At 41.7% G+C, this 106,959-nt stretch overlaps 1 protein-coding gene across 1 annotated transcript; it reads right to left on the bottom strand.

The window, feature by feature from the left end:
- Window positions 1-58,826: 58,826 nt before the first annotated feature.
- Window positions 58,827-106,153, bottom strand: LOC140480402 (uncharacterized). Its single transcript, XM_072575221.1, has 9 exons — window positions 105,926-106,153; window positions 84,924-85,154; window positions 83,128-83,263; window positions 80,406-80,494; window positions 74,911-74,971; window positions 70,792-70,880; window positions 68,165-68,277; window positions 65,977-66,133; window positions 58,827-60,906 (listed from the first exon to the last, which is right to left on the bottom strand). The coding sequence occupies exons 1-9, from the start codon at window positions 105,975-105,977 to the stop codon at window positions 60,740-60,742; spliced, it is 1,095 nt and encodes a 364-aa protein (XP_072431322.1). The 5' UTR covers window positions 105,978-106,153; the 3' UTR covers window positions 58,827-60,739.
- Window positions 106,154-106,959: the final 806 nt, after the last annotated feature.

Here is a 106,959-nt window from a genome sequence, read left to right as displayed (position 1 = left end):
TTTAGAGGTATTTGAATGCATTTGTACAAGGGGATAATTGGCTTCAGGTACAGCAAGCATTTTAGGAGGGCAGATACTACGTTCATGTTTATTACAAGTAGATTGGAATACAAGAATAAAAAATTCCTCAGGTTTAAGCTGCTTTGGTCAGACCACTGCTGAAGTGCAGTGTGTAATTTTGATCTATATGTTTTAGGAAGGGCACACTTGGATTGAAGGTAGTACAGCAAAGATTGACTAAATTGTTTCCAGTGATTATAGTGTTGTTCTGTGATATAGGCTGAATAAATTTGGCCTATATTCTCTGGAATTTAGAAAAATTAGACTTGATCTTGTTAAAACAAAAAAAGTCTGAAATGAATGGACATGGTTGACACTGACCAGTTGTTTGCCTTTTTGGGGAATAAAGAACACTTGGGTGGTGCATAGGTTCACAGAGAAACCAAGGGGAAAGCGAGCAGAAAACTGGACTTGAAGTCTGAAGATCAGCTATGATTGTATTAATTGACTGAGCAATCTCAACAAGCTGAAAGTCTGCCCATAGTTCTTGTGGGTAGTTACGTGGCAGATGAAAATTAATATGAAGAGAAATGAAGGGATGCATTTTGAAGGGAAGAATTCGGCATTTTCAACTAAATGGTACACATCAAAAGTTTCACAGGAATAGAGACATGGGAAATGTGTGCACATTTCTTCCAAGGTAGCAGGGAAAGTTCAGGCTGCTTTTTGAATAGACATGCAGGATTAATGCATTTCATAAAAGCATGGGAGCATAAAAACAAGAAAGTTTTATTAAACTTCAGTATATTTCTGAATAGGGTATGGTGGAGTATTTTGTCTAATTTTAGAACCACATCTTGGGAAGGATTTAAAGGCCTTTGAAGATTGCAAAGGAGACTTACTGAAATGGCAAGGATGAGCTACATGGATGAATGAGAGGGGAAGTGAAGAGGAATTATTCTTGGACATTTCAAGACATTTCAAGGGATAGTAAATTGACTAAAAGGACAACTTTCCAATAGAAAAAGAAGACAGTTTAAATGTAATTGTCAAGAGTAAGTGGAGTTAGGAATTGTTTTATGCATGTGTTCTATTAGTTTAGAAAGCACTAATAAAAGACAGATGAAAGGGAATCAGATACATCTTCAAAGGGGGAGAAGAAGTTGAGTTAGGTGAACAGTACAAATGGAACAAAGCTGATATCTATTTCAAGCTGTTAGGACAGACTTTACGGAATAAAAGTTGTTTGCTGTACATTTCTATTTTGTAGACAACCACAATTTAATGCATCTACTCGGTGTTGGTCAATGGAAATTTTGTGCAATCTGTGTTTGGCTAATTTCAGCAAGCAAACAAGTTTTAAGTTTGTCTTTGCATCATTTATTTCAGTTATGTATTAGTGAAAATTATCTTTTTTATTGAAGTAGTTGATAAACATTTGTATTCTTATCAGCGGAAAGTAATGATAGTCATTAGAATTCACGTTTGGGTTTCCTGATTAAGCCTAGACAGAACCCTAGGACAAAGTTGCTCACTTACTTGAGGACTACACAGGGCATACCAAATGGTGTGGGAAACCAAACTTGTAAGAAAGAATTCTGATTGGTGTGGAGAGTTTTCATAAAAAGGGTGCTTCTGGAAAAAATGCTAAATCAGAATTTGTCTCAGGTGGGAATTTGGTGCAGGGAGCGAAGGAGGTCCTGCTTTTTATTTTTGTTTTATCTCCAGCATTTTCTATGCCTCCAAATTAAGAAACTAAATTGCTGATGCTGTACAAAATTAACTAATCAAATAAATAAATAAATTACGTTGAAGTGACTGGGAAGGTGGTATGCCATGCTGCAAGATGGGCAATCTTTCAGAGAACATTGCAATTGTAGGGAAAATTTCAATTCTCTGTCTGCAGCTCAAGCCACCTTAGAATTTTTGAACTAGTGTTCAAGTCTCTGACGCAAAGGGACATCTAGGAATTTGCGGTCTTGAGTGTGGTCACATTGCCAGACATTTATCTAGGTATCAATGGTCAGGAACAGATGGTATAACTGTGAGATAGGCAAGTAGAATCCAGATTTCCAAAGTCTTTGATAAGCTGCCACATTTTTTTTTGGAAAAAAGGTTACTACATAAGAGAACGGCTTGAGGTTATGGATGAAAATATTAGCATTAGTAGAGAATTGGTGAACTTGGAAATGGGTGGAATAAATGGATCATTTTTAAATTGGCAGACTGTAACTGCTCGAGGATTTATAAACTTTTAATAACTTGATGAGGGGATGGCGTATATTGTAGCCAAATTTGACAAAGATGCAAAGACTGATGATAAGGTAAATTGTAAGGTATAAATAGTCTGCAGAAATCTTTCGGCTGTGAGTGCAAAACCTTTTACCCGGTTGGAGTAGAAAGTGAGAAATGTTATGCTATTTGATAGGTTTACAAAAGCAATATTTAAGTGGAGACTACAAAATATTACAGCACAGAGGAATCTGGGTATCCTCATTCATGTTTCATTAAGTTAGCGTTTAGGTGCAGTAAATGATCAGGAAGGCAAATGAAATGTTGGCCCTTATTATAGGGGACAATGAAGAATAACAATCGGGACCCTTTCTGCAGCCATAGAGGGCATCAGTGAGACCATGCAAGAAATGCTATTTGTGGGGCAGTTAGCTCAGTTGGCTGGACAGCTCATTTGCATTGCAGAGTGACCCCAACAGTTCAGGTTCAACCCTGCACCTGCTGAGGCCACCACAAAAGTCACACCTTCTGAACCTTGCCCTTGCCTAAGCCATGGTGACTCTCAGCTTAAACTCTCCATCAGGTACCTCTCTAATGAAATAGCAGATAGTGCTCTGAAACTGTGGCAACCTTTTTTTTACTTTTACCATGTACAATTTGTTTGTCTTATTTAAGGTATGATGGAGCTAGATTTGGAGATAGCTTAGAGAGGATCATGAGTTTGATTGCTGGGTTTAAGGGGCTGCCATGTGGAGAAAGAATGACCAAGTTCAGCCTGCTTGTTGAAATCTTGAAAAATTGTAGATGGTAACATCCTTGTAAATCTTTTCAATCCTTTCCTATTGCAGGGAGGCAAGAATTGAGTGCAATATTTTCAAAGTGGGCTCACCATTGTCCTGTACAGCTGTAAAATGACATCCCAATTACTTAGTGCACTGACCAGTGAAGACAAGTGTGTCAAAAGCTGCCTTCACCACCTTGTCTGTAACTCCACTTTCAAGAAACTAAGCACCTGCATTCCTAGGTCCCTTTGGCAGCACTCCCCAGGGTCTTATCACTAAGTGTGTAAGTCCTGCCCTGATTTGCCTTATCAAAATGGAATACCTCACATGTATGTAAATTAAACTCCAACTGCCACTCATCTACCCATTGGCCTGTCCAGTTGTGTTCTCAGATAATCATCTCTGACCACTGCACCATCAATTTTGGTGTCATCTGTAAACGTACTAAACATACCTCCTATACTCACATCCAAATAATTTATATAAATGACAACAATCAGTAGACCCAGCACCAACCTTTGCAGAACGCCATTGGTCACAGCCCTCCAGTTTGAAACTCCACCATCACAGTCTGTTTCCTATCTTCCAGCCAACTTTGAATCCAGTTGGCTAAGGCTGATATTAGATCAGAAATCTATCTACAGCCAAGCTTTGGTCTTTGGTTGACATGCAGGAGATTCTATGATCAGGACATCTGTGATCTTATTCGATGTCAAAGCACAAGGGACTGCAACTATTTCTGACATAGTAACCGGAGGTACTTTTGCTCTTGACTTTGGCCAAGAGGCATTTGCTATCTGTATAAATGAGAGCAGTCTGGGATGGGTGTGGAAGCCATTCAAGTAGGAGATGAAATGGAATGTGGTCATTATTGGAGACAGTGTAGTCAGCTTCAAGCAGGTACCTAATAAAAGTTATGTTGTCTGCCTAAATTAAAGACATTCACAACTCAAAAGAAACGTGAAGTAAGAGAACTGGGATCTAGTAGTCTGGTTTCTATATATGTTAAGCCCTACATTCCTAGGATAACCTTTGGGAACCTCCTCTCAACCCACTCCTCGGCCAGCATATCCCTCTTTAGAAACAAGGCCTAGAACTGCTTACTATATTCCAAACATGGTCAAACCAAAACTTTATACAGCATCAGCAGGACTTTCCTGCTCTTGTATTCTACATTCTCACAATTGTCCCAAGATGATCAGGAAGTAGAAACCAGATGGAGAGAGCTTAGATGTGATGATGGTCAGAAAAGGCTGGTGGAGGTACTTCATAGGCCTACCATTGTTGGGCAGAACATTAAACAAAACAAAATTCCAACTGTAATGATGTGGGGGACTAATTTTCAGAGACTAGGACCAATTCAATTTGCAATGGTGGTCAGGAGACTATATAGAAAGATTTCATCCAATTTCCTGCAACAATATCTTACACAATCAAAAAGGGACCAAGCTGTTTTGAACATGTTTAGAACGTTGTAAACAATATTTGTCGTTCTGAAGACTAAGAATGCTTTAGAAACCAGCCATGGTCAATCAAAAAGTTGATTTCTTTTTTCAAGAAAAAAATGAGTAAACCACCAAGGGATGTAAAAATAAATTGCAAGAGCTTTTACAAATACATACGAAAAAGTAGCTAAAATAAACATTGATTCCCTTTGTGGAGAATCTGTGGTGTAGTGACAATGTCATGAGACTGCTAAACCAAAGTCCCTATTCTTCTGGGAATGTGAATTTGAATCCCACCATAGCTGATGGCGAAAATTGAATTCAATAAATCTTGAAGGGCTGAGTGGCAGATGGAGTTTAGTTTAGATAAATGTTAGATGTATTTTGGTAATACAAATCAGGGCAGGACTTATATAGTTAATGATAGGGCCCATGGGAATGTTGCTGAACAAAGGGACCTAAGGGTGTAGATTCATAGTTCCTTGAAACTGGAGTCACAGCTGGACAGGGTAGTAAAGGAAGCGTTTGTTACACTTGCTTTAATTGGTCAGTGCATTGAGTATAGGAGTTGGGATGTCATGTAGTGGCTGGATAGGACATTGGTGAGACCACTTTTAGAATGCTGCACACAATTCTGGTCACCCTGCTATAGTAAAGATGTTAACTTTGAAAGATTTACAAGGATGTTGCTGGGATTGGGCAGTTTGAGCTCCAGGGAGAGGGTGAATAGGCTGGGGCAACTTTCCCTGGAGTGTCATGCTGAGGGATGACCTTGTAGGGGTTTATAAAATCATGAAGGCATGGATAGGGTGAATCATAAAGGTCTTTTCCTCAGTGTTGGGAAGTCCAAAAATACAGGGCAGAGGATTAAGGTGAGGGGAAAGATTTATTAAAAGGACCTAAGGGGCAACTTTTTCATGCAGAGGGAGTGATACATGTATGGAACGAGCTGCTAGAGGAAGCAGTGGAAGTGGGTACAATTACAACATTTAAAAGGCATTTGTGAATGGGTACAAGAATAGGCAGGGTTCAGAAGGATATGAGCCAAATGCTGATAAATGAGTCTAGATCAGTTTAGGATATCTGGTTGGCATGGATGGGTTGGACCAAAAGGGTCTGGTGAGAATCTGGAATACAAAATATAGAAGGCCTGCTCTGATTAGCCTTATCAAAATGCAACATCTCACATTTATCTGTGTAATTTTACTACTCTAAGTAAAGAAAAACCTGTCCATGGGAATTATGTCATTTGTCAATAACTATCTGGTTTATTAATGTTCTTTTAAAGGAGGAAATCTGCCATCTTTACCTGATCTGTAACAACATGGTTGACCTTTAAGTCCTCTGAGACAGTTTCTTACGATTTGGAGTGAATAAGGTCTGGGCAATAAATATTAGCACAGTGAGCTGTTTTTTTTAAATGGCAGAAACAGGAAACATTCTCATAAGTAAATAGTGCAGTGAAGAAGGCATATGGCGTACTGGCTTTTATTGGTAGAGGAATTGAGTTCCGGAGTCCTGAAGTCATGTTGCAGTTGTATAAGACTCTGGTGCGGCCGCATCTGGAATATTGTGTGCAGTTTTGGTCGCCATACTATAGGAAGGATGTGGAGGCACTGGAACTGGTGCAGAGGAGGTTTAACAGGATGTTGCCTGGTATGGTAGGAAGATCCTATGAGGAAAGGCTGAGGCACTTGGGGTTGTTTTCATTGGAGAAAAGAAGGTTTAGGGGTGACTTGATAGAGGTGTACAAGATGATTAGGGGGTTAGATAGGGTTGACAGTGAGAACCTTTTTCCACGTATCGAGTCAGCTATTACAAGGGGGCATAGCTTTAAATTAAGGGGGGGGGTAGATATGGGACTGATGTTAGGGGTAGGTTCTTCACTCAGCGAGTCGTAAGTTCATGGAATGCCCTGCCAGTAGCAGTGGTGGACTCTCCCTCTTTATGGGTATTTAAACAGACATTGGATAGGCATATGGAGGATAGTGGGTTAGTGTAGGTTAGGTGGGCTTTGATTGGCGCAACATCGAGGGCCGAAGGGCCTGTACTGCGCTGTATTCTTCTATGTTCTATGTTCTATGAACAGAGATGTTAAATGTTTTATCCACATTGTAACAGTAGAAATCTCAAATTACAAACTGAAAACAGGGCTGAGAAGATAACCTTCAAGTGGCTGCTGTGAGGTCAGCAGAAAAAAAATTGATAAACTTAAGGGAATGAAAGCAAACAGATGCCCAGGACTTCGTCTCAGACATCCTCGGGATCTAAAGCAGTAGTTGCACACACTGCCTAGGCTTTTGAATGGTCACAGCAGTTTAAAAGTTAATAAATATTACTCTCCAGGAAAGGGAGGGAGAAAATAGGAAACTATAGATCAATTAGCCTGAGATTAATTGTGAGAAAAAGTTTCTTGTTAAGGAAGGTGTAATGCTCTTAGAAAATAATGGTAGGATCTACAGAGTTAATATGGATTTAGGGAAGGAAATCTCAATGTTGAGTAGTTAACTATTCGGGCAAATTAAAGAAAGTTTGTAGATATAGGAAGCATAAATATCAAAAATACATGCAATAAGGAGTCAAACAAAAGGTTAATGCATAAGATGAGGGCTCTTGGAGTTGAAGGTGATATGTTAGCAGAGCTGGAAGATTGATTAATGGAATATGGTAAATGAAACATATTCAAGTTAGCAGGTTTTAACCAGTCGAGTTAAAAGAAAAATGAAGAACTGCAAATGCTGGAAATTGGAAACAAAAACAAATTGCTAAGAAAGTTCAGCAGGTCAGCGACCTAAGATGTTAACTCTGTGTTCTCTCCATAGATGCTGCCTGACCTGCTAAGTTTTCCCAGCAATTTCTGTTTTTGTTTATAACCGGTGGAGTGCTGGATCAGTGCTGGGGTCACAACTATTTGTGATCTTTATTAATAGACATTTGAAGAGACTAAATAATGTATCCAAAAGTCTGGTAACAATATGCAACTACATAGAAATGTAAACTGTGATGAGGACACATGCAAATAAATTTAAACAAGTTAGTTCAGTGGTCAACATAGAGTAATATAATTAGAAATAAGGATATATTAAAATTGCTTTTTTAAAGTTATGCAACTTGTAAATATTCATGTTCAAAGAAGTATTGGCATACTTGCACAAGGAATAAAATGTTAGCAAACTGCAATCAGAAATAATTTGGGGGCAAATGTAACATTGACCATTATTGTGAGGGACAAAGTACATAAATGTGCCAGTCTTGCTCTGATTGGATGGGGACTTTGATAAGGCCATATCTGGAGTGTTGTAGTTTTGCTTCCCATATGTAAGGAAGAATATGCTTGCCTTAGACATGCACGGAGGTTTACTCAATTGTTTCAGGGTTATTTGGTTTGATGAAATGAAGAATTGCAGGTACTGGAGAACTGAAGCAAGCAAAGACAGAAATTGCTGAAGAAACTCAGCAGGACTGGCAGCATCTGTGGAGGGAAATCAGAGTTAATCCTTTGAGTTCTGTGACCCTTCAGAACTAGAAGCAGTGAGCAAAAGGTAGTATTTAAGCTGATGACCAGGAAAAGAGGGGTGTGCAGATGGGGAGCCCAAAGAGAAAGAAGGGGAGATGGACAAAGGGATTGTTGATTGTAGACCAGAAAAGGAGGGAAGCTAGATAGGTGATAATGAAGACTATAAATAGTTGAAAATTGAAGCAACCTCCTTTGTCCCTTCCCTTGTCAATATTCTACAGGGACTATTCCCTTGGGACAGCATGATCCACCTCTCTATTCTCAGCACCTTCCCATGCAATCACAGAAGGTTTTGTTTAACTCATTCACCAGGATGAGGACATCATTGGCTTGGCCAAAATTTATTGACCATTAGTCAGGACCGGGCAAGGATGCAAGTTTCCTTCCATAAAGGAAATTCGTGAACCAGATGGATTTTTCTGACAATCCTCAGTGGATTCATGGTCATCATTTAGACTCAATTCCATATTTTTATTGAACTCCAGTTTTGTCATCTGCCATGAACCTGGGAACCCAGAACATTACCTGGTTCTCTGGTAATAAGACCACTAGGACATTGTGCCCAAGGTGCAACACTTGCCTGGTTACCTCATGTCTCCTCCCCATCCAAGGTCTCTGACATGCCTTCGAAGTGAAACCTACAATTCAATCCGGTCTGCAGAATTTGCCACTCAATTCCATTTCCTGTACACAGGGGTGATGAAACAAAGATGAGGTGACTGCTGTACAGAACATCTACGTTCTGTCGGTAAAAATGACTCCAAGCTTTCCATTGCCTGCTGCTTCAACACACCACCCTCTCTCTCTTTCTCCCACCCTACTTTCCACCTATCAGCTGACGCATTCCCCCATTATCAATTTAAATTCAAAGCAACTTTTCCTTGCTGTTGCTAATTCTGAAGAAGACTCAGATTTCAATGTTAACCCTATTCTCTCTCTCTGCATTTGCTGCCAGACTTGCTGGGTTTCTGCCTCCATTTCTGTTCTGAAATAAATGTCTTAACTCGTTTTTTAATCTTTGGAATTCTCTACTACAGCAGGTGTGGCTGCTTCATATTGAACAGTCTCAAGGCTGAAATGCACAGATTTTTGTTTTCAGGAAACTGATATTTATGAGGAGCTGTAAGGAAAATTTTAATTGGGCAGAAGATTCTGCACGCACTTGTGAGTCCATATGGTGTTCAGTTTCTTATATTCTTACATGGGAATGTGCAGTAAGTGTTGATCAGGTTTATGTGGAATGTCACACATCTATCAAGTTATAATGGATTATTATATAAAAGGATGATTGCAGTTCATTGCACAAATATTGAGCGACGTGTATATAAAAGCTGAAGTAGGCACGTGAATGATAGGAAAACTATTGGAAAAAATAGTGAAGGAGAATATTAATCTTCATTTAGAGGGACATCATTTGATCAGGGATTGTCAAAATGACTGTTAGAGGGAGATCACGCCAAATAAATTTGATTGAATTTCTTGAGCTTATCAAGTGTTTAGATGAGGGCAGGACAGTTGTAGTTTATTTGGATTTGAGGAAGGCCTTTAACAAAATCCTACATAGGATACTGGTAAAGAAGGTGAAGGCAGGTAGGATCTGTGGTAACTTGGCAAGTTCGTTTCAAAATTGTCCAAGGATAGGAGACAGAGGGTGGTGGTAGAAGGCTCTTTATGTGACTGGAGGCTGATGTCCAGTGGCATACCGTCAGGATCAGTGTTGGGTCCCTTTATTGTTTGTGATATTCATAAATTATGTAAATGAGAATATGGGGGCAATGATAAATTTGTGGATTACACAATGATTGGGTGGTTGGCTGTGAGGAGAGAGATTCTAGATTATAAGAATGTCTAGACAGGTTGGTTAGATTAGCAGATCATTAACAGATTGAATTTAACCTTTAAATGTGTGGTGATGCACATTGGAAGAAATAATAAAACAAGGTACTGAATGGATGGCAGGATACTAGGACATTTAGAATAACACAGGGATCTTAGATGCTTCTCCACAGACCTCTGACAGTGACGCCAGTTAATAGGGTAGCTAATAATAAGGCTTACGGGACACTTAGCTTTAACCGTTGAGGTATAGATTATAAGAGGAGGGAATCCATGTTAGAGCTGTGCAGAGCTCTGTTTAGGCGACAGCCAGAATATTGTGTACAAGTCTGGTCACAGTACTATGAGAAGGATGTAATTGCACTGGAGATTCACCACGATGTTGACTGGACTGGCCCATTTCAGCTATGAAGAGATGCGCAGGTTGCCTTCTTTGGAGCAGAGAAGGTTTAGGGTCAACTAACGCAGGTATATCAGATTATGAAGGGTGTTGACGGTGAATAGAAAGGAGCTGTTCCTATTAGCTGAAGGGTCAATAATAAGGGGGTATAATTTTAAAGTGAAAGGCAAGAGGGTTGGAGGAGATTTAGAGAAAACATTTCCCACCCAGAGATTGGTGGGAGTCTGGAATATGCTGCTTGGGAGGGTAGTTGAGTCAGGAAACTTCGCAACCTTTTTAAAAATCTGGATGAGCACTTCCAAATATCATAACATTCAAGGGCCTAATATGGGAAAGTAGGTCTACTGACGATACAATGTATTTTTAATGGTACAGACCTGATGGGACTCCATATTCTACGATCAGTATTTGCCACTGTGTTTGCCAGGATAACATTTCAACTCGAGGACTTGTTGGGGAATTATGTCCATTTTATCCCAGTTAGGAAATCTGTCCTCCATCACCTGCATATGAAACATTTCTATTTCAGTGAACTTAGGATCTGCATCTTTTTTTACGTCATCCTTTCACGCTGGCTCAGTGGTTATCACTGCTGCCTCACAGCGCCAGGGACCTGGGTTCGATTCCAGCCTCAGGCAACTGTCTGTGGGGAGTTTGCACGTTCTCCCAGTGTCTGCATGGGTTTCCTCCAGGTGCTCTGGCTTCTTCCCACAATCCAAACAAGTGCAGGTCAGGTGAATTGGCCATGCTAAATTGTCCATAGTGTTAGGTGCATCAGTCAGGGGTAAATGTAGGGGAATGGGTCTGGGTGGGTTACTCTTTGGAGATGCGGTGTGGACTTGTTGGGCAGAAGGGGCTATTTCCATACTGTAGCGAATCTAATCTTTCAGGGGAACAAAAAGTTGTGAAATGTTACACACCAATTTTTTTTAATTGGCTCACTGTTTCTTTTAACTTTTATCACTGTGCAATTAATCCTACTTAGTTATTCATCTTTGTTCCAGCTGAGATTAAATATGCCAAAATGAATCATTTCCACCAAAGGGGAAAGTAGGCAAGAAATAGATTTTTTCCCTATTCTTTGGTTACAGTGATGTTAGTATTGGATGTGAACAAGTTTCAAGTTTGAATGAGGACAAATAGTTGTTTTTTTCACACGTTACCATTCAACTGAATTCAAGAGTCGTGAGGTGATGTTGCAGCTGTACAGGACTTTGGTTAGGCCACATTTGGAGTACTGTGTGCAGTTCTGGTCGCCTCACTTTAGGAAAGATGTGGAAGCTTTGGAGAGGGTGCAGAGAAGATTTACCAGGATGTTGCCTGGAATGGAGAGTAGGTCGTACGAGGATAGGTTGAGAGTTCTCGGCCTTTTCTCGTTGGAACGGCGAAGGATGAGGGGTGACTTGATAGAGGTTTATAAGATGATCAGAGGAATAGATAGAGTAGACAGTCAGAAACTTTTTCCCCGGGTACAACAGAGTGTTACAAGGGGACATAAATTTAAGGTGAAGGGTGGAAGGTATAGGGGAGATGTCAGGGGTGGGTTCTTCACCCAGAGAGTGGTGGGGGCATGGAATGCGCTGCCCGTGGGAGTGGTAGAGTCAGATTCATTGGCGACCTTTAAGCGGCATTTGGATAGGTACATGGATGGGTGCTTAATCTAGGATAGAAGTTCGGCACAACATCGTGGGCCGAAGGGCCTGTTCTGTGCTGTATTGTTCTATGTTCTAACTGGCTGCTGAAAAAAGAATACAAGGTGAATCATGGTGAGTCAGTAATCAAGTGATGTTATTACCCTGTTATCAATGATCCTGCTTCTCCACGAGGTGTACTGCCCAAGCTTTGTAGATGGAACAAGCATAAAGTCACCGATTTTAGTGTGAAGTTAAACTATCCACTATTTACTTATCTGGTTGAGACTTGTTCATTCAGGAATAGGTAAAATTTTAACCATGTACTAAGTCATAATTTTTGGTTTAAAAAAAAGACCTCTGTCCCTAAAGCAAAATGCATGCGGAATCTCACTTCCTCAGAGGAAGATGTAAATGTTGCAGATTTCAAGTTACGTTTTTTTTGGAGTGTAAGATCAGACTTTTCAGTGTTCTGATAGTCAGACATCATACTTTCCCTAACAAATGTGTGTTGGCTCCGTAGGAATCCTGACTGGATCGTCCTTGCCTGGATAGTTTAAACTTTGGCAGGCAATCACGTCACATCCTGAATCCTCCAAGAAAATTCTCGACTCTGAACTTCCAACTTAATTCCTTTTATAGGTAAGACTTAAAACCCTGCTGTAACTCCTTTATAGGTATCAAACAATGAGTCTTGGTATACCCATGCCCTTTCGCCTACTAACTTGCCACCTCTATTCTTTGTGCATTTATCTGCAACTTGGACCCCCTTGCCAACTTACCTTGTAACTTAGCCCCTTTGGCAAGGAGAGGTTTGGATCTTTAAATCCCAGAATACAGTAGTTAAAGGAGGGTCTGATTTGGCTCCTCGCTCAGATTCGGTGCTTCTGAAGAGGTCTGAATTGAATATTCAAGCTAGAAATACAGATCTCCAAGAGAACAGTAAGTAAAAAGCAAATTGATTTTCCAACTGTGATTAATACACCTCAGCAGATGTAATTCTGTTTTGCTGCTAAGTTCCTCTCCTAATCAGATGCATATAAGAACATAAAGATGATTTGTATTCTCTGATTTTTATTTCTTCACTATTAATCTGTAATTCCAAGCAGTTGTATGACACAAATCTTCTACACTCATGCCAGATTCAAGTGGACTTTCCAGTTGAGGAAGTCTGCATCTAAAGCCCAGTTTTGAGATCAAAGGAAAGCACCATGGTTAAGGTGAAGAGTAAGTGGTCACTGTGAGATCTGAGGAAAAATGTTTCACCCAGAGGGTGGTCAATACATGGAATGTCCTGACTCTGAGAATAGTGGGGGCAAGTAACATCACAATATTTAAGAAGCATCTGGGTGAGTACTTACAATTCAGGGCATAGTGCCTGTGGACCAAGTACAGGTAAACTGGATTAGTGGAGCTTGCTGTTTGTTGATTGGCATAGAGATGTTGGCTGAAGGGCCTGTTTCTATGTTGTATGATTCTATGACATCTTTGACTACAAACTCTGGGCCAATGAGCAGCAGGAAAACTTTTCTTTGTTATGAAAATTGATTAATATCACCAATGTACTTTGTCTTTTAAGCGGTAGAAAGTTTGTCCTTCATTTAACACTCCTCTCATCTTTTCTTTTCTAATGTACTGACATAATTCCCTTCTTCTTCAAACATGTCCCATGAGTGGGAGAGAAAATTAAAAATGCTGGGAAGTGGGTTTAAAATTGTTTGGTATTTGTCTTTGACTGGCATAGACTCGAGGAGCTAAAGAGCCTTTTTCTGTGCCTTAGACTCTATGACTTGTCTAGCTTTTCTCTTAAATACATCAATATTGTTTGTTTTGACTACTTCCTGTGCTTTTTCTTCCTATTCATCTAAAGCTGTTTCTTGAATTCTCAATTGAATCTCTTAATAACTATATTAACAACCTCTGGTTGTGCTCTTTCCCACAACAGAAAACACTGTCTGTGTCCATGGTATTAAAATTAGATTCACTACAGTGTGGAAACAGGCCCTTCAGCCCAACCAGTCCATGCCGACCCTCTGAAGAGTAACCCACCCAGACCCATTTCCTTCTGGGCACCTAACACTATGGGCAATTTAGCATGACCAATTCACCTGGCCCCCACATCTTTGGATTGTTGGAGGAAACCGACGCAGACACTGGGAGACTGTGCAAACTCCATACAGACACTCACCCAAGGCTAGAATCAAACCTGGGACTCTGGGCTGTGAGGCAGCAGTGCTAACCACTGTGCCACCCCAAAATCTTAACAAAATGACAAGACTTCTACCAGCCCCTAATTTTTCAACTCAATCTGTACTCCTATTACTTGTTGCAGTCCTCTTCAACATTAATCCTTACCCCGCTTCCTTCCAACCCAACTCCACACGTGAAGTTAAAAATTGCGCTTAGATTCCAAATTATTTACAGCAGTTGTTAACAGTCCATCTTCTGCCAATCTGAATAACCATCTAATACTCCCATTCTGATTTCTGTCTCTAAGCCAGCTTGTAATCTGTTCTGCTATTTGTACTGCCCCCACCTCAACATTCTCTATTGCTGCTCATTTAAGTCTATTGAGGGTTATCTTATTGACAGAAATTTGAAAATCCATCATGTCAGCTCCTCAAAACAATTCAGGACTGTTGAGCAAGTGAGATTTTCACATTTGATAAACATACTGACTTCTTCATATTCATTCTTTAAAAATGCTCTAATTTCCTTCTTTATTAGGAGATAATTATTTTACTTACCACCAATGATAAACTAACTGGTATATAATATTCTGGCGTGTTCTACCTTCTGTCCTAAATATAAGAACCCTATTGGTCAGTCCTCTGACACTACACCATTCTGCCACAGCTGATGTATTAAATCTAGCTGCTTATCCAGAATAGAGCTGAATTCTGATTTTTTTTTCTCTCTTGTTTATAATTGTTGTTTACATAACAATGTCGATGTTTGGCAAGGATTCCACAGCAATTATGTATAGATGAATTAAGTTATAACAAATTTCCAAAGTACAAAGAAGGGATTATTTGGGATGAAGATAGAAAATGTGGGCGGCACAGTGGTGAGCACTGCTGCCTTGCAGCACCAGAGACCTGGGTTCAATTCCCGCCTCAGGCGACTGACTGTGTGGAGTTTGCACATTCTTCCCGTGTCTGCGTGGGTTTCCTCTGGGTGCTCTAGTTTCCTCCCACAGTCCAAAAATGTGCAGGTTAGATGAATTGGCCATGCTAAATTGCCCGTAGTGTTAGGTGCAGGAGCAAACGTAGGGGAATGGGTCTGGGTGGGGGCGGGTCGGTGTGGACTTGTTGGGCCGAAGGGCCTGTTTCCACACTGTAAGTAATCTAATCTAAAAAAAATTTTAAAAAGCCAATTCATGAAATAAAAAACAGAAAATGCCTGCTGAGTTTTTCCAGCATTTTCTATTTTTGTTTTGTATTACCAGCAGCCACAATATTTATTGTACTTTTGAATTGAAGGACATGTATTAAAAAATTGGAAGGCAAGTGGAATAGTTTCAAAAGAATAATTTTAAGATGAAAAATAAATTCATCTCTGACATGGCAATAGAGTAAAAACGTGAAGCCAGTGTGGGCTTATTGTCAAAATTGTGCACTTTATTAAGGCAGAAGAGAAAGCATTAAGAAGTATAGTTTAGGAAAGAAACAAGACGGGGCCATCCTTAAATCTAAGCTGAGAAAGTAAAAAAAAACGCTTCCAAAGAAAAGTTGAGGAATCACAGAATTGTTGGGGCACAGGAGAAGGCCACTTGGCCCATTGTACCTACAGCGATTTTTATTTCCTGTGCCAATTTTCTGTCTTTTCCCTATGTCTGTACTCACTATTTCTACACAAGTTTTCACCAAATGACTTCTTGAATACCTCAAGGGCTGAGAACAACATAAAATAACAAACCATTCTTCAGGGACAGCAGTGTAAATTCTGGGTGAAAGGAGAGCTTTATCCAACATAAGAAAAACAGAAATGCTGGAGAAACTGAGCCAATCTGGCAACATCGGTGGAGAAAGAAAGAGTTTCTAGTCCCATACAACAAAACAGCAAGATGCTGCTGGAGCTGCAGTATTTCTCCAGCACTTTGTTTTCATTTCAGATATCCAGCATTTGAAGTTTAATCCAATATAATGTAATTTGCTATGTTCCTGAACTTGAGCTATTTTACAGCTAATTAATTACTTTTGACTGTCCTAAATTCATTATTTTCTTTAACAGATTACAGACATGGATGACAAAAACTTAATAAATTTTGATGAGGAGCTCAACAGTTTTTTGTCATGAAATGCACAAAAGATAGTTGTGATTAAAGATTTAACTCTATCTGAAACTACCACTATGTCAAAAAAAACTTGTATATTAATTCCTCAGTTCTTATTTTTCCCACACAAGGTTTTCAGTCCTCAGCTAAAAGACTGGACAGTTTTCACAATTTGAGAGCTTAATATTAATTTTGATCGAAATGTAAAAGCATTGCCTGTGAACACAAGTCCCTTTCAGAATTCAGTCTATGTATCTTTGAAAATGGTAGCTAGCACAGAAAAAAACTATTATGACAATTAAATCCAAGTCTCAAAAATGGATGACCTAATTTGATTTTTATATGGATTCACATATTACAACAAGTTTGGAGTAATTGGCTGTCAGTAATCCAGGTTATTCGCTCACTTCCTGTTCCCAATTCCAGTCTCCAATGCTTTTCAATACTAGACAGCGTATCCTAATTCTACAGCAGAGTTGCAATAATCTGTAAAGTTTAAAAAAAGTTTCTTTTTTAAAATGCTGTATCCTAGTAAATTAGTGACTTCACATCACAGTGTGTTTAGTTAAGCTCATCCAATGGTTCAGGTGGTAAAGTGAGCATGTAAGTGAAATATTGTGTCTGATCTAGTTTCTAGTCAATTGATTCCAGGGTGACTGCGTAACTTGCAAAGAGCTGAATTTCAGGGTTGAGTTGGCGATGCAAAGTAGAGAGACATCATTCTTAATCCCAGTGGTTTAGTGCTAGAAACTCCACACTGATGTCGGGAAGGTTGTATTTTCCCTACCAATCCAAACTTTATATACCTCGATGATTCTCGGTTTTCTTCTTGATTGTTGAAGTGCTGGCATTCTGCACATTGATCACTGTCGAAAAACTTTCCCATAATAGCACAAACTTTATTATCTCTGAGATCCATGTTTTTGTTTGCCTCTAGTTCAATGTACTCCTGACTGGTCCCTTGCGTTCTTCCCTGGGAAAACTGGAAGTTATCCAAAAGTCTCTGCCCACATGTAACTTGAACCTATTAATGCTCCCATCACCCCCTGTTCTGAACTAATGTTGATTCCGTGATGAACAATATGTCAGATTTAAAATTTTTATTCTCATCTTCAAAGCTTGCCAATGGCCTCACCCATGCCCCAATTTCAAACCACCTTCAGCCCTCAACTGTTCAAGATATCTACCTTCATCTGCATCTGGCCTCTTGTTTTTGTTTTAGCCTCTTATCACTGATTTTAATTCCACAACAGTTGTTGGCTTCATCTAAGTTGCTAAAGCTCCAAACTTTGGACTATCATTCCAACACCTCTCCTGCTGTTGAAGGTATTTCTTAAAACCTGCTTCTTTGGCCAAAATTTTGATAATTTGACCCTTATTCTTTTGTAACTATGTAACTATATTATACTTTTTTAAAAAATATATAATGCTATGTAATTTTTGACATTGTGCTATATAAATAGAATGATGACAGAACGTAGTTGTAATGTCACTGGGCAAGTAATCCAGTGCCCCAGGTTAATGCTCCAGGGACACAGGTTCAAATCTCACCAAAGCAGTTTGAGAAATCTACATTCCATTCATAAATCTGGAGTATAAAACTGGTCTCAGTATATGCGACCATGACAACTACCATTGATTGTCAGAGGGGAGTAAACCTACATCTGGCCCACAGATGCCCTTTGGGTAAGGAGATATACCATCCATGTGTGATCTGGCCTATATGTGACTTCAGGCACATAGTAATTTTGTTCATTCTGAAATGGAAGACAAATCATTCAATTCAAAAGCATTAATGGAAATGCCCACTTCTCATGAAAAAATATAGAAAAAAATAATTGTTCAATTTGAGGTAAAGATTTTGTTGCATTTTTCTATATAGTATACTGTCATACATGTCAGTAAAATCACAAGTTTTCCTGCTGTTAAAGCCATTGTTAATTACTTTGAGCATGTGTATAAACCTTTGAACCAGGCAAGAGTTACACTTATTGGTGCAATGCTTTCTTTCAGTTCAAAAGAGGAGAAAGGACCTGAGGGAAATCAGTGGTAATGTTCAAAGGGTAAGTGACAGCAGAGAGAACAAGTCTAAGAGGGAAAGTTAGAGTTTAAACTGAGCTTAGACATAGAGAAAGTGAATTTGTTGGTATCGTGGGCAGATTTTCATTTATTGTGTATTTTTCTATTGATTCACTTGATGAGAATTCTTGTTGATAGGTTTCAATTTCAATGCTTTTAGTCAACATTATTGGTTTTGTAGCTCCTGTCTTAAGACTGAGTTCCATGCTAACATTTTTTTCGCCAATTAGTAATTTGGAGATTAGGGAGTTGATTACCAGAACTAACACAGTTCTGTTTGAGGCAGAAACTCCAGGATTTCCTGGATATCTCTGAACAGGAAGTGCTGTCTGTTGCTTGAGCTGGAGTCACTGGATCACAGGTTCCTCAAGTCTAAATTCCTCCAGATACCACTCCCAGCACAGCTAAAGGAGATGAGAGACGGCAAGTGTGAGTATGTGGGGTGGTAATACACAGGAAGAGTAAGTATCCCACTCATTGAATACAAGGGAGGGCAATGGCTCCCTGGAGGAGTGCACCCAGGATCGAGCACCCAGCACTGTGGGAGATTTGACTTCATACAGGACAAAAAAAAAGTGGGAATAGAGGAACTTACGTCACACGAGGATGATGCAGTTTTTATAGAGATTCAAGAGGTAACAGAGTGGATGAATAGTCCTGCAACCTCAAGATGTGATTCCCAAATGTTTTGTTGTCTCTCTGGTATTAGGTAAAGGTTATTGCTGGGCAGTTTCAGGGCATTCTGCTGGGGGAAAGGGGAACAGCCTCAGTTTGGGGTGCCTTCATCATAGAAAACGGTGTGCTCTGGTAGCTATATCTTGGAGGCCATGTCACAGCAGAAGTTTACTGTTTTACTTAATACCATTATTCCTGCTTTTTATTCTCACATTATTCCAGCAATATGTTCTGTTAGGAGCAAGGACATCAAATGAAGCAAAGTGACTACAAACAGAAACACAACAGGTTAATTAGCATCTGAAAGAAAGATGGGTAAATGTTGAACATTTCATTTAATAAAATCATTGTAATTTGCTAAAAATTAACTAATTTTAGTTTGAATGTGCACTTCACTGCTTCAGCTCCTTTAAAACAGCAACACAAAAATCGATTCATTTAATCAATGCACTGACTATATTTTCGATCTGACCCAGTTTTTTTCTGTAATTTCTTCTCTCTCCTCTTCTCTTGAGCTGGCAGTAGACAGGCACAATGGTTTGGCTCAAAATAAAATCCCAATATGTCAATACAGTCATTCAAATATTAAGAACATCTAAAGCAAAAAAATATACAATGCCAGGAAAATGCCTAACCCATCAGACAAGTACCTCATTTCAGTGTTAGGAATTCTCCATAGCACTAATTGCTCAGGACTAGTTCACCGCTGAGGTCAAAAGGGTGAGCTGTGTAAGCATACTGAAAATATGAAATAATATGAGTGGTGTTTCAAATGAGGTACAACACTGGATTAGAGCACGAGCTATATTTCTTTTGTACGCATGATCTGATGCAACAGTAGAAGAAAATACAAAGTTAAGTACAAAGAAATTACTCCATTTTGGGTGAGGCAAAGCATTTTTGTTGCTGCATTAGATTTGGAGGTGACATTTTGGGATGCAAGATCTGCAACCTTGCCACCATGCACACCAAAATTCCAATTAAAATCTGATTGATAAAACAATGCATATATGGGCCAAGCCCCCTCAAAACTCTAACATTTACAACAAAATTACACGCCAACAATCTTAGCCTGTTTTTTGTAAAGTATGGTTTGTCAAACCTGCATATGGTTGAGTTCACAACCTCAAAATATGAGAGAGAATTTCTATTTGAGTAGTGCCATTAATATAACCTGGCAATGTTTCACAGCAGCATTACCAAGCAAGCTATATTAGTGACCCTAAACCTGGTCGAAGAAAGGGATGGAGAGGTGGTAAGTTTTTGGAAAGGATTCCAGTTTATGGCCAAAGAAATGAAGAAGCAATGAAAGCTGGGGATGTCTCCAAGGCCAGAATTGGAGCAGGACAGAAAGAACAGACAATTGTGGGGCTGGGTGATATTACAGAGATGTAGAGGATTGAGGATATATAGGGATTTGAAGTACACAGCATGGAAACAGGCCCTTCAGTCCAACTTGACTATGCCAACCCGGCTTCCCAAAATAAACTAGTTCCATTTGCCTGAATTTGGTCCATGTCCCTCCATACCTTTCCTATTCATGTACCTGTCTTTATGTCTTTTAGATGTTGTAACTGTACTTGTATCTACCACTTCCTCTGGTAGTTCATTCTATACATGAATCCTCAACATTCTTATGCATGGTTTTTAACGTGCTTATTCAGAAATAGCCTGATGTTGCAAAAATATAACCATTATTTTTTTGGCCCCTGGTAGTGACCTTCTCACCCAGGTTCTTGTTTTCTTCAGTGTTGTCATTATCCCTTTTAATCACTATGTATATTCTGATGTTGTACCAGATCTCTCCCTCTCCTCAAACTATTTCTCACTCCAGCTAAAATCAAGTTAAACACAAGCATTCCAGGCTAGAATTCTAAAGCCTGTGCATCTTTTAAACTTTCAACTATCTGATGCTTTGGTTAATAACATTTTTACATTGTAATGGGTGAATAGTCTGTCCGAGCCACCTAAATTCAAGGTATCCACGTATTGGGAACAAACACCAGAACCAAGTTAAATTTTGGTTAAACTTCTAATTCAGAGGTATTCATTGCTACACAGGTTGCCCTGTAGCAGTCTTTCTTGATACACTTCTTAATGCATTTATATCAATGTTACGAACTTGATGTATCTGTCCAGTAGTTAACCACTTCTTAAAAAAAATCAGAAAAGGTCAGTCTTAATACATGTCCACATAGAAATGTGTGAACTTTTTAACAGATGATTGCTGGATCCTAAAAACTAATCTTACAAGAATGGAATGTCATTCCTTCAGAAGTTAATGCACAAGATTTAAGAACAAGTAATGTTTAACTCTTATCCCTGTTTTTGCTAATGTCATCTATCCCAATCTTTATTCTGCTTTACTTACATGATTCAAACCTAATATATACTTTCTATGTCAGGATCCTTCCACCAGATTCAAGCAAGTCTTCACTCCAAAAGGTTAGGCAACTGTCAGTGACCTGAAGGAGGGTTACTTTCTGCATATTTGATAGATTGAGTGTGAAAATCTGTAGCAAATGGTTTTCAGCGTAGGAAAGTGTGAACTCATCCACTTTAGATTAGATTAGATTAGATTAGATTAGATTAGATTAGATTAGATTACTTACAGTGTGGAAACAGGCCCTTCGGCCCAACAAGTCCACACCGCCCCACTGAAGCGCAACCCACCCATACCCCTACATCTACCCCTTACCTAACACTAGGGGCAATTTAGCATGGCCAATTCACCTGACCTGCACATCTTTGGACTGTGGGAGGAAACCGGAGCACCCGGAGGAAACCCACACAGACACGGGGAGAACGTGCAAACTCCACACAGACGGGAATTGTGCCTGAGGCGGGAATTGAACCCAGGTCTCTGGCGCTGTGCGGCAGCAGTGCTAACCACTGTGCCACCATGCCGCCCTTAGTCCCAGAGTAATATCAGACTATTGTTAAAATTACACGAACAGGGAAATTTAGGGGCCCAAGAACAGAAATTACAAAACGCAAAAGATCAGGTGCAAAAAATAATTATAAGAGCTAATGGGATGTTCCTGAGGGGAATAGGAATACATACTTGATGGAAGCTTTATTATTGTTGAATAAAGCTTTAGTTATACCCCATTTGCTGTATTCACTTTTGGACTCTGCACCTCCAGAAAGATAACTTGGTCTAGTCAGAGAACAGTGTAGATTCACCACAACGATACTGAGGTTAAATACATATGACAGAAAGCCTAAATTCTGCTTGTATTCCCTTGAACATCCAAGATTTAAGGACGAATCTGACTGGGATGTTTAAGGATGTGGATGGTTTTTCTCTGTCTACCCAATTTATGGAAGACTGTGTGTTGGGAACTCTTGTGACAGTGGTAGTGTACTACCTGCTCCAGAAACGTGTCATAACATGTCTCAACAGATTACCTATGGGAGACAACAATAATAATGTCAAGATACAACTAAGCCAGAAGTGATTACTGTATTTATAACTCATTCATGGAATGTGTGGGTTTCTTGCAAAGTCAGTATTTATTGCTGTGGAGAAGGTAATGGTGGGCAATGTTCATGAGCTGTGGCAGTCCATGTAGGATAGCTGCACCTATGATATTCTGAGGAAAGGAGTTCCTGGAGGTGGTCCCAGCAATACTAAAGTGTGGCACTCACAGGACACCTTGGAATGGAGGTGGTATACCCATGCATCTGCTACATTGGTCCTTCTAGATGATCATGGTCGTGGGTTTGGAAGGTGACTTCGGAGGAACCTTGATGAGTCGCTGCAGTGTATCTTATAGATAGTACACACTGTTGCGCTGATCGTTGATGGTGGATATAGTGCTGGTCAAGTGGGCTGCTTTGTTCTGCATAGTGTCCAGCTGCTTGAGTGTTGTTGGAGCTGCACCCATCCAAGCAAGTTAGGAGCTTTCCATCACCAATGCTCCAATGCAACTGGTGAAATTAAATTTAGTTAATAAATCTAGAAAATAAAGCTAGTTTCAGTAATGATGATTGACAGCTACCAGTGGTTGTTGTAAAACCCCAACTGGTTTACTGATGTCCTTAGGATAGGCAATCTGCCAATCTTTTCGGAAGTAGTTGGAGATTAGTGTCAAGATTAGAGTGGTGCTGGAAAAGCACAGCAGGTCAGGCAGAATTCCTGATGAAGGCCTTATCCTGCTCGTCGGATGCTGCCTGACCTGCTGTGCTTTTCCAGCACCACTCTAATCTTGAATCTGCCAACCTTACCTGACCTGTCTACGTGTGACTCCAAACATACATCAGTGTGCTTGACTCTTAACTGCCTTCTGAAACATTCAGATCAAGAGCATTTAGAAGTGACCAACATTTTGTGAAAGAATAAAGGAGAGAAAATCTGGATTGGAAGAGACAGAACTATCATAAAGCACTACCTCCAGGAACAAGTGATCCAGTGGTTTGGATTGGGACTTGCACCACAGTGACCCAGTTTGATTTCTGTGAAGTAAGGATGTGAAAACTGGGCAGTCTTAAAAAAAAGGTAGGACTAATGAGAGACAGCATAGACTTATGAAATAGAAATCGTCACAATAAATGGGTGGGGGGGTGGAGAGATTCAGTGGATGTGGTCAATTTGGATTTTCAAAAGGATTTTGCTCTTATCCCACACATTTATGAACAAAATTAAATTGCGTTAGATTAGTGGTGCTGCGGAGCAGGTAATACACAGGGAATGGATTGAGGTACAAAACATAGCAGAAACATTTGCCAGCTGAGATTAGTAGGATAATGCAAGGATCAGTGCTTGACTCCCAGAATTCATAGTCTACATCAATGATTTGAACATGGGGACCAGTTGCGGTAATATTTCTAAGTCAGCTCATGGTACAAAACTATGTGAAAATGTATGTTGTGCACTGGATAGGAAAAGGCTCCAGGGCGGTTTAACGGACTGAGTGAGTGGGCAAGAGTCCAAAAGACAAATGTATATTGTCCTCTACTGCAGAAAGATTTGAGTCCAGGAATAAAGACACCTTCTGCAGCTGGAAAGGGAGTTTGTGAAATTTTCCTGGTTTTTGGAGAAAGGGAGGACTGCAGATGCTAATGATCAGAGTCAAAAGGCGTGGCGCTGGAAAAGCACAGCAGGTCAGGCAGCATCCGAGGAGCAGGAGAGTCAATGTCTTGGACACAAGACCTTCATCACGAATATGGGGGGTGCCCAAGAGGGCTGAGAGATAATTGGGAGGGGGTTAAGGCTGGGAAGGAAGGTATCTTGGAAAGCAATAGGTAGATGAAGGTGGGGGCTAATAATGATAGGTCGGAATGGATAGGTGGGAAGGAAATTGGACATGTGCGAAAGTTCAAGAGGGCAGTGCCAAGTTGGAGGGTTAGATGTGCGATAAGGTGGGGTGGAAGGGAAGATGAGGAAACTGTTAAAATTGACATTGATGTCATGTGGTTGGAGGGTCCCAAGGTGGAAGATAAGGCATTCTTCCTCCAATTGTTGAGTGGCATGGATTTGACAGTGGGCAAGGCTCAGGACTTGAATGTCTTTGACAGTGTGGGAGGAAGAGTTAAAGTGGTCGGCCACAGGTCGGTGGGGTTGTTGGGTGCATATGTCCCGGAGATGTTCTCTGAACCATTCCACAAATTGGTGTCCTATCTCCCCAGTGTAGAGAAGACCATGTCAAGAGTAACAAACACAGTAGATGAGATGTTTGGATGTGCAGGAAAATCTATGCTGGATGTGGAAGTATCCTTAGGGGCCATGGATGGAGGTGAGGGGAGAGGTGTGGGTGCAGGTTTTACATCTCTTGCGGTGGCAAGGTAAGGTGCCAGGAGTGAAAGGTGAGTTGATGGGGAACATGGATCTAATGAGGGAGTTACAGAGGGAATGGTCTCTGCGGAATGCTGATAGGATGTGAGGCGGGAAATATGTCAGTGGTGGTAGTGGCTGACTGTAGGTGGCAGAAATAGCAGAGGGTGATGTGTTGTATATGGAGGTTGGTGGGGTGGAAGGTGAGGATCAGGGAGGTTCTATCCTTGTTTAGGTTGAAGGGATGGGGTTCAAGGACAGAGGTGCTGGAAGTGGAAGAGATGCACTGGAGGGCATTGTTGACCACGTGGGAGGGGAAATTGCGGTCATTGAAGGAGGAGGTCATTTGGGCAGTTTTTGCCTCCTTACTCAAGGAAGAATATACTTTCCATTTGAGGGAGTGCAACAAATGTTTAGTATTTTAATTCCTGGGCTGGCATGATTGTTCTTTAAGGAGAGATTAAGGAGACGTATCTAGATGTGCTGTAGTTCTAAAGCATGACAAGTAATATTCTTGGCCTACACAGATTTGACTGGGTAGTTGCAGAAAGGTATTTCTCTCCACCCCAGCTCAAGTGGACCAGAACCAGGGCTTCAGTCTCAGAAGAAGGGGTAGATCATTTAGCACTAAAATGAGACAGAAGTTCTTCATTTGGATGATGCTGAATCTTCACAACTCTCTATTCCTGGCAGTTGTGGAGTCATTATGTTCAAGATCAACATCAATTAGATTCCTAGATGTTAAAAATATCAAAGAATGTGAGACTGGTGCAGGAAAATAGCATTGAGGTAGGAGATCAGCTGAGATCTCGTTGAATTGTAGAGTCGGCTTGAGAGGCTGACTGGCCAACTTCTATTTCCTATGTTATAAATGTATGAATTAGAAACAAGAATAGGCCACTCAGCCCCTCAAGCTTGCTACTCTATTTATTAAGATCATGACTGATCTGATTACTCAACAATCTGCCCTTCCCTGTATGTCCTTTCATCCTCCTGCTTATGAAACTGAGGTAAAGCTCACCTTCTTCACCCACGACCATTTCCATCTCGAAGGACAAGGACAGCAGAGATATGGGAACACTACCACCTGCAGTTCCGCTCTAAGCTACTCACCATCCTGACTTGGAAAAATAATCGCCATTCCTTCACTGTCGCTGGGTCACAATCCTGGAATTCCCTCCTTAATGGCATTGTGGGTCAACTCTCAGCAGGTGGACTGTAGCGATTTGAGAAGGCAGCTCACCGCCATCATCTCCAACAGCGACACCCACATCCCACAAAACTGAATAATGTTTTTTTTAAAATTCAATCGAAAAGGTTGGCTGGACTTATATGCTATTGCATATCTACAGTGGCTAAGTGGATGATCTAAGTTAAAAGCCAAATAAACCCAATAGGCTGAATGATGACCCCCATTCCTATCTAAAAAGGCATTTGGGATATAAATCCATGCTCAAAGCAAAACTTAGCTCCCAGATGCTGCCTGAACTGCTGTGCTCTTCCAGCACTACTAATCCAGAACTTAGTCGATCAGACCCTGCTGTGATCTCTGTGCTACATATACTGAGCCTAGCCAGTATGGCACTGTGACCCTACAACTGGTTCCCTGCAGGATACAGGTGTTCAGCGACCTATGGAAATGTATTCAATGTATTCAAGCTTAATCCACATGTTGTCTAAAAGCAGGGACTAGGTTGGGGGGAGAATGTTTAATACCTCACTTTCCCCAGATCTGATTTGAACTGGGCATAAGTAAACATTTTACATTTACTAAAAAGGCAATCTAATCAATAGCTGAAGTGTGTTCCCAAAGAGGATCCCATTTTCTGATTAAAAATAGCTCATGCAGGGATAATTTCAATTTTGCCAAGTCAGAGCCATCTGACTCCTGTTCCAGATTATCTGTGTGAGATCTATACATTATCTTTGACATTTGAAATTCTGTAAATTGTCCCTGGTATGGCACTTTACAGAATCTGCTACGATTCCAGTTAAAACATTATCATTTTTCAAGTTTGCAGGGCTTCAGATCGGCCAGAAGGAAACAGGCCACACAATATGCTAAACAAAGGGAATAAGAAAACATCTGTTACCGATTCAGGTGCAATAGATAAAAGAGAAAATAAATTACCTGCTTACGGAAAACTTGAACCTCGTGACAGAAATGTCTCCAAAACAAACACCTCTGTGCTCCTGAATGCAAAGCATCCTAGAATTCAAGGCCAGCTCTAATATAGGAAGAGGAAGTTAGATTGAATAGCCCCAGCTCCTTACACTCAATATTAGGTATGCTGGGAATTGTAGTCTGTGTCAAAAAAAATAAGTCTGCTATAATCATCATGAGCAAATACTAAAACTTAGAAGAAATCTATATCTTCAAGAAATAGTCTTTTTTAAAAAAATTTAAACTATAGCCTGTGGTATTAAAGCTAAAGAAATAGCCAAATTTAAATGCTCGTGTTCACTTTGCAGTTGCAAGACAGCCAATTGGTTCGTCGCCCAAAAACCCTGAGCCAAAGTTTGTGATCCTCAAAGTCCACTTCACGTGCCACTGAGTGAGTGCCAGGCTGAATCCAGGTGTTCATGTTCTGTAAGCAGGTTGGGGCCAGACAGTTGCTATTCGTGCCCAGATCTCAAAATAGAACAAGGCTCCACCATAGAAACATCCTGATTCAAGAAAAGAGAGGACATTTGGACCTACAGATTGGCTCTCCCATTCAATAAATCATGATTCATGTGATGTGGCCTTGACTTCACTTTTCTGTTGGCCCCTGAAACCAGTTGATTTGTTTATCAGGAATCACGCAATGTGTGTTTTTAAATTTTTTTTTAAATGTGAAGAGTTCCGCAGACTTATGGCACTCTGAGGAACCACTCTTCTTATTTTCATAAGATTGAGAAGCAGAATTAGGTCACTTGGCCCATTGAGTCTGCTCCACCATTTGATCATGGCTGATATGTTTCTCAAGTCGAGATTAGATTGGAAAAGCACAGCATCCGAGGACAGGAAAATCAATGTTTCGGGCAAAAAGCCCTTCATCCGGAGTGAGGAATGATATGTTTCTCAAACCCATTCTCCTGCCTTCTCCCTGTAACCCCTGATCCCCTTAACAATCAATAACCTTTATATCTCTTGTCTTAAATACTCTGGATGACTTAGTCTCCACAGCCCACTGCAGCAATCAATTCCCACTCTTATACTATCCTCTGGTTGAAGAAATTCCTCCGCAACTCAGTTCTAAAAGGGCTTTCACTTGGAGGCTGTGCCCTAGAGTCCTAGTTTCTCTTGTTAGTGGAAACATGTTTTCCGCGTTCACTCTACCCAGGCCTCTCTGTATTCCGTAAGTTTCAATGCGATTTCATCCCCCTCATTCTTCTAAACTCCATCTAGTACAGACCCAGATCCCTCAACTGCTCCTCATATGCCCTTCATCCCTGAGATCATTCTTGTTACATCCTTCTGCACCCCCTCCAATGCTAGCAAATCCATTCTTAGGTATGGGAGCCCAAAACTACTTTCAGTATGGTAAATGTAGTCTGATTAGATTCTCATACAGTCTCAGCAGTACATTTCTTCTCTTGTATTCTAGCCCTCTTTAAATGAATGCTAATATTGCATTTGCCTTCCTAACTGACAACTGAACTTGCATGTTAATGCTAAGGGAATCCGGAACTAGATCTCCCAAGTCCCTTTAAGCTTCAGATTTCTGAAGCCTTTTCCTATTTGGAAAATCATTTATGTGTCTATCCTTCCTACCAAAGCGCACAATCTCACATTTTCCCCCATTATATTCCAATTGCAGTTTCATTGAACACACTCCTAGCCCATCCAAATTCTTCTGCAGCCTCCCCGTATCCTCAACACTACCTGACTCTCCACCTACTTTTGTGTCACCCACAAACATAACAACAATACCCTTAATTCCTTCGGCCAGATTGTTAATATATAATGTGAACAACTGTGGTCCCAACACTGACCCCTGCAGAACTCCACTAGTCACGGACTGCCATCATGAAAAGACCCCTTCATTCCTACTCTCTGCCTTCTGCCAGTCAACCAATTCTCCATCTATGCCAGTATCTTGTCCCTAACAGCATAGGTTCTTATCTTATTTAGCAGCCTCCAGAGCGGCACCTTGTCAAAGGCCTTCTGGAAATCCAAGTAGTTTCCATCTTCTGGCTCTCCCTTGTCTAACTTGTGCATTACCACCTCTCAAAGTTCTAACAGATTTGTCAGGTGTGACCTCCACTTGATGAAGCTGTGCTGAACCCCCATATTTTAACCATGCACTTCCAAGTATTTCCCAATTTCACAATTAAGAATGGACTCTCAAATCTTACCAATGACTGAGATCAGGCTGACCGGCCTATAGTTTGCTGTCTGCTGTCTGTCTCCTTCCTTAAACAGGGGTGTTACATTAGCCATTTTCTAGTCCTCTGGAACCCTCCCTGACTCATGATTCCTGAAAGATCTCCTTCAATATGTTAGCCCCAATAGTATGAGCTGATCTTTTTTCCCAGTGGTAACCTTTGCCTGGTATATTGTCAGATATCTTCTGGCAATCTAAATACAACACATCCAAAGGTTCTCCTATATCCACACTGTTTGTTTTCCTCAAATAACTTGTTGCATGTTTCTCCTGCAGAATGTGACAGGTGAGAGACACGACACATGACTCTCCTGACCACATCTGCAGGAAATGCAACCGACTCCAGCTCCTTGAAAACCGAGTTAGGGAACTGAAACTGTGGATCATCTGGGGGGCTGAGGGAAAAATTGAGGGGATGTACAGGGAGGTGGTCACTTCCCAGACACAGGATAAGGACAGCTGGGTTACAGTCAGGAGGAGGAAAGGGAACCAACAGATAGAGCAGGGATCCCCTGTGGCCATTCCCCTCAGCATATAGGTTTAGTGTTTTGCATATTGCTGGTGAGGGCGGCCTACCAGGGGAAATCCATAGTTGTCAGGTGTCTGGCACTATGGCTCAGAAGGGAAGGGGGGGAAGAATAGAAAAGCGCTTGTGATAGGGGACTTAATCATTAGACGGATTGACAGGAGATTTTGTGGTCAGGAATGGGACTCCTGGAACGTATGTTGCCTCCCCAATGCTGATTGGGTTTACAGGCTTCTGAAGGGTGAGGGTGAGCAGCCAGAAATCGTGATGCATACTGGCACCAATGATATAGCCAGGAAAGGGATTGAGGATCTGAAAAGTGACTACAGAGAGCTAGGTTGGAAGCTGAAGAGGAGGGCGAGCAGATTAGTGATCTCAGGTTTGCTACCAGTGCCATAAGATAGTGAGGTGAGGAACAGTCAGCGAATGCAGCTTCACATCTGGCTGTGAGGCTGGTGCAGGAGGGAGGGCTTCAGATACCTAGACCATTGGGATACCTTCTGGGGAAGGTGGGACCTGTACATGAAGGATGGGTTGCACCTGAACTGGAGGGGTACAAAATGTCCTGGGTGGGAGATTTTTTCGTGTGGATCAGGAGGGTTTAAGCTAGTTTGGCAGGGGGTGGAAACCAGAGCCACATATCTGAGAGGGGGTTCATTGTAGTGGCAGTGACAGGATGTAGTGAATCTATTGGGAAGGTTTTTTCACATGGCGAAACAAAGAGATTGGTTAAAGTGTGTCTGCTTTAATGCAAGGACTGTCAGAAATAAGAGTGATGACCTTAGAGCATGACTTGGGACTATGATTTTGTGGCCATAACGGCGATGTGGGTTTCACTGGGGCAGGAATGGTTCTCGATGTTCCAAGGTGTAGAATGTTTAAAAAGAATAGGGAAGGTGGAAAAAGAGGAGGGGGTGTAGCATTGCTAATCAGAGTGCATCACAGCTACAGAAACGAAGGTTTGTCTACTGGGTCAGTATGGGTGCAAATTAGTAACAGCAAGGGAGCAGACACCTCATTGGGGGTTTTCTACAGACCCCCGTAATAGCTGCAGGGAGACTGAAGAACTCATAGGTTGGCAGATTTTGAAAAAATGTAGATGTAGAAAAGTTGTTGTGATGGGTGACTTTATCTTTCCCAATATCGACTGGAACCTCCTTAGTGCAGATGATTTGGATGGAGGTGTTTTTGTCAGGTGTGTTCAGGAGGGTTTCCTTACTCAGTATGTAGACAAGCCAACGAGGGGAGAGGCCATTTGGATTTGGTGCTTGGCTATGAGCCAGGACAGGTGTCAGATCTCACGGTGGGAGAACATGTTGACAGTGACCACAATTGCCTCACATTTACCATAGTCTTGGAGAGGGAAAGGAGCAGTTACCGAGGGAAGATATTTAATTGGGGAAAAGGAAATTATGAAGCTATCAGACAGGAGTTGGCAAGTACAGACTGGGAGCAACTGTTCCACAATAAGGGCACAGCAGATGTGTGGAGAGTATTTAAGGAGCATTTGTTGCGAGTGATGCACGAATTTGTCATTCTGAGACAGGTAAGAAGGGGTAACATTAAGGAACCTTGGATGACAAGAATAGAGGAGCTTCCCGTCAAAAGGAAGAATGCAGCTTGCGTAAGGTGGAGGAAACAAGGATCTAACACAGCTTTTGAGGATTACAGGCTTGCTAGAAAGGAGCTCAGAAATGGACTGAGGAGAGCCAGGAGGGGGCACAAGAAAGGCTTGGCAGGAAGGATTAGGGAGAACCCAAAGGCAATTTACTCATAGGTGAGGAATAAGAGAATGATCAGGGAGAAGGTTGGGCCGATCAAGGATAGGGTGGGGAACTTGTGTGTGGAGTCTGAGCAGATAGAAGAAGCCCCTAAATGAGTTTTTTACTTCAGTTTTCAGTAAGGAAAGGGACCTTGTTGTGAATGAGAACTTTGAGGAGACTGGGTGCAGGCTTGAACAGATCAAGATTGGTGAAGTTGATGCACTGGAAATTTCGGCAAACATATTAAGATTGATAAGTCCCCAGGCCAGACCAGATTTATCCTAGGCTGCTCTGGGAAGCGAAGACTTTTGCTTCCTCACTCTCCATGGGAGTTGTACCGGAGGATTGGAGGGAGGCGAATGTTTTCCTCTTTTCAAGAAAGGTAATAGGGTCTTACGCCTGTGGTCAGCAAGTTTTTGGAAAGAATTCTGAGGGATAGAATTTATGACTATTTGGCAAAGCGTAACATGGTTAAAGGCAGTCAGTGTAGCTTTTTGAGGGGCAGGTCATGCCTAACTAATCTTATTGAGTTCTTTGAGGAGTAGTAGATGTGGTGTATATGGACTTCAGCAAGGCATTTGATAAGGTTCCCATGGTAGGCTCATTCATAAAGTCAGGAAGTATTGGATACAGGGAGATTTGGCTATCTGGATCCAGAATTGTTTGACTAACAGAAGGCATAGAGTGGTTGTAGATGGAAAGTATTCTGCCTGGATGTCAGTGTTGAGTTTGGTTCTGCAGGGCTCTGTTCTTGGGCCTCTGCTCTTTGTAGTTTTTATAAATGACTTGGATGAGGAGGTAGAGGGGTGGGTTAGTAAATTTGCTGATGGCCCAAAGGTTAGAGGTGCCGTTGATAGTATTGAGGGCTATTGCAGGCTGCAGCGCGATATAGACAGGATACAGAGCTGGGCTGAGAAATGGCAGATGGAGTTCAATCTGGATAAATGCGAAGTGATATATTTTGGAAGGTCGAACGTGAATGCTGAATATAGGATTAAAGACAGGATTCTTGGTAGTGTGGAGGAACAGAGGGACCTTGGTGTGCAAGTACATAGATCCCTCAAAGTTGCCACCCAAGTGGATAGGGTTGTTAAGAAAGCATATGGTGTTTTGGCTTTCATTAACAGGGGGATCAAGTTTAAAAACTGCGAGGTTTTGCTACAGTTCTACTAGTCCCTGGTGAGACCACACTTGGAGTATTGTATCTAGTTCTGGTCGCCCTACTATAGGAAAGATACAGAGGCTTTGGAGAGGGCGCAAAGAAGGTTTACCAGGATGCTGCTTGGACTGGAGGGCTTGCCTTATGAAGAAAGATTGAATAGGCTCGGACTTTTCTCTCTGGAGAGAAGGAGGAAGAGAGGAGACCTGATTGAGGTGTACAAGGTAATGAGAGGCATGGATAGAGTCAATAGCCAGAGACTTTTCCCCAGGGCAGTACTGACTGGCACGAGAGCTCACAGTTTTAAGATATTAGGAGGAAGGTATCGAGGAGACGTCAGAGGTAGGTTTTTTTCACAGAGTTGTGAATGCATGGAATGCGTTGCTGTGGTGGTGGAAGCAGAGTCATTAGGGACATTTAAGCGACTGCTGGGCATGCACATGGACAGCAGTAAATTGAGGGCTGCGTAGGTTAGGTTATTTTATTTTACACTAGGATTGATCCTCTGCACAACAGGGCCTGTTCTGTGCTATACTTTTCTATGTTCTATGTAACTTGAATAAATTTGTCAAACATGATTTCCCTTTGTCAGATCTCTGTTGACTCCACCTAATTGCACAGATTTTCTAACTACTCTATGACAACTTCTCTGCTTGTAGATGCCAGCATGTTCCCTATGACAGCTGGCAACTCACCCTGTGACTCCTCTGTATTTAAGGCTCAGATCAAGAGTATGATGGAATATTCTTCATTTCCCTGGATGGGTGCAGCTCCAACAACACTCAAGAAGCTTGACACCATCCGAAACAAAGTGGCACACTTAATTGGCATTTCATCCACAAACATCCTCCGATACTCAGTGCACACTGCTGCTACTATCTACAAAATGCAATGTAGAAATCCACCAAATATCCTCAGACTGCACCTTCCAAACTCATGACCGCTTCCATCAGGAAGTATTTATTCACCATCACCTGGTCCATTAATTCTTTCCCTTCATTTATTCTCCAACTATTAAAGATATTTTTCTTTATTATTTTCTTTATCTTAAGATGTTGTCCAACTCAGCACTTCTTCAGGTTACTTACTAGTTTGACAACATTCGGGCCTTAGCAGCAGACACATGGGAACAACACCACCCTCTAGTTTCCCTTCAAGCTACTCACCATCCTGACTTGGCAATATACTGTCAAGATCCTGGAATTCTGCCCCCACTGCAGGCATAGTGGGTCTACCTGCAGCAGTTCAAGAAGGCAGCTCATCACCACCTTCTCAAGGGTAACTAGGGGTGGGCAATAAGTGCTGCCCAAACCAGCGACTCTTTCCACCCCACCCCCCCCACCCCCCAATCTACAAAGTTTAGTGATTTATAACAAAAAACAGTACGTACAAGAATGGGCCTTTTGGCCCATGATATTGTGCTGACCATGAAGCCAAATGAAACTAATCCCTTTGTCTGCCCTTGGTCTATATCCCTCCATTCCTTGCATATTCATGTGCTCATCTAAAAGTACCTTAAATGCTCTTATCGGACCTGTCTCCACTACTGCCCTGGCAGCAAGTTCCAGACTCCTACCACTCTTTAAAAAGTAACTTGCTCCTCACATCTCCTTTGAACTTTCCTCCTCTCATTTTAGATGCATGCCCCCTTGTATTAGACATCAACTCTGGGAAAAAGATCTCAACCCTATCTTTGTATGTCATAATTTTATAGATTTCTATCAAGTCTCCCCACAGCCTCCACTGCTCAAGAGAACACAACTTGAAGTTTTCTAGCTTCTCCTGAGAGTGCATACTCTCTAATCCAGGCAGCATCCTGATAAACCTCTTCTGTACACTCACCAAAGTTCCACTTCCTGTAATGTGGCATTCAATTCTGATCGCAATGCTCTTTAATCTGGCCTAACCAAAGTCTTATAAAACTGCAACATGGCATCCTGACTCTTGTACTCAATCCCCCACCCAATAAACAAAAACAGACATTGCTAGAAAATCTCATCAGATCTGGCAGCATCTGTGAAGAGGAATCAGAGTTAAAGTTTTGAGTCCGGTTACCCCAACCAATAAATGCAAGCATGCCATATGCCTCCTTTACCACCATATCTATTTGCATGGCTACTTTCAGGAAGCAATGGACTTGAACCCCAAGATCCTTCTGGACATCAATGCTGTTCAGAGTTCTGCCATTAACTATATACTTTTCCTTAATACTTCCCAAACTATAGAACCTCACACTTGCCTAGATTAAATTCCATCTGCCATTTCCATGCCCATTTCTGCAATTGATCTATATCCCACTCTATCCTTTGACAACCTTCTACGCTACCCACCACTCCACCAATCTTTTTATCATCTGCAAACTTAATAACCCACCCATCTACATTTTCATCTAAGTTATTTATATATTGTTATAAAGTTGAAGGCATATTCTATATCTTTAAGAGGGAAGAATGCTTTTCTGAACTGATAGCTTACACAAGCAGTCTCAGAGTTACTGGAAAATTGACAATATGTAACATTTGGCTGTGAAATAGATACCTGAGTTGGTTGCTATTTTAACAACAATTTGAATTTAACCAGTTTAAATTATGCCCCAAGATACTAAAACCCAATCAAGTTTGAATTTGTTGTTTTGCTAACATCAAACCAATGAGATGATCTGGTGTTGGGGATATAAAAATGGCAGACATTTTGAAAATCAGACAACAACTACAATCGAGAGAGAGACCCAAGACATTGAAACACTCTCTATCAAAGGTACCTTTTCATATGAAACGTCTTCACAGTAAAAAGAAAGATGACGACCCAGGGAGATCTTCAGCCAGAAGAAGACAAACACCAAAGATGACAGCTACTGTATGGTTTTAAAATTAAGTTGATGTAATTTTTATGTGTGTCTTATTGGAACATCATATTGTTATAGAGTTGGAGGTGGGCAATAAGTAGTTAAGAGAAAGGGGAGCTGAGAATTGTGAATAGTTGTTACTTAATTTTAACTTTTAGAGTTAAAGAATAACTTGATACTTTCTTTAAATAGTGGAAATTGGGTGTTGTCTGTCACTCATACTTTAACAGATTCTGAGGTAAGATGAGGTTTTATGGGTTCACTGCTGTATTGTAACAATATATCATAAACAGCAGAGGTCCCAGTAGGGATCGCTGTGGAACATCACTAGTCATGGACCTCCAGCCAGAAAAACACCTTTCCACCACCACCTTCTGCCTTATATGGGCAAGCTGATTTTGAATCCACGCAGCCATGGCACCGTGCTTCCCATGCATCTTAATCTTCTGGATGAGCCTATCATGAGGGACCTTGTCAAAAGCCTTACTAAAATCCATGTAGACAACATTCACTGCTCTCCCCTCATTGATCACCTTCGTGACCTTCTCGAAAAATTCAATTAAGTTAATAAGATATGCCCTGCACAAAGCCATGCTGACTGACCCTGAGTAGGTCATGCTTTTCCAAATTGTAAGAATTTTCTCCAATAGCCTTCCAACCACAGATATGAGACTCACCGGTCTATGATTTCCTGGATTATCCTTCTTCCCCTTCTTGAACAGAGGAACAGCATTTGCTCTACACCAGTCCTCCGGAACCTCTCCAGTGGCTAGTGAGGATACAAAGATCTTGGTCAAGACACCAGCAATGTCCTTTCAATAACCGGGGTTAGGTACCATCGGGCCCCAAGGATTTATCCACATTAATATCCTTCAAGATTTCAAAATGCCTAGGAATTATAACAAAAAAAGCTTACCGGCCTTTAATTTCCTGCTTTCTGACACCCTCCTTTCTTGAATAGGAGAGTCACAGTTCAATTTTTCCCAACCTGATAGAAACTTTATAAGCGGCTGGTGATGGTGTCAGATTTCAAGTCTAATAATTTTCTCAGAATCCTTTACCTGGTGATTATAATTGTTCTAATTTGCTCTTTAATCCCAATCCACAGTTGTTTCTGGGATGTTATTAGTACTCTTAACAAAGGCAAATGCAAAATCCCTATTCAATTTCTCTGTTATTTCCTTATTTTCCATTTGAGTTGCTCAGAGTCTCTCTAAGGGACTAATGCTGAATTGGCTTACTCTTGTTCTTTTCTGTAGAAACCTTGTCTTTAATCTTTCAAGCTAGTTTAGTCTCATGCTGAAATTTCTCTCTCCTTGCTCTCTTTGCTGTGCTTTGGACAGAATGTAATCTTCTGACCTGCCATTCATCTGTAGCATAAAATGCATTTACTTTGTTAGATATTATCTTTAACCTCATTACTTTTAGCCACTGATGATGCGTCCTGCATCCTGTAAGTCTTACACAATGCACTGTAACTTTTCAGAGTATTCCTTCAATGTCTCCCACTCCCATCTCTACTGGCCTATCCTGTGACCCCAACTGCCAGTTTATTTCAGCCAGTTCTGCGTTCATGTCATCGTAATTGTTCTTGGTTAAGCTTAAAACCCTAGTCTGAGGTTCCTTTCTGTCCCTCTGACTCTCGGCAGAATGTTACTCATGCCCTGCTAACCATTAACAGCACAGAGATGGAACAAGTGGAGAGTGTCAAGCTCCTGGGACTGGTCTTCAACATGAAGAGTCTTCTCCTAGACTCTTCATGTGGACGCACTGGTTACAAAGGCCCAACGATGTCTCTTCTTCCTCAGGCAGCTGAGAAAATTTGGCATGACGGCGAATACCCTTGCCAACATTTATAGGTGTGCCATCGAGCGCGTTCTGTCTGCATATATCACTACCAAGATCGGAGACAGTTACAGAGAATGGTGAACTCGGCCCGGCAATCACAAAGGCCAACCTCCCATCTATAGAATCCCTCTACCAGGCCCACTGTCAGGGAAAGGCCGCCAGCATTCTCAAAGATCCATCCCACCCTGGCAATGCTTTTCTACAACCTCTACCATCGGGGAAAAGGTACAGAAGCCTGAACACACACACAGCTGGTTTCACGACAGTTTCTACCCTACTGTTTTAGAGTACTGAATGGACTCTCAAACTCTTAACATTCGCCTGTACCTGTGTTTTTTGGTTTTGTTTTTGCCGCTGTTTACCTACTATTTACTTATCTATGCGACTTAACTCTATGATCTGCCTGAATTGCTTGCAAGACAAAGCTTTTCACTCAACAATATTATGCAACACAATCAGAGCAGCTACTTGCATATAGAACTATGTCAGACCAGTGGGAGGCATTTGAGGAGGAAGGAGCAGGAGTGCGGGACAAGTCTGTTTCTGTAAAAACAAAGAATGGCACAAAGTTTGGAAAATCTGGATGTCAAGGGATATAGAGATTAGGATTAAGAAAGAAAGAAAAGCTAACAGCAACCACAGAGAACTCAATATGGCAGAATCCTTGGAGGAGTTTAAAAGTGCAAGGGAAACTTTAAAAAAAAAGAAATTGGGAAAACTCAGGCTGCATTAGAAATCATTGGTGGGTAGAATAATGAAAATCCTAAAGGGCATTTTCAAAAAATATTTATAAAGATCATGACAATACTTAGGGGAAAAGGTAGCATTTGAGGACAATATAGGTAATTTGTTTGTGTGCTGTAGGCACAATCCTCAATGAATATATTGATCTCTCGATGGAAAAAGTTGGCACAGGTGACTATGACATTAACAGAGAGAAGCAGGAGCTGGTAGCAGGTTGAACAGTGCAAATATTGGATCAAGCTACAAGTCTGGATGAGATGTATGTCACCTGATAAGGGAGACGAGGTAACTTTCTGTAGCTACAGTTGAGATGCTGGAGGACTCCAATTATTAATAAACAGAGGGAGGGATGTGGATAAAGGGTACAGAAGGTGTACGGCATGCTTGCCTTCATCAGTTGGGGCATTGCATGTAAAAGTTGGCAATTTGGAGCGCTTTGCACAATTCTGGTTGCCACAATGTAGGAAATTTGTAGAGAGTTTGGAGATGGTGCAGTAGAGGATTACCAGGATATTTCCTGGACTTGAGTGTATTATGTATAAGGAGATGTGAACAAACTTGGATTAGTTTCACTAGAGTGTCAGAGCCTGAGGGGTCATCTGATATAAGTATATAAAACTATGAGAGGCACAGACAGGGTGGATAGTCAGAGTCTTTTTTTTCCTTAAGATGGAAATATCAAATACACAGTGCATGGGTTGAAAGTGAGAGAGGGAATGTTTAAAGGAGATGAGCGAGGCAATCTTTTTTTATACGGAGGGTAGTTAGGTGCCTGGTATGCACTGACTGGGGTGCTGGTAGAAGCTGATATGATTGTAGCATTTAAGAGGCATTTAGACAGATGCAAACAGACAGAAGGCGATGGAGCGACATGGATCACGTGCAGGCAGATGGGATTAGTTTAAAATAGCATCCTGGTCAGCACAGACATGCTGGACAGAAGGTCAGGTGGCGTCCGATTTGAGCAAGAGCCCTTCATCAGGAATAAGGCTTGTGAGCCGAAGGGGTGGAGGTGGAGGTGGGGGTGGGGCTGGGGGTAAGGTAGCTGAGAGTGCGTTAAGTAGATGGAGATGGGGGTAAGAGAGGAGGCTGGAGTGGATAGGTGGAAAGGAAGATGGACAGGTAGGTCAGGTCATGAGGGTCCATTTATCTCTCTACCCCTGAGGCTCCCAGCCTCATTCCTGATGAAAGGGTTTTGCCCGAAACATCAATTTTCCTGCTTCTCGGATGCCTGCCTGACCTGCTGTGCTTTTCCAGCACCACACTCTCTGCTCTAATCTCCAGCATCTGCAGTCCTCCCTTTCTCCATGGTGGACAGAAGGGCCTGTTCCTGTGCCATACTGTTCCACATTACCAACTTACAGCCTGTCACTGGTGGAAAAGCTATTAGAAAGAAGTTGGAGAGAATGACAATATCTGCATTTGGAGAGATACTGATTAATCAAGGATAGTCAGGGAAAATCAGCATGGATTTTAAAGAGAAGGGAAGTTAAAGAGAAATGTTTCCAGTGAGGATGGTGGGAGTCTGGAACTCAGTTTTTGAAAATGGGCTGAACCAGAAACACTAGTAACTTTTTTTTTCAATTTATTCTTGGGGTGAGAGTGTTGGTGGTAGCAGCATATCTTCCAGACTCTAATTCAAATTCCACCATCAGCCATGGGGATATTCAAACACAGGTCCTTAGAACATTACCCAGGTCTCTGGATTAACAGTTCAACTATAGTACCAATAGGTCATTGCCTCTCCTAATTGAATATTTATTTGCATTGCTGTAGTCTCTCGGGCTAAGAGTTATAAAATAGAATTTGGGTAGTCAGAACTGTCTTGACTGGTGTGAACATAAGGCCGAATGTCCTCCTGTATTGTAAATATCGGAATCTATAATTGCTCCACGCCGTCTATCAGCTGCCTCCCTGACATCCAAACTAGAAAGAGGAAAATTAACCCAGTCCTGTAAAGCTAGAAACTTCAATTGAGTGCTGATTGGTTTATTCACCAAAATTATTACCTGCACAATGCAATGTGTCATAGGCCAGGCCTTCCCACATTGTGGTTTCGGGCAAAAGGAATTCCTGATGAAGGGCTTTTGCCCGCAACATTGATTTTTCCTGCTCCTTGGTTGCTGCCTGACCTGCTGCGATTTTTCAGCACCACGCTAATCTTGACTCTGGTCTCCAGCATCTGCCGTCCTTACTTTCGCCTTCCCAAATTGTGGGCAGTGAAGCTTGCCTGCCCCAATGCACTTGGGTTTGAATCCTATGCAGCAATGATTGCTTTGGAATTCTGAGCAAGTGTGAGACTCTTTTATAATTGTATGTGACCCTGTCAGCCTGAATTCTGTCCTAAACATGCCTTTTATTTAAAAGGTCCATCATTGAATCAGCTTTCCTCTCTCTGCTCCCACATACCTGTGGCTATAGGCAACTCTCAGTCATGATAAAGAGTTTGGGAAGGACTGCTGTAACATATCAATAGGTAGAAATACAACAATGTCTAGCATCAAAGAGTAAAAAAATCACATTCTCACCTGAAGATATTTGCAACTGTCACATACTTATTATTCCAACAGGGGGCGTTGGAATCCACTTAATTCAATGCCTTGCATTCAAAAAAAGTAAACTTGCAGGAAGTCACCATAACCTGGTCAAAAATATTTCAGAATGAGAAATACAGATCAATATGGTCAGTGATGTTTATATCCCATGCAGGAATAATTTTAATAGAAACCTGGATGGAGAAACTGGAGATGAACTTGTTTTTGGCTTCTAAGGAAATAAAGGAATATGAGATGCAAACAGGAAAGTGGAGTAGCAATCCAAGATCAACCATGATTATGTGGAATGATCAAGTGGTTTGAGTAGCTGTATGGCCTTTTGTTTGATGCTCTCACATTCCTGTGGGTTCATGGTTTATAAGAACAAAATGTTGCTTTGGGGTTTATTGTCACGTGTACTCAAGTTACAAAAGAACAGGAGTACAGTGAAAGGTGTACGGCACCAATACATGGTGCCATCTTAAATACCTAGGTACAAAAAAGAAAATAAAGAAAAAAAGTTAAACTGTACTATGTATATCTGTGTGCGTTAGGGTGCCATGGGGGCTCAGTGGTTAGCACTGATGCCTCAAAGTACCATGGATCTAGGTACGATTCCAGCTTCGGGTGACTGTCTATGTAGAGTTTGCACATTTTCCCCATGTCTGCGTGGGTTTCCTCCCACAGTCCAAAGCTGTACAGGTTAAGTGGGTTGGCCACGCTAAATTGCCCATAGTGTTCAGGGATGTATAAGTTATGTACATTAGTCATGGAAAATGTTGCATAATAAAGTAGGGGAATGGGTCTGGGTGGATTACTCTTCAGAGGGTTGGTGTGGATTTGTTGGGCCATATGGCCTGTTTCCACACTGTAGGGATTCTATGAAATAAAGCTAAAAAGATAGACATTACAGTCGTTCTATAAGGGTTTCCATCCTGTAGCCATCTGCACTCCAAGTTGCTGCTGTCCCCATTTTGCTCCATGCCCACTCTGGGCCATTGGCTGTCCCACTTTGCTCCAGACCTGCTGTCTGCCATCCTGGAACAGGGGCAAACGGGAGAGAAGTGGTCTCCTTCAACCTAGTCACCATTCAATATGATCACGGCCAATCTTCAGGTTCAACTCCACTTTTCATCTGCCCTCGCTATCCCTTGATTCTATGTCGCAGCCTTCAATATATTTATTTCCATCCAATGTGGGGAATTCCAAAGATGTCCACTCCTTTTGAAGAAATGTCACAGGTGAGGTGCTGGAAGACTGGCGGTTGGCTAACGTAGTGCCACTGTTTTAAGAAAGGTGGTAAGGACAAGCCAGGGAACTATAGTGAGTCTGATGTTGGTGGTGCATGTATTTGGAAAGGCAAGGATGGATTAGAGATAGTCAACATGCGTGGGACATCATGTCTCAGAAACTTGATTGAGTTTTTTGAAGAAGTAACAAAAAGGATTGATGAGGGCAGAGCGGTAGATGTGATCTATATGGACTTCAGTAAGGAGTTTGACAAGGTTCCCCATGGGAAACTGGTTAGCAAGGTTAGATCTCATGGAATACAGGGAGAACTAACCGTTTGGATATTGACTGGTTCAAAGGTAGAAGACAGAGGGTGGTGGTGGAGGGTTGTTTTTCAGACTGGAATACTGTGACCAGTGGAGTGCCACAAGGATCGGTGCTAGATCCACTAATTTTCATCATTTATATAAATGACTTTGATATGAGCATAAGAGGTATAGTTAGGAAGTCCTCATTCCTGAAGAAGGGCTTATGCCTGAAACGTCAATTCTCCTGCTCCCTGGATGCTGCCTGACCTGCTGCGCTTTTCCAGCAACACATTTTTCAGCTCTGATCTCCAGCAACTGCAGTCCTCACTTTCTCCTAGTTAGTAAGTAAGTTTGCAGATGACACCAAAATTGGAGGTGTAGTGGACAGCGAAGAGGGTCACCTCAGATTACAACAGGATCTGGATCAGATGGGCCAATGGGCTGAGGAGTGGCAGATGGAGTTTTATTTAGATAAATGTGAGGTGCTGCACTTTAAGAAAGCAAATCTTAGCAGGACTTATAGACTTCATGGTAAGGTCCTAGGGAGTGTTGCTGAACAAAGAGACCTTGGAGTGCAGATTTATAGCTCCTCGAAAGTAGTCGAATGTAGATAGGATAGTGAAGATGGCGTTTGGTATGCTTTCCTTTATTGGTCAGAGTATTACATACAGGAATTGAGAGGTCATGTTGCAGCTGTACAGGACATTGGTTAGGCCACTGTTGGAATATTGTGTGCAATTTTGGTCTCCTTCCTATTGGAAAGATGTTGTGAAACTTGAAAGGGTTCAGAAAAGATTTACAAGGATTAGATTAAATTACTTACACCGTGGAAACAGGCCCTTCGGCCAAACAAGTCCACACCGACCCACTGAAGCACACCCATTCCCCTACATTTACCCTGCACCTAACATTACGGGTAATTTAGCATGGCCAATTCACCTAACCTGCACATTTTAGGACTGTGGGAGGAAACCAGAGCACCCGGAAGAAACCCACACAGACACGGGGAGAATGTGCAAACTCCACACAGTCAGTCGCCTGAAGCGGGAATTGAACCCGGGTCTCTGGTGCTGTGAGGCAGCAGTGCTAACCACTGTGCCACCGTGCCGCCCACAATGTTCCCGGGTTGGAGGATTTGAGTTATAGGGAGAGGTTGAATAGGCTGGGGCTGTTTTCCCTGGAGCGTCAGAGGCTGAGGGGGTAACCTTATAGAGGTTTATAAAATCATGAGGGGCATAGATAGGATAAATAGACAAAGTATTTTCCCTGGAGTGGGGGTGTCCAGAACTAGAGGGCATAGGTTTAGGGTGAGAGGGGAAAGATATAAAAGAGACCTAAGGGGCAACCTTTTCACGCAGAGGGTGGTACATGTGTGGAATGAGCTGCCAGAGGAAGTGGTGGAGGCTAGTACAATTGCAACATTCAAAAGGCATCTGGATGGGTATATGATTAGGAAGGGTTTGGAGGGATATGGGTCGGGTGCTGGCAGGTGGGACTAGATTGGGTTGGGATATCTGGTCAGCATGGACAGGTTGGACCAAAGTGTCTGTTTCTGTGCTGTACACCTCTAACTCTAAATTTCTCTTCACCTTCATCCTAAATGTCCTAAAGGACATAACTGCTAGAGCAAGTCTGCAGTAGGTGGTGAGGGTACTAATAGGGAATAACATAGGCACCACACTCTAGGGAAAAATATACTTATCTTTTCCTTACCAATCTGCCAGCTACTGCTGCATCTGTCCAGGTCAGTATTGGTAAGCGTGACCACCACACAGTGATGTAGAGTCTCTCCTTCACATTGAGGACACCCTCCGTCCTGGTGTGGCACTACAACTGTGTTAAATGGAACAGCCATTGACCAGATCTAGCAACTCAAGACTAGGCAGAAGACACTATGGGCCCTCAACAGCAGAATCACATTCCAACAAAATCTGCAGTCTCGTGGCCCAGCATATTCCCCACTCAACCATTAACATCAATCCTGCTTCAATACAGTGTGCAGGAAGGGACACCAGGAGCAGCACCAGGCATACCTGAAAAGGAGGTGGCAACCACCAAACAGGACTACTTGCATACCAAATATCATAAACAGCAAGTAATAGACAGAGCTAAGCAATCCCACAACCAACAGATCAGATCTAAGTGCTGCAAGTCAGGAATGGTGGTAGATCTTTAACCAACTCACTGGACAGCTCCACAAATATCCTCATTCATGATGATGGAGGAATCCAGCACACCAATTCAAAAGATGCAAATTTGTAGCAATCTTCAGCCAGAAGTGCCAGGTGGATGATCCATCTAGTCCCTGGCCTTAAAGCCTTCAGCTAATTCAGTTCACTCCATGATATCAAGAAATGGTTGGAGACACTGGATACTGCAATGGAACCTGACATCCTGGCAATATTATTGATGACTTGTACTCCAGAACTTGCCATTCCCCTAGCCAAGCTATTCCAGTACAGTTACAACACTGACATTTACCCAACAATATGGAAAATTGCCCAGATATGTCCCATACGCAAAAAGTAAGAAAAATCCAACCCAGCCAATTACTGCCCAATCAGTCTAATCTCAATCATCAGTAAAGTGATGGAAGGTGTCACCAACAATATCATCAAGCAGCACCTGCTCAGCAACAACCTGCTTAGTGAGACCCTGTTTGGGTTCCACCAGGGCACTCAGCTCCTGACCTCATTACAGCCTTGGTTCAAATATGAACAAAGAGTAGAATTTCAGAGATGGGATGAGAGTGACTGCCTTTGACATCAAGGTTGCATTTAACTGAATGTGGCATCAAGGAGCCCAAGCAACATTGAATTCAATGTGTATCGGGGGCAAACTCTCCGCTGGTTGAAGTCATATTTGACAAAGGCAGGTGGGTTGTGGTTGTTGGAGGCCAGTCATCTCAGTTCCAGGACATCTCTGCAGGAGTTCCTCTGGGTAGTGTCCTAGTCCCAACTATCTTCAACTGCTTCAATGACCTGCCCTCCATCATAAGATCAGAAGTATGTATGGGGGGTGTGGGGGGGATGTTTGCTGATGATTTCACAGTTGTTGAAACCATTTGTGATTCCTCAGATACTGAAGCAGTCCATGTTCAAGTGTGATTAGATCTGGACAATGTAGAGGCTTGGAGTGACATGTGGTATGACCATCCCCAACAAGAGACTCCCCAGAGCCTGTCTATCTACAAGGCAAAAGTCAGGAGTGTTGTGGAATATTCCCATGTGCCTGGATGAGTGCAGCTCCAACAACAAAAAAGCTTGACACTATCCAGGACAAAGCAGTCCACTTGATTGGCACTACATCCACCCCTGTGGCACTCAGTACACATTGCTAAGTAACAACTAAAAGATCCTCAGACAGCACCTTCCAAACCCATGACCACTTCCATCTAGGGTAGCAGATACATGGGAACACCACCACCTGCAGGTTCCCCTCCAAGCCACTCACCATCCTGACCTGGAAATATATTGCCATTCCTTCAGTGTTGCTGGGTGAAAATCCTAGAATCCCTCCCAAAGGGATTTTACCTACAGCACATGGACTGCAGCAGTTCAAGGTGATAGCTCGTCCCTCACCTTCTCAAGGTCAACTATGGACAGGCAATAAACCTTGGCTCAGCCAGCGACACCCACATCCCACGAGCAAAGTAAAACAAAGATTATCCTTTATCCTCACACTCTGCCATTATATTGAATGGTCCAGCCAGAACAACAATTACTTCAGTATTTATTATGTTAATTCCTCTTCAGAATCTGGTGTGTCTTCGGTATCAGCTTGTTTGTACATAGTGTCTTGGCTAGCTTACCATAGGCAAGCTCAGCTGGAACATTTTTTTCATGTTATTTGAGCCAGCCATTAAACACTTTATTTTCACACTTCCACGTGCTAAGAGATTTAGTAATTTAGAGCATTGGGAGCCAACTATTGCGAACAAGAAAGAAAAAATGAATTAACACCGTGGTGTGCAACTTTGAAATGTTGAGCTAGTCAGAATAGTTGAGGAATTTCACTCCCTCCACTATGGCAGTAGAATTGTTTCCAGGACAGAGTCAGCACGTTACTGTTGACTAAATGCTAATTGCTAGCACTACTGGTGACATCTTTCATCATTTGTGGAATTGGAAAAGACAGAGAAAATGAGAATAGTGACCCACTTCATCATGTAACCCATATTGTATCCTCCCACAGCTACAAGACTGTGTTGCACTCTGAACTTCACAAAATAACAAAGAATTCACACTGGAAAGACCTTAAAAGCACATAAACATATTTTTAACCCCCATATAAATGTTATTCGTGAATGGTACTTGTTCAAAAGGAGGGAAGGACCATTGATCAGCTTGTGATGACACTGACATATCTCACTGAATCCTGAGAGTTTGAATCACTGAAAGATTCTCTCATATATGATTCTCTTCAAAATAAGCAATCCTGTTGTGAAACCTGGTCTTTTCAGAGAAGAGAACCTCTCAAAAAACATCAAGGTGGTCAGTCATTAGCTAGAGCGTTTTCTTTTCATTTAAGATATTTTTCTAATCAACCTGTTCAGAGAAGTTATTACACACCTCCGGAGCATGTAGGACTTGAACTGGGCCTCCCGGTCCAAGGGTAAGGATATTACATTGCACCACATGAAGGCCCTCAGCTAGAGCATAATCACGAACAAACAAGACTACACATTCTGTTGAAGCATTCCAAGCCAAATAAACATATTGGACAAAAAGGATGGTTTCCAAAAGAATTACTTTTAAATTACATTTACATGGTAGCACAGTGGTTAGCACTGCTGCCTCTCAGTGCCAGAGACCCAGGTTCAATTCCCACCTCAGCCTGTGTGGAGTTTGCACATTCTCCCCATGTCTGTGTGGGTTTCCTCCAGGTGCTCTGGTTTCCTCCCACAGTCCAAAAATGTGTGTAGGTTAGGTGAACTGGCTATGCTAAATTGCCCATAGTGTTAGGCAAAAGGGTTAATATAGGGGAATGGGTCTGGGTGGGTCGTGCTTCGGCATGGACGTGTTAGGCCAAAGGGCCTGTTTCCACACTGTAAGGAATCTAAATCTAATCTGGATGGGTATATGAATAAAAAAGGGTTGAGGGGGATATGGGCCAAATGGGACTAGATTAATACCAGGAGGGATTTACAGCTTTTTACGAGCCACTAAACCATTGCCATCTAAACAGTTCCTAGAAAGTTATTTTTACAGGACTGGAATATGTACCTGGTAAATATCATTTTAAATTAGAGGAACTGAAAAATATGAATTCAACATCTAATGATGAGTTCTAGCTTCAAAGTTCAGCCTGAAAAACAGGAACAAACCAAACCAGGAAGTCTAAAATTATATGGAAAGCAAGTCATGGAAAAACGCAATTATTTTTTGAGGAGTGACAGTGGCTGATAAGAAAAAAATCTCCAAGTATTTCCTGTCCACACAAAAAAAAAATCCAACCCAGTCAATTGCCTATTCTGAAATCTATTCTGAATTAAGGACCAGCAAAAATAATGATAGGACTAGTGGTGACATTGTCCAAGTAGCACTTAGTCAACAGGAATATGCTGACTGATAATCTATTTAAGGTTCTGCCAGGGCCACTCAGCTCCAGCCCTCGTTACAGCCTTGAGCAAACACAGCTGAACTCCAGAGAGGATGCAAGGATATCTTTTACATCAAAATCCTAGCAAAACCAGATGTTATGGGAATTGGAATAAAGCTGTCCACTGCCTGTAGCCATAGTGTGCTTAAAAGATGATGATTGTGGTTATTGAAAAAGAAAATCTACCATCTCAGCCACAGACTAACTGTGAAGGGATACCTCAGGGCAGTTATTTTCAAACAACCTATTGAGAGTTGTTTCAACACCTCTGGAGGTGGGAGAATATGAACCTTGTCCCCTTTCCTCAGAGTTAGGGACATTACCACAGTGCTAAAACAGCCCGAGTTCCTCAGGCTAGTGACCTGGGCCCAACCATATTCAACAATGACCTTCCCTCTACCATCAGGTCAGAGTGGGAATGTTGGATAGAAAAAGTTACATTGTGCAAGGTTATTGTGGGTGGGTGGAAGAAATTGGCATCAAGTTACAATGTTCTGTACAGTCCAATCATGATGCACTGAATGGCCTCGGTTATGAAGGTGTAGATGTGTACTGTACCTTTAAGAGAGTTGAAGGACTTAGCCAACACAGAGTGCTAACTAATTTACAATGTAACATTTGGTCCAACAGTTAGCAGTACCTGTGTTGCTATGAGACAAAAACAAATTCAAATGCGGCCAGTTTAAATTATACCCCAAGATACTAAACTCATGTTTGAATTTGATATTTTGACAATATCAAAACAAATGAAACAATCCAATGCTTTGGGGTGTAAGACCAGGGAAAATTGAACAGTTGGAGGAGAACTGCCAAGCCACCAACATCTGTGAACTGCTCACACAATAGCTCTCTTAAAAGGTACCTTTATCAATCAATGACCTGTGAATCAGAGACCCTAAGAAGAAGAAGAAAAGAAGAGTGAGGAAGAAACAAAAAGTGAAGATTTGACAGTGACCGGTTTGAAATTTGAATTTTTTGGTAAATCTTAATTGGGGGCTTTATCCAACCAGTATTACACAAGTAAAGTAAAAGGTTAAAGGTTAGAGAAAAGAGTTGTAGGTATTTACTTTACTTTAATTTTTACTTTAAACCGTGAACATTGGGAGAGTTCTTTGCCTCAAATTTAGCCGATTACAGCGCAAGGTGAACTTCTTCCGTGGAGCTGGTTTAAATTAGCAGAGGGTTTTACCCAGTGTCATAACAGGTGGGGGCTTTCGTCTGAGATTAAACAGGTTTAGCCAGATTTGAATAGATTTGGGGTACTATAAAGCCCAGTAGATTTAAACACTTGCAGGTTAGTGTCCTAGATCTTTAAATAAAATGTGGATGAGACAATTTATTTAATTTTGGCGACTTGTGGCTGAATAAATTAAAAGTGAGACTCTTAAAATTGCTTAAGAGGTTCTGGGGTTTGAAGATGATTCTCAAAGTTTAGAAGGAAAGAAAAAGGCCATACATTTAGAATTAGGAAAGAAGTTAGATTTGGGTTTAACCAACGACAGAAGTAAAGCTAAAATTGTGAGGGAATTACTTGAACACTTTAGGTGTGTCAGAGAAATAGACAAGTGCAGTAGAAATACTTACATTACAACTGAGGAAAATGGAGTTAGAAGGTAAACAAAGAGAGAGACACACACAGGAAAGTGAGAGAGAAAGGAGGGAGAGAGAAGGTTCTTAGGTGAGTAAAGAAGGAGAGAAAGAAAGAGGGAAAGAGAAAGGAAGAGGAAGAGAGAAAGGAGAGAGAGAGAGAGACACAGACAGACAGACAGACAGAGAGGGATAGAAAGAGCGAGAGAAAAAAAAGGTTTTAGCCGAGCAAAAAGAGAGCATTTGATCTTAGAAGTTGTGACTTAAATCAGCAAAAGTTAGTTAACAGGATGAAGATTAAAAGAGAAGGTAGTGATATATACAAATATATAATTCTGCCACATTTTCATGAGAAAGAGGTTGAAGCCTTCTTTATTTCATTTGAAAAATTGGCTAGGCAGATGGAGTGGTCTGAGGATTTATGGGTAATGCTAGTTCAGATTAAACTGTAGGCAGAGTTAGTGAGGTATTTGCTGCGCTGTCAGATGAGGTGTTAAGAGATGATGAGAGGTTAAACAGGCTATTTTAAGTGCTTATGAATTGGTACCAGAAGCGTATAGGCATTGGTTCAGAAAATAAGTCTGACCTGGTTCCTTCTTTATGTTGAGTTCAAAAGAATTAAACATAGTCATTTTTAAAGCCTGCACCCATCTATCAAAATGACTAAGACCTTTGAGGCTCTACGAGAGATTAAACTCCTCCAGCAGAATAAAAACTCACTTCCAGAGATGGTAAGAATTCACGTGGAGGAACAGAAAGTTCAGGAAGTGAGAAGGGCAGCAGAGTTAGCAGATGAATACATGTTGGTGCATAAAACAACATTCCAGCCAGAATTTCATCCGGTGAGGGATAGAATTTGGGAGAAGGAGAGATCCTACACTATGAAAGAGTCAAGAATGCTGGTAAGAATTTACCACTGGTTAAAAAAGCCCAAGAGAGCGGAAAAGGAGGTGAAAGGCCTCAGGTGTTTTCACTGTAATGGAGTGGGATGGAGTGGGACACAGTAAATTAGAGCCGGTGGTTTCAGAATGGCACTGGGAAAAGGGGTTTCACTGCCAGAAGGTGGGACACAAAGACACAGTGCTGGTTGTTAAAGAAAGGCACTGTGGGAAAAGATGTGGTAAAAGAAGCTAAGCCAGTGACATTAGTGAAGGTAGTAAGGAAACCCCAAGGAGAGCAGAGGAGCTGCAGGAGAGTGCACAGCCTGGGCAAGGACTGGGTATGGAGTTAGTACCTGATCCCTACAAAGAATTTGCCTCTGTGGGTAAAGTCTACTCAGAAAAAACAGGGGGAGAAGGACAAAAAGTTATAATTTTGAGAGATCCAGGAACTGACCAGTCTATGACAGTGCGAGATGAGCAAATATGTACGCCTTCTGATGTTACCCAAGAGTGTGGTAACTTGTGAGATAGATGGACTGAAATTTCATGTTCCCCTATACAAGATCAGGTTGGAGACAGGGTCAGTTCCAAGAATTCAGGTTGTTTGTGGGAATGATTTGGCAGGGTCCAAGGTGGGAGTGACTCCTCTTGTTGTGGAGAAGCCCAAGGAAGACCAAGAAACTGAGGAGTTAAAGAAAAATGTCCTTTGTTTTCCCCCCCAGACTGTGTAGTAACCAGATCCCACGATCATAATCCAAAAGCATGAAGTGAAAAGTAAAGAGAAAGTTGAAGGACTTGAGGTTCAATTATCAGATACCCTGTTTGACATAATGGTACCGGAAAAACCTGAACAGGCAGAGGGTCAGATAGAAGTACTTAATCCTGAAAAGCTAAGGGACTTGCAACAGAAAGAGAAGACGATAAAAGATATATATGTGGATGCGTACTCCGAAAGGAAGCAGAGAATATTCCTGAGGATTGTTTGAAATAAAAAGAATCCTAAGATGGAAGTGGAGACCACAGCAGGTTAGTACAGAGAAGAAAATTGGCCAAAGTGCACCAGATTGTGTTGCCAGTAGCATACAGACAGGTGGTGTTATGGGTAGCACATGAACTACCAGTAGGTGGTCACTTAGGGGTACGAAAGACACAGGCTAAAGTACAAAAACATTTTTATTGGCCCGGAATGCACAAGGATGTGGTTAAGTTTTGCCGTATGTGTCACATGTGCCAAATGGTAGGTAAGCCACAGGCAGTAATAAAACCAGCACCTTTACTGCCAATTCCCACATTTCACACAGGTTATAAATGAGTGTGTAGGTCCCCTTCCAGAGAACAAGAACGAACTGGAGAAACAGGTGTTGTTACAGCCCCATAGAGTGAGGAATCAAATCCAGATGACATGGATTTTGATGTCCCTCAAAATATGTTAAAAAGTGAAGAAGTCCTTGAGGAGTGGGATCGGTAAGTAAACTATCTTTCTCAGGAGCAAAAACGACAGTTGAAAGGATTATTACTGCTGTATGAGGACTAATGTAAAAATCAGATGAGAAAGACTAATGCTATTTTACATGAAGCAGACCTAGGAAATATTGTTCCGATAAAACAACACTCCTATCAGCTTAATCCTGTCAAAGCCAGACAGGTCCAGGAGGTGGTGGAGGCCATGGTCGACGAGGACATCATCGAACTGAGCCAAAGTGAGTGGAGTTTGCTGATAGTCTTAGTTCCCAAACTGACTGGGACTCAATGATTTTGTGTGGATTATCAGAAGGTCAACACCGTTACAAAATCGGACTCATATCCAATACCAAGATTGGAGGAATGTATTGAGAATGTTGGACAAACCAGTTACAAATCATCAAGTTGGACTTACTGCGTGGTTACTGGCAAGTAGCTTTATCAGAGATAGTGAAAGAAATTTCTGCGTTTGTAACCCCAAATGGGCTATATCAGTTTAAAATGATGCCCTTTGGAATGAAGAACACACCTGCCACATTCCAAAGACTCATGAACAGAGTTGTGCCTGGGTTAGCAAACTGTGCAGGCTATTTGGATGATGTAGTGATCTTTAGTAAGTCCTGGAAAGATCACATGGTACAGTTGGCAGAGCTCTTTGAATGACTATGAGAAGCAAAACTGGTAATAAACAAAACTGAATTTGCGAGGTGACATTTGAGACATAACACTTGTCATGGAATATTAACCCCATGGAACACAAAGACAAAGGTCATTGAGGAATTTCCAGGACCAACCTCAAAAGAAAGAGGTGCTTCGATTCTTAGGACTCAGCAGATTCTATCAGAAGTTTGTTCCAAACTTCAGCAGTGTCGTGGCACTGTTAACCGATTTGCTTAAGAAGAACACAAAGTTTCAGTGGACAGAACCATGCCAAGAGGCATTCGACCATTTGAAAGCCATATTAACCACCAAACCGGTTTTAGCTACACCAAACTTTTTAAACCTTTTAAAGTTACCATCAATGCTAGTGACATAGGAGTTGGAGCTTGAACTACCAGTTGGATACTTTTCAAAGAAACTCAACATCCACCAGAGGAAATATTCTACAATTAAAAAAGAACTATTGAGTTTGGTACTGGCCTTACAACATTTTAATGTGTATGTCACAAACAATGTGTTGGAGACAATTGTGTACATTGAGCACAATCCTTTTACATTCTTAGAATGCTTTAAAAAGATAAGAATGAGACTATTTCATTGGAGTCTTCTGTTACAGAATTTTAATTTACAAATCGTACATGTAGTAGGTCATAAGAATGTAATCACAGATACATTATCGTGGATTTAACTGAAAGTTTAGATGAGATTTGTATTTATCCAGTGTTATGTATATAGGAAGAAATTGAGGTGAACTTAGATTGAAGTTATGTTTTTTAAGAATAGAAAAAAAAATGAAGCCATTTTTCATTATGATGGTTCATTTTTTTCTTAAGGGGGGGGGGGGAGGTGTTATGAACGTGTAGAGGTATATTGTACCTTTAAGAGAGTTGAAGGATTTAGCAAGTGCTAGAGAATTTACAATGTAACATTTGGTCCAGCAGCTAGCTGTACCTGGGTTGCTATGAGACAAAAACAAATTCAAATTCCGCCACTTTAAATTATGCCCCAAGATACTAAACTCCAATCAAGTTTGAATTTGATAGTTTGGCAATATTAAACAAAATGAAACGATCCACTGCTTTGGGGTATAAAACTGGGGAAAATTGAACAGTTGGAGGAGAACTGCCAAGCCACCAACCTATGCAGACTGCATGTAGAATTGCTCACTTTATCTATCAATTACCTGTGAAACAGAAAACCCTAAGAAGAAGAAATGATGACTGAGGAAGATACAAAGAGAAGATTTGACAGCTGGCTGGTTTTGAAATTTGAATTTTTTGGTATATCTAATTGTTTTAAAAGTTTAAAAAGTTTGCACTGTAGACAATAGGTGCAAGAGTAGGCCATTCAGCTGTTTGAGCCAGCACCACCATTCATTATGATCATGGCTGATCATCCACAATCAGTATCCTGTTCCTACCTTATCCCCTTAACCCTTGATTCCACTAACTTTAAAGAGCTCTATCCATCTCTTTCTTGAAAGTATCCAGAGACTCTGCCTCCAGTACCTTCTGGGCAGACCATTCCTATATCCACTACTCTCGAGGAGAAACTTCTTCATGCACTGTTTGAAAATAAGGGTTAGGCTATTTAGAACCGTCCTTTGGTTCTGGACTCGCCTATCAGCGTAAATATGCTTCCTGCCTCCAAAGTGTCCAATCCTTTAATAATCTTATACGTCTCAATCAGATCCCCTCTCAGCCTTCTAAACTCAAGCATCTCCAAGCCCAGTCGCTCCAATCTTTCAACATATGACAGTCCAGCCATTCTGGGAATTGACCTTGTGAACCTACGCTGCACTCCCTCAATAGCCAGAATGTCCTTCCTCAAATTTGGAGACCAAACCTGCACACAATACTCCAAGGTGCATTCTCACCAGAGCCCTGTACAGCTATAGAAGGAACTCTTTGCTCCTATACTCAATCCCTCTTGTTATGAAGGCCAGCATGCCATTAGCTTTCTTCACTACCTGCTGTACCTGCATGCTTGCTTTCATTGACTGGTGTACAAGAATACCCAGATCTCTGTACTGCCCCTTTACCTAAATTGATTCCATTTAGGTAGTAATCTGCCTTCCTGTTCTTGCCACCAAAATGGATAACCATACATTTATCCACATTAAACTGCATCTGCCATGCATCCGTCCACTCATCTGTCCAAGTCACCCTGTATTCTCATAATATCCTCCTCACATTGCACCCTGTCACCCAGCTTTGTGTCATCAGCAAGTTTGATATTATTTTTAATGCCTTCATATATAACATCAATGTATATTGTTAACAGCTGCAGTCTCAGCACTGAACCTTGTGGTACTCCACTGGTCACTGCTTGCCATTCCAAAAGGGACCCATTTATCACTACTCTTTGCTTCCTGTCAGCCAGCCAATTTTCAATCCAAGTCAATATTTTGCCCCCAATACCCTGTGCCCTAATTCTACTCAATAATCTTCTATGTGGGACTTTATCAAAAGGCTTTCTGAAAGTCCAGTTACACTACAACCACTGGCTCTCCCTCGTCCATCTTCATAGTTACATCCTCAAAAAATTCTAGAAGATTATTCAGGCAAGATTTCCCCTTCGTAAATCCATGCCGACTCTGATCGATCCAGTTACTGCTCTCCAAATGAGTTGTAATTTCATCTTTTATAATTGACTCAAGCATCTTCCCCACCACTGACATCAGGCTAACCGGTCTATATAGTTCCCTGTTTTCTCTCTTCCCTCCCTTTTTGAAAAGTGGGACAACATTATCCACCCTCCAATCCGCAGGAACTGATCCTGAATCTGTAGAACATTGGAAAATGATTACCAATGCATCCACGATTTCTCGAGCCACCTCTTTAAGTACCCCTGGGATGTAACCATCAGGTCCTGGGGACTTATCAGCCTTCAGACCTAACAGTCTATCCAACACCATTTCCTGCCTAACAAATTCCCTTCAGTTCATCCATTACCCTAGGACCTTCAGCCACTATTGCATCTGGGAGATTGCTTGTGTCTTCCCCAGTGAAGATAGATCCAAAGTACCTATTCAACTCTTCTGCCATTTCCTTGTTCCTCATAATAAATTCACCCGTTTGTGTGTTCAAGGGCCCAATTTTAGTTTTAACCTTTTTTCCTTTTCACATACCTAAAAACACTTTTACTATCCTCCTTTATATTTTAGACTAGTTTGCCTTCATACCTCTTTTTTTTTAAAAACAGCAACAGAGGACAAATACAAAGGCAATACACAGAAAAAATGTTTCCCAGCCCTCCGGCTTCCCACACATCTTTAATACGTTATAGTACTTCTCTTATCTTTATACAGTCCTTAACTTCCCTCGTCAGCCATGGCCATCCTGGTGTCCCCTTAGGATCTTTCTTCCTCTTTGGAATGAGCTGATCTTGCACCTTCTGCATTGCATCCAGAAATACCTGCCATTGTTGTTCCATTGCCACCCTGTGAGGGTATTGAACCATTGAACTTTGGACAGCTCCTCCCTCAGAGCTCCACAGTTCCTGTTGTTCAACTGCAATAATGACACTTCCAATTGTCCCTTCTCCCTCTCAAATTGCAGATTAAAGCTTATCGGGTTATGGTCACTACCTCCTAATGGCGCCTTTACTTCGAGGTCCCTGATCAAATCTGGTTCATTGCACAACACCAGATCTAGATTTGCCTTCTTCCTGGTAGGCTCCAATACAAGCTGTTCTAAGAATCCATCTCGGAGGCACTCCACAAACTCCCTTTCTTGGGGTCTAGTACCATCCTGATTCTCCCAGTCTACCTGCATGTTGAAATCCCCCAAAACAACCTTTGCAACAGGCCAATTTCAGCTCCTTATTCAACTTACACTCTACATCCAGACTACTGTTTGGGGGCCTGTAGATAACTCTCATTAGGGTCTTTCTACCCTACTGATGTAGAGTCAGTATGGATAGAGCTGAGAAATTCTATGTCCCTCCTCGTAAGGGACTGAATATTATTCCTCACCAACAGGGCCACCCCACCCCCTCTGCCCGTCAGTCTGTCCTTTTGATAGCACGTACAGCCTTGAATATTCGTTACCCAGGCCCTGTCCACTTGAAGCCGTCTCAGTTATCCCCACAACATCGTACCTGCTAATTTCCAACTGAGCCTCGAACTCATCCTCCTTATTTCTTATGCTTCATGCATTCACGTATAATATTTTTAATTTGTTACTCCCTTCACCCTTCCTATCAATCCCTATTTCACTTGACCAGACTGTAAGATCCCTTCTGGAGTTTTCTGCTTTGTTGATTCTGTTGTCTTTCTTAACTTTTCTTATTCTCGCATTCCCTTTAACTTCCTTCTTAAATTTCCAGATTGTCCCCTCCCTCCTAACTTCTTAGTTGAAACACACTTGTGTTGCAGTAGCAAACCTGCCTGCCAGAATGCTGCTACACCTCCCCTCCTTTTCCCCCCCCCCTCCCTCAAACAAGGTGCAACCCATCCCTCTTATATAATTTATTCTTCCTGCAAAACATACCCTAGTGATCCAAGAATTTAATTCCTTGCTTCTTGCACCAGTTCCTCAGCCACACATTTAAGTCCATTATCTCCCTGTTCCTGCCCTCTCCAGCCCAAGGAACTGGAAGCAAACCAAGAGATAACTACCCTGGAAGTCCTGCTTTTCAGCTTTTGTCCGCATTCTCTGAAGTCCCACTGTAGAACGTCCTTCCTCTTCTTCCCGATGTCATTTGTACTGATATGCACCACCACCTCTGGCTCTTCACTTTCTCCCTTGAGGATTTCCTGCACTCTGTCGGTGACATCCTGGATCCTGGCACCAGGAAGGCAACACACTACCCTCAAATTCTGCTTGTTGCCACAGAAATCCCTTTCAGTCCCTCTCATTATGGGGTCCCCTATTACCACAGCTCTGCATGATGTCTGACACATCAGTTCTGCCAGTCAGAGAAGCTCCTGATGAAGGGCTTTTGCCCGAAATGTTGACTTTCCTGCTCCTCGGATGCTGCCTGATCTGCTGTGCTTTTCCAGCACCACTCTAGTCTCGACTCAATCTGAGGGGCGAACAGGTCTGCCAATTGAAAATTGGCGTGGAGGCAGTGTCATCTGTTTAGACAGTTTTCAAGAGATGCAACTGTTCACGAGAGGTACTTCCCCCGGGGTTTCTTGTACTTGAATCATCTCTTCCTTCCTCATCGTCACCTCTCTTCTTCTCTCTTCTGGTATGCTCAGTGTAATGACCTCGCTGAAGGTCCTGTGGCAACAGTACCCCCAATTCGTCAATCGTGTTACAAATTTGTGTTAACAAAATGCAAGTCATAACAGAACCAGTTACACTGAAGCTGTCAGTATCCAAATACATCATGACACCAATTAGGTTTGGGTTGATAATTGAATCATAACATTCATGCCGTCCAAGTGCAAGGCAACATTCATTTGCAATGAGAATTGAAACCTCACCCCTTAACATTCAATGGCATTACCATAGCAGAAACCCCCACTTTCAGCATCCAACACGGTTACCATTGACCAGAAACTGAACAGAACCAGGCGTATAAATATGCTGGGTGCACGATTGGGACAAAGGCATTGATTGGCACCCATTCGATTACCTTCAATATTCAGTCCCATTCCCCACTAATTTACAGTGGGAGCAGTATGTACAATCAATAAAATACACTGCAGCAACTCTCCAAGGCCAACAGCATCTTCCAAACCCATGACCACTACCATCCAGAAGTTAAAGGCCAAACCATTGGGAACATAATTTGCAAGGTCTCCTCAAAGCCACACGAGATGAAAATATCATATCATATCATATCATATCATAGAAATACATTACCATTTCTTTAGTGTTGCTGGGTCGAAAGCCTGAAACTCCTTCCTAACAGCATCATGGGTCTACCTACAGCACACAGACCACCTGCAGCTGGATCACTAAAATTCCAGATGACCACACCTACAGTCCAAAATGTTTCACCCAGAAGTGTTCCCCGTTCTCCAAGTGGCCTAATAATAATTAAATCTCACACATTGTTGATTTTCAGCATCTTCACCATATCCAATCCACCTCAAGGTGGAAGTGAGGACTGGAGATTAGAGTGAAAAGTGTAGTGCTGGAAACAGGTCAGGCAACATCTGAGGAGCAAGAGAATCGGCATTTCAGACATAAGCCCTTCATCAGGAATTGATGGGAGGTGAGGTCGTGGTCAAGGGGGCAATAGGAGGAGGTGCCCGCAAGTTGGCATGTGGCTTCAGCAGTGTAGAGGTCGATGCGCCAAACTATCACTGCACTCCCCTGCCCACTTGTCCGCAGGTTTGATGGGGATGTTGGAGTTGGAGAAGAGGGCATGGAGGGCTGCGCGTTATGATGGTGAGAAGTTGGAGAAGGGGGGGGGGGGGGCGGGGGCTGGATATGTTGAGGCAGTCAATGTCCTGGCAACAGTTGGAAATGTAGAGATTGTGGGCAAGAAACAGACCAGCATGGGGTGGTCAAATTCAATTAATGTGACATTGAACATTTCTTGTGCTGACTCAGCCTCTGGGCTCACTTTTTCAATCAGGGCTCCCACCCATCCTCAGAGGACAATTCCTCCCACCTCCAACACACCCCATCCACCTGGACATCTTGCACACATAAACCACACACACACTTCGAAACAGCTCAGAAAATTGTTTAAGTCCTTTTAATTTTGATTGCACAGCATTCATTTCTAAAACTCATTACATTTCAAATCAACAAGCTCTTTAAACACAGGATTGAAGGCACTTTAGTGAAGAGTCAGCATTACAGACAGTAGACATTTAAAAAATCAGAGTTAGAGAACCATCACTTCCACATTTCAATCTCTTAATTTTAAAAAAAAGTGTATAAACAGTGCTAATGTTACATGAGGCATTGAGAATTTGATTGTGCAAGTTCAGCTAAATATGCAAACACCAGGATCTTTACTGCTGTTAATTTCATCTTCTCATACTGAGATTACATACTAGCAAACTCAAATCTCTCCTCCCAAAACATACAGATAGCAAACCATTAAAAAAATTTAATGTCCTATAAGATAAACAATACAAATAATACATTGAGTTCAGTGTTTTGTGTTAACAAAATCAGACAGAATAAATTGTGTATCATAAGATTTGAAGAGTGTGTGTTTAAGTGCAATTAGGTTGGTGTGGGGAGGGATGGAGCAAAACAAGAGATTCTGTTCAAAAGATAGAAAGAAATTCAGCTCACCTGCTTTTGCCAACAAAGTCCATTCAGTGCCTGCCAAGTTACTATTAACTCAAAAAGGTTTACCACATCCAATTCTGGTGGTGTATCTACAATTTCTCACATTCTCAGCAGTGTATCAGACACCAGCCTCACTCTATTATATCTGGATGCAGTGCTATCTTTTAATTGTTTGTCTGCAGCACAAACTTTTCACAAAATAAGTGGACATCAACTAAAAGATGGAATGAGGGTAACCCAGGCACATCACATCAATGACAAAAGAACTGTATGTTTGCTGTTGACTAGTCCCTTCCATACTTGAAAAATTATTCGTGGGACAAGGGAAAGAACACTGCTCTCACTCAACTATACAAGTTATTACAACAGCTTTTCAATATACGTTAACCACAATCTTAAATCTACAAATTTACATTTAATCATTCCACATTAACAATATTGTAAAACATTTTATGTACAAGACAAAATTTAAAATCCAGTTTACTAGGGGAAAATACATAATTTGGACAATGATGGTTCCAAATATAAAATCTAAAATGATCTTCCACACTTTCACTTCCATACTGCTATATATGTGATTCAGTAACTATCTTAGAAGAACTGTCAAACTGCATTCAAATAAAGTGGAAGTTCAATAAGTAGCAGTCATTCCACCTTCTGAAATAAAAATGAAGTATTTTTGAACAGGAACTACTTGAAAAATAGTTAAAGTGTATTAATAGTTTGTCAGTAAATGGTTTCTATTCAAACAGAAAATTCTATTATGTAAAATACATGCATTTTTGAAAAAATTAGTGCAAATTACAATTGTTAACACTATTCATCTTGAATTTTGTCTCAAAATGTTAAGTTCAAAAACAAGTGAATTTTTATGCAGTTCAGGATGTAATTTCTTCAGCAAACAAGATGATGAATACGTGACTTGGAAACAACCTGCAGACACAATTTTCAACCAGAAAGCCAGTTTCCCACACAATTGGTACCAGGGGTTCAACTCCATTTAATACAATGGTGCATCTTAGTTTCTGGATGGCACTGTCACAAAGGGACGGATACAAAACAGTCTAGTTGTCAGACTGCATTGGCAGTACTTCTTCACCAGCAAACCTTATAGACCATGACAGAAACCATAAAATGGGGCAGGTGTCAATAAGCAACAAACAACAAAAAGTTGCTCGTGATCCAGAATACAAAGACTTGCAATGAATCAGAGGAATGGGCGGTCCCACAAGACTGAATGCCAGCAGAGATGCAGCATCTCTGGAGGAGCATTAATTTCTCTTGTTGAAAAAGAGAAGAGAAAATTCTACCTCATGTACTAGTTATGAGCCTATTCCTGGTACCAGAAGAACCACGAAGCCGTTGTTACCATCCTGCATATACTGGTTCTCTATCCCACGTGATTCCGTAAGGTAGATGAGGCTCCTGACCAGAGAATGGCTCTTTCCTCAGTAACGGGGAGCGCACAGGGTCTACCTGTCTGACTTTCTTCTTGCGACGAGAAATTATTATTACAGTAATCAGCAAAATAACTGAAAAAGAAACATGAAGTTGATGTGAAACAAATATACAGGATCACAGCTAGTAATACATACAAGGTTCATGTAACTTCTATAGAAAGAAATTCAATACTGTTGTTTCAGTAGTGTTTCTTGTAAGTAAATACAACTTACCCATTTATAGTTCACTCTTTTTAAGATTGATTTTTCGCAAAATAGAAATGTTACTGCAATCTTTTTAAGGTATTTAGGAAATATCTGGCACTGAGCAAATCAGGTACAAAAATCAGTGATTCTGCCATTCGGACTCAAATACCTCACATTGCTGACCCCAGCAAACGTGAAGCCAAGGTGAATCGTCACTATCTCACTCGAACAAGGGTCATTGATAATTCTTAAAAAAAGCTCATCCAATTCTCAAACTTGACACTCTTAAACCCAGGGGCCCAAAATCCAACTGTAAATTCATTACAGTACTTCCATTCCTCATTTTCATGGCATAGGCCAGTACTGGATGAAATCGACAAACTTTCTAGTCTGTTTAGCTAGATAATTCGAAATCTATACTGGATTTACACACAGCCACAGAGCCTAGTGAAAAGTGGCAGGTGTTTCTCCGCAGGGATCTGTCCCCAAGGTCTCAAATTTTCACCAGAAATCAATGACTTGCTGGAAGACGAAATTTATAAGTCTCCAAGTTTGCTGTTGACAAGTTGCATAAAACAGGAAGTTACAAAAGGGACATCAGACAAAATTAAGAGAGTGGGCAAAATGGTGGTGTTTGGAATTCAATATGGAGAAATGTGTGACTTAGAAATAGTAAGGACTGCAAATGCTGGAAGTCCAAGTCGATACAATGTGGAGCTAGAACAGCACAGCAATATTGGAGGAGCAGGAAAATCAACATTTCTGGTCAGGACCTTTCATCAGGACTGCGATAAGATAAATGGGTGGGGGTGGGGGTGGGGGTGGGATTGGGAAGGTAGCTGGGAAGACAATAGATGGATGTAGGTGGGGGTTGATGGTAGTCGGTCAGAACAGAGTGTGGAGCTGATAGGTGAACAGGAAGGACAGTTCAAGAGGGCGATGCCAAGTTGGAGGGTCTGGATCTAGGAGGAGGTAGAAGAAGGGGAGATGAGGAAACTGGTGAAAATTGATGTCGATGCTGTGTAGTTGGACGGACCCAAGGCAGAATAGGAGACATTCATTCCTCTAGTCATTGGATTTGACATTGGAGGTGGTCCAGGACTTCATGCCCTTGACGGAGCTGAAGTGGTTGACCATTGGGAGGTGGGGTTGTTTGGTGCACGTGTCTCAGAGATGTTCTCTGAAACATTCTGCAAGTTGGCATCCTGTCTCCCCAATGTAGAGGGGACCACAGAAAGCAACAGACATAGTAGATGAGGTTCTGGAGTTTAATAGCATACTCTGTTACAGTATTCGAGCTCAAATTGAGTGCAAAAGTTTCAATCCTTAATCTCTGCAAAAACATGATTAGCAAGAAGAAAGATAATCTGTTTATTGCTTCCCAATTAACAAAATTATCAGAAAAGTTGAAATTCACACCATAAGACCATACAACCTAATTCTCAAATTCAACACTCTTAAACAAAGGGCAGAAAATCCAACCGTAAATTCATTACTTCCATTACAAAAGGCCAACACTAGTTGAAATCAGAGAACTTTCTAATCTGTTTAGCCAGAACTTGTGGCTGAGTAAATGCATTATAGATTTGGAACGGAGTATACTGAGTCTGTACTCAGCATAGAGGGGCAGCACAGCAGCTCAGTGGTTAATCCTGCTGCCTCTCAGTGCCAAGGACCCAGTTTCAATTCCAGCCTCAGGCGACTGTCCATGTGGAGTTTGCAAATTCTCCCAGTGTCTGGATTTTCTGCGGGGGCTCTGGTTTCCTCCCAGTCCAAAGATTAGGTAGATTGGCCATGCTAAATTGCCCACTGTATCCAGGGATGTGCAGGTTAGGTGGATTAGGCATGGGAAATGCAGGGTGACAGGGATAGAGTAGGTCAGTGGATGCTCTTCTAGGTGGTCAGTGGGGACTCGATGGGTCAAATAGCCTGCTTCCACACTGTGGGGATTCTATGATTCTACAAACTATAAGATATGGGGGCAGAATTAGGCTATTCAGCCCACCATTCGATCATGGTTAATATATTTTTCAAACCCATTCTCCTGCCTTCTCCCGATATCCCTTGATTCCCTTAACAATCAACAAATCTATCTCCAACTTAACCACCCTCTGGCTGAAGAAATTTACCTTCATCTCCGTTCAAGGGGTTGTCTCTTCGCTGAGTCTGTGCCCTTGGGTCCTCCTACTAGTGGAAACATCATCCCCATACCTACTCTCTAGGCAGCTCAGTATTCAGTAAGTTTCTATCAGATTCCCCCCTCATCCTTTTAAACTCCATATACTACAGGCCCAGAGACCTCAAACTGCTCCTTATGCGACAAGCCCTTTATCCACAGGATAATTCTTGGATAAACATCCTCTGGACCTCTTCCAGAGGCAGCATATCTTTCCTCAGATGCACAGCGCAAAATACTCTCAATATTCCAAATGCAGTCTGACCAGAACATTGTATAGCCTCATTGGTATATCTCTGCTCTTGCATTCTAGTCCTTTTGAAATGAATACTAACATTGCATTTACCTTCCTAACTGCCAAATGGACCTGTACGTTAACCTGAAGAGAATCCAGAACCACAACTCCCAAGTCCCTTTGTGCTTCAGATTTCCAAAGCCTTTTCCAGTTTAGAAAACAGTCAATTCTTCCTACCAAAGTGCAACACCACAAGCTTTCCCACATTGTATTCAAACTGCCATTTTTTTGCCCACTTTCCCAGCCTGTCCAAGTCCTTCTGCAGCCTCCTGCTTCCTCAACACTGTTTCTCCAGCTATCTTAGTGTCATCAGCAAATATAGCAACAATGCCCTCAGTTCTTTCACCCAGATCATTTATATATAACGTCAGTATTTGTGGTCCCAACAATGACCCCTGTGGAACTCCACTAGTCACCGGCTGCCATCCTGAAAAAAGATTGCCAGTCAGCCAATCCTTTTTCCATACTAGTACCATGCCCCTAACACAATGGGCTGTTATCTTATTTAGCAGCCTCCTGTGCAGTACCTCAAAAGGCAATCTGGAAATCAAAATAGATCACTTCCACTGGTTCGCCTTTATCTAACTTTCTCATTACCTCCTCAAAGAATTCTAACAGATTGGTCAGACATGAGGTCCCCCTGACGAAGCCATGCTGACTCTACCCTATTTTACTATGCGAGTACGCTCATCCTTAATAATGGCCTCTAAAATATTAACAGCAACCAAGGTCAGCCTATGATTTCCTGTTTTCTGCCTTCCTCCCTTCTTAAACAGGAATGTTCATTCTCGACTCCTCTGGGACCCTCTCTGACTCCAGTGATTCCTGAAAGATTGCCTCCAATGCCTCTACAATCTCAGAACAGAATCATAGAATCCCTATAGTGAAAGAAGCCACCATGTCTAACTGGCATTCCAAACAGCATCCCACCCAGATTCCATTCCCCCACCCTGATTCCATTCCCCCTCCCCACCCTATCCCCACATCCCTGCGTTTACCATGGCTAACGCAATAGCCTGCACATCCCTGGACACAAAAGGCAATTTAGCATGGCTAATCCATGAAACTGCGCGTTTGGAATGTGGGAGGAAACTAGCACACCCAGAGGAAAACCATGCAGACATGGGGAGAATGTGCAAACTCCACACAGGCAGTCACCCAAGGGTGGAATCAAAGCCAGCTCCCTAATGGTTGCACTGCTGCCTTGCAGCACAAGTTATCTCCTCAGCTTCTCCTTCAGAGCATAGCCCATCCATTGCAGCTGATTTAACCACCTTCAGACCTTTTAACTTACCCAGCATCTTCTCCTTTGCTTTTGTGCTGTCCCTGCCTTCCCTCATTAGCCATGGTTGCTTCACCCTCCCCCTAGTATGCTTCTTCTTCCTTAGGATCAATCTCTGTGGTGCCTTCTGAATTACCCCCAGAAGCACCTGCCATTGTTGCTTCACCATCTTCCTTTTCCTTCCAATCAATACTTTCCTCATGTCTGTTACCTTTACTCAAATTGTAATATAGTTACATCGGATTCAAGCTCAAATTGCAGGGTAAATTCCATCATAACATGGTTCCTTCACCTAAAGCTGCCTAATCAAGCCTGCCCTATTACACATCACCAAATCCAGAATTGCCTGTCCCCTAATGGTCTCTACCACCAAACTGCCCCAAAAACCATCATCTTATAGATATTGCAATAATTCCTTTTGAGATCTACAACAAACCTGATTTTCCCAGTCCACCTGTTTATTGAAGTCCCCCTTGATTATTGTAATAGCACCTTTCTTATCTTGTGCCCCACACTGTGACGACTGCTAGGGACCTGTACATAACTCCCAGTCAAGGTCTCTTTTCTTTTCTAGTTCCTTAATTCTATCCATATAGAATTTTACACCAGAGAGACCTGGATCATTGAACAGCGTTTGGAGATCAGCAAAGAACACTGCCATTTCACCACTAACTGCAAAGTCCAGGCCATAAACATCTGAGAAACAAACACAGATTCAGGGATTTAATACTTCCTCACCCAGTCAAAACACCAAATGCCCTTCAAGATATTTTGATCCATGTGTTATGTATCACAGAGTACAAACCCGGCCAGGTTAGAGGGGACATCCCAATACAATTACATTTGGGAGAACTCTAAGCACCCTGCACTGCTAGATTACAGAGCATTGATACAACACTGCTATTGGATTAAACACTGTCCAGCTCTCCAATTATCAGATTCCACCTATTTAAAAAGTTAAGAATCTTATTGAGGGTCACCTTGGTAGAATTCCAAATCATTATTTCCATCACTCACCATAAGTATTACAAACATATTTGGAACACTCAATGATGTGCATTGAATAATGAGATTTTTCCTTCATCTATTTCAAAGACAGGATGTTGGACAACTTTTGAGATATTGAGCAGTCTTACTTGTGTTAGTCAGCTGTGCCTGAACCACTTTCAGGAATGGAAGAGGTAATTCATGCTGTCTACTCACTTAACGAAAGGAACACAAGCAGGAAGATGGTCAACGGTGTCAGCACACAGTGATCTCCCGACTTCCGGAAGAATGTTTCCATGCAGTACTGAGGCGCAGTACTTCCAGGTGGGCAAAATGCATCAACTGGACACTGGATTGGAGCAACATCTGGACTCTGGGAAAACAGAAGTCATGTAATTTGTACACCCTAATGGCCACATTTCAGCTTAGAATCAACTTCAATGCTCAATCACTAGAAACCCAGTAAAACCATGAAACAAATGACACTAAAAAAATAGTAAAGACAAACATTGCAAATTCTGGTAGTTCTTCACCTAAAATGTACCTCACCACACTTCAGAAATATTAACTAAGCTGCTGTGTATTTACATTGGTCAAATTATGAAGACTTCACTCTTTAATATTGGAGCCTTTATGAAAATACTAAGTGCTCAGATTCTTCACATCCAGTTTTTCCATGTAACAAACTATAAAGCAATCATTATTCTTACCATTGACAGCAAGTTGAGCTCCTGTAAATCATGTAGGAACTACTATGGTTTAACAGATTGCTAAGATTAACATGTGAAAAGCAAACCACAAGCAACATACAACTAAACAATATAATCAAAACCCAGGAGAGGACATCCCAGCCTTGGTGAGTCAAAGTGCCAGATAACATTTACCATGAACTATGAGATTGAGATTTCTAAAAGTAGCAGTTATCCCACCTGAACCAACACAAGCAAATCACGGAGGTCAGGTGTTTACAAAGGAACTTTGATTATCCGAATGACACGGGCAAGGAGTATTTTGTTCAGATAATCGAAATGTTCAGATAACAGTTAGCCAAGCATTGGGTCCTTGTGATCTTGTTTGGATAATTCAAAATTTGGATAATCAAATGCTGGATAATAAAAGGTTCCTCTGTGTACAGAATGAGCTGCCAGAGGAAGTGGTTGAGGTGGATACAAATTACAACATTTAAAAAAGAGACTTGGACAGGTACGTGAATGGGAAAGGTTTAGAGGATATGGGCCAAATGTAAGGAAATGGGATTAGGTCGGTTTAGGAAACTTGGTCGGCATGGACGAGTTTGTACTGTCTGATTCACAACTGACTCTACACAGTTCCGAAAACAATCAACTGTAAATTTTGGAAGGTTTACTTTTAAAAGGGTAGGAGGCAGGTGTCCGTGGAATTATTTCCATCCTCGTGCGTGCCAATGGCGTTGTCATTGTCAGTATTCACTCACTGGTGTGTACGATTGCACACCCAGGAAATTCTGGGTCACTGGGCATGGGCTTTGAGAGTCCTTGTGTTGCTGATGATCCCGATCCCAGAGCCACATCTCTAAACACACATTTGGCAGGTATATCCAAGAGGTGGAGGTGGTCCTTAGCTTTATCATCATTGCCATACCCTTCTCTACTGCTAATTCCATATATACTCTTGATGGGTGTTCTTGAAGAATTGTGCACCTTCCACCAAGTCAGCTTCTTCTAAACCAGAATCTCTCAAGTACTGACATCTATACTACATTTCCTGAGGGAAGCCTTCAGGGATCCTCTGTAATGCTTCAGTTGTCCTCCTTTTAAATTTGCTTGTGGGACACAGGCATCGCTGGCTGACCAGCATTTATTGCCCATCCCCAATTGCCCTTGGGAAGCTGATGAGCTGCCTTCTTGAACCACTGCAGTCCATGTGCTATAGGTAGACCCACAATGGCATTAAGGAGGGAATTCCAGGATTTTGATTCAGCGACAGTAAAGGAACAACGATATATTTCCAAGTCAGGATGGTGAGTGGCTTGGAAAGGAACTTGAAGGTGGTGGCACTCCCATGTATCTGCTGCCATTATCCTTCTAGATGGAAACGATTGTGGATTTGGAAGGTGATCCCAGAGGATCTTTGATGAATTTCCAAAGTGCGTCTTGCCGACGGTACACATTGCTTACTACTAGGTATCAATGCTTGCGGATGTGGTGCCCACCAAGTGGGGTGCTGCATAGTCCTGGATGGAGGTTTTGGAGTGCTTCTTTGAGTTGGGTGAAGATCATTTGCTTTGGCAATTGGAACTTGGGCATGTGGCCGGCACCGAAGAGTTTGCTTTGGATGATCATGGTCTTGATGCTAGTGCAATTGGCTGCTTCAGGCAATGTTGTAACTAACACACATAGTACTGTTCCAAATTAGGAATACTCACGGGGCAATAATGTTGCTCAGGACACAGGTCACAACTCTCCTGTCCAACCATTGTTTGGTAGTACCCAGTCTTACACATCTTGCAAAGTAAATCTTCTGGTTGCTTGTACATTCCTGCAGAAAAAAAAAAGCGCCAATGAATCCATCAATTACCACATACTTGCACCAATAAGTTGTCAAATTCCTACATAAACCCACCTGCTCGATACCTGTGCTGTTCAATTTGTAAATACATTACATAGCACAGTATACAAATACACAGCCCAGCACAATCAGAGATTCCTGCTCTGTGAAGAGTGAGCTAATGCCAACCAGGTTATTAGTACTGCCAGAGATGACATGGGAGGAGTTAAGTTGTCATAAATATCCTTCATACTTCCTGTTGCCAGCTTGGAAGGGGGAAAAAAATTGGAGCCCACAGTCTGCTTCAGGAACCTCCTCCCTCCATCCCTGTAAAGCAGCAGTAGACTCAGCTCAGGTAAAATTTGGTTACAGGTCCACCAATATTGCAGCTCCAGAGAGCACTGCCCTTAATTGAGCCAACTGAGGTAGTCCTCAAATTGAAACCATTAGATCAGTGATTAGATCAATCACCTCAATCTCAAGACATCGTTGCAGGAGCTCCTCAGGCAAGACCATTTTAAACAAACCATTCAGACATGTTGTGACATAACTGAGGCAGGTGGGACTACCCAAGAGTAGCTTCCTAGTGCCAAACATCTTCAGATGCTTCAGTGATCTTCCTTCCATCACAAAGTCAGGGGTACAGAGGGTCACTGACAATTACAATGTTCAGCACCATTTGCAATTCCTCAGATGCTAAAATATTCCTCATTTCAGCAAGACCTGGTTAACATTCAAGATTGGGTGATATATGATAAGTAACATTTTAACCACACAAGTACTAGACAATAATTACCTCTAATAAAAGACAATCCTAACCACGGCACCTTGATGTTCAACAATATTACCACCACTGTATCCCCCACTATCAACATCCTGTAGCTATCATAGGTCTGAAACACATCTGGACTCGACAGTTAAGTAGCTACAAAAGGAAATGAGACTAGGAACCCTGGAGTAATCCACCTGCCTCGCCAAACTCTGTCAACATCTCCACATGCAAGTCAGGAATGTGCTGGATTACTCCATTTGCCTGGATGATAAGTGCAATAAACACTACCTTAAGAAGAAAAACAGAACATTTTGTTTTAGCAGGGATACAATTTTGCATCAACAACACTGCCACCTTGTTTTGCTGCTGCATAAAGACTTGAGCAGACTAGATTTCACTGCTCCATACAGCAGAGTCCAGGAGCATTGTGGTAGTTGCATCTGTCTACGGATGGAAGAACAGAAATAAATTGTATATGAGCATGACCCAGAGCCAAATGCAACAGGAATTGCAATAGTTCGGGGAGAAGGCTCACCATCAGCTTCTCAGGGAAACTAAATGAGACCCATTAACACAGCCTCAGCACAGTAACCCACACGAATGAAATTAATCAAAACCAGAAGAATAGGCCTAATAACAGGACTCCTGGGTGACATTAAAAGCTCTTAACCAGAGTTATTTGCATCATTGGAAAAAAACACATTGTTCAAACCTAAAGCATCAGGATAAGAGGGACCTGAGCTCCATTTCGACTGATCAATTAAAGTAGCAGGATAGGTAAAGAAAAAACAAAGTGGTTAAGGTAGCATATGGGATACTTGCCATTAGTAGAGCAGCAATGTGGGCAGTACGGTGGCACTGTAGTTAGCACTGCTACCTCACAGCGCCAGAGACCCGGGTTCAATTCCCACCTCAGGCGACTATCTGTATGGAGTTTGTACATTCTCCCCACGTCTGTGTGGGTTTCCTCCGGGTGCTCCGGTTTCCTCCCACAGTCCAAAAACGTGCAGGTTAGGTGAATTGGCCATGGTAAATTGCCCGTAGTTTTAGGTGAAGGGGTAAGTGTAGAGGAATGGGTATGGGTGGGTTGCGCTTCGACGGGTCGGTGTGGACTTGTTGGGCTGAAGGGCCTGTTTCCACACTAAGTAATCTAATCACATTTAAGAGTTTATACAAGAACTGTATAAATATTATCCTTATGATTGGAGGAAGGTGATTGCACTGATGAGGGTGCAGAGGAGATGTATCGGGCTGTTGCCTTGGCTGGAGGGTTTTGTGATGAAATTATTAGAGACACTGGAATGGTTTTCCTTAGAACAGAGGAGACTGAGGGGGACACAATTGAGACATATAAAATTATGAGATACATGGACAGATGTTTTCCCCCCTTAATGAAGGGATCAAGGATGACGACACTGGTTTAAAGGCAAGGGCAGAAGGTTTACAGGAAATGTGAGGAAAAAAACCTTTTCACCTAAAGGGGGATAGGAACAGAAAACCTCATAACAATTAGACAGCTACTTGCAATGCCAAGGCCAAGTGGTGGAAAATGGGATTAGAGTAGTTCAATGGCTTTTTGTGACTGGGGCGGCTTTTTTCTGTATCCCACTTCCCCTATCACCTCCCTCCCCACACCTAACCTCCTTATTGAATTTCCCCCAAAAGGTGCTCAATTGCTGCACCTCCCCCTCCAGGGTAAACCCAGGAAAGATGTTCATATACTCTGCCTGTACCTGGTCGACATGGTGTGCACTCTGTTGCTGCAGTCGTCAGGGCTTCCTCCCCACCAGGGCACTTTGTACACTTGTCGCATTGAGTTGCGCTGAAAAGAAAAGAACATTTTACACACACTAACCTAGCATTAGGCTTCTATCACAAAAGGACAGCATTTATAGAGTTAAACAAACAATGTAGGCACACAGTTGACTCTGCAGAGTCAGATTAGTGGAATAAAAAGAAGTGGAATCTTGGCCTACAATACTACTCACATTTCGATATTATCTCTCATGTGGATCGTGCCTCAGCTGGCTTTAGTAGTGGATAGAGCAAAGCAAAGGGGAGTGGTGAAGAACAGGGGTTAGGTCAATTAAGATAAAAGCATAATCAAAAACAGGAGGGTTTCAGGAGATAAAGATAATCTATCTGGCTTTATCAAAATAATGCAGAGTCAAAAGGGAGCTGGAAGGAAAGCCAAGGTTGGAAGGTGGTTGGAGCCTGGAAACAACCACAGTAAGATGTGGCAAGCTCACAAAGATCTGTAAGTGTAGCTGAGAATTTCAGTCAACTCTCTTCAGCACATTGAGGCAGCTCACAAATGGGAACAGTGAGGTGTTCTGATGCTTCTCAAGTGCCATTAGGGGACACGGTAACACGGTCACAGATCTAGTGATCCAGAAACCAGGCTAATATTCGGAGGACATCCAAACATGGGAACAGGCCATTCAGCCCAGCATATTGAGTGGTAGGGCAAGCTCAATCATGGCTGATTAAACACATATCTTTTACCAATCCCACATATTTTGCAAGTTTCAACAAGATCACCTCTCAATCTTCTGAGCTCTAAAGAACACAGGCTCAGTTTGCCCAAGGACAGTCCCACCATTGTGGGAAGCAATCTGATGAACCTTCGTTGCATTCCTTCTATAGCAATATCATCTTTCTGGAGAGAAGGAGACCAAAACTGCACACGTTACTGTCCAGGTACTGTCTAACCTCTTATACAATTGAAGCAAGACTTCACTACTCAAATCCTCTTGTGACAAAGGCTACCATCCCGTTAGGCTTTAGCTTAGTAGTGAAGGCACATGGCATTGTTCGTGAGCTACTGGCATGCATGGAGGATTGGCTGTCTGACAGAAGGCAGAGAGTTGGGATAAAAGGTTCTTTGTCGGAATGGCAGCCGGTGACAAGTGGGGTTCAGTGTTGAGGCCGCAACTGTTCACTTTATATAATAATGATCTGGATGAGGGTACTGGGGCATTCTGGCGAAGTTTGCTGATGATACAATGTTAGGTGGACAGGCAGGTAGCACTGAGGAGGTGGGGAGGCTGCAGAAAGATTTAAACAGTTTAGCAGCGTGTTCCAGGAAACGGCTGATGAAATTCAGCAAATGTGAGGTCTTGCACTTAGGAAAAAAGACGACAGGCATGGACTATTTTCTAAATGGTGAGAAAATTCATAAAGCCAAAAGTATAAAGGGATCTGGGAGTGCTAGTCCAGGATTCTCTAAAGGTTGACTTGCAGGTTGAGTCTGTGGTTAAGAAAGTAATTGTAATGTTGTCATTTATCTCGAGGGTTGGAATATAAAAGCAGCTACTGAGACTTTATAAAAGGTCTGGTTAGGCCCCATTTAGAATACGGTGTCCAATTTTGGGCCCCACAGCTCAGGAAGGACATACTGGCACTGAAGCATGTCCAGCAGAGATTCACACGGATGATCCCTGGAATGGTAAGCCTAACATATGAGGAACGGCTGAGGATCCTGGATTGTGTTAATTAAAATAGAAGGTTCTATTAGAAACTTACAAGATAATGCATGTCTTAGAAACGATGGATGCTAGGAATTTGTTTCCATTAGACAGGGAGTCTAGGACCCATGGGCACAGTCTTAGAATTAGACGGGGTCAATTTAGAATGGAAATGAGGAAACATTTCTTCAGCCAGAGAGTGGTGGGCCTGTGGAAATCATTGCTATGGAGCAGAGACATTAAATGTCTTCAAGGCAGAGATTGATAAATTCTTGATCTCGCTAGGAATTAAGGGCTACAGGGAGAGTGCGGGTAATTGGAGTTGAAATGCTCATCAGCCATGATTAAATAGAGTGGACCCAACGGGCAGAATGGCCTTACTGCCAGCCCTATGTATTATGGTCTTAATACCTTGCTGCACTCACATGTGCCTTCAGTGACTTACTGTCGATAGTCCTTTTGTGCATCTCCACTTTCAAACATCTGGCCACTTAAGGAACAGCCTGCACGTTTATTATTCCGACCAAAAAAAATAGATAATCTCACATTTTCCCCCCCCATTATATTCCATTGACCGTGTTCTTGCTGGTGTATTCAGTAAGGCTATCTAAACACTCCTGTTGAAGGGAGGGAGGCAGGAGAGAGGAAATTTTATGCCGGTTAACCTGACCTCAAAGTCTACTACAAAGAATGAGATTGTGGAGTATTTGGAATTATATGGTAAAGTAAGGTTAAGTTGGCATGGCAAGTTAGAGAAAGGACAGCCATTGGATGTGATCTATTTAGATTTCCCGAAGGCCTTTGTCAAAGTGCCACACAGGAGGCTGCTAAATAAAATAAGAGCCCATGTTGTTCGGGACAAGATAGTGGCATGGAACAAGGATTGGACAACTGGCAGAAGTGGGGATTAAATGGTCTTTTTCCAGAATGACAACTGGCAACGTGGAGTTCCACAGGGGTCAGTACTGGGACTACAACTGCTCATGTCATACATTAATGATCTGGATGAAGGAATTGAAAACATTATTTTGAACAAAAATAGAAATTGCAGGAAAAAGCTCAGTAGGTCTAGCAATATCTGTGGAGAGACATCAAAGTTAAATGTTTCAGGTTCTGAGGAAGTGTCCAGTGATGCTGCCAGACCTCTGAGCCTTTCCTGCAATTTGTCTTCCAGAATCCTCAGTTCTTTCAGTTTTGAAGTTAGCATTGTTGCTACATTTATTGATGATGCAAAGATAGGTGGAAGGACAGTAGTGTTAACGAAGCAGGAGACTGCAGAAGGACTTGGACATGCTAGGACAGTGGATAAAGAAAGGGCAGATGGAATACAATGAGGGAAAGTGGGAGATTCTGCTCTTTGGGAGTCCTAGTTCAGAATTTGCTTAGTGTTAACATATGGGTTCACTTGGCAGTTTGGAAGGCAAATGCCTTCATTTCAAGAGGGCTAGAATACAACAGCAGAGATAAGACAATAGACAATAGGTGCAGGAGTAGGCCATTCAGCCCTTCGATGTACTGCTAAGCATGTATAAGACTCTGGTCAGATTGCATTTGGAATACGGTGAGCAGCTTTAGGCTTAATATTAAAAGGAAGGATGTGCTGGTGTTGGGGGCAGTCGAGAGGAGTATTACAAGATTGACCCTGGGGGTGAAGAGCTTGTCACATGAGGAGCAGTTGAGGACTCTGGGCCTGTACCCAATAGAGTTTAGAAGGATGAGGGAGGATGGAAATCTCATTGAAACTGACAGGATGCTGAGAGGCCTGGATAGCGTGCACATGGAGATGATGTTTCCACTCATAGGAGAGATTTGGACCCACAGGCACAGCCTCGGGGTGAAGGGAACACCAGGTAGAACTTCTTCAGTCAGAAGGTGATTTATACGTGGAACTCATGGCCTCCACAGCCTTCATTGGCAATGTCATTGAGTGTATTTAAGACAGATTGATAGGTTCTTGATTAGTAAGGGAATCAAAGGTTACAGGGAGAAGGAAAGAGAATGGATTTGAGAAACATGTCAGCCATGATCGAACAGTAGAGTAGATTTGATGGGCTAAATGGCCTAATTCGGCTCCTATAATCTTAAGGTCTAAAAGACAAGAATTTCCACCAGGACATAAATGGATCATCTGAGATTGCCAAGGAGCAAGACAGGAACTTTCAATACTTCACAGAGCCATCTCTGTCTCAGTTTTAGATGATGTTTGGGCTTAAAGAATGCTGAGTGCACTGAATCCACTAAAGACACATCAGGTGAAAGGAGATTGATGTTTGCACAGCTCAACCACCAAGTGAGCGGAGATCAGCTGACTTAGCACATCAGGAATTCACAAATTAGCAGCTCTACTGACATGATTCTACAGATATACACACTGGAAGTACTTACTTGCAAAATAATCCTCGAGAACAGGACTCACAGCCAGTAGCATTCATCTCTGAAAAGTAACCTATGAAACAAGGTGATATTTTAGTGCATTTTCTGAATATGTCCAATTGCATGCAATAGGTTCATGGCCATGGAGATACATTCCAATTAGAAAGGACATCATCTAACCAACAAGTCCAATGTGACACTGGACTAAAATTTATTGTATACCATAGTAGCGATACCCAGCTAAAACGCATTCCCACGATGATTGCCCTGGGCAACTTTACATGGCAGTAAGGATAACAGCCTTATTCATTTGACATAACCCTTTGTCGGGGAGTAGTCTCATCTGAAGAGAATTGATGGCTGTAGAGCCAACAGTGCCCCTGATAATGGCAGCCGGGGCTGGGATTCACAAGCATTTCCGAGTGAGGAAGAGCAGAAGCAGCTCTGCGGTCAAGGGTCTCTGAAAGGGAAGTGGGCTCAGGAGAGAGAGGAGCCTCAAAAGCAGCCTCCTTTCCCCATTGAACCAACCATATGCTTTGAAGTCACTTCCTGCACAGCCACGTCTACCCTCCTAAATGGGTAATTTGCCAATGACAGCAGCACAAGACCCTTCAATAACCATTAATGGTCCACTCAAGGGCCAACTGGTCCGTGGGCAGGCAGACAGACCACCACATACCTCCAGCTGCCCTGTAAAAGTTCAGACTGGTCAGTGAAATGGTCCCATTAGATTTTAACTGTCCACCTTCAAACCTACAGGTGGTGGGGGAAATATAAAATTCTCTTCCAGTTCATCACTTCAAATGAAACCATCCAGACTGCAGGAGGACAAGTGTGTCTGTTTCATTCATTGGCCAAAGATGAAATTTAATGCAGGGGGTGTCAAGTGATATACTTGCCTTCAGGATGGGGGAAATGGGAGGGCAAAAAAAAGAGTGTCACTACAAATAAACAGGATCATTTTAGAAGAGAAGTAGAGGGGAAAAAATAATCAAATACAAAAGGTTTGCAGGACAAGACAGTAAGGCAGCTTTTTTATATATATTATATATAAAAAATCAAATGGGACCCTGTGGTTATAAAAACAGACACATAATGGATATTACATATGCTAAATGAGATACTAATCCCCAGGGGATTTAAAACATTACCATCTCAGATAAGGGATCAGCCATTTAGAATGGATAGACAATATTCTTTCATTCAGAGAGGTTGTGAAACTTGGAATCCACATTATATTCTGGAATGTGATTGATGAACATATTTTGGAGAGTGAGGGAATCAAGGGCTTCATGCATAAAGGGGGAAAGGGCAGTTGGGAGTTCAGCCATGATATAACTGGAAATGACAGAGCAGACTTGATTGGCTGCAGAGACAAAAGAATTGTTCTTAAACCAGAAAGGGTTCGTGGGTTATTTATTGTTACACAAAAAAAAATGATGAGTTTTAATAGAGGAATAGATAGAGTAGACAGTCAGAAACTTTTTCCCCGGGTACAACAGAGTGTTACAAGGGGACATAAATTTAAGGTGAAGGGTGGAAGGTATAGGGGAGATGTCAGGGGTGGGTTCTTTACCCAGAGAGTGGTGGGGGCATGGAATGCGCTGCCCGAGGGAGTGGTAGAGTCAGAATCATTGGCGACCTTTAAGCGGCATTTGGATAGCTACATGGATGGGTGCTTAATCTAGGATAGAAGTTCGGCACAACATCGTGGGCCGAAGGGCCTGTTCTGTGCTGTATTGTTCTATGTTCTATGTTCTAATAGACATGGTCAAGAGGAATTGACTGCGCTAGAAGGAAGACTGGTGACCTTAGTTTAAAAAAGGTGAAAATCAGGAGAATTTTTAATTTTAAAAAAACAGCTTTATAATCTGGTATATACTGTCCAGGCAGCATCCAAGGAGGAGAATCGACGTTTCGGGCATGAGCCCTTCTTCATGCCCGAAACGTTGATTCTCCTGCTCCTTTGATGCTGCCTGACCTGCTGCGCTTTTCCAGCAACACATTTTCGGCTCTGATCTCCAGCATCTGCAGTCCTCACTTTCTCCTATATGCTGTCCAACAAAGGTTTGCATAAGCAAATTCAATACAACATTCCAAAGGGAAGTGAGTTTTCAGATCTAAGGCAAATTGGTTAAAAAGCAGGAGAGTAGAAAGATAGAAATATTTCAAAAGAGCTGGTGTGAAGGACCAAATAGAGTCAGAGAGGTGTACAGCAAAGAAACAGACACCTCGATCCAAATTGTCCATACTGACCAGATATCCTAAATAAATCTAGTTCCATTTGCCGGCACTTGGCCCATAACCCTCTAAACCCTTCCTTTCATATGTCCATCCAGGCGCCTTTTAAATGCTGTAATTGTACCACCCTCCACCACATCCTCTGGCAGCTCATTCCATACACACACCACGCTCTGTGTGAAAACGTTGCCCTTAAGGTCCCTTTTAAATTTTTTCCCCGCTCATCTTAAAATGTATGCCTTCTAATTTTGGACTCCCCCACCAGAGGGAAAATACTTGCCCCTATCCATGTCCCTTATGCTTTTGTAAACCTGTATAAGGTCACCTCTCAGTCAACAGACAGTAGCTGCAGGAGTAGGCCATTCTGCCCTTCAAGCCTGCACCACAATTCAATAGGATCATGGCTGATCATCCTTAATCAGTATCCTGTTCCTGCCTTATCTCCATAACCCTTGATTCCACTATCCTTGAGAGCTCTATCCAAATCTTTCTTAGAGGAATCCAGTGCCTGGGCCTCCACTGCCCCGGGACAGCGCATTCCACACAGCCACCACTCTCCGGGTGAAGAAGTTTCTCCTCATCTCTGTCCTAAATGGTCTACCCCGTATTTTAAAGCTGTATCCTCTGGTTCGGCACTCACCCATCAGCGGAAACATGTTTCCTGCCTCCAGAGTGTCCAATCCTTTAATAATCTTGTATGTCTCAATCAGATCCCCTCACAGTCTTCTAAACTCAAGGGTATACAAGCCCAGTCGCTCCAGTCTTTCAGTGCAAGTAATCCCACCATTCCAGAAATTGACCTCGTGAACCTACGCTGCACTCCCTCAATAGCCAGAATGTCTTTCCTCAAATTTGGAGACCAGAACTGCACACAGTACTCCAGGTGTGGTCTCACCAAGGCCCTGTACAGCTGCAGAAGAACCTCTTTGCTTCTATACTCAATCCCTCTTGTTATGAAGGCCAGCATGCTATTAGCCTTCTTCACTACCTGCTGTACCTGCATGCTTACCTTCATTGACTAGGGTACAAGAACACCCAGATCTCTCTGTACTACCCCTTTACCTAAATTGATTCCATTTATGTATTAATCTGCCTTCCTGTTCTTGCCACCAAAGTGGATAACCACACATTTATCCACATTAAACTGCATCTGACCACTCACCTAACCTGTCCAGGTCACCCTGTAATCTCCTAACATCCTCCTCACATTTCACCCTGCCACCCAGCTTAGTAATAACATTAGCAAATTTGCTGATGATACTAATACCATCTTCTATATCATTAACATATATTGTAAAAAGCTGCGGTCCCAGTACTGATCCCTGCGGTACCCCACTGGTCACTGCCTGCCATTCCGAAATGGAGCCGTTTATCACTACTCTTTGTTTCCTGTCAGCCAACCAACTTTCAATCCAAGTTAGTACTTTGCCCCCAATACCATGTGCCCTAATTTTGCTCACTAACCTCCTACGTGGGACTTTATCAAAAGCTTTCTGAAAGTCCGGGTACACTACATCTACTGGATCTCCCTCGTCCATCTTCAGAGTTACTTCCTCAAAAAATTCCAGAAGATTAGTCAAGCATGATTTCCCCTTCATAAATCCATGCTGACTCTGACCTATCATGTTACTACTATCCAGATGTGTCCTAATTTCATCCTTTATAATAGACTCCAGCATCTTTCCCACCACGGAGATCAGACTAACTGGTCTATAATTTCCTGTTTTCTCTCTCCCACCTTTTTTTAAAAAGTGGTACAACATTAGCCACCCTCCAATCCGCAGGAACTGATCCTGAATCCATCGAACTCTGAAAAATAATCACCAATGCATCCACAATTTCTCGAGCCACCTCCCTCAGTACCCTGGGATGTAGACCATCAGGCCCCGGGGACTTATCAACCTTCAGACCTAACAGTCTCTCCAACACCAATTCCTGGCAAATATAAATTCCTTTAAGTTCAGGTCCCTCAGCCACTGTTACCTCAGGGAGATCACTTGTGTCCTCCCCAGTGAACACAGATCTGAAGTATCAATTCAATTCTTCCGCCATTTCTTTGTTCCCTGTGATATAGTCCCCTGTTTCTGTCTTCAAGGGCCCAATTTTAGTCTTAAGCATTTTTTTGCCTTTCACATACCTAAAAAAAAACTTTTACTATCTTCCTTTATATTATTGGCCAGTTTACCTTTGCCAACACTCCAGGGAAAACAGCCCCAGCCTATTCAGCCTCTCCCTATATCTCAAATTCTCCAACTCAGGCAACATCCTTGTAAATATTTTCTGAACCCCCTCAAGTTTCACAACATCCCTCCTATAAACAGGGAGACAGAATTGTGGTGGCTGTGTGGCCTAACCAATGTTCCTATACCACCACAACATGACCTCCCAACTCTTATACTCAATGCACTGACCAATAAAGGAAAACATACCTAACGTCTTCTTCATTATCCTATATAATTGCAAATCCACTTTCAAGAAACTATGAACCTGCATCCGAAGGTCTCTTTGTTCTGCAACACTCCCCAGGATCTTACCATCGAGTGTATAAATCCTGCCTTTCCAAAATGCAGCACCTCACATCTATCTAAATTAAACACCATCTGCCATTTCTCAGCCCATTGGCCCATCTGATCAAGATCCCACTGTACCCGGAGGTAACCTTCTTCACTGTGCACTACAGTCGCCTGCAAACTTATTAACTATATCACATCTAAATCATTTATATAAATGATGAAAAGCAGTGGACCCAGCACCAACCCTTGTGGCACACTACTGGTCACTGGCCTCCAGTCTGAAAATGATTTTGATTTCTGTATGATTCTATGAATTAACAAAAAACCCGATTGCATATTTAAACCAAACAGACTGAATAGATCGTTTTGGCGCAGATGTCCATCTGTGTCTCAGCTACAAATATTTATGCAGCAATGGCTCAAAAAACTCTGTGGAGACGGATCTAAAAAAGGATATTAAAATTCCCCAAAACTCAGGTTCCTAAGAAATAGATTTTCCACTCTTTTCCTTTGGGTTGAAGATGATGCAAAACATCTGCTTTGAAAACAAAAAAAAGAGTAAACATCTATTTCAAAATTTGGCTTTGCTGCGCAAGTCAGCTGAGGTTAAGTTTAAATCTATGATATTGTGGTTCGCCTCACATGAAATATAAATGGAAGTAGTAAAAGAAAATAGCAATATTTCTGCCTTGCAAAACCAATATATCCCAATTCTTACTGAGCTCCAGCATAGCACCAATAATTCATTCCTACCTGGAAGGCAGGGTCTGCACAATTTTGAACCCGTTTCATTGGCATAAAACCCAGATTCACAGGATTGACATTCTGTACTCCCTGTGGAACTGCAAGGATAGATATCAAATTATTACATTAGAACTTAAAAGTATTGAGGAAAAAAAACATTCAAAAAGTTAGACAATTGTGAAGATCTGTCTCGCACTCGATTAAGAATTTATTACACAACATAAACCATGTTTTAAATTCACTTTACCACTATAAGGATCCTTCCCCTCCTATGTCTGTAGACAGCTCATAGCAGTTTTTTTCATTGGTTGATAAAGAAAGCAGCAAAAGATAGATTCTTGATCAGTCAGAAACCAAGGGTTACAGGGAAAGGGTAGGAAAGTGGATGTGAGGAATGTTGGATCAGCAATGATCCTATATAATGGTGGAGCAGGTTAGAGAGGCCAGATGACTTGCTCCTATTTCATATGGTCTCAAACAAAAACAAACAAACGGACTGTAAAAGTTGAACACTTTCTTTATCCTTCGGTTTCTACATTCTATGTTTTGATTTATTTCTCAGTTTTAAGATGGCAATGGAGAATGCTGATAGCACACATCATTCCCTGTATTTTGTAACAAAACACATGTCAATAAACCAAATCAATCTGGCAGATCGGAATTTGAATTCCGGAAATGAGGCGCAACAGATCAATCTTTTTCTTAACTTCAGCTATCTGCAATGCATCATTAGTGATGGCTGGCCACAAAATTTACCTCAACATAAAAAAAAAAAGAGTTTGCCTTACAGCTAGTTACTTTGTAATAACATTCATAACACTGCCATCTATAAATCAACAGTCTTAAGAGGTTTTATTTGTTTATCAGGCACGTAGAACAGTGACACGTATTTAATATTCGTCCCAAGTCCCCAGCGTGATCTGAGACCTCTACATGCAACATTGGAGGGGGTTAGATTGACTGATAAAAGCATTTCTTCAAAATCAGATATCCATAATGAAAGCATCTTTTATACTATCTGACAAAGGCTCAAATTAACACATTAGACACGGAGGAAACCACTTTTACAGCAGACATACAAATACAAAATCTTAGTGGGAAGCAGCACTTTTCCCTTTTATTGATTAATTCCTCTTTTATATGGACCCAGTCAGTTGACAGCATGGATATCAATGATGGAATGATGACTGGCAACCAGTAACTCAAAAGGTCAAGCTGCTGTCAAATCAAGATCCAATTAAAAGGCCATCATTGTGATGGAATTTGGTTGAGTGAGGACTAGATTAATGAGCTCAAGTTTATGGAGCACTGAAAATGGAAGGCCAGCTAGGTTTTAAAATAGCTGAAAATGTGTTGCTGGGAAAGCGCAGCAGGTCAGACAGCATCCAAGGAGCAGGAGAATCGACGTTTCAGGCACAAGCCCTTCTTAATTCCTGAAGAAGGGCTTATGCCCGAAATGTCGATTCTCCTGCTCCCTGGATGCTGCGCTTTTCCAGCAACACATTTTTCAGCTCGGATCTCCAGCATCTGAGTCCTCACTTTCTCCTCGGTTTTAAAATAGTTGACTTTGGAAGCAAAAGCACAGGCAAGGTTTCCTCAGCAGACCACAGCAAAAATCACAGCCTATATCATCCAAGTATGGGGTTCAAGTCCTCCTCTGATTAACTCGTGATGGGACCTAATAATGTCTAGTAAGAGGACTAAAATGTTTATTATGAACGACTGAGTTCCTCAGATTTCAGTACATACATGGCTACAAGGCATTTGTGAAAATGGTATTTAATACAAGAGTTGGGGTGGTGAAGACTATTTTTTGGATTACGTTCGAATCCCTAAAGCGGTCATGACTAATTTGATTTCAGACAAATTCACATTCCAGCATCAAGTTTTATGTTAATTGGATCATAGCCAAATCATTTCTAGTTTCAGTCTTGCAAATGCCCATTAAACATGGCATGGCATGGCATGATGTCCCAGAGTCACAGTAGAGATGTATTGGATGGAAAAACACAAGAACATTGTTCATAATCTCAAACCACAGACACACCTTCAAGTAAACCAAAGGCTTCCCACCAAAAGGTTTACAATAGTTTATCCAACACTTCAGCTGGTAAAGGCAGAATGGAGAACGAATGAGCCCAATAGAATCTCCTTAGTTCCTGATCTGCACAAGAGTTGGTTGATCTCAATGAGGTAATGACATGAGTTGTGATCTGGATACATTTCTATTGTGTTTTCATCAGGGGATGTTTGACCATCCCCTTAACTCTTCAGCAATTCTAGTATCTCTCAAATATCTAGTCATCAATTTAGTTGTTCTGTTCCAAGGTTCAAATATTTTTCCTGATACCCATTTATGGACAGATAAGCAACCAATTCAATCATTTCTCCATTTTCCCCAACCCGTCTCAGTCTATGGCCAACTTGATCATTGGCTGATCATCTGTTGCTGAAAGCCTCAATTATTTTGCTAACTGGAAATTCATCGGCTGTTATCATAACTTATAATCATCACAAATAAATGACTGCACCACACTCCTTCAACCAATTATGATCAATTGAGTGAGTTAGCACAGTCTCATTACCACTGAGAAGGATGGTTAAACATGAGGGAGGGATGGAGTTCAGCCCAATGCACTATAGGGCTACATGTGATGAGGTGGGGGGTCACTGCCAAGGGGGTCAGAGGGAGCGTTCTGGTATAACTGTTGGTTTTTCTCCATGTACTTACTTTGTATAAGTACCTTTTGAACAAGGCAAACATGTCATCTGTCCAGCCCGAGACTGGTAGTAACCCTGTGGACAGCTCAGACAGTCTTCTGGAGCAAGGCAGAAGCCGTCAGAACAACAGGAGCAGTTCAAGGACCCTTAAAAATGGACACAAGTATAGTTAGTCACTTAAATATCCATCACGTTTTACTTGAAATAAAAAGACTACTTAGTATCAATAATACAGCCAGCATGTTAGTAAAACTTGGTTTACAGTGGAAGCTAATCTAATGCAAAATAGTTTGGCAAATTAGTGTTCCCACAATCTCAAACATTTCTCAAATTCCTGCTGAATTATGATCTAATTGATTGACAGAACAGGTCTGAGGCATTGAATCACCTCCTCCTACTAAGAGCTACACACTGGCTCAGCTGATTAGCACTGCTGCCTCAGTGCCAGGGAAGGGCTTACGCCCAAAACGTCGATTCTCCTGCTCCTTGGATGCTGCCTGGCCTGCTGTGTGTTTTTCCAGCACCACATTTTTCAACTCTGATCTCCAGCATCTGCAGTCCTCACTTTCTCAGTGCCAGGGACCCTGCTTTGATTTCACCTTCAGGCAACATTTTGTGGGGAGTTTGTACATTTCCCCCAGTGTCTGTGTGGGTCACCCCCTGGGTGCTTTGGTTTCCTCTCGGTCCAAAAGACGTGCAGGTTAGTTGGATCGGCCATGCTAAATTACTCCATAGTGTCCAGGGACATGCAGGCTAGGCAGATTAGCCACGGGAAACACACAAGGCTAAGTCTGGATGGGATGCTCTTCGGAGGATCGGTGTAGATTTGCTGGGTCAAATGGTCCGTTTTCACAGTGTAGGGATTCAGTGAAATGCCTAATCTTATGTTCCTAGGTCAGAGGTTTCATTTGGCTCAAGTAAAGATTTTACAGGCAAAAAAAAAACAAAAAAAAAACTTGAAGAACCCCAGCAAGTCTGGCAGCATCTGTGGAGAAAGAAACAGAATTAACATGGAGTCTGACAGGACTCTTCTTTAGAATGGATTTCACAGGATTAGATTTCCATTGTTTGCCAACTTGCCATTAGGATGGCTGTAAACAAATTAGAGTTGTCCATTCAGGCAGACCTGAAATATGCTGACTGAAGCAGCAAAGCACATGCCATGTTGAATGAGAAAGAGTTAAATGACAGAACAGGCTGGAATGAAGCATGTTGTTAAACTGGAAAGGGTGCAAAACAAGTTTACAGAGACTGGAAGGTTTGAGTCTTAAGGGTTTAGATTGGGACTTTTTTCCCCCTGGAGTGTAGAAGGTTAAGGGGTTGCCTTCTACAGGCTTCTAAAATCATGAGGGATATGGACAGGTTGAATAGTCAAGGTCTTTTCTCCAGAGTTGGGGGGGGGGGGATCTAAAATTAGAGGGCATAGGTTTAAGGTGACAGAGAAAGATTTAAGCAAGGACCGGAGGGGCAACTTCAAGCAGAGGGTGGTGCACATATGGTACAAGCTGCCAGGAGAAATGGTAGAAGTGGATATAATTACAACATTTAAGAGGCATTTGGACAGGTCCATGAATAGGAATGGTTTAACGAGATATGGGCCAAACACAGACAAATGGAACTAATTCAGTTTAGGAAACCTGGTGGGTATGGATGAGTTGGGTCAAAGAGCCTACTTCTGTGCTGCATGACTCCATAATAAAAACGCTCATTCCCTGGAGGGATTGAAAAAGCATGGTTTTAAGTATACTGTTGCTTTAAACTTGGGCAAAACTGAGTAACAATGGAATTACTAAAAAAGGTACTTGCCATTATTTGAGAAATACCCCGCAGAACACACAGCACAATTAGAGGTGTTCAAAGCTGTACAATTTGAAATTCCCGATGTGACAGTCCCTGGTACGTCAGTTGACGTGTTGACAATTCTCTGTGTCAGGCTGGTGGTGACGTTGAAGCCATTAAGTGAGTCAGTTACCCGTGGAGAAGCAAGTGCAGCCATAGGGCCAACTGATGGAGTGCTGACCTGACCAAGCACTAGCCCTAAAAATCAGAAACATAAGCTGTGACTGGAACAAACAGTTAGAAATAAAAACTGAATAATGCCGTGTGCAGAATAAGTGTAAATCACAAGCCACTGTATTCAAATACACTGACAGCAGAAACAAAACTCCCAATAATTAAAGATTCTATTGTCTAAAAATTAGACCACATGTAATTTAGTCTCAAAGAAAGGTCTGAAAACAGCTGGGACTTCAGGCAAAAATGAACTCTGGGATATTACAGCCTAATAATGCAATGGTAGAAAAGACCATTAGCTCTCACTTTGAATTCAAGTTTAGATCCGGCTGGTGACACAGTAATTCTGGGACTTCATTTCGCAAACATTGCTGTAAAAAGGAAATAAAATTGCCAATGTGTTACTGATACAAACAGAATGGAGCAGTAGACAGCAGCGCCCATACAAATGTTCAATCACTGGAGGTATATGTGGAGGGAAACAAATGGTAGCAACAGGGCGATTCAGTGCGAGGACTACTGCCTCACAGCTACGGGTTTGCATATTCTCCATGTTTCTGCATGGGCTCTCTCTGGCTGCTCCGGTTTCATCCCACAGTCCAAAAACGTCAGGTCAGGTGGATTGTTTATGCTAAATTGCCCATCATGTCCAGGGATGTGCAGGCTGGGTGGATTAGCCATGGGAATGTAGGGGTTACAGGGTTTGGGTGGGATTTTCTTCAGAATTGGTGTGCACTCAATGGGCCAAATGGCTGCCTTCCAGACTGTAGGAATTCTGTGATTCAACCTGATCAATACTGACCCAAAACTCCAGGGCATGATATAGACGGAACATACCATAGTGATGTACAACAAGGAAACAGACTATTCAGTCTAACTCGTCCATTCAGACCAGATTTCCTAAATAAATCTAGTCCTTTTTTGCCAGCAGTTAGCCCATATCGCTCTAAACCCATCCTAATCATATACCCATCCAGATGCCTTTTAGATGTTGTAAAAAGTACTAGCCTCCACTACTTCCTCTGACAGCTCATTCCATACACGCACCACCCTCTGCATAAAAAAGCTGCCCCTTAGGTCTATTTTATATCTTTCCCCTCTTACCTCAAATCTATGTCTTCTAGTTCTGGACTCTCCCACTCCAGGGAAAAAACCTTGTCCATTTATTATCCATGCCCCTTATGGTTTTATAAACCTCTATAAAGGTCACCCATCAGCCTCCAACGCTCCAGGGAAAACAGCCCCAGCCTATTCAGCCTCTCCCTGTAGCTCAGATCCTCCAAACCTGGCAACATCCTTGCAAATCTTTCCTGAACCCTTTCAAGTTTCACAACATCTTTCCGATAGGAAGGAGACCAGAATTGCATGCAATATTCCAACAGTGGCCTAACCAATGTCCTGTACAGCCGCAACATGACCTCCCAACTCCTGTACTCAATACTCTGACCAATAAAGGAAAGCATACCAAATGCCTTCTTCACTATCCTATCTACCTGCGACTCCACTTTCAAGGAACTATGAACTTGCACTCCAAGGTCTCTTTGTTCAGCAACACTCCCAAGGACCTTACCATTAAGTGTATAAGTTCTGCTAAGATTGGCTTTCCCAAAATGCAGCACCTCACATTTATCTGAATTAAACTCCATCTGCCACTTCTCAGCCCATTGGCCCATCTGGTCCAGATCCTGTTGTAGTCGGAGGTAACCCTCTTTGCTGTCCACTACACCTCCAATTTTGGTGTCACCTGCAAACTTACTAACTTTACCTCTTATGCTGGCATCCAAGTCATTTATGTAAATGACAAAAAAATAGAGGGCCCAGCACTGATGCTTGTGGCACTCTACTGGTCACAGGCCTCCAGTCTGAAAAACAACCCTCCACCACCACCCTCTTCTTCCTTTGAGCCAGTTCTGTATCCAAATGGATAGTTCTCCCTGTATTCCATGAGATCTAACCTTGCTAGTCTCCCATGGGGAATCTTGTCGAACGCCTTACTGAAGTCCATATAGATCACATCTATGTCTTCAAAAAGCTCAGTCACATTAGTGAGACATGATTTTCACACACCAAACCATGCTGACTATTCCTAATCAGTCCTTGCCTTTCCAAATACATGTAAATCCTGTCCCTCAGAATTCCCTCCAACAACTTGCCCACCACTGATGTCAGGCTCACCAGTCTATCAATCCCTGGCTTTTCCTTACCACCTTTCTTAAATAGTGGCACCACGTTAGCGAACCTCCAAGTTTTCTGGCATCTCACGCGTGACTATTGATGATACAAATACAATAAGGGGCCCAGTAACCACATCCCTAGCTTCCCAGAGAGTGTTCTCGGGTATACCTGATCAGGTCCTTAATCACCTTTATGTATTTTAAGATGCCCAGCACCACCACCTCTGATTATATGGACATTCTTCAAAACGTCACTATTTATTTTCCCACATTCTCTATCTTCTATACCCTTCTCCACAGTAAACACTGATGCAAAATACTCATTTAGTATCTACCCCATCTCGTTCGGTTTCACACGCAAGCTGCCTTGCTGATCTTTAAGCAGCCTTATTATCTCCCTAGTTACCCTTTTGTCTTTAAATGTATTTGTGGAATCTCTTTGGATTTGCCAATATTATCTCATGTCCCTACTGCTTTTATACTCTTCTAGGGAATCACTCAATGTGCTTCTTTCTCATTCTTGAGAAAAACCTCAAATTTCACTAGTCATCCAGCATTCCCTACACCTCCCAGCCTTGTCCTTCACCCTAACAGGAAGGTACTGTCTCTGGACTACGATGGTTAAATTCTACCACTCTTCAAGATGACAGACGCCTTACTGAACAAAAAAAAAGGTACACAGGGGAGTGCTCTATCACCTTATTTGAAATGGTGTCTCTCACACATACTTTGCATGACCCCACTGCAGCAATACATGCAGCTTTCACAGGGCGAATGTTCTGCCGGACATGTAGATGGAAGAGTTGACAAAGCAGCCTCACTGACAGTTTCTCAAGGACAATTTGGAAGAACAATAAATGCTGGTACAACCAGCCAAGTACACAGCCTCTGAAATTAACTTTTTTTAAAAATCATTCAGAAGTGTTAGAGTTCTCACTTGATTTTCATCATTTTTATTCTTTTCATCAATTTTGGCTTTCGGTGTTGTGAACTGGAAATTGTGAGCTGGAATGATTTGTGGACCTCAGGAAACAGCTTGTGGTAAAAAGCAAAGGACAGACCAAACAAGCTTTTGTTGTTGGAGAGACCAGGGCTAGAGGTTAATTGCAGATTGAGTTTTGATCAAAAAGATTCCACAACACAGCAATCCTAGGAAGACCATGGTGTTTAAAAATAGGATTTCAAAAAAGGTTGTAATATCTGGATCATCTGAACCATGATCACGTTGATAAAGAGATAAGAGAATTTGGGAAGTAAACACATGGCTAAATGAGTGGCGTGGGAAAGACAGGTTCCATTCTGTGGGCTACTGTCCAGTGACGAGTGGAGCTCGGCAGGCGTCAGTGTTGGGACCACAGCTATTCATGCTCTCCATTAATGATGTGGACAAAAGGAACTGAGGGCATTGTTGCTAAATTTCCAACAGATAGCGGAAGGGATAGGAAGCATTGAGGGGGCTGCAGAAGGACTGGCTCGGAAAGAAGCGGCAGATGAAATTCAACATGGGAAAGTGTGACATTATGTATTCTGATAAAGAATATTTTCTAAATGGGAAGGATTTCAGAAATCTGAAGCCCAAAGGGACTTTGAGGTTGTAGTTCAAGACCTTTTTTAAGGTTAACATGTAGGTTCAGTTGGTAGTCAGGAAGGCAATTGCAATTAGCATTCATTTCAAGAGGGCAAGACTACAAGAGTAGAGATGTGCTGCTGAAGCCGTACAAAGCTCAGGTTAAATTACACTTTGAATACTGCAATCAGTCTTGGGCTTTGTATCTATGGAAGGATCTGCTGGTTTGAGGGTTTCCAGAGGAGGTTTACAAGAATGATCCTGGGAATGAAGGGCTTGTCATATAAGGGGTGGTTAAGAACTCCGGGTCTGTATTTGATTGAATTTGGAAGGATGAATGGAGGATCTGATTAAAACTTGCAGAATTCTGAAAGGCCTGGATAGAGTGGACATGGAGAAGATGTTTCCATTAGACAGATTAGGACCGGAGGGCACAGAGAAGGGATGACCCTTTAAAACTGAAATGAGGAGGAATTTCTTGAACCAGATGGCGAATCTTTAGAATAATGCTTCCACAACCTTCTGTAGCAAAGTCATTGAGTCTCCATAAGGCAGTGATGGATAGACTCTTAAACAGTAAGGCTTGTGGGGAGAAGGCAGGAGAAACATATCAGCCATGGTTAAATGGCAGAACAGACCTGATGGGCTGAATGGCCTAATTGTCCTCCTATATCTTATGGTATCTAATAGAAGTTGGCAGTTAACATCAATGCCTAGGAATTAGAGTATCTTCCAGACTTGCTGGAACTATGTTGAAACATATGGCAGTTGTTCAATGGTAACTGAAGGAAGAATTGATCAGTCTATCACAGTGAAACCAGAATTGATGTTCTCTGGAACAATATTTTCCATGAGATACAGTGTTTTTGCTTGGCTGCTGCTGAGACAGCTTGAAGATTTGGAAGCTCTCTGCCTAATATGCTACACCAGCTTTCTGAAGCTCAGTAGAAAACTGCATTAAAAATATTGCTGCCTCTGCCTGAGTGAACTGAGGGGACCCTGATCAAACATTTCAAAAAAAAAAGAGTGACATTGGAGGTCACATCTATGCTGGTGAAGCAATGCACCTTGAAAGTCAGATTGTTATTTTCTTCTCTTACTTCTTTAACTGTATTTGTCAGTCTTTTCTGTGGGCTGAAAACAAATGTTTCAGGTTCAAAGCATAAACGTTAATCAGCTTACCTGGTTTAATTTTTCATCTAGTAAAGAGATCATGTATTTAATAGATATGTCTCTTGAGAAACCATTCACAACTCCTCAAATACTGAAGCAGTCAGTCAATGTTCAAATGTAACATGATCTGGACAATCGCAGGCTTGGGCTGACAAATGCCAAGTAACATTCCCACCACACAAAGGTCAGGCAATGACTATCACCAGTAAGAGATAATCTAACCACTGACTCTTGACATTCAATGGTGTTTCCATCACGGAGTCACTCACTATCAACATCCTGGGGCTTACCATTGACGTGAAACTCAATTCACCACATAAACACAATGACTACAAGAACAGGTCAGAGACTAGGAATACTGTGGCGAGTAACTCACCTCCTGATGCCTCAAAGCCTGTTCAGCATATCCAAGGTGTAAGTCAGGAGTGTGATGGAATACTCGCCACTTTCTTGGCTATGTGCAGCTCCAAGAAAACTCCAGAAGCGTAACACTATCCAGGACAAAGCAGCCTGCTTGATTGGCAGTGCATTCACTCCCTCCACCAATGCTCAATAGCACCAGTATATACCATCTACAAGATGCACTGCAGAAGTTCACCAAAGCTCCTCAGACAGCACCTTCCAAATCCATGTCCACTTCCATTTAGAAAGACAAGGGCAGCAGATACATGGGAAGAATACTTACCTTCAAAAGTTCCTCTCCAAGCCATTCATTATCTTGATCTGGAAATATATCGCTGTTCCTTCAGTATCTCGGCTTCAAAATCCTGGAATTCCCTCCCTAATGGCATTCTGGGTTGACCCCCAGCATGTGAACTGCAGTGGTTCAAGAAGGCAGCTCACCACTACCTTCTCAAGGGCAACTGGGATGGCCAATAAAAGGCTGGTCAGCCAGCAACGCCCCTATCCCACAAGTTGCCTAGAAACAATTATTCACAAAACCTAGGTTTGGTTCTTCAAATGTCTGGTCAGGAACTATTGGATTAATCATTGGTATTTTTGATAGCTTAAATTTTACTGGTGTTGTGAATACAGAGGTTGAAAGGCAGATCTGTCATTACAGGTGGCAAACATGCACGAATCACTGGTCAGCAGACATTTCATTACAGTAATTAAGGGATTGAATTGATATTTACCTCATCTACATCATGAAAATATCAATGCTTTCAATTTAACCACACTGCAGCAGACCAGAAGAAATTTAGCCTCTATTCAAGTGAGCACAGTGCCAGACACGGTTAAAACTAACAGCATCCTTACACTGTGGCTTCTTTTTCATTTCCCAATTGTTTAAATCACAGCACAAAACAAAATCATGAGTTACATCAAAAATCAGTATAGAAATTGGAGCTACAGGACTGATACTGTGTGCTCAAATTGCCATAAAAATCAATAACGAAAGCAGCATCCTTTCACAGGATGCTCTATTTGGTAGTAAACAAGGCGCTAACACAATGCTCAGAGGAAAGACAGGATGTTAAAGCACACCACTCATTAGCAATCTATTTGTGAATTGCAGCAAGAACAGGCCACGAGGATGGTTGGTGCAGGAAATTAAAAGGTTGGTACAGCTGCAATAAAAGTTCTTCTTTCGGTCAAGGTTAAAAAGAGGACATAACCCTTCATGCGTATTAAAAAAAAACACATTATAAACAAATCAAATTCAGCCTTGTCAATCCTGTAAATTCCAAATTACTAACTATGAGCTAGTACCAAAACTGGGAGAACTGTTGCTCAGACTCACTAAACATCAGCCCCAGTTACACTCTCAGGACTGTAATGGAGCACAATGCCCCAGACATTTATACTGCTCAGGGTATGTCACCAAAACATGGACAATAGGAGATAGGTCACCCAGCCCTTTGAAACCACTCTGTCATTCTATACAATCACAGTTGATCATCCAATTCAATACCCCGTTCCCATTTTCTCCCCATACTTTTGGTCCCTTTCGCAACAAATAATTATGTCAAACCCCTTCTTAAAAACAGTGCTTTGCTCTTCACCACTTTCTGTGGCAGAGAATTCCATAGGTTCATCATTCTCTTCATGACAAAATATCTCAGCATTTGAGTCCTAAATGACCTACCCCATATTTTAGACTGTGGCCCCCGGTTTTAGACTCCCTGATCATCGGGAACATCCTGTTTACCCTGCCCAGTCCTATTAGAACTTCACAGCTTTCAATGAGACACCCCCTCTATTGGTCTATCTTTTTGCTCCCCATTATAACTTGCCTGTTTCCAACTGTCAGGGACCTACATTTGTTTTCATTAACCTTCTTTCTCCTTTCCCAATGGAAAGGCCCAGAGGTGGCACCATACTGGGAGGGATTTGTCTTTGAAATCCTCAACATTGATGACTTATAGCATAAGATTAAATACAGATAAACTTCCTGCTGATGAATCAGTGCTCATCCATGTTGAGCAACACTTGGAGGAAATAACAAGAGTGTGGTGAGGCACAATCCTTAATGACCAACACAAAGACAAGTCCTAGCAAGGGGATAAGGAAACTGCGATTAAACAGCAAAGTTAAGGATAACATCAAATTGAAAGAAAAAAAAACATACTACGTGGCAAGACTGGTGGTCAGAGGATTAAAAGAGGTTTTGAAAACCAAATGATGATCAAAGAATAAAAAGTGAACTTTGAAGGTACATTTGCAAGTAATAACAAGATAAACAGCATTGAATATTTTTTGTGTTTTTGCAACGGGCAGAGGAGAGAGGGGGAAAGAAAAAGCACTAGAGAAAAGAATGGAGCTAAAAATGGATAAGTCTCCCAGATCAGACTGGAGTCATCCTAGGCTATTAAAGGAAGTAACTACAGCAATATTGGGTACACTGGCAGTAATCTTCCAAGAATCCACAGATTCTAGAGAAGTCCCAGAGTATTTGAAAAATGCCAATGCAACTCTAAGTTACAAAGGGAAGGAGACAAAAAAAAAAGCTAACTAAAAGGCTAGTTAGCTTAACGGTTTCCTAATATCAGACGTTACAGACTACCATAAAGAACACAAAAGCAGAGCATTTAAAAATAAACGATACCATCAAACTAAATCAGTGGCTTCAGAAAGGGGAAATCTTGCCTAACAAATGAATGAAAATTCCCTGAAGAGGTAAAAGCTGGTTAGATAAAGGGAATGTAGTAGATGCAACATATTTGGATTTCCAGGTGTTTCCAGCAGAGGACAGTTTGAGACACTTGTGCAGAAATCACAAAAAGTTAGCATCCAAGCTCAGTGGGTAATAGGGAAGACAAGTAGCCTAATGTAGGGCACCTTTAGGATAAGGGCCTGGTAACAGTGGTAGCACATTAATCAACATGGAGAGAGGACTGACTAACTAATAGAAGACAAAGTTGGGCTAAGAGACATTTTCAGAACAGTGACCTGTAACTAATGGCGTACCACTGGAACAATGTTTGGGCCACAATTATTTACAATACATGTTAATGATTTGGATGAGAAAGTGATTGTGCTGAAGCCAAGAATGCAGATGACAAATAGTTGGAAAGGCAAGTGATGAGGATAACAGTCTGCAGTGATAACAGAAATGCCTAGGCAAAAATGGCAGATGGAATAAAATATAGGAAAGTCTGAGGTTATGTATTTTGACAGGAAGAATAGAGGAGCTGAATATTATTGATTAAATGAGAGAAGACTGCCAAAAGCTACAGCAGAGGAGAGTTTGAGACACTTGTGCATACATCACAAAAAATTAGCATCCAAGTTCAGTGGGTAATAGGGAAGGCAAATGGAATGTTGGTCTTTATGTCAAAGAGAATAGAGTATAAAAATAGGGACATCTCGCTAAAACTATACAAGACACTTTTAAAACCACACCCAGAATACGGTGAACCATTTATAAGAACAAGGAGGAGTAGGCCATTCAGCCCCTCGAGCCTGCTCCGCCATTTTAAACGATCATGGCTGATCTGATGTCGGGCTCAATTCCACTTTCCTGTTCCCCGTAACCCTTTAGCCACTACTAATTGAAATTGTCTGTCTGTCTATCCCCTTATCTTTATTCGGTGTCCACTGCATTCTCGGGTAGTGAATTTCAGATTCAAGACCTTTTGAGAGAAGTAATTCCTGCTCATCTCGGTTTTAGATTCATACAGAAAACTATGACCTCTTGTTGCCCCACGACAGGAAACATCCGCTTTATGTTTCCTTTATTAAACTCTTGTAGCCTGTTTTATACCTCAATCAAATCATTTATCCTTCTAAACTCTAATGTGTAAAGGCCTAAACTACTCAATCTCTCCTCATAAAACAAGTCTTTAATCTCTGGAATGAATCAAAGTGAACCTTCGTTAAATTGCCTCCAATGCAATTTTTTTTTTAAAAAATGTAAAGGGACTAAACCTCCACTCCAGTGTGGATCACCAACATCTTGTACAATTGCAACAATATTTCTTTTAAAAATGCCATTCCTTTAAAAATAAATGTCAAAGCTCCATTTACCCTCACTACCTGATGTATACTGACTTTCTGCAATTCATGCATTAGAACACCCAGATCCCTTTGCACTGAAGTATTTTGCATTTTCTCTCCACTTAGATAAGTTGTTTTACTTGTCCACAATAAACTTGCTAAATTTTGGCCCATTCACCTAAACTATCCATATCTATTTGTAAATTTCTCATTTCTTGCAACCTACCTTCCCACCTATTTTAGTACCATCTGCAAAAGTGGCGATAGTATCTTCTGTCCCTGTATTCAAGTCATTAATACAAGTAACTGGGGCTCTGATGACCAAACTCTGTGGCACCTGACTATTACAGCTTGCCAACCAGTAAAAGATTGACTCTCTACTTTTTGTTGATTAGCCAAACTCTTATCCAAAAGAATATGTTATCCCTAAACCTGTGTGATCTTGCCTTGTGTATTAATCTTTCATGTGGCACCTCATCAAATACCTTCTGGAAATCCAGATATACATCGGCAGGACCCCCATTATCCACTTCACTTATCACATCTTCAAAGTAGAGAAAGTGGCTTCCTCCACCACCAAATCCAAGCCACCTGACACCTCATCTTCCACCTTGGGACCCTCCAACGACACGGCATCAATGTCAACTTCACCATTTCCTCATCTCCCCACCCCCCGCTTCATCTCAGATCTAACCCTCCAACTCAGTATTATCCCCTTGAACTGTCCTACCTGTCTACTTCACCCTCACCTATCACCATTACCCCCCCCTCCACCTCCATCTACCTATTGACTTCCCAGCTACGTTACACCCCCCTCTCAGCCCCTTCCCCTCCACCAACAACATTTCCAATGACAGGCTTATGCCTGAAACATCGACTCCCCAGCTCCTCAGATGCTGCCTGACCTGCTATGCTTTTCCAATGCCACACTTTTCGATCCCAATATCTTCAAAGTAGTCCAGCAAGTTTGAATTGTGTTTTATTTTGGAGGCTAAAATATTTGACAGAGTCAGCGTGGTTAACTTTTCAAGTGTACCATTCCTAAATCCTTAGGAGGCTCTTGTGATACAGTGGTAGTGTGCCTGCCTTTGAGCTAGGTGGGCTGGGTTCAAGTTGCACCTTTTCCAGAGATGAGTAATAACATCAGTGAACAGGTTGATTAGAAAATAGGTTACTACAAACATAATAACAGATTAGGATATTAAATTAGTGGTTTTTTTTCCCCAATCCATTTGGGACCTTCCCATATTATAATCAATGCATCCACTATCTAGCTTCCACTTCCTTAAAAACACAAGGCCTTTAGACCCTGGAGACTTGTTAGCCTTTAATTCAGGCAGCTTGCTCAAAAGTAATTCGATCACTGGGCAGAGAGAAAGTGCTAAGGTCCTCCTTTTCTATAAATCTCTGCAAAACCTGTTACTATTAGGATGGTTTCAGTGTCCTGTCTATTGTGAAAACTGATGCAAAATATTGATTTAGAGTCCCTGCCATTTCATTCTTCCCCACTATCAACTCGCCAGTCTCATCCTTTAAGGGACCAACATTCTTTATCAAAAGAAAGATGCACTGGCACTGGAGGCAGTCCAGAGTTGGTTCAAGAGGCTGATCCTGGGTAGAGATTGACTGTCTTATGAGAACAGAATGAGTAGGCTGGCACTATACTCAGTCTAGAACAATGAGAGGAGACCTTATTAAAACATACAAGATTCTTAGGAGACTTGGCAGAGAAAGGTAGTTCCCTCTTGTAGGAGAGTATAGAGTCAAGGGCAATATCGCTAAGTAAGGAATTACCCATTTAAGACAGATAGCAAATAATTTCTTCTCTCAGATGGTAGTGAACGAGTGGGATTCTTTATCGCAGAGATCTGTCCAGGTTGGATTGTTAACGGCATTCAAGGGCGAGACAATATTTTTAATCATGGGTTATAAGGAAAAGGCAGGAAGGTGGAGTTGTGTTCAGATTAGCCAAAATCTGATTGAAATGGTCATCAATGAGCTGAAAGACCCATTTCTGCTTTGTCTTATGATCTTATAAAAGTGAAAAAGAGTGGTGCTGGAGAAGCACAGCAGGTAAGGCAGCATCCGAGGAGAAGGAGAATCGGCATTTCAGGCATAAGCCCTTCACCAGCAATGTGTGGTCTTATAAAAGTGGCTTGGCAACACCACTACTGACCAAGCTGACAGGGTCCGAAAGAACATAGTTGCCAGACTAAGTTTTTCACAATTGAAGGAGGAATGCAGGGGAGAGAACATACTTGAGCTCATCCTCAACTACACTGAGGTCCATGACCAAATTGGTAGGAGTGACCACCTTATGGAAACAAGTTCCATTTTCACAAAAGGATATTGTCTATTGTATAGCACAGCACTATCATCATGCTAAAGTGACTGCCCTTGACATTAAGTCTGCATTTGACCAAGCACGGCATTAAGGAGCCCAAGCAAAACTAAAATAAGTGAGAAACGGGGGGAAATCAGGTTTAGAATCATACCTGGGACAGAGAATGATGGCTGTGATTGTTAGAAGTCAGTCATCACTGTTCCAGGACATCTCCATAGCGGTTCCTCAACATTGTGTCCTAGGTCCGACCATCTTCAATTCATTCTTACCATCAGAAGGTGAGAAAAGTGGCTGTTTGCTGATGATTCCACAATGCTCAACATCATTCATAATTCCTCAATCTATGTTGATATGCAGCAAACCATGAACAAAATCCAGGCTTGGGTTGACAAGTAGTCAGTAACATTTGCACCATACAAATGGCAAGCAATTACCATTTTCATGAGAGAATCTAACAATTAGCCCTTAACATTATAATCACTGAATCCCCCACTGACAATATCCTATCCTGAGGGTTACCACTGACCAGAAACTGGATTGGACAAGCCATAAAGATACAGTTGTAATGTTAAAAGATTAATGTGCAGACAGAGAGTATAATTTAATGTAATGTTAAAGGGTTAAACTGTACTGTCTTGATCCAAGAAGCTGAACATTCTGGAAGTGGGTGCGGGTGACATTCTGTCTCACAGATGGCATACAGGAACGTGGAGGACTATTCATTGTAATCCACGTTTCATTTGGGCAGCCATTTACTATTTTACTGCTATTATCAAAATTAATCTCTCATTCAGTCTGCTCCATTCAGAAATGCTTTCATAGCTATCCCCAGCCAATCAAAATGGTTTGCAGGATCATTCTCTTTCCAATCCCCCCCGATACTAAAGCATATCTCATCTACATTGTCTTGGGGAAATCACTGAGTCAGGAAATCATTTGCATTTTGATTCCACAGGGTTAGGGCATTTACATTTACATTATCTTCAAGGATTACCTCATCCTTCCATTGTAACTGGGGTAACATGTGGTTATGCTGGAAAAGCACAGCAGGTCAGGCAGCATCCGAGGAGTGGGGGAGAAAAAAAACAAATCGACGTTTCAGGCAAAAGCATGACCAACTGACCTGTATAAAGGGGATGTGTTTCCTTTCTTCAGGGCCTCTGACTCAACCTTGCACACCAGCGAGGAGGGCCAAAGGGGGTTACCTAGGCTGTATAAGCTTTAATAAATTTTAACTGTTTGTAGAAGTTGGTGTGCGCAAATGTGAAACTTTGGGAAAATAACCTAACACAGTGACTATATGAACAAGTCAGGCACTGAGAACCCTGCAGTGAGTAACGCACTTCTCAACTCCCCAAAGCCTATTCACCATCTACAAGACAAGTCAGGAGAGATGGAATACTCCCCACTTGCCTGGATGGGTGCAGCTCCAATAACACAATTGACACCATCCAGGATAAAGCAGCCCACTTCACTGGCACTAAATCACTCCCTCCACCACAGACTCTCAGTAGGCGCTGCTGCTGCTGCTCCAGCTGCTACTACTACCACCATCTATAAAAGATGCACTGCAGAAATTCACCAAAGATCCTCAGACAGCACCTTCCAAACCAACAACCACTTCCATCCAGAAGAATAAGGGCAGCAGATACATGGGAACATCACTACCTGCATGTACCCCTCCAAGGCACTCACCATCCTGGTTTAGAAATTGTTCCTTCACTATCATGGGGTCACAATTCTGGAATTCCCTTCCTTATGGCATTGTGGGTCAACCCACAGCAGACAGACTGCAGTGATTCATGAAGGCAGCTCAGCACCACCACCATCTCAAAGATAGATGCTGGTCCAGCCAGCAATGCCCACTTCCTATAAATGATTTTTTTTAAGAAATGAAAGCAAACTACAGACAAAAGATTAATTTGATAACTTTTCCCCCACCCACCAATTAATGCTATCCCTCCACTTTACTTTTTAACCTTCAGAAGCCTATATTGTGCAAATGAGAATCACTCTTGGGATAACAGTAATTTATGGGACTGTTCAGATGACAAACTTAATTTCTGGTCAGTTTTCAAAAAATAAAATTACACAGGAATGTGTTAGTAGAAGGAAAAAATGTCCCATGTCCAATTGCATAATGTGCACCATGTGTCAAAAAAACCCCACATAATTCAGCATATTACCAAATAAGACAGTCTTGACTGAGTTTCTGCTGTGTTCAGTCAGCTTGAATCAGAAATGGAACAGCAGGTAGAGGAGTTGAGGTGACAGCATGAACTATTTGGCTTGGTGCCAATTAAACCATGCTGCAGCACAGTGCAAACAGAACATTAGTGGAGAATTTAAAATAAAGGAAGCATTCTTACATGAGATGTGCATAAGAAATTAGCTATTGTAAAACCTAGAGGACTAAAGTCTAGTGCTTTACTTGAACACAATCTATGTTGACACCATAGCGCTGTTCCTCCCCCTGTCAGTCTTTGGATGTTATCTTGAAATAAAAGTTTTAATTTATTAGTGTGTAAATTCCTTGGAGTTATTGAAACGTGCAAAGATATGAATCTAAAATATCTCACTTGTGTATTTGAAGATAGTATCTGATGAAACTATATATCAGAGTGCAGTCACCAAACCAAATAATAGTAATATTTAAGAAGCCATGATTGAGTTGGCCTTCAGTTCAAGAGGGTTCAATAGAAGTACGTACAGGAGTAAGGATATCATAGTGTATGGGGCCTCAGTAAAAACCAAAGATGAAATTAGGCTTGTATTCATTGGAGTTTAGAAGAATCGCATTGAAAAGGTTCTTATAGAATTGGATAGGCTAGATGCAGCAATTATGTTTGCCCTTACTCACGAGTGCAGGAAAAGGGCTCACAATCTCAGGCACGCCATTACAGACTGACAGGAGTAGGAATTTCTTCATTTAGAAGTTGGGAAACCTGTGGAATCTTCTTCCAAGACAGGTCATGTCACTGAATATATTTAAGAAAGAAATAGATAGATTTCTGGAAGTTAAGGGTATGGGGAAAAAGAAAGGCAGTTTGACATTGGAATAGATGTTCAGCTGTGATCCTATTGAATGGTGGAGCCCATTCAAAAGAGTCAAATGACCTACTAAACTTAGACAACAAACAGATTAAAAGATGCTTTTCCTGGATTCACTCCCAAAAAAAGTGCCATTCTTGTAAACAATGGGTTTTAGTTTCTTCAAGCGCTGAAGGAAACACTAAAAATTTATTAATTGACGCAAGAGGGAAAACCTGTTCACCACAAACTGAAACCACGTCACAAGGTTTTTGTTTGGAATGTGGAACAAAAAAAAAATGACAAGGATCATGTCACCACTTCAGATTAGGGTGCTGCACATACCAATTAACTGAACAGTTACTGAGAAAAAGATTCATTCTTAAAATAACCTCAGCAAAGTATAGAAACTGAAGTACTGGAGTCTCAAAGTGGAAGTAAAACACAAGACTGATCAGCAGATAAGCCGAAACCTACACCTGTAGTTAAATGAGAAAGAAAACCCATTACCACATTTCAAATGCAGGCCTAAAACGTTCCAGCTTTCACCAATGGTGTCAGTCAGAGAGCAAGCGCATTCTAACTCTCTCACCTTTTGATAGAACATTAGGGTAAGAGGTTTCAAGTGGAGGTCGAGAGGAAATCTTTTCACCCAGAGCATGGTGGGGAAATCAGGAACTCTGCCTGAAAATGATGGAGGAGACAGAAACCCTCATCAAGAAAACAGGCTGTGGCTTTGGACAACACTGCTACAAGGCAGAGCGCCACATGCAAATTCAGAACCAAATCGACCACTCTACGCAGAGGGTCAATCCAGGTACTAGTTACACTGACTCCCTGCCTTCCATTCTCAACGAATCTTTTAAAAGGTGTTTTCTCACTTTGATCACTGAGTACCTACAAAGCTTTTACCACTCAGACCCTGCTCAGGGGCTTTATAATTACACTGGGTTGGGGAGGGTCAGGACTATTGCAGTAATTTAAAACACTACTCTGTCAATAAGTGGAAGATGGCAATACCTATTGCTCAGTTTAAAGAGGCACAAGAGAATTCATCAGAGGCAAGCAAATATATTTGTGTCAGATGTACATTCGATTCAATAGGGCAGCAGTCACAACAGAACAGCACACTTCTTCCTATAAAGCACTGCATCTAGATCAGTCTAACAGCAAGTGGATCCACTTCAGTTTGATGATGACACAGAACTGCACCATTAATTCACAACAACAGCAAGCACAGCATCACAGAAGCCGTTTCCACATGTGCAGATGGTTCTGGATTAAAAACGGCAATGCACAGGGGATAAAAACTTTCTAAAACAAAAGTACTTCACTGTATCACGATCTCCAAACACCATGTGCAACACCGACGGTGGCATTAGGCTGTGCTGCTCTTTGTCAACCAGCACTGACTGATCTGCTGAACGGCTTCCTTCTGTGCAGTAAATTTCTTTTCTACCAAAAAAAAACATGGTTCTTCTCCGTATTAAATGACTCCTCATGGGAAAATTTAGTTTGAATCACAGGGTACCAGTGGAGAAACTTTCCTTCCGCAACACACTGCTCACCATCACAAAGCGAGGAGGACAGCAGTCAGGTATTTAGTTTCAAAAATTGCTAATTTGTACCTCTGTCCACATTTGGGTAGCACTGTTTCAGACAGCCAGTGCAGGTGTAATGAGCTAATCTAGCTCTTTCCAGACTGCCACATTGTTTTTGTGTACGCAGTTAATGTCCTGGAAACTAGTGCATTGGAAGTGTTAATTTGACAAGTAACATCAGAAAGTGCTGAGAGCATTACATCAACTGTATCCAACTTACAGTAAGGAAATCCAGCCTAGATATTGGAAAAGTGCAACTTGCTGCGTCTTTATGACAAACAATTGCATTACCTGCTGGAATCAAGCAAAGGCTTTTACAAAAACCAGGAAAAACATTTCTTACAAAGAACATAAGCAGCTATATCACAAAATCTTTAACAATAATGATACATAGGTCCAAAGGAAAAGAAGTCAGAAGAAAAAAAAAGTAAAAGAGGAAAAAGAAAATAAGGAAATGAAAGTGCATGCATTTAAACAGCAGCTTGCACAATTTCACAAGCCCACAAAACTTTACAGCTAATTAAAATACTTCTGAAGTCACTGCTGTCATGTAGCAACATCCAATATTCACCCAGCAAATTACCAACAGCAGATACAAACTACATGAATGTTTTAACCCGAGGCAGGTTTTATGCTCATGACTATCAATGGGAGATCAATCAGGTCAGAAGAAATCAGATGAGACATAATGGGGAAAAAAAAACTGTGTGGAAGATCTCAGCTATTTTCAAGAGCTCCAAGTGACCATCCCTGATCTCCTAGATTGGTTAATCTTTCCCACCACCTTGACTCAGCAGGGAGCTTTCAAACGTAGAGCAGCAGGTAAAATTGCAGTCAAATTGCAATGGGACCTGACATGAACCTGTAACAAAGCATTCTGTTGGTTTTGGGTGGATTCTGTCATCTATTCAATTCAGCAACTTAAATTCAGAACAAAAAGTTTTTGGAAGTTTTCCAATGAGTGGGTGAACTGAGCTATGATATCCACCCACGATGTGGTTTCTGTCCAGTGGATACAGGAAAGGTACTTTTTAAAAACTGTACCATGGAATTTTAAAAATTTACTTGGACTTGAAGGGGAAGGCAGTGCCTAACCCATCAAAAAGAAAGTAGTTCTGAAATTCCAACATTTAAAAGGCATCTGGATGGGTACATGAATAGGAAGGGTTTAAGAGGGATATGGGCCAAGTGCTGGCAAATGGGACTAAATTAATTTAGGATATCTGGTCAGCATAGATGAGATGGACAAGGGTGTGCTGGACATCTCTATGACTCTATGATTATGTAATTAATTAACAGAAGTTAAGGTCAAACTTTCAGACTCAGAGTGGAATATTCTACATTTTGTTGATCATTTTATTTGTATTCTTAAAGGAACTCAAATTTTGGTGCTTTTTAAAAAGTGTTCACACCTTGCACTGATAGTGGTGTTGCTGTAAATAGTTCAAAATTAGGGCTCCAAATGATTATTTTTAACAGTTTGCAACCAAGGAAGCAATTGTCATCGGCAGTGTTTAATCAGAGCTGAGGGATTTATTATAATTTGAAGCCATCAGAAGCTTGCTGCATCCAGATGTTGGTCAAAATTTAATCTGTAGGTTACTCTTTTAAACCTAAAATGTATTGGGTTTAACAATCTTAAAGATATTTTCACTGACTTACACTTGCTCTTGGTTTAGCAGTGCCTTTATTTTCAAAATTCCCATCTTTGTTCCAACTCCTTGCAAAGCCTTTCTCCTGACTATTCTCCACCACCCTCCCCACCGAGCCACCATGATAGTGGTGCTTATCGATTTCTGATCTGCTGACAATCTCCAATCTTGGTCAAGATTAGAGAGTAATGCTGGAAAAGCACAGCAGGTCAGGCAGCATCCAAGGAGCAGGAAAATCAACATTTCGGGCAGGACCCTTCATCAGGAATAGAGGGATTCCTGCCCGAAATGTCGATTTTTCTGCTCCTCAGATGCTGCCTGACCTGCTATGCTTTTCCAGCACCACTCTAATCTTGACTCTGATCGCCAGCATCTGCAGTCCTCACTTTTGCCTAATCTCCAATCTTGAAAACTCCACCATTGGCACTCATGGCTTCCATTTGTGCTAAAGCTTTTTTAAAAAATTCTCTCATGGCTAGAATTTATTGTCCCTCCCTTGAGAAAGTGGTGAGCGCCTTCTTGAACCATTGAAGTTCATGTGGTTCAAGTTCTGGTAGAGAGACAATGGCCTCTGAAAACAATCTTTAAGATCTATCTTTTTTACAAAATCTTTTAGTCATCTGCCTTTGTGTAACTTTTGTTTAAAAAATCCTTGAAGTATTATGTAACAAAACCATAAGTTGCTCAGCAACTCAACTGGACTCAAAATATAACAAAAAACAACTGCAGATACTGAAAATCAGAAACAAAAACAGAAATTGCTGGAAAAGCTCAGCAAGTCTGGCAGCATTTGTGGAGAGAAAGCAGAGTTAACATTTCACGTCCAGTATTCAGAACAAAGACAGCTCCTAACCTATCTAAAAGATTGCATTTCAGAGATTATGTGCTTGAGTATTTGAAACTAAAGTCAAATTTTCAAATTCAATTGGAAAGATCCTATGCTAAGTCATAGCTAACATTTTGTTGATGACCATTTTAACTGAATTCTTCAATGACTCAAATATTGATGTTTACTTCATACAAGTTTTGAAGAAAGGTCACAGGACCTGAAATGTTATTTCTGCTTGCTCTCCGTCGATGCTGCCAGACCTGCTGAGTTTTCCCAGCAATTTCTGTTCTGGCCAGGTCTCAAAATGCAAGTGGCTTATGATTGTCAATTCCATCCACCGCATTGTTTTGGCATGCAGTGTGACACAGAGTAAACTTGTCAGAAATCTTTAAGCTAGGGTGAATATGACTTAAACAGTGTTTCCATATATAGGCATGCCTAGGACAATGTAAGCACTGACAGTGCACAGGGAGTGGTGGAAATGTAGAACCCACTTGTTTGGAATGGTTGTAACAAATAGCATTGATATGCCTAAGGGGAAGTTTGCTCCATACATGAATGGGGCAAGAAGGGGATATGGACAGGATGATGTTAATACAGAGTTTAAACACTGTAGGGTACAGCACATTTTTAAAAGTAGCATTTTGGCAAAAGGAAGCAGGAATGTTCCACATCAGTTTATTCACAATATCCAGTGAAACACACATACAAACTACTCCCTTCCATAGACTAGCCCTAAGCAAATGGAGGCTGCTTGTAAAAAACATTTTGAAATCACCAATCTGTTCAGACACTCCTGATGGATGAGAGACTTTCATGTCTGGGCCAGAAGTCCAGGTAGAGAGTCACAATACATTGCTAAATCACAGATGTGTGGCCTAACCATTTCACAAATACCTCAATCACAGCACATACACATTCACTCAAGGAGCACAGTATTAAACATGAACACAACTCATTGTTTCAAGCTGCTCACAAACCTTTAATAATCCTCGCTGCGGACCTACGCTCGCCCTGATCAGTGCCACAGTATTAAAAAAAAACCTGTCTCTATACATAATTTACACTTTAAGGTGACATCTCAGAAGAACCAAAAAAAAAGTGTTGTTCAATCTTTGAATTGAACTTTCTGGGTTTTTAAACCCTTTGTAATCTTTTGGGTAAACTGGAGTATAATAAAACAAGGAGGTTTTTAACTTGATTCTGCTCTACAGGAGTTAGGTGGATAGAGCTTTCACAAGCCCTTTAAATCTAGTGTACAGTAAGAATCTAAAACTATGCACTATATGGAAAACAGAAAACTGCATTTAAACCACAGAGGACCCAGATGACAGAGAAATCCTTTAAATGATTTGGCTTTCATTCCAACTGATCCAGATAAGTCCTGGTTTAAAACAAGTATTTCGTGTATAAATTCATCCTTTCATTGCTGATTCAATTACATTCAACATTAAAATGTTTGTTTTCTCACTCAATAACTAACTGTCCCGCAGGTATCTTTAACATCTCCGCCTAGTAGTAGTTAGCTGTAGCCAACTGTAGTAGATAAGCCTTTTTATGTCCATTCCCTCACAGAAGCATAAAACACAAAGACCATTTCGGTAGTTTCTATCAGTTTGGTGACTGTTTATCAGAGACCCATTTCACCAGCCGACCAGACGTTTACAGTCGGTTTTGAACCAGAACACGCTGAACAGAGAGAGCAGTCACCTCCATGTGTCATTAAACAAAAGGACAGGTCAAACCCAGGAACGGCCGATGATCGTCAGCTTTGATTAAGTTCCTAGCTTTCATAGAAACTTATTTTAAAAATTGACTGGACGTGAAAAAGGAATGAGCGAGAAAGCGATGGGAAAGAAATGCATTGTCATTGTTCTGTGATCATTAGTTTAAATATTAAATGTTTGATGCAAAAACATATGCCAATAAGTAATGTCTCGCTAATACACTAAGTGAAAGCCACGTTTATAATCAATATTCCTCACCCAGAGAGGATACCACGGCGAGAAGCGAGTATGTTAGCTCCGAGTCTCTCATGTTGCCTCCCCTATTCTGTCCCTTGGCCGCTGGAAACTTCAACGAGCGAATAGCACTCTTCCTCTTCCACCGTGTTTCTATCAGCTTTGCCTATTTCAGTTCTCGCTCCTTGTGTTTTTGTCCACACTTTGATGACACAAATGAAAATTCGACCGACCGCCACATCAAATGTATCATATGATTCCCATCATGTGACAGGTTCCAACAGCAGCCAGTGTTGTCATTCTTCACCCTGTGGGGGTGTGGTCACTACAGTTTCTCATTAGTCCTTCAGGACAGAACTCTGTGCGCTTTTCTTTTAAAAACAAATGTAACGTCTGTTTAAATACTTTCACATCAGTTGGCAAACCCTCGCTTGAATGAATTTGGGTATAGCTGCTCTAAAAACACCGTGGCTGTCCCGTTGAAATCTTGGCTACCGGTTAAAGAAAAACAGTGAAAATTGGAAATGAACGTATTGTTTTGGAGCTGCATTTTGAAGTATGCGCCATTCACAAGTTTTATTGTTTCTTTCCTTATGGGAAAAGAACCAACGAGAGGTAAATGTTGCTGAAGAGCTATAGAAGCAGTGAGGTGGTGAACTTGCTCCAGACATGGAGCTGTCTTGGAAAGTGAAATAGCTGGTTACCTTAGATCTACGCCAGGAGTGAGCCAGCACCCTGTCCATATCCTTCCAAATCCTTCCTATTCATATACCTATCCAGATGCCTTCTAAATGTTGTAATTGTACCTGTCTCCACCACTTCCTCTGGCAGCTCATTCCATACACACACCACCTTCTGCATGAAAAAGTTGCCCCTTGGATCCCTTTTAATCTTTCCCCTCTCACCATAAACCTATGTCTTCTAGTTCCGGACTTCCCCACCCCAGGGCATAGACCTTATCTATTATCCCTATCCCCTGGTGACTTTATAAACATCTACAGCATAAGGTGGCCCCTCAGCCTCTGACTCTCCAGGGAAAACAGCCTCAGCCTATTCAG

This window comes from Chiloscyllium punctatum, chromosome 1, assembly GCF_047496795.1.
Source record: "Chiloscyllium punctatum isolate Juve2018m chromosome 1, sChiPun1.3, whole genome shotgun sequence".
In the NCBI taxonomy this organism is placed as follows: Eukaryota; Metazoa; Chordata; class Chondrichthyes; order Orectolobiformes; family Hemiscylliidae; genus Chiloscyllium; species Chiloscyllium punctatum.
Note: the sequence above shows the minus strand (reverse complement) of the source record. Positions and strands in the feature narration are given on the sequence as shown.

Excerpts from the sequence above, each read along its gene's own strand:
- LOC140480402 (XM_072575221.1), bottom strand. The coding sequence starts at position 105,977 with ATGAGAGACTCGGAGCTAACATACTCGCTTCTCGCCGTGGTATCCTCT. Across the intron at positions 66,134-68,164 it reads CTGAGCAACATTATTGCCCC|AGTCCAGATGTTGCTCCAAT; the intron begins GTGAGTATTCCT and ends CTGTTTTCCCAG. Across the intron at positions 60,907-65,976 it reads GCTTGTGTTCCTTTCGTTAA|TTATTTTGCTGATTACTGTA; the intron begins GTGAGTAGACAG and ends TTTCTTTTTCAG.